Source organism: Rhinatrema bivittatum, chromosome 3 (genome assembly GCF_901001135.1).
Source record: "Rhinatrema bivittatum chromosome 3, aRhiBiv1.1, whole genome shotgun sequence".
In the NCBI taxonomy this organism is placed as follows: Eukaryota; Metazoa; Chordata; class Amphibia; order Gymnophiona; family Rhinatrematidae; genus Rhinatrema; species Rhinatrema bivittatum.
Window position 1 is genome coordinate 558,424,546 of NC_042617.1, and position 144,179 is coordinate 558,568,724.

General features: G+C 45.3%; 1 protein-coding gene across 2 annotated transcripts; it reads right to left on the minus strand.

The window, feature by feature from the left end:
* Positions 1–8,358: 8,358 nt before the first annotated feature.
* HECA (hdc homolog, cell cycle regulator) lies at positions 8,359–115,222 on the minus strand. 2 transcript variants are annotated; one of them, XM_029596460.1, is made up of 4 exons: positions 114,987–115,222; positions 59,672–60,715; positions 17,790–17,944; positions 8,359–9,046 (listed from the first exon to the last, which is right to left on the minus strand). In XM_029596460.1, exons 1-4 carry the CDS (start codon positions 115,192–115,194, stop codon positions 8,882–8,884), a joined length of 1,572 nt encoding a protein of 523 aa, XP_029452320.1. In that variant the 5' UTR covers positions 115,195–115,222; the 3' UTR covers positions 8,359–8,881. The 2 variants fall into 2 exon arrangements, with proteins under 2 accessions (XP_029452320.1, XP_029452321.1); XM_029596461.1 differs by lacking the exons at positions 8,359–9,046; positions 17,790–17,944 and adding an exon at positions 46,921–47,979.
* Positions 115,223–144,179: the final 28,957 nt, after the last annotated feature.

Below are 144,179 nucleotides of genomic sequence, written 5' to 3' on the forward strand. Positions count from 1 at the left end.
CGAGATAAGCACACAGGAGCCTTAGATAGCAGGATGTGAGAGTAAAGCCCAGGTAGGCAGGTGGCATCAGGAATGGGCAGACCAGAAGGGCCTTGTGAGCCTTATCTGTAGTCACTTCCTCTGCCTCTGCGTTTCATGAAACTATTATCACCTTGCCTTTGCACCCACATCATGAACTTTCTGGGATCCCCTAGCACTTTTTTTTCTTTCAATGAGTTATTAAAAAAAACCCAAAAAACCTTCTGAGAAATTAGGTAGAAATGATCTCTCTAGAAGGCGAATGGGCGATTAAAGAAGCAAGCCTTCGGGACTATTTAGGTCTCGTCCTCAGACCTAGAATAAAAGCCTCAGCCAACCTGCCTACTTTGCTAGCCCAAGAAAAATAAGAGTAAAAGAAAACTTAACACTTCACTCCCTGCTTTCAGAAACGTGGAAGAAAACTACAAATTTGAGTCACTGTAGCCCGAGTACATAATACTTTCTGATTTCCATCTCTTTCTGGAGGCACTGGATGAGTCCGAAGATTCCTCTTACAGAGTGCTACCCCGGTACATCTGAGTCAAGCAGATTGTTATGCCTGAGAGAAAAAAACACTTATTTAAAAAAAAAAAAAAAAAAGGTTGTAACAGATTTATACTAAATGGCACAGGTAGTGTAGCCCCCACGTAGCTGCTTAGAGAAGAAACAGATGGCTTAGGTCTGTGCATCCTGATGCTTGTCTAGAAATAGTCCATTATTGCCTCTGTGACGCTCTGGTCCTAAGCACCAACTGTTTTGATTAGGGCACAACTGTGCTGTTCAGCATCAGAAAGCTGTTTTGGCACCATCTTGACACCCTGAAAATTTAAACTGCAACAGTGACACTGGAAAAAGACTTAGAAATCGTGTGGCCACAACAAAAATCATACCCGTAAAACAGACAAGAAAAGGGTTTAAGATAACCATAGCTGTTTATCTTAGGAAGATCTAGAGTGACTGCTACAGCCTAGGGTATTTTGTTTTTTACAAGATTTAAAGCAAGAGAAAGCCTTTATGATGGAGGCTACAATTGATGAAGCTTCCAGTTTTCTGTGAGACCTTACTGCACCATGCATTCTTCTCCTGCTCTACTACCTAGGGTCACGAGTAAAAAAACAATTTCAAGACTAACGGGAAGGAAAACAGTTTAAAAGAAAATGTACAGACCCGGTTTCATATGTACTACGACAGTTCTGGGACGCGTAAACATGGCATCCAGTCACCAGTGCCCTAACTTACTACATACTCAGGACGATGCTATGCCGTAATCCTGCTGCAACGCACGGTTTAACCCGCGATTGGATGCGCGTTTGGGACACGCGTCCATATCCCTTGATGCAAAACGGGGGTTAGCACGTCCAATTGCGCGCACAGGTAATAGCGCTCATCACGTTGATTCCCTCACCATGCCAGAGGAGCCCAAAAAGTGTACAGAAAAGCAGAAAATACTGCTTTTTTTTGTACTTCTTCTGACTTAGTATCGTGGAGATATTAAGTCGGAAGTACTAAAAAATGAAAAAATAATGTGTGCCGGTAGTCAGATTAGGAAAACGGACGCTCAAAAACTGAGCGTCCTTTTCCTTAGGTGCCTGACAGCCACCTCTCCCGGGTGCCCGCTGCCGAGGAGGCGCCAGGGGCGCGCAATTTCCCCTAGCGCCTCCTTTTTGCCGCCGCGGCCCATTTGCATTTAGGTGGATCGGCGCGCGTTAAGGGAGCGGGTGCTCAATCACGAGCGCCCCTTTAACACATGTCGATATTGCATCGGCCCGTGTATCAAAGGGACATCTCTCTGTTTTATGTGAAGATGAGCACAGATAATACAAAAATATTTAGACACTGGCAGCCCCATATTCAAAAGATTTAATCCACGTAAAGCCCATATATTGTACATTTAAAGTAAAGTGCATAATCTAGTTATTCAATGAGAACACAGCAGTCCCTTTTTTTTCCATCAGTTTTCTTTTAAATGCTTCATTGTCAATATTTGGCCTTGAGGTGTATAGAATTAACCCATAAGAAGACAAAGGAATACTTGGAACAGAACACTGTGAAATAATATGAGAAAGGCCAGATCATCAGCGCAGATAGAAAGTTCTCAGGGGTACAACAGTGCAAAGCAGTATGATGCCATCATGTTTTAGAACAGACTAAAAAGAAGATGCATGCCTGAAAACAAATTACTGGTGGACGTTCACGGTCCAACAATTACGTGCATCTTATATGACCTCTTGTTTAAGTTGGTGACACCACCATATTTTTGTACTTGCTGTCTGATGAATCCAATTGGGCCACTACATAAAAATGGAGGAATGCCTGGGCCACTGAATAACCAACAGTCTGCTATCATACAAAGTATGCATGTTTTAAGACAAATACTGGACTGCACAGTAAAAAAAAAAAAAGACAAATGGGCCACAAGGACCTGTAAAGCCTTAAGATTTGCTTTCAGAGCAAAGCAAAATACCATAGAAATGCAAACTGAGCAACATCAGCACCAAATGCCAATAAAAAAAAACATTGCATCCTTATTCTGTCTGGCTCAGATGGATGCATTTTGTGCCCGTGTTGTACTCCGTCTTGAGAACTGTGCTCAGTTCCCGAGATTACACCTATAAAAGGAATATTGACAAGACTGAAGCAATTCAAAGGAGAGAGATGTCCTCTCCAGAAGATAAAAGGGAGCTATGATAAAAATGCTTGAAGGGCGGTTTTCACAGGGCGTTCCATGGGTAAAAGGCATTTTATCTGCATGTGTTAACTGTCTGAAAGCTGCCTACCCTGTATATAGGTAAAAGTACATGTGTCCTTCCATGACCTGCAGGGCAATGTTAGGAGAGGGAGAAGACAACATGCAGAGAGCTTTGCATTTTGAAAACTGTGTGCGCAATGTTATGCTGTGCTTTTAGAGCGCCTTCCCCCAAAAACGAGTTTGACTCCAAGCAGTTCACTTCACATAGCTGAATGCAATTTGGTTTTGTTTCCGCAGAAAAGGAGGTGCAACGCTCTCTGCAGGTACATCACGATCACCACGGCTAAAAATAAAAACAACCTGCTATCTGCAGACTTCGCAACAATGCAGAAAAGTTGCCAACTTAAATATCAAGCTTCAATAAAGTACTAAAAAGGAAGCATTATTTCATAGCCTGAAAAGCTGAAGGACAAGGGGAGGGAGGCTCAGAAAGGATCGCAAGAAAATACTTTTTTCACTGAGAGACTGCTGGACGCCTGGAATACACTCCCGGCAGAGGCTACGGCCAGCGCAAGCAGTCACCAAATTCAAGCCTGCAAGGATGCAGCACAGCGAGTGCCTCCCTCCCAAGTAACTGAACGAGGAGCGGCTTTGTTTATCAGGAAAGCCTAGCAAGCAGGCAGGGAAGAAGCAGGTGACTTGGAGTCAGGCAGCCACATCCTGCTCCCTCGATAAAACCTCCGCCTTTCACAAACAGATGAGAGCCCAGGAGAAGAGTCCGGGCTCCGGAAGGACCCTTGTGAAGCTGCTGCGTCAAAACCCAATCAGCCAGGTGAAGACAACAAAGGGATTCTGCTGCGCTTTAAAAATGCCTTTTCCTTGCCAATCTGTCTTACGCAAAACCTGTCTGGGGTCTCTCACTGGGTCAGGGGAAGGCTTTGCTGGATTCCTGAAGTGTTGTTTTGGTAAAAACAGGCACCTGTAACGGCCTAGCTCGAGCAGCCTAGGGAAAGGGCCGTGCTGAATTTAAATAGCTCTATAATACCTGTTGCCCTGGACCCTTTTTCTGTGTTCTTCCTGAAACCAGCCCAGCCTGGCCCGGCAGTGCCAGCTTTGCTAGAGGGCTGCGCTGCAATTATAGAATTTGTTTAAGTTCTGGGAATCTCCTGGGTTAGATGTATTGCCCTGGCCAAAAGCCTTGGTGTGCTTAAGATCTGAGACTGCCCAGGGTAAGAGCCTCAGGCCCCCAAGCTGCCTGAGGCGGCAGAAAAACCCTGCTTAGGGCTAAAGCTGTTTTCGCCTATCGCTGAACTGTGAGTGAAGATTTCCGTTACATTGAACCTCTTCCTGTGGCTCGAAGCCAGAAAGCATTTGGGTTTATGTTGAAGCCGGGAGCCTGGACTGGCTCTCTGCATGTTCAGCTTCGTTGTGCAATGAAGAGCTGCCTGCATTTCAACATCCACCGTCTCCATCCTCTTGAGAGCATCAGCCACGTGGGCTCCCTCGCAAGGTGGCAGACGCAAAGGGACCTTGGTGGCAGAGGGAGAGAGAGGCCTAACCATCCAGTAAGACCTGTAAGGCAGGCAAAAATGGGCAGACTTATCCTTTCCTGCCCACGTCCTCTCTTATCTTTTATTTTATTTGAGTTGGGAAGACTAGGGGGACGGCTGGATTCTTCCTACCACTGGCATCCAATTTCTGTCATTCAAAAGAATCACCTGCACACTGAGCCAAGCCTCAAGAGAGTTACACCCAACTGCTATCTTCCAGTTCCTTTTTAACTATTAGCTTGATTTGATGCTTTGCTGTTCTAAAACAAATTCTCTAGCATAGAAGAGCCATACTCCCCACCATATAGGACTCTCCAAGGACAGGTGGAGCAACACTGCACTGAACCCCAAGATGGGATGAACCTGCCATTCAGTAGAGACTGATTTTGCAGGTAGAAATAAGCTTTTACGATGGAATCCATGGAACATGGGATAAAAGGTGTTTTGTAAACCTGTAAAGCACCCAGCCTTTTATTTTAAATAAAGATGTTATCTCTGACAATTCCATTATAACTAGATCTCAATTTGTGAAAACCGTATGCTACACGCTGATATCAGAGCGCTGGCAGGTAGGGTTTTTTTTTTTTATTTGGACGATTTACCATTTCTAATGCCCCCTCGGGAATGAACAGAAGGCTTCCTTTTGGGAAACTCCACAAGCAAATTAAAACCTCCAGTAATGCTCCAGGTTCAGTTTCATTGAACAGGACAGCGTCTTTCTGGAAAACTAACCCCAGAAGAACGAAGAGCCTTTCCAAGGGTTAACAACGGGGGCAGGCCTGAGGGGAAGACAGGCTGGCAGCGGGAACAGTCGCACATTCCCTGGCCTCCTAGCTTGGGGTGAAAATTTTGTTTCTTCGTCTAAAGAATGCCTCCCAAAACAGAAGGGAAGAGTTAGGGTGAATCTCTCCGAGACCCAACTCGCTCTTGCCCGGCGTTCTATCCTGATGTTTGTGGCTTTACCCCCTGCTTCGGAGGGGTCGTGCCCCAATGCGGCGGTCGACGAGAGAGCATCTCATGCCGCTGGGGAAGTTTCCCCGCGTCCCTCGGACAAGCGTCTCCCACCAGCCGAACGTGCCCCCTCAAACATCCGGGCACCGTGGTGTCACATCTTAAGGAGGTGTATGCTGAAGCCACGTCAGAAGGCGCGCCACCGGTTGATGTCCGCGAATGTTCCTCGGAACCGATAGCGTCTGGTGAGTGCACTGAGACGGCACTCGGAGAGAGAGAATTGTTGCCATCGCGAAGGACCGGGAGACGGGGCCCAATCTTCGGTTCTCTATGCCAGCGCTGATTTCATCACTATTTCTAAGCCGGCTGTGGTGTCCCCTAGATTCTCTGTGGGAGATCATATATAAGCTTGGAACTGCTTTTACTGAAATTCTGTGACGCTGAATTCAATTTCATCAAGGTTGGAGTCCCCAGCTTCCAAATTTCAAGGTTTCACTGTTAAAGTTTCTGAGCTGGAGGATAAATTTACCACTATTCAGGCAGTTAACTCTACGATTACACAAGAACATGGGACCCTAAATTGGAGGTTAGAATTTGTGGAGAATTTCCAGAGAAGATTCAGCTTAAGGGTCCCTTCATTTTCCAAGAATGGTGGGGGAATTGCATAAAATGACTCCAATGAAGATATTTGGTGCAGACTTTACATATTCGATCCAAGAATATTCCAGCATTTAATAAAGTTTATTTTCTGCCTTCTAGGCAGAGTTAATCAGCCCACTATTTAACGGACTTGTTGGAGTCATCTGCCTTTCAAATTTCTGAGAGAACAACTCTGCTAGTTTCCTTTTTTTCTGACCACGACCTTGGTTTTATTATGAAATGTTATCGTAAAAATTTAAATACTCAATTCATGGGTCAAACAATCAGAATATTTCCTGATTTTGCAAGGGCAACCCAGAAGAAACGGAAAAGCTTCCTGGCCTTGCGACGGGAGATACAGGTTGTGGGTGCAACTTTCCTCCTGAGCTCCCTTGCAAATGTTTCGTTAAATTTCAGAAGGAGCGTTATTTTTTTTCTTCTTCCTAGAAGAAAAAGAAATTGTTCTTATTTGCCATCTCACAGTTAGTTTCTGGGGTAGTCGCTGTATAATTGCAGGATTCTTTCATGCTAATTGTCTTTTCTTTTTTTTCCTATTTATTTCTTTATTACTCCTTTAAATTCCATCTTCCCCTTGTGCTCTGTGGTCTATTCAGTGAGATAATACTGCGGGGCTTCTAATTGGTGGCTGAAACTCTGTACTGAAGTTTCTCTGTTACTGTGCAAGGTTTTGTTTGGCTCTGTAATAATGTTATAATCAGAGCAATAAAAAGTTAAAAAAAAATTATTTTTTTTTAAAAAGCAATGGGGGCAAGATTCAGAAGTGGAAATGGCCTTCACGCCCCTGCCATGTGCAGGTGAAGGTACACACGTGTTACTTCTAATCACATAAAAATACTGGGTGGAGCTGAGCCGAGAAAGAGATTCTATTTTAAAATCGCCGTACATATTTTCCAGTGTGCACTTCGCATCTACTCCCATGCACACGCGATGTACGGGGGCCATACAAGTTACCGTGACGTGCACATCACCCGAATTTTCAAAAGGGAGTTTCCCTTTCAAAATTCGCTTGCCGGCCCAGGTTGGGCACGGCAAAGTTTCAAAATTGCCCTTGGATCCCTTACAAAAGGATGATCGTTCCCACCGGCGCAAAGAAGGAACCGTCCTGCATTTCCTGCTCGCTCTTTTTACTGTTCCATAACTGAATGGCTGGGGAGAAAACACAGGACTGTTAACCAGCAAACTGGCGGATGTGACTTGGAAGGGCTGTCAGAGCAGGCTGGCACACAGGGAACCTGCCGGCGTCCTTTTCCCCTGGTGACATTTCATCACAGTAAGCCTACGCTCACAAAATGAACTGCTGTTCCACCCCTGTTGTTTATCCCTGTGCGATAAAATCTTGAGTTGGGCAAGTCAGCTGTGCCCTCGGCCCTCATCCAATTAGTTTATTTTCTGGTCAGAAACCAGCATTTTATCCCCCCGAAATGCCACCAAGCTCCAGAAATACTGAGAAATGTGTGCAATATTCATGAAGCTTTGAGATTTGATCCTATCTGATACCGAATCTGGACATTCCCAATTCTTGGGCTGGGTCCGGCTAGGCCTTCACAATCATGATGGTCCTAAGAAAAATGGGAGGATGCTAGAAACCTGCTCACTCTTGTCTAACAAATATTATTTCTTTATAACCCTTCTCCCATTCCTCATCACCACCATCACCAAATAAAACCCTGAATAAAATACTGTAAAAATTCAGTCAATTTCTAATGGAGAAGCATCCAATCTTCTGTTTCCTTGTCCAAAGCTGTTAGCAGACAGTGGGCTAGATTTTAAAAGCCCTGCGCGCGTAAATCCTGCCGGATTTACGCGCGCAGGGCACTCGCGCCGGTGTGCCTATTTTGCATAGGCCGCCGGTGCGCACAAAGCCCCGGGACGCACGTAAGTCCCGGGGCTTCGTAAAAGGGGCGGGAGGGGCGTGTCTGGGGGGCGTGTTGGCAGGCCTGGGGTGTGTCTGGGGGTGTGTCCGGGGTCAGGGGGCGGTCCGGGAGGGCGGTCCCGAGTCCCCCGGCACTGCGGCCTTTGCCGGGGGATGCCAAGGCGGCGCGCGCAAGTTACGCCTGCTCGGCGCGCTCAGGCTGCCGATTTTGCGCAGCCTTGCGCGCGCTGACCCCAGATTTTATAAGATGTGCGGCTACGCGCGTATCTTATAAAATCCGGCGTACTTTTGTTCACGCCGATTGCGCGAACAAAAGTACGCGCGCGCATACTTATGTAAGATCTACCTCAATGATTGGCTGATTCAAGGTTTCAAGTTGTAGGGGTTTCTGGGGCCCTGAATAAAATACAAGACTATGCTCCTTGATAAAAAGCATACTACAGATCTTATATCAGGCCAGATCATGCTCTCCTGAATCCCTTTTAACTCACATCCAACAAGGATACGTGAACCAAGCAGAAAAAGTCCTCAACCCCATCACCCCAGGCCCCAAAACAGTCTTCCCGACCACCAGCTTTTAGGAGGACAATATCCACGAACATCCCGGTAAATTCCTGGTAAAAATTTCCTCATCTTAAGCGAAAATGGCTTTACATAGAAAATTATATATACTTTTTTTTTTTTTTTGCCATAAATTTTACAGACGAGTTACAATACTGGTAGAATCAGTGCTTTGCTGATTCCAAAGCACCGGTGTAAATGAGGGCAACTTTCACATGGAATATAAATCGCGGAGCACTATGCCAAAACACAGAATTACAGGGAAAAAAAATAACACTTTTGTTCTGGCATAGATGTACATTCACTTGTCATGTTCTCAGCTTCGGAACTCTAGAGACTCCAAACTTGGATCAGCTGATACCACTTATATGCATTAGTAACAGAATATGTACAGTATATATATATATATATATATATATATATATATATATATATATATACTGTATATACACACAACACCTTTTTTTTTTCAGTTAGAAAAGAAGTTACTTGTGTCACATTGGATATTTTCTATAAAAAGTTTGTTAACAAAGTAGCAACACCTACAAAATTGCTATGGTACTAAAGCAGAAGCATTCGTCAATAAGCCTCCAGTACTTTAAAGGACGAGAATGGCTTTACAAAGTGGTAGTCCAGGTTGCCACAGTGCGGGCACTGCTGCACGTTGCTGTACTCGGAGAAGTACTGCATCCCGATCCGCACGTCCACGACGGGCTTCCCGCAGTGCTTGCAGTTCAAGCGAGCCTGGAAGAGAAAGAAAAAAAAAAAAAAAGAAGCATGGGAGAAGAAAGTAAGAGAGTCTGTGATTGCTGATTTCCCCCCCCCCCCCCCTTGTTCTGGCCGGTTTCCCTGCTGCCAGGTCATGCCCGGCAGAGCAGGACTCTCTCACTTTTTTCAGTGAGCTTCCCTTCTCCCCTGTTCCCAAGGACAATTAGAGGTGAGCTACCAACAAACCAAAAAAAAATAAAAAAAAATCCCCAAACTCTGCCCCTCTGTACCACCTGCAAGATGCGGATTTTCACGCAAGTGGCGGGGGCCTCATCAGACCGCGATAGTTGGCACCCATGAGAATCTGAAAAACGAGCATCAGCTATGCAGGTGTCTGGCACGGTCTTTGAAGTACAGGGCACTTGGCAGGCAGCTACTGGTGAGCGAAACATTCAAATGCTGCTGTTGTTGGAGCAGTGAAACAGATTCGAAGGCAGGTTTGTTATTTTTTTATTCCAACACGTTAATAATCCCCTGGGTCCTAACTAGGACTCCAGGGGCTTAACTTACTGTGGGGGCTCACAGATTTTTGTGAAGTCGCATGGAGGCCCATTTGCTAAGATATGTTATCGCTCGCTAAGTGTCGAATTTGTCATTTAATAAGCATTAAAATACTGATAACACATGTTAAATGTGCAGCGCCCGCTTAAGCATTACTAATTGTGCAAAAGAATTTAGCTTAACGCACAGAAAATATTATTATTGAACTGTGCTGAATGCACATCAGCTCATTAATATTAAAATAGAGTAATGCTAACCCCGTTAAACTAAAATAAATGAACTATACCTCCGGAGGTGTAGTTAACTTTGGCTGAGGCCATTGGCAGTCCAAGGCACCTGCTGATGTCTTGGCCCCACCCCCCTTGCCCGTAAGGACAAAAAAGGGGCTTCTCCCCACCTCCCAAAACCCTCCCCCAGAGACACCCCCATCCCTGCATCCCCAAAGAACCCTGCCCTTCCCCCACTAGCACAAGTCCCCCCCCCCCCATGTCTCCTCTCTCTCACCAAAGATCCCTCCTTATTCAAAATGTGACCTCAGCTAACCCCCACGACTTCCCTCGTTAACGGGACCCAAAGGTGGCGTACACACACACCCCAGGATACTAAATGAGCTCAAGAATATGCTGACAGCAAACCCCGCTGCAACTCTATTCAGCTTCTCCGTGAAAACGAAGGACGTTCCCAGGGACTGAAACAAGAGCGATGGCGGCCCCGCTGCACACAAAGGAAGAGGCAGGCAGCTAAAGGCCCGTCAGTCTAACACCAGGCTTGGGCGAAAATATGGAACCTCCACCAAAGAAAGAGATAACGCAGGATGGTACGGAAAGGACGCCGGACAACGTATCTTCACAAAGGGACGATCCTGCCAGAAAAACCCGCGCGAGTTCTTGAATGAGGTGATAAACGTGGTGGATTAGAAAGGTGTGCTAGGCCTTGCCTGTCTGAACTGCAAAAAGGCTTTTGACATCGCTCTGCATAGCGGACTGATAAACAAGTCGGACAGGAGGGGGAACAGGCCAGGAAGTTGTAAGGACCTGGTTGAGCAAGAGGATGTATAACAGTGGTAAACAGAGTCCACTCCAGTCAAGGCAAAGTGATCAGTGGGTTCCCATCTTAAGATCCATCCCAGGACTCAGCGCTAGGATAAGGTCTTTTTTAATTTCTTTACTGGCGACATTACTGAGGAACCTGAGAGAAAAACAAGCCTGTTTGCAGATAATACTATAATATGTAACAGAGTAGGCATACTAGGAGGAGGGGGAAACTGTAATGGGACCTGGGAAAACTGGAATAGTGGTCAAGTGTTTGGAAAATCAGCTTCAGTGTAAAATCCTGCAACTGGGACTACACACAACAAATCCTTTACCTCTGATCAGTTTAGAAGGACAAGACCTGGAAACTATCTAACTGAAAAGAGATCCAAGAGTAATCATCTCAGATGACCTGAAGGTAGCTAGGCAATATAACAAAGCAAGAGGGAAAGCTGACGTTATGCTCAATTGCATAAGTAAAGGTATTATCAACAGATAGTCCCTCACCTTGAGTACTGTGATCAGTTCCAGAGGCCATACCTTTGTAAGGACACAGAGGCTATCTGGGTACATATCCAGCTAAATTCTAGCCGGCTAATAGGTTAGATGGCTAGAATTAGCTGGATAAGTTAGGGGCATTCTGAGTTAGCCGGATGGCCTAGCCAGATAAGTCTGGTCGGGCCAAAGAGTTATCCTAATGGTAGCCAGCTATAGTTGACCAGCTAACTAAAAGATAGCGGACGACATTCAATAGTGCAGTATGGTATGGGAAGGACGCCGGACAACAGATCTGTGTTCCAAAGTTAGTTGGATAAACTAATCAGACTATCTGGTCTGTGTCTGCATATGGACTTTCAAAAGCATGGAAGCAGTTCAGAAAAGGATTATAAACAAGATATAAGGCCTAAGAACATAAGAAATGCCATGCAGAGTCAGACCAAGGACCATCAAACCCAGCATCCTGTCTCTGACAGTGGCCAGTTTGAGTCACATGATGGATCCAAAAAATAGATTGTTTTCTTATTGCTTACTACCAGAGAACAGCTAAGGCTTACTCTAGTCTACCCGGCTAATAATGTTTTATGGACTTTTCCTTCAGGAGCTTGTCCAAATCACTTTTAAAACCTACTATGTTAGTCACCTTGACCACGTCCTCTATGATTTGTTCTAAATTTGCTGTTTGTTAGTTTGATGGAGTGTCCCCTTGTTTTAGTATTACTTGAAAGGTAAATAACTATCCTCATATACACTATACACCATTTATTATTTTATAAATCTGTATCATATCCCCTCTCAGTTGTCTCTTTTCCAAGCTGCAGTGCCCTAGCCTGTGTAGCCTTTCTTCATAAGAGACGTTCCACTCCCTTTATCATTTTTATTGCCCTTTTTTGCACTGTTGCTAGCTCGGCTGTTTTTTGGGGGGGGGGGGGGGGTTTAGATTGGAGTGGCCAAAACTGCACACAATACTCTAAGGTGCAGTCACACCATGCATCAGTACAGAAGTATTATGATATTCTCCAAATAATTCCTAATATTCTTTTTGCTTTGTTGACTGCCATTGCACACTGAGCTGAGGATTTCAAAGTACTGTCCACAAGGACTCCACAAGGTCCTTTTCCCGGGTGGTGATTTCTAATATGGAATCCAGTAGAGTGTACTTGTAGTTGGGATTAATTTTTCTCCTTGTGCATCGCTTTGCACTTGTCCACATTAAATTTCATGTGCCATTCAGGTTCTCAGTTTCCTAGCCTAGCAAGGTCCTTCTGCAATTCCTCAGAATCTGCTGCTGTTTTCATGACTTTAAATTTGCAGGTGGCACTAAATTATTCAATCACCTCACTCATTGCTCCCTTTTCCAGATCGTTAACGAATAATCAGTAAAGGTCCCAGTGCCGATCCCAGGAGACCTCCGTTACTAAACTTTCTCCATTTGGAAAACTGACCATTTAGTCCTCCCCTCCGTTTCTGGTCTTTTAACCAGTTCCCAATCCACAATAGGAGACAGCCTCCTAGCCCATGACATTTTAATTTCCTGACAAGTTCCATGAGAGACTTTGTCAAATGCTTTTTGAAAATCTCACATGTTGGTTTACAATTTCAAAAAACCTAAAAGACCGGAAGGACAAAACTTCCCTGACACCCTGTTGACTCTTTCCCATTAAGCCACATCTAGCTAGGTGGCCAGTAATTTTGTTTTTAACCAGAGCGTCTACCGTTTTCCCCGCCTTCAACATCAGGCTCACTGATCTGCAGTTTCCTGGATTACCCACCGGAGTCCTTTTTAAAAATCGGCATTACAGTCACCACGGCTGCTTTAAATGTTGGGCTCTAGATTACTAACAACAGGGTCTGCATCGCAAACCCTACAAAGAGAGAGGCTTAAGACAATCAAAACGTCTGAAGAAGGGATGGGCGGACACGACAGAAACATTCAAAGTGTTAACAGGCTACAATAAAGGATGGGACGGTGCCATTTTCCACAGGAAAAGGAAATTCAAGAAGAGGGTCATGGCATGAAGTTGCAGGGGGAAAAGGTACAAAGGAAAAAAAAATGAGAAAATACTTCTTTACTGAGACAATGATGGAAGCCGGGAATAGCCTTCCGGCTGAGGAGTAACCAGAATTGTGCCCGAATGTAAAACCTGCTTGGGAAAGCTGCAGAGCACTGTGGTTAAGAGCAGGTGGAGAAAAAAAAAAACAGGTAAAACAGCTGAAGCAGGAGAAGAAAGCTGGAGCATTTGCTCAGTAATATGAAACTTTAGGAGGTTGAAAGAGGGGAAAATATAATCCAAAGGGTAAACAGTGGGGATGCAACTACATCGGGGGCTTCAAAGAGCCTGCACGGAACAGTCTTGTTTACACTGGAATAACCAGCAGAGAGCGGAGGTTACAGCCTTAACAGCAGCGGCACAGCAAGAAGCCTGGCAAAGCCTGGATGGATGGACGGACTGTGGTTCAAACTCAGTCAATAGGATGGGGAGGCCGGATGCTCAAGACAAGCCTCACAGGTCTTGGCGGCTGTATGGATTGTGGCAGGACTTGGTCCTAAGGCATGGACGGGGCCTGGGTGTTGATCTTGGGAGAATTAAAGGGGAAGACCAAGTGGAGATGGAGAAGGCCAGCGCAGCAGCAGAGATCGGACGTGCCTGGGAGGAATAGTGGGGGGGTGAACTGGTGCTGGTTTGGGTAAGGAATTTGGGTACTTGTTTACCCAGGAGAGAACCAGAAAAGAAGGATTTCAACTGGGCAGACTGGATAGGCCAATCTGTCTTTATCTGCTGTCATTTGCTATGTTACTATGTTATTTATTGTATTTATTTATTTAGTAGTTTTTATATACCGATGAACATTGGGAACATCCAATGCAGATTCTGATGTGTGCTCCCAGTTTATTCTTAAATTCTGTCAAAGCTGCCTCAGTTAATTCTGACGTGGACTATTTCACACAGCCTTATCACTTGCACTATTAAAAAAAAAAAAAAAGAGATTCCCTAGTTTTTAAAGTATATCTATCCTTAATCTATGAACACTGGTCCATTCTGACCATATTTGTTTGCATGGTCCTAAGGTTTACCATGTATCTCAATGTCTACAGTAAACACGCCTAGTCTCTCCAATCTCTCCAGATAAATAAAATAAGGTTTTAAACCTCTTCTGACCTCTGAGGTCATGGAGATAAAGAACTAATTTCCCCACATTAATATCCGAGAGCCAGATGCTTTCACAACACTAGCTCTATGGTGTCTTATTCACACATCATCTTGGATGACGATAACATTGTCATGAGAATGCTCTTTCTAATTCACAACAAAAAAAAAAGCAAAAAATTCGGGAGGGAAATTTGAGAAACTACAAAATTCACGGGGGTGGAAGGGGACAGAAGAATGACAAAAAAAATCTAAATGAAGGAAAACCACAGAGCATGCCAAAGAGATCGCTGTTTCCATGGCAACTGAGACCACGCAACGGCTCTATCAATACCCTGAACTGCAGGCCCCCCTTGTCTTGACAGAGGAAACCTATCATTTCTCTGACATCTGGGATTGTATAAACATGCAGACTGCGGTTGTCTGTGCATCATGTCTTACACAGTACATGGTAAATGACAGCAGTAAAAGACCAAATGGGCCTAACCAGTCCGCCCAGTTGTGGTTCCTCTACTTTGGATAGATGAGCTTATAAATTCCCATATTCAACTCAACACCAGTTCTCCATCTCTTTTACTGGACTTTCAACTCCTTTTTCTACCACTGCCCTCCATATCAGTCCCAGGCACCAAATCTGTTAAAAGTACTCGCAGTCCCATTTTTTTTTTTAATGTCTACTGTACTTTCCAACAATTTTTGAAGATATTTTTAATACAAAATATTGTAATACTAAAACATTTTTTAAAATCCCAAAACATTATTGAAATGTAAGTCTGACCAGTTCTCTATTTCTTTTCCTGCAGATCAATAAAACTTTACAGCTGAAAAACAATATCTGGGACGTTTTGGGACTTTTACAGTATGTCTCATGGCATTTGAGATATTTTTCCCCAACAACTCTATTATTCACTCTGAAATTGTCTATAACACGATTACAGTCCTATTATAAATATCCAACACCACACTGCGGTTTCAGGACATGTATTCAGGTTTAACTGAATTGATTGCAGAACTCTGGCATTTCAACTTATTAAAAGAAGATTTCTCATTTCCTAGTAGGCTATGGGAAAAAAGTAGCTGATTTATTTTACTGCTTGCTGCATCACTGCAAACGATGTACAAACAAGTTTGACAACCACACCTGCTGTACTGCAGGAATAGAAAGACACAAAGACTAAGGAAGTTAGGACTTTTCAGCTTGGGAAGAGATGGCTGAGGGGGGATATGATAGAGGTGTTTAAAATCATGAGAGGTCTAGAACGGGTAGATGTGAATCGGTTATTTACTCTTTCGGATAATAGAAAGACTACGGGGCAACTCCATGAAGTTAGCATGAGGCACATTTAAAACTAATTGGAGAAAGTTCTTTTTCACTCAACGCACAATTAAACTCTGGAATTTGTTGCCAGAGGATGTGGTTAGTGCAGTTAGTATAGCTGTGTTTAAAAAAGGATTGGATAAGTTCCTGGAGGAGAAGACCATTACCTGCTATTAATTAAGTTGACTTAGAAAATAGCCACTGCTATTATTAGCAACAGTAACATGGAATAGACTTAGTTTTGGGGTAATTGCCAGGTTCTTGTGGCCTGGTTTGGCCACTGTTGGAAACAGGATGCTGGGCTTGATGGACTCTTGGTCTGACCCAGCATGTTCTTATGTTCTTATGTAAGACCTGTTCAGATCATCTTTTGCTGGGGTAAGTTGATCTGATCTTATACTTTTAAAAGCAGCAATCCTCTAATACTTATGGCAAAATTACAATTTGCAGCAAACAAAAAAAAAAGGTAAAGACATTACCCTAGAGAACAAGAACCACAAGCACCAGTTTTTCTGCAGCCACCCCATCTCTTAACCCAAGGATAATAACATTTCAATTGGAGGATCCTTGCAAGTAGCCAGCAGGCTTATCACATTTACCAGGCTCCAAGGATGCTCAGCTGGTAGCAGGGGGCATGGAAAGACCGAGAGATGGGAGAAAGAGAGATTTCACCTACAAAGCTCCCCCACCATTATACCTTTGAAAAAAAATCCAGTCTGCGTTTAGATTTGCTATGTTGCATAAGAACAAAGATATAATAAATACAAAGGATGGACTTCAGAATTCCCAGGATAAAGAATTTCTGTCCACCTGGGAATATTCTCTGATCAGAATTTGCATACAATTCACACAATGCCCAGTGCACTACACGAAATCCTTGGATGTTCATAATATTTTTAAAAATGGATGTCTAGATATTCCAAACGAGGATACCAAACAGCCCAAAAGGCTGCTCCAGTTTCCCTTGCACAACGCCTTCTGCTAAGGTCAAGGACCCTCATTCAGTCCCGTCCCCCCCATCCACACGACCAAGGAGCTATGAACCTTGAGCTGAAGTGCTCCCGCGCCCTTCAAGAACCATCAGCTCAGACCGGAGGGGGGTAAGGCTGGCAGATGTCCCCAGGGCGCTTTTTGTTTGCTGGAACCGCGAGCACTCCCAGCCCCTGGGAATCCACTGAAATGCAAACGTTTTAGTCTCCGGGACTACTATTAAAATGCAAAAATTGTCCTGACAGCAGTGTGCTCCCAATGTCATCAAGGGACTCTTGTCCACTCTGCTCCACTTGGCTAAACTTTTCTTCCCCCCCCCCAAAAAAAATAATTTAGGAAAAGAGCCCTGGGACTGTTTCCAGCAGCATATAACTGCCTAGCAGTCCTCCTGTAAACTGTCACGCCAATAAAGTTATCTGAATCGGAGAGCTTGTTCTCATATTCCCCCACACGATTTACTCTTGTGCCCAGTGTGGCCTGCCACAGTTTCGATGACCTACGAGAACACGAAGGAAAAGAAATAAACCTACATTCCCCCCCCCCCCACATAAGAGGGGCCACATAAACCAGGAGACTCACCGCTGCTGCTTGTTGAATAAGATCATTATTAAAACCCTCAGCCTACATAAATATCTCCCAACTCGTCCTTATGAAATATATAAGAGACCATCATAAGCTGATCCGGCCCAACACTAAACTGTGTTGGACAGGCCCTTAACACCACCCTTTTAATCATAGGTCTCAGTCCTAGATGACCCTCTTTTTTTTTTTTTTTTTTAAATTTCTATATATTATAATAAGATGCCCGTGAACAGGTACAACATTTCCCACTTATCGCCTCAGAAAGCACTTTCAAATCATTATCCCAATGCTAGCCCAATGTGTTTTGAGGTAAGTGACATTTTTTTGTTATCTGTTCGTGGAGATCTTATTGCAATATAAAAATAATTCAAAAAAAAAAAAAAAAAAGATGGTTATCCAGGTTAAAAGAGCGGTGTAAGGGCCTATTCAACACTGTTTAGTGTTGGGCCACATCAGTTTATGATGGTCTCTTATAAATGGAAGAGTTGAGATATATTTATGTAGATTGACAGATATAAACATAGGTGACTATGTGCATACGTGTTAATATGACTCCTGGGTTGCTTTTATTTTTTTTTTGTTTGGATTATTAAAACCCTGCAGTGAACCACCTCATCCAAAGATGCCACACGGCGGCACATCATACCAACCTGACAACACGGAGAGGCTGCCAAGATATCGTAGGTGTACATGGTTCCCAGCTGATGCCAGCTTCCATCCCACCGGGATTTACACTTGATGCAGATGATTTTGTGAACACCCTCCAAGCAGTCTACACACACGGCGTACAGATGCATGAGTCTTCCTGTGGATAGGAATCAAAAGGTAGTTTAGTCTTTAAAAAAAAAAAAAAAAAAAAAAAAAAGATATATAGCCTACAGGATTATAATTATATATTGACATAGTAACATGGTAATGACAGAAGAAAAGAACCAGATGGCCCAGCCAGTCTGCCCAGTAAGCTTCTTATGGAGGTGTCTGCCACTCTGTGCAGGATACCCCTATGTTTCTCTCAAGGGTAGTAACCGCTAGAGATGTGAATCGTTTTCCATATCGTCTTAACGATAGAAATCGTGTGGCAGGAGAAGAAAATCGTGTTTGGCACGATTATTTCGTTGAAAAATCGTTAAAAATCGTTTTTTCCGATTAGTGCGCACTAACTCGAGTTAGTGCGCACTAACACCCCGTTAGTGCACACTAACTCGAGTTAGTGTGCACTAACTCAAAATGATACAAATAGACACTTTCCAGGTCACTGAAGGTCAGTTAGGAATGAATATGTGTTCCTATTGGCTGGCAGCCCTCTTATCTATTGATGTTACCAAGGTTACCACTGAGGTGATGGTTGGGGGGATGGGAAATGGAACTGGAAACTCATGAACACCAACAGAAAATGAAACAAAGTGTTCACACTTCCCAGGTCAGTAAAGGTCACTTAGGAATGAATATGTATTCCTATTGGCTGGCTGTGCTCTTATCTATTGATGTTACCAAGGTTACCACTGAGGTAATGGTTGGGGGGATGTGAAATGGAAACAGTTGGAAGCTTGACATGTGATGATCAGCACTCACGTGACTAGAACTTCTTTGTTTATTATTTTTGTTAGCAGACACGTGCATGTTGAATTTGCCAATCACTGTGCATTTTAGAAAGGTGGTCCTGGCTGGAACTGTACACAGTTCAAATATATGTAATTGATTGTTGGTAGGTGTATTTTTTAAGTAGCCACACTGGCACAAGTATGTTTACTTTTCCTCCTACTTAACTCACTAGCTCAGCTTTGTAAGAAGGGCTTCTCTGCTTGAGTGAGGGTCAGGCAGCTCCCCCCTGTCTGTGAAGCCAGCCTCTCACTAGTAATGCAGGGAGGGAGCTGTCTCAGACTTCACCATCCTCCCTCCCCCCCCCCCCCCTCACCCACACACCATTCACTAGCTGGGACATGGGGGAAGTCAGGAGTGAGGGTCTGGCAGCTCCCCCCTGTCTGTGAAGCCAGCCTCTCACTAGTAATGCAGGGAGGGAGCTGTCTCAGACTTCACCATCCTCCTCCCCCCCCCCCCCTCACCCACACACCATTCACTAGCTGGGACATGGGGGAAGTCAGGAGTGAGGGTCAGGCAGCTCCCCCCTGTCTGTGAAGCCAGCCTCTCACTAGTAATGCAGGAAGGGAGCTGTCTCAGACTTCACCATCCTCCCCCCCCCCCCTCACCCACACACCATTCACTAGCTGGGACATGGGGGAAGTCAGGAGTGAGGGTCAGGCAGCTCCCCCCTGTCTGTGAAGCCAGCCTCTCACTAGTAATGCAGGGAGGGAGCTGTCTCAGACTTCACCATCCTCCCCCCCCCCCCTCACCCACACACCATTCACTAGCTGGGACATGGGGGAAGTCAGGAGTGAGGGTCAGGCAGTTCCCCCCTGTCTGTGAAGCCAGCCTCTCACTAGTAATGCAGGGAGGGAGCTGTCTCAGACTTCACCATCCTCCCCCCCCCCCTCACCCACACACCATTCACTAGCTGGGACATGGGGGAAGTCAGGAGTGAGGGTCAGGCAGCTCCCCCCTGTCTGTGAAGCCAGCCTCTCACTAGTAATGCAGGGAGGGAGCTGTCTCAGACTGGTATCAGGGTTAGGGCACTGTGTGCAGGAAGATCACAACACTCCTGGTATTAATAGGGATAGGGCACTGTAAGAGATGACTGTAGTAGATTGAATAAAGATCTGATGTTTCTGCTCTCCTCACACCAAACAAAAACAACACACAAGCAGAGAAGCCCTTCTTACAAAGCTGAGCTAGTGAGTTAAGTAGGAGGAAAAGTAAACATACTTGTGCCAGTGTGGCTACTTAAAAAATACACTTACCAACAATCAATTACATATATTTGAACTGTGTACAGTTCCAGCCAGGACCACCTTTCTAAAATGCACAGTGATTGGCAAATTCAACATGCACTAGCATTTCAGGTGCCTGCTAACAAAAATAATAAACAAACAAGTTCTAGTCACGTGAGTGCTGATCATTACATTACTTTTTTTGTCAAGCTTCCAACTGTTTCCATTTCACATCCCCCCAACCATTACCTCAGTGTTAGCCTTGGTAACATCAATAGATAAGAGCACAGCCAGCCAATAGGAATACATACATACATATTCATTCCTAAGTGACCTTTACTGACCTGGGAAGTGTGAACACTTTGTTTCATTTTCTGTTGGTGTTCGTTAGTTTCCAGTTCCATTTCCCATCCCCCCAACCATCACCTCAGTGGTAACCTTGGTAACATCAATAGATAAGAGGGCAGCCAGCCAATAGGAACACATATTCATTCCTAACTGACCTTCAGTGACCTGGAAAGTGTTTATTTGTATCATTTTCAGTTAGTGCGCACTAAATCGAGTTAGTGCGCACTAACTCCCCGTTAGTGCGCACTAACTCGATTTAGTGCGCACTAACACGATTTAACGATTTTTAACGATAAATCGTTAGAATTTCTATTGTATCGTGTTCTATAACGATTTAAGACGATATTAACATTATCGGACGATAATTTTAATCGTTGAAAAACGATTCACATCCCTAGTAACCGCCGCTCCGTGCAGTTACCCCCAAGCTTTATGATAAGAGTAGTGATATTTACAATCAATCAAAACCAAGCAACTGTCAAATCCATAAATTACTGCTAGCAACATTTATACTGGGTGAGGAGCTTTCTTTGGGTGAGGAGCTTTCTCGATAATTCAGCCAGTGCTGCTTGATGTTCTTTGCTTTGGGACTTGGCTGTAGAAGCCGTCCTTATATGTCTGCGCGTCAGTACTACGATTCCCTGTGACATAACTCGGCCCCTGAAAGTGAGGGCGTCTCCTTATCAGAGCACTACACAGATCTTTACATGCATGGTAAAACGCCATTTATTTTCAGTTTCTCTTCTTTTTAAGGGTTCTGGAAGGTAAAACTGACATGTGGGAAAACACAATGGGGCAGACTTTTAAAACAGCGCGCGCGGGGTACATTTGTGGGCGCTACCCGGCGCGAACAAATGGCCACCCGATTTTATAACACGTGCGCGCACTGCCGCGCACGTGTTATAAAATCCAGGATCGGCGCGCGCAAGGGGGCGCACACTTGTGCACCTTGCGTGCGCCGAGCCCTTGGGGAGCCCCGATGGCTTTCCCCATTCCCTCCAAGGCCACTCCGAAATTGGCGCAGCCTCGGAGGGAACTTTTCTTCCGCTCCTCCCCACCTTCCCCTCCCTTCCCCTGTCTAACCCACCCCACAGCCCTACCTAAATCCCCCCCCCCCCCCACCTTATTTCAAGGAGTTACGCCTGCCTCTGGCGTGCAAGTTACGCCTCTGGCAGGCGTAACTTGCACGTGCCGGCAGTCTGCCGGCACGCCAGCCCCCGGCACAGCCGCTGTGCCGGAGGCCTCGGTCCCGTCCCCGGACCAGTGCCCCGCCCACGACCCCGCCCCTTCCCGCCCCTTTTTCAAAGCCCCAGGACATACGCATGTCCCGGGGCTTGTGTGCGCTGCCGAGCCTATGCAAAATAGGCTCGGCGTCCTAAGGGGGGGGGGGGGGGTTAAAGGGTTATGCGCATATATTACGTGCGTAACCCTTTGAAAATCTACCCCAATGAAATTTCAGATGACGGTTTACTAATCAACTGCACAAAACAATAAGCTATGGGGTAGATTTTATAAAGTTGCGTGCGGGCGTCCATGTGCGCGTGCTACCCAGCACGCGCACATGGATGCCCAATTTTATAATATGCGCGCGCAAGTGCACGCACATTATAAAAATCGAGGGTCGGCGCGCGCAAGGGGGTGCACAATTGTGCACCCTCTGTGTGCCGACGCCCACGGCCTTCCCCAGTTCCTTCCCAACCCCTTACCCTCACCTCCCTTCCCCTTATCAACCTGCCCCCTATGCCTGTCCTAATCTCCTCCCCAAAAAATTATTTTACCTGCTGCGCCTGGTTGCGTGCGCTAGCACCTGGCTGGCACGCGATCCTCCTACACAGCAGCAAATGGCCACTACGCTGGAGGCCTCTGGCCCCGCCTCACCCCCTGGACCGCCCCCTCCCTGAAACCCTGGGACTTAGACATGTCCCGGGGCTTTATGCTCGTCGCCGGCCCTTTGTAAAATAGGCCCGGCGCGCGTAGGCTTTTTAAAACCTACCCCTATATTTATTTATTAATGGATTACCAAATACTAAACAGTAACAGTTTCTCAGCATATCTAAAAGAAGCCGACGGTGAATAGTTTCATTTCTTGGTGCCCAAACATGCATACGGTTATGACTGCTAACCCATGACAAGGCAGCTTTGAAAATGCTCGATGTCAGCTTTTTAAAATCCTCAGTGACATCACAATGTGCTCTGACCTCGCTTTGGTTTCAAATTCTCAGGTTTCCTTTTTTTTTTTTTTTTACTCAGTTCCCTACAGAAAAACTGGCCATACAAGATCATCGTGTCCCATCAAGCCTGCTGTGTCTTCCTCGCCCACCATTAGCTATTTAATCATTAATCCAGTTTCATTCAAATTTCTACCTGATCACCCCCAGCACACACTTGTCACGTGCCTTCGATGTCTCCGATCCCCTGCTTAGAATCCCTGCTTCTTTTCCTGTTCTATAGGGAAACCGGTCAATCTCAGATAGAAGGAGCTGCCCCTTACCTATAGGTTCCCGATCACCAATCACCTCCCTCTAAAGAAGATCAAGGAGACGTGTCAATATGTCGTCATGCGTGCATTCAGTCTTTAGTGCTGAAATCTGCCTGGGCTTATGACTACGAACCAAGAGCAGAGCAGCTCACTGACATCACTATGGGCTCAGACCGACCTGAACAGGGCTCTTATCTCTCTACAGGAAATACAAAGAAAAGGTTCGAAGAGGTGAGGGTGTCGAGGGCCTGTAAAAAAAATGCGAGTCGCGGGTCCCTGGCTGCACTCCGTGGCAGAAATTGAAGGAGATGAATAGAAATATGACAGCAGAAAAAAGACCACACGGCCTTGTCTTGCCTGCCCATCTGAACTAACTGCTCAGCTCTACAAGCCCTACCACTCCCTGGGAGATCACCAGTGCTTGTTCCATGCTTTCTTGAAGTCAGATACTGTTCAAAACTGTTAGGGCGGAGGAGGGAGAGAGAATACATTTATAGAGGGAAATTGACATATAGTCGTGATAATTTTAAAGGGCCAAACTCTCTGTTGGAAGCTTCATCTACATATTTATTTATTTAAAATCTTGTATATACCGCCTATATAGGTCTAGGTGGTTTACAAGGAATAAACATACTAATTTAAACATTAAAACACACAATCAATAACAATATAAATAAAACCAATCATTACAGGAAGTCGAAAACTAAAAACTACAGAAACTCAGGAGAAAAAAAGAAAAATAAGAATAAAGTCAATCTACCTGGAGCCTGCCAAATGCAACAGAGCATAAATATGTTTAGTACCTTAAGTTATACCAGAAGCCATTCAACTGGGGTCTCATTTACATTTTTACTGCTCTCACTACTTAAAAATTGTGCGAGTTGGAAAATGCTTTGACAAAGATAAAATTTGGCTCTAGTACTTACTTGTAGCATGTACTGCTACTGACAAACAGACTAACAGTATAAACCACTACAACTATTACAAAATGCTGCAGCAAGACTATTATTAGGATCTAGGAAATATGATCACATTACTCCCCTCACTGATGTCACTCCATGGTTACCAGTGCAATCCAGAATCTACTATAAAGCATTAACGATAATATTCAACACCATTCACTCCAATAAACACCGGCTTTTTAGGGGTGACACTACAACCTTACAATCCTCAGCAAACACTGAGATCTCAAAATAAAGGACTATTGGCTATTCCCACAATACGGAGCACACATTTGATGCAAATAAGAGATTGAGTGTTTTCCATAGCGGGTCCAATGCTCTGGAATTCTCTGCCTGAGACGTTACATATTTTACCAGATAGAAAGAGATTTAAACATGAATTTAAAACATGGCTATTCAAAAATGTATATAATTTCACTTAAAAACATCAGAATATACAGAACCACAAAAACAAGAAGGACAAAAATAATAATCAAAACATGAAGAATAAATCAAATGAGAGAATGAAAGATTCCCAAAACAACCCACTAAGACGTGAAAACTATCATTTGCCTTATGTACTAGATCAATTTTAATATGTACTAGAAAATTTCACTTGATAGATATCAATGCCCGACTATGAATATCTCCACTATAACCAATCTTTGCTTGTTTGATGAACTATAATTATGAATGTCACTTTGTAAACTGTTGTGATGTACACATGGAACGACAGTATATAAAGACTGGAGGGTGGCCAATGTAACCCCAATATTTAAAAAAGGCTCCAGGGGCGATCCGGGTAACTATAGACCAGTGAGCCTGACTTCAGTGCTGGGAAAAATAGTGGAAACTATTCTCAAGATCAAAATCGTAGAGCATATAGAAAGACATGATTTTATGGGACACAGTCAACATGGATTTACCCAAGGGAAGTCTTGCCTAACAAATCTGCTTCATTTTTTTGAAGGGGTTAATAAACATGTGGATAAAGGTAAACCGGTAGATGTAGTGTATTTGGATTTTCAGAAGGCGTTTGACAAAGTCCCTCATGAGAGGCTTCTATGAAAACTAAAAAGTCATGGAATAGAAGGCGATGTCCTTTCGTGGATTACAAACTGGTTAAAAGACAGGAAACAGAGAGTAGGATTAAATGGTCAATTTTCTCAGTGGAAAAGGGTAAACAGTGGAGTGCCTCAGGGATCTGTACTTGGACCGGTGCTTTTCAATATATATATATAAATGATCTGGAAAGGAATACGACGAGTGAGGTTATCAAATTTGCGGATGATACAAAATTATTCAGAGTAGTTAAATCACAAGCGGATTGTGATACATTACAGGAGGACCTTGCAAGACTGGAAGATTAGGCATCCAAATGGCAGATGAAATTTAATGTGGACAAGTGCAAGGTGTTGCATATAGGGAAAAATAACCCTTGCTGTAGTTACACGATGTTAGGTTCCATATTAGGAGCTACCTCCCAGGAAAAAGATCTAGGCATCATAGTGGATAATACTTTAAAATCGTCGGCTCAGTGTGCTGCAGCAGTCAAAAAAGCAAATAGAATGTTAGGAATTATTAGGAAGGGAATGCTTAATAGAACGGAAAATGTCATAATGCCTCTGTATCGCTCCATGGTGAGACCGCACCTTGAATACTGTGTACAATTCTGGTTGCCACATCTCAAAAAAGATATAGTTGCGATGGAGAAGGTACAGAGAATGGCAACCAAAATGATAAAGGGGATGGAACAGCTCCCCTATGAGGAAAGGCTGAAGAGGTTAGGGCTGTTCAGCTTGGAGAAGAGACGGCTGAGGGGGGATATGATAGAGGTCTTTAAGATCATGAGAGGTCTTGAATGAGTAGATGTGTACCGGTTATTTACACTTTCGAATAATAGAAGGACTAGGGGGCATTCCATGAAGTTAGCAAGTAACACATTTAAGACTAATCGGAGAAAATTCTTTTTCACTCAATGCACAATAAAGCTCTGGAATTTGTTGCCAGAGGATGTGGTTGGTGCAGTTAGTGTAGCTGGGTTCAAAAAAGGTTTGGATAAGTTCTTGGAGGAGAAATCCATTAATGGCTATTAATCAATTTTACTTAGGGAATAGCCACTGCTATTAATTGCATCAGTAACATGGGATCTTCTTAGTGTTTGGGTAATTGCCAGGTTCTTGTGGCCTGGTTTGGCCTCTGTTGGATATAGGATGCTGGGCTTGATGGACCCTTGGTGTGACCCAGCATGGCAATTTCTTATGTTCTTAAATAAATAAATATATACTTTTAAACTAGAAGGAATACTTTTTTTTTTATAGGGGAAGGAAGAGCTTTTTATTCCCTAATCTGCCTTCAGAGACTCCCCTCAACTGGTCAGGTTTTCAGGATATCCACAATGAATATGCATGAGATATATTTGCATAGCAGGGAGGCAGTGCATACACTGGTATAAGCAGCATGGAATCCATCGACTTTTTGGGATCCTGCCGGGTACCTGTGACCTGGACTGGCCCCTGTTGAAAACAGGATACTGGGCTTTATGGACCTTTGGTCTGACTCAGTGCGGCAAATATTAAGCTATCTTGAACTCCCAGCTAGCACTGGGACCCCAAAGGCCACAAACCCTGCTTCCCCTCCTCAAATGAATAGGGCTCAGATTTAGGAGTCGACAGACAGAAGAAGAGCGAAGTGTGCTCTGGGAACAGATCAGACTGAATAGAACTGAGTCCCATCAACATATCACAGCGGAGACAGCAAATACTCAGCCTTTTGCTCAATAACTTTCTGGCTGCTTCAAGCTTTTGTTCACATCTTCATGTCATGTAATCCTTATTCTGATTTATAAGTGCCTGTCATTCCAACAGGATCCCAAAGGCACTTTTTTTGGAGAAGGTTTCGTTGCCAAGTTTTACGCCACTGATACAAAGACCATTTCCAAAGATAAAAGGGACAGATAAAACCATATTATCCCCATCAAATCACTGTTGGGTGTAGCAGACAGGGAGATAAAGGGACTTCGTGCATAGCAAAAGCTACTGTGCCCTTGTCAGGGAGCTGCGCTGTGCCACAGAGCCAGAACTACTTAAGGGGCGATGCAATAATCTGAACATTAAAAAAAAAATTGCGCACTAGTTTCCAGCACACATTTTTCACGCTTAGATTAATTTACTTTTTTTTTTAAACTCCTAGTGCAGAAAGTTAATGTTATGCTAATGCATCGGGAGTTGAAAAAAAATGTGCAAAAACTTTAAAATGTGCATTCGGCACAGACCGAATGCAAATTTTAACTCAGGAAGTGAGGGGGAGTCATCCGTGACAGCCATGGCTGCCACTTAACCAGATAAATACTGATTTATCTGTCTGTCTGGCTATCTGGCATCTGCTTCCCACATAAGTCGGTACTTATGTGGGTAAGTGGCGGTAATAACTTACCCACGTAAGTAAACTGCTGCCACTTATCCTGATAGGTCTGTACTTATCCACGGACATTTTTAAACTGTTTTAAAAATTTCCCCCCCCCCCTTTTTTTTTTAGGGGTTTTAAGTGCCAGCACAGTAGCGCTGGAAACCTAACGCCAGCTCTGACTTGGAGTTACATTTCCAGCGTTAACAAATGTGCGCTGGCCCGATGCAGTCTCTCTGCATCGGGGGACCCTGCTTAGTGCCCTCATGTGCATGGGATTCCCACGCAAGGGTGCCAAGCAGTACTCCTGATTAGAAGCCTGCATTTTCTGCGTGCAAACATCTTGCTGCATTAGGGGTACGTTTTGCACGCAGAAAATGCACGCTGAAGTGCAGGCAAAAAGGTGCGTTCAATTGAATGCACCTTTCTGCATTGGCCTGTCAGTGTGAAAAATGCTGTCCACACTGGGACAAAGACTGTGGACAATTTTTACCCCAGGCACTGTGCACCAATTTTCAAAGTGAAAGGTCGGTACACCGCATTTGCTTGTATTCTTGCTGTAGTGCACGAAGTATGGGCCTGATGTTAAAAAGCATTTACACACTTAAAATTGGGTTTTACACATGGAAATGCACTTTACTCTATTAAGTGGGCTTTTGAAAATTGCTACGATAATATGTTACATTTTATACCCGTAACTCCTTTGAAAATGACCTCCTATGAGCAGTCGCCTGGGCCCGCTTTTTCCCCTGGGTAGAATTTTGCTCGAAACGCATGCACCGAGATGTGAAAAGGTCCATCTGCACATTTACTCCTCTTCCCTACCCCCACCTCCAACCTGAACAAGCTGCTAAGAACGTCTCCCCTTCATTACACGTGGACTTTTAGCAAGTTTCGGACAGCAGACTGGCACCGGCAAAATTCTTTACTACCCACGCAAATCGCTTTGATCATTGCCCTGGACCGTTTTCAGCCTGCGACGCTTAACTAAAAGCAGGAAAACCGAACCATCAACAGGAGGGGGAAACGAAACAAGAAACCTAGTTGATTCTTTTCAAGGTGGAACCCACAATCCACTGAATTCTGCAAAAGCCACGAAAGGCGTGAACGTTGCCCTCGAGAACCACGCGCTGCTCTGCTTTTCGTGATGGCCGAAACCCGGGCGTGTTGACATTCAAACAGGCCTCTGGGGGGGGGGGGGGGGGCGAAGAAACGCGTGGCACATTCCTGGTGACGTGTCTGTGGCACCGTGGGACGGCAGTGCAGCAGCCTGGCTCCCTGTGCTGGGTCAGGACCCGGGCTGCAGTGCCACAGCTGGTGCAAACCCAAAGATTGAAAAACGTCTTCCCCTTCCAACATGGGATTCTCTTTAGTGATGGAGAAAGATCCTTACAAGCCCTCCATGTAAATTAACAGCTGGAAGGGGGGGGGGGGAGCTTCAGAGCATTTAAAATAAAGTAAACCCCCCCATTTCCTTTAAGGAGTTGGCCAGAGTTCTCCATGCATTTCCACTTCTTCTCCATCCCCTGCTCCATTTCTTTCAAAGTCAAAGGGGAATCTGCAGGGCATTTATCCTCCTCCTACTCCGTTCCGCTTCAAATGTACAGCGAGGAGGTGGCCGAGTGTTTATTTTAATCCTCTGGGATGCGACGGCCACCAGCTGGCAGTCTGAGGCATCTCTTGGCACTCTGTGCGCCATGCTTCAGATGGCACGACCGGGCCGGCTGCCCGAGAAGACTCATCGAGATGGATCGAAGGGAGCCAAGCATTGCCCAGAAAAAGCTAGAATTTTTTTTTTTGTAATCTTTATTTTAAACTTTCCCTGTAAACAACCCGGTCCAACATGTCTCTCCGGTGTAATGCATGTAGCCTCCTATTCATCGCAAAGCTGCTGTACTGCTACTTTAAACTTATTTCTTCCCAACAGTTTAACTATTCAATTGTAACGTAAAGCAAAAAAAAAAAAGTCTAGAAAAAATACGCCAAGATGCACAATTTGCATTACTTGCAACAAAGTAAAAACTAAAACCAATACTTCTATTTAAGCTTGCATTAACGTTTTAGCGCTGTAACATTTTCAGAGTGGCATGAGTGCTTCTTGGCACCCGGGACTTCTTGCCAGCTGTCTTGGGACTTCCAAGAGTGAAGGACAAGCTGCTGAAGGGCAAGGGGACCCCGTGCTGTGGGAAGGTGGTATCAGAGTTAAAAGGCCCAGAGGAAGAATTGCAGGGAAAGAAGTGGCCTGCGGGAAGGGTCCGGCCTGTGGCTCAGGCCGCAGCAGAGCTGCCCAGGAGAAGCGCGTGGGAGCCTCCTGCCCTGCAGGCCTGGCGATGTCTGCAGGCGCCCCAGAGGGGGAGAGAGAGATGGCAGGTCCAAGATGGGTGCCGAGGGCTCTGCTTCACGAAGACCTCCCTGCAGCCTCGAAGGGGGTCAGTGACTCCTAAGCATGCTGCCTGGGCTAGCCTAGTTATAAAGAGGGAAAGACGACGGGCGGGGAACGGGGAACTTTTCCGGAAAAATGATTTAAGGCCACAATCAACGTGTACAGTCTTGGAAGGGGAGCTGGGTGCCTAGAATATACATTTATATTTCAACGGACCCGTAACTCTAGGGAATTTCACTGCCTTTGGAATCAAGCACGTACTTTTAATATTAACGATTGCAGGGCTCTTCTCTTCCCTGATGCACAGCGTCGGTTCTTTTTTGGGTTTGTTTTTTTTGCCTAAGACATCACCCAGCTATAGGGGCACCCAACAGCAGCAGCAATAAGCCAACACCAAGAGGCTTAAAATCCTCAAAACGATAATCACTGGGACAAGGGAAAAGGTGAGATGACAGAAACAATAAAGCACAAGGGAGCAGCATTTCCTATAAACCAGAGAATGCCAAGGACAAGTGGTCGTGACGTGAAGATGATTCACTCCTAGACTATCAGAGAGCTGGAGGACAAAGCTAGGGTGCACAGAATGGTTCCCAAGAAGAGGAAGCAAGGTCCCCCCAACATGACATAGCAGCAGATATAACGGGAGGGAAATGGCCTGGCAGGCTGACTTCACTACATTTTCTAGTTAAGGAGGAAAAAGCGAAGGAGCAGTCTTCTGCAGGTGCCCAACCTCGTATGACAAACAGCTAGACGTCATCCTTAGCTAGAGCAGTGCAGACAGGGACAACCAGGCAGACTGGATAGGGTCAAATGGTCCTCATATGCCCTATTTCCTTATGCATAGTGATGCTATCTCGAATAAAAACATTTTCTGAAGACTGAATCATTTGTATCTTATTAGTTATCACAGATATCTCTTCCTGATGTTTCTCTAATTTCTTCCCATACTCTTCTAATTGGTTCCTATTAGAATTTAAGAATTGTAAATTTTCCCATTACTAGATTACTTTCTCCTTGGAAAATGTTCAAGAAATTTCTAAAAGAGTTCCTAATGTATCCTGAGGAGGATATTCCTAGTATTTCAAAGATTTATTACCTAATTAAAAATCCAACCAGAGGTACAGAGGGACAAAAAGATAAATGTTGATGCCCCATCCACTATGGGTGTGTCAACTTTTCTTGAGGAGTCACTAGATGTGATAAATAATAGAGCTACTTTGTTTATTTCCTTTGTAGCGGAACAAGACAAGGAGAAATTGTTTAAAAAATTTTTTGGATCTAAGGATATTATGTTTTGTGGACAAAAAGTGCAGATATTTCCGGACGTGGCTAGAGCCACACAGGCAAGAAGAAAATACTTCTTGTCCTTAAAAGATCGGGTAATTGCTATTGGTGCAACGTTTCTTTTAAAAGTTTCCCTGTTTATGTTTAGTTAATTATAAGGGGGAAAAAAAAAATTGGTTTTGTTGACCCAACACATTTAGAACCCTCCTATCGGACAAAAGTCAGGCCCAGTCTGAGGCTTTAAAGGACAATGGTGTATAAAAATGAAAGTATTCTCCTTCTCCTTATAGAATGAATATTTTCTTTTTCCTCCTTTATTATTGATTTGTCTCCCTCTATTATGGAATATGTTGCAACTAGAAATGGAGTTAAATAATGTATATTTCCTTTATTTTCTGTTTGTTGTAAAACAAATTTGCCTGTTTCATGATGTTAATCATTGATTGAAAACCTAATAAACATTAAATTAAAAAAAAAAATGGTCCTCATACGCCAAGATCTACTATGAGATGTTACCCGGTTTAAGGATGAAACAAGTCATTTAGAGCAGTAATCTGATAAGATATTATTGATCAACCGTGACAAAATTTAAGCATGACCGGGACAACTGAAGAGCAGCACTAAGAGCCAGCGGGGAAAGACTGGTCTGGTGGCTCAGATGGTAAGTGAGGTGCACCACTAGGCAGGAGGCTCCTCGTTCAATCCGCAGGTTCCAGTAAGTGCTCTGGTGCCTGGCCCTTAACCCCGAGCCATCACTACAAACAGTGGGGGGGGGGGGATATAAATCAGGGAGAAACATGAATGAAAGCTCCTGCTGCCAGATCCCAGCCTTGGCTCTAAATGCGCTGAAAGCCCAAAGGCAAAGGAGGAAACTGGGGGTTAAAAGGTGGGGGAAGAGGTTTGGTAAAAAGTGGGAGTCCGAGTGTCAGTTTACCTACGGAAACCTTTACGTTTATCTTTCCAGCAACAGCAGAGGACCAAAAGAGGGAGATGGCAAAGCCAACTCGGATAAGGATCAATCTCCTGCAGGTGCTCAGACTTGTACAGCAGACAGCTGGGAGATAACCTTTACTTACTGCAGTTTATGCAGGCCCAACTGGACAGACTGGGTGAGTCAATTGGTTTTTATCTGCCAACATCTGTGTTTCTATATATACACATCATTCAGACACCACACAAGACATCCCAAATACCCAGATTACATAATGTACACACAGTAACAAAGAAGGACAACCCGTCCATTCAGTTTGCTCAATTATTTCTGTCCACACCGGGAGGATATATCCCAGTTGCTGGCACTGAAGTGTGACTTCATATAAGATCTCTGCTTATACAGGACAGCTTTTGTCATCTTGTTCATTTGTGCAAATTCCTTACCTAGTTCACACCAAGTTCCTCTCCCTCCCTCCCCATGTCTAGCTACAAAGCTTTGTAATAATCTAACTAGCTATCATTTCCCAAATATCAGGTCTCCTAGATCCCCCCAGCATTTCCACAAGGCCTTCAAGGTTTTACTGTATTTACAGCCTGCCACACAAACTCAACGGCTACCTAAATTCTATCATCCCAGCCTAGTGCATGCAGAGCCTGCCAGACAGACATGGCTACATGGGTGCTTTCATTTCAGCTAGGACTCTCTATGGTCTTGTGAGAACTACAAGACCCCACCTTGCTTCCTTCACACATGCAAATGTCTTCTCACCAATCTTTGGTAACAATCTAATTAGCTAACAACTAGTGAGGCTCCTAGGTCCCTATGGTCTTGCTGAACAGTACCTAGACACTAACAATCTACCGGAACTGACCCGCTTGGTTTCTGAGGAGTTGTAGCCTGCTACTTCCCATCCGGCTACCCTGGGCCTGCCATGTCGCTAGTTTGTGCTTCCTTTATCTGAGCTTCATTTTCTCCTTGGCTCTGCTCTAGAGGTTTCTTTGCAGTACGCTGCAACCTCCAAACCCTGTTCCTACCACTGTCCTAGAATATGACTGCAGATGACAAGTACTAGCGCTCTCTAGTATACACACTCTCATTTCTGGGGCAATCCACAGAACCCGCCGACCTGGTGGTGTTGGCCTCCACTGGAAGGCCAACACCATTTCAGAAAGAAATATTCTCTGATTCTGCTGCTGAGTCCAACCCTTCCTAGTACCTCTTGCTCTACAGTCTTCTTTCCTCTAAAAAAGACTTCCTTCTTGTGCATGATTTATACCTCTGAAGTATTTGAATGTCCATCATATTTCCCCTGATATTCCTCTCCTCTAGTACATACATACACTGCAGATCCAATATAATGCAGGTGACGGGGTTTAAAAATTTGATTCACATTATAAGTGCGCCCGCGTTATATCGAGTTTATGTGATATTGAGACAAATTCAACTGAGTTAGCCGGATAAGTAATTATCCGGATAATTGTCGGCTGCCAAACATGGCCAGATATTCAGCCTTCATCACTTAGCAGGATAAGTCCGGATTTATTCAGCTAAGTGGTGCTAAATGTCATATCTGAAAGACATAAAATTGGGAGCCAATGCTTGACCGCTATTTCGTGTTATGTTGAACCACGTTATATCGGGTCTACAGTGTATTTAGATCCTCACGTCTTATTGAATGTGGCTTTTGGTAAGACCCCACACCATTTTGATAGCTTTGATCTAGACCGACTCCAGCCTGTTTATATCATTTTGGAAGTTCTGGCTCCAGAACGGAGCACAGTATTCTAAGCGAGGTTGGACCTTTCAGTTTTGAATGTTATGTAGCTATTTTTAATTTGTCTGAAAACTTTGTAGGACCTGATGAAATGTTTGTCTATTTAGTTGTATTGGGAAGGATATCTTTTTATTATGATCCATCAACCCAATTTTAAAAGGGCCACGCGCATAAAAACCAGGGGTTGCACGTGTGGCCGGACCTTGTACATGCCGTGTGCATTTTAGTACGGGCCTGGCCACGCGCGTAACCCCCGTTACATGCGTAAGTGCTGGGCCTTGCAAAAGGGGTGGGGCGGAGGGCATGGGCAGGGCGGACCAGGACAGCGCCATTAGCTGCTGTCCCGGAGAAGCATGCGCCAGCAGCCAGCCGGCGCGCAGAGTTTAACTTCTGCTCCCGAGGAGCAGTAAGTATGCAAATAAAAAAAAACAGGCTAGATTTAGGGGTCAGGGTGGAGAGGGGAAAAGGGAGGAAGGTTAGGTAGGCGGGTAGGGAAGGGACTGGGAGGGAACTGGGAAGAAGCCCGATCACGTCACGGCGCCTAATTTTAGAAATCTCTCCCCCACCCCCCTTGCGTGCGGAGGTCATTAAAATCTGACACGCATGTTATAAAATCTGCACATCCATGCGTGCATGCCGGGAACTCCGCGCACAGGGACGCGCACCCGATCCTTTTAAAATCGACCCCTAAGTGTTTGTGCTTTGCACATTTACTGTAGGTTGCTTTGTGCGTCTTGACGGTAAGACAGGAATAGGTAGCAAATTTTATTACATAGATGAAAAATTGCAATACATTCATACAAAAAAAAAATGCAGAGCTGAAAATATATTTAGCAAGTAAGGTTGTCAGTTAAAAGTTTCAGAAGTCAGGGAAAAAATAAATAACCTTTTATCTTTTTTTGTGCATTTTTTTTTTCTTTTCTTTGTTTTCCCTCCCTCCAGCCTCAACTCTCCCCTACCTCTTTAGCCTCTTTTCCTCCCTTATTTTCCTCCTCTCTTCCTCCTCTTCTGTGGTGGCACGGCAGCAGTGCCTCCTTTGGGTGACTTAGGAGGGTCGCCAGGCTCTACATTTTAGGCCACTTAAGATTATTTCCACCCTGAAAGAAAAGTATGTCACCCAATCCCATAATAAAACCACTTTGCTGTTGGGCTATCCGATGACGACCCGAGCATTATTAACTTGCTTTAAAGCCGTGTACTCTCGTATCCCAGACCTTGGCCTAAGGGAGCTACAATTTCATATTTTACATCATACCATCTGTGATGACGTTCGGCGGTTCCACCTGAAACGCTTACCCTCCCCAACTTGTATTAAGTGTGCGTCCCAGGATGGGCACCTGCTCCACCGCCTGCTAGAACGTACGACCCTGGCTGGGTTCTGGTCCTCAGTGCTGGGAGGTTGTTGGCAAATGCACGGGGGCGCCGGTTAAAAAGGCAGGCATGCAGCGTCTCCACGGCGCCCACCCTTCTCTGGGCCGTTTTGGCAGATGTGCTATACTGCTGGCTTGTCGTACCATTCGATCGGTTTGGGTGGAACCGACTACATCACCCTCTCTGGCAGCTTGGCCCCAGAGGATGGCGACACTTATGCAACTTGAAAGGCTGGACTTTGTCGCCGGTCATTGTAAACTGGATAAAATTTACTGCGCCTGCTGGACTGTCTTTTTTCGGTCTGTTACCCTTGGACATGCAGAAATAACCTGCGTACCGTCGGATAAACCGTGGCGTGGCTGTGGTCTTAGCCTTAACTACTTCTTTTTCCACTGTGCTTGGAAAGCAGGATCTGCCCTGGTCTACTGGGGAGGGGAGGGGGGAAGGGTGCATGGTTCTGTGTGCGAGTTGCTAGTGTGTGAATGAGCGTGGTGTTCTCGCAGTTAGAAAAACTGGGGATTCGCGTTGGGGACCGCGTATATTATTGTTCCTCTGAAACGTCTTCCGTTGTGTTGAACCTACTGTGTTTTGTACTTAGTTTGTCTGACGTGTTTTCGTGGAAGACTCAAGCACTGTCCCAGCTGTGCTGGGGGCTTCTGTTTCTGATTGTGAACCCCCGGAAAGGTTAATAAAAATTATTTTGAAAAAAAAAACCAAAAAAACCCCACTTTGATTTTATAAAGTTCACTTAACATTTGAATACACCCATGAGAATCTCTTTATTCAAACACAGAACAAAATCTGTCTCTACTTAACCCTTTGGGAGATGAAGTTATCTTCTTAGCTATACTGACTTGCTAGTTCCTGTCTATAAATTTCAGTGTTGCAGCATTTTCCCCATAAACAATGATATAATATCAGACGCTTTAATATCATCCCCTCCACAGCACTCTTCTCCTGAATTCCATAGATCTCTTGAATTTTTCATTATCCCGCCAACTACCAAAAGATCACGCATCCAGTACGAGCGTAGTGTAACATCTAATAATGGGCTCAGCTAGATGTGATCTGTCTTTATTTCAACCGGAGGTTTAAGCCTCCTGCTTCGGCCATGACTGTAACATTATTGTGTCCCAAATGGAGCTGGAAGATAAACGGTTAGGGGACGACACCCCCCCCCCCCTCGTATTGTACAAGACCTCAAACTCAGCCATAAGGCCAGTAATTGATTGTCCACAGCTCATACTCTCCTCTTAGGACTCCCGATCTCTGCCACTAGACCACTACAGATGCTCCAGAACTCAGCAGCCAGGATATTAACCAACACTAACCGGAGAACTCACATCACCCCGATACTTAGAAACCTACACTGGTTACCTATTAAATACAAAATTTTGCACAAAGCACTCACCATTATCCACAAATCCATACACAACCAACTTCCTTTAGACCTTCAGTTCCCACTCAAACTATACACATCTGCAAGACCCATCAGAGCGGCACACAAAGGAACCCTTCAAGTTCCCCCAACTAAATCCACTCGACTAACCTCCACAGCTGGCCCCATCATCTGGAACAACCTGCCGACTGATCTAAGACTGGAACCCTGCCTGACTACCTTCCGAAAAAAAACTCAAGACTTGGCTTTTCGTCCAAGCCGTCACCTAAGGATTACATCGCAACAGTACTTTCATTTAGCTCAATAGACTAAATGTCCAACCCAGCCATTGTATATTCATTCATGTTCATTCTCCAGTTTTTTTTTCTGTCCTTTATTTCCTGGCTACTCTAGCCTCCAAGTTCATTCTCCCTGTTATTTGTATCTGCGCTTCGGCCTTCTTGTTATATGGTTTTTGTTAAGTTAACCCCTAAGTTTGATGTAAACCGGCCTGATATGAAGCTTGTCATGAAGTTCGGTATAGAAAAATGTTAAATAAAAATAAAATAAATACTTCAGACTCTGCGACTGGATCACAGCCAACGAGAGGCCAAGAAACCATCTCGGCCACCTGTCTCCGATGTGAGCGGTTTTCTGCATAGTAACGTATAATTGCACGTGCTGCAAAGCCCACATCTGTACGTGCCTATTAGACAAGGAGGTAACTCCAATTCCGACCAGGCTCAGAGAAACCTTACAATCATTTGGTTTATGTCCCAGCAGATTCCTTAAAGGCAAGGTTAACCGGTTACAACTTCCCCCATCTGCTTTTCCATAATCCTCCAATATTCTTTAAAGATACACTGAGCAGAGTAAATGAGCAGAAGATTTCAATTCAGAAACCCAACTTACTTTGGCCTCCATCCATAATTCTTCTGTGCATCTGATATAAATAAATCATTTCTATTACTATTCCTAGCTTCACCCTTCTTTAACAGTAATTGGTCTTTTTTTTTTTTTTCCATTGCCTGTGTCCCAAAATCCCTTCTTTCTGAACAATTTCTTCTTATTCTAATACATTCGCCCTCAGGAATTCCAGACATAACTTAAGAAAGGGGGTGCACGCGTTGAATGCCTAATAAGAGTCAGTGTGTGTTCCCTATTCCCTTCATACTGCTCAGCCCTGTTCATCCAGAAATAAGTCCACATACAAAGGAAGTTACTGCTCTGCTCATGCCATATTTGCTTTAGCATTCCCATTATCATTATAAATAAATGGTCACAAATGCATTCAAAGTGATCACAAAAGAACTGCACACCGTCTGCAAGCAGACGCCAAGCAATGCTAAACCGCGGAGATTTATTCAAGGTCTGGCAGAAAACAAAATGTTCCCCTCTTACCACCCAATGAACAAACTGGGACATGATGGAGCACGAGGCCCCCTATTGCTTCAATACCAAAACCATGATACACTGAGGCAGAAAGGGAAACCTCTGTCGCTACCAAAGAATGTGCCCCAATTAACACCTCTAAAAGGATTCGAGATGACTCCAATAAACAAAAGAAATCTGGCGACGAAAGGTCCGAGATGGGGAAAAAAAATAATGGGATAAGTTGCAATCAGCAAATCAACCTCTGCAATTATACTGTAATAGACATCTTTATCAGGGTATTTGCCATGGGTCAGCAGCTGTTTTACAGACAATTCTGCTACAGATGCTAATGAGCTCTGGCTCTCATCAGTACCTGTAGTTAAAATGAACAAGACCTTTTCCACACATTGCCATGGCCGGAATTTCACGTGTTGCTAGGCAACACGCACACCTGGCTCAAACCAGGTCCCTTGCTCCTCCCCCAAATGTACCTGGTGAACTTAGTGGGCCTGGCCCCCTCCATCCAGAACCTCTCATGGGCCAAAAAAGTGTTAGGTCTAGCCCAATGTGAAACCCCCCCCCTTGCGCCCCCCCCCCAAAACACATAAAACCTTTATTAGGGGGTCAATCCTCACCTTCCGAAGCTCCCAAAGGTTTACCCCATATGGCCAGGGGACTTCCAGGAGCAGGAGCAAGCCCCACTCGCCACTGCCCCATCAGTGCCTGCTTCCAAAATGATGCCAGCTGAACTCAGGAGCTCCCCGGATTTATGGGGTGAGCTTCAGAAAGCATGGGTAAGTGGGAGTCAACCCTTAATAGGGGGTTTATGTGTTTTGGAGGGCAAGGCAGGCGGGACTTCAAATGGGGCTAAATCTTTTACTCTTTTGGCCCACAAGAGGCATTAGGGTCCATATGGGGTAGGTCCACTAAGGCCACCAGGCACTTTTGATGAGACTTAGGGAAGTTAGCAGAAGGGCCCATGCACAGGCCAAAAAAAAGGCCCCTTTAAATGCCCACGGCAGTCAAACGAACTGCCACAGCCTGGGCCCAGCCAGGAAAAAAAAAATATGTATGAGGAGTAGTTATTTATTTGTGAAAACAGGCTGGTGAAGCCTTTTTCACGCACCCATTTTCCCTAATGACACGTTAATGAGCTGCTATGCATATTTTTGCATCAAAGCACTTAATAATGTGCCATTTAAATAAACTTTCGAAAATAAAATTTACTACTGTGAAGTGCATTTTTGCAAAACATTTTTCGCACAAGGTGTTTTCACAAAAAAATTTCAAGCAACTTACTCACACTGCAGCGTTTTTACACATTTTGTGAAATCTTTTTGCAAAAAGATTTTACAACTTAGTACATCGGCTTCAAAAACAGAAATGAAAGCTTCTAGCTTAGTGATAGCCATCCAGCAAACATTCAGCACTTCCCTAGTGCCTGGGGCTTCATCATACAGATCCAGCTTTGTAACCAACCGCTGGGTCTTAAGCTATCCAAAGCAAATCAACAACCACACGCCACCAGGCTTTATTTTATTACAGAAAAAGCCTTAGAAGTCCAATACAAATCCCTCTAATATTAGTCTGTGATTTGATTTTTTTATGTAATAAAAAGTACAAAAATATGAACCACAGAGGGCTGGTAATTTTAAAAGCAGGTGCATGGGCGCGTGTTCGTTGGCCTGCACACCCAGGGACCGCAGTCACTTTATTACAGACGTGCGGATGTGCGCACATTATAAAACAGCCTGACCGCGCGCACGTGTATGCGATTTTGAATGGACGCGCGCCGATTTGAACAAAAGCCACTTCTACCACGTAAGTGGGGGGGATTTTAAAAGACACGCGCAGACGCCATTACCAGTTTTCCCAGTTCACCCAGGTAAGGGATAGGACTTCCAACCCCCCAGTTTAATAGCCTCCCTTCCCCCGTTAGCCCAGACCTTTAAAGCCCCACCGATCTGCCTCGATTTGTTTTACCCCTTACACGTCATCCATAGCAGAAGTAAAGCTACGCGGCAGGGGACCCCCAGGCCTGCGCCAGTGTGCATAAGTAATTACGAGCAAATTTCAAGTTTGAATCCAGAAACGGCCCCCTTTTTTTTTTTTTTCTTTTAACTTTTCATTTGTGCGGTGCAGCAGCAAGTACCCTGCCGGCTTCTAAAATCCGCTCGGCGCGTGCCGACCCGACACGTTCTTGGAATGGGACTGGGAATGTGCTGAGATGGTTCACTTCCTTATTTGAGTGAAGGGTCGTTCCAAGTGAGAAGAGGGACTGAGCGATCGGACTTGGGCTACCATTGCATCCGGGCCTCCCTCAAGAGTCTTGTCTGTCGGCCACACTTTTTAATGTCTGCCCTGCTCCCGCTGTGTTTTTTCTTGCAAAGAATGGGTCGGGTTTTTCATCTCTAGGGTCGCTATTTGCACCTACTCTTTGCAGTTTCAGGTGGTACTGATGAGGCTTTACAAAATATCATTGAGGTAATAAATGATGCTAAGAACATAAGAACATGCCATACTGGGTCAGACCAAGGGTCCATCAAGCCCAGCATCCTGTTTCCAACAGTAGCCAATCCAGGTCATAAGAACCTGGCAAGTACCCAAAAACTAAGTCTATTCCATGTTACCATTGCTAGTAATAGTAGTGGCTAATTTCTAAGTCAGCTTAATTAATAGCAGGTAATAGACTTCTCTTCCAAGAACTTATCCAATCCTTTTTTTAAACTCAGCTACACTAACTGCACTAACCACATCCTCTGGCAACAAATTCCAGAGCTTAATTGTGCGTTGAGTGAAAAAGAACTTTCTCTGATTAGTTTTAAATGTGCTACATGCTAACTTCATGGAGTGCCCCCTAGTCCTTCTATTATCCGAAAGAGTAAATAACCGATTCACATCTACTCATTCAAGACCTCTCATGATTTTAAAGACCTCTATCATATCCCCCTCTCAGCCGTCTCTTCTCCAAGCTGAACAGCTCTAACCTCTTCAGCCTTTCCTCATAGGGGAGCTGTTCCTTTCCCTTTATCATTTTGGTAGCCCTTCTCTGTACCTGCGCCAGAATATTTTATTGGTAAATGAGAAAACAAATCTGAGAGGATCGTGTAAGATCAGGATGGAAGCTCTCATTACAGGTGAGGGGAAGGTAATGGGGGTTGAATGTGTTAGATTCAGAATTCTCCCCGCTACAAACAATCATGAGGAATGTTTGGGTTTTTTGGTTTTTTTTTTAAATTAAGGAAGATACGGCAGTTGAAATATATTTTGGAAACGGATGATTTAAGAACAATATAATACAAGCATTTGTATTATCATGTTTAGACTACTGCAATGGGCTTTATACGTAGGTCTGCCAGAATGTTACACAAAAGCATTACAATTGTTCAATGCTGCAGCTCGTTTATTTACAAGATGCTCATGGATGGATCATATAAGAGAGTTACACTGGATACCAGCTGAGTATCGGATATAATTTAAGATTTTAACGCTGACTCATCGAATCATATATGGAAAATATTCTATGTATTTGAAAGATCTTGTAAAAAATATATTGTCCAATGCGTAATCGTTGGTCAGAGAATCAGCAACTTTTGTCGTTGTCCTTGGCAAATGAAACGCACTCAGAGATTCTCCTGTCGCACATTTTCTCAAACGGCCCCAGTCTTAGGGAATAAATTGCCATCAGAGTGTGGACAATGTCGGAATGTAAGTGATTTAAGAAAAATTTGAAGAATGTTTTATTTTTATCTGCTTTTAATCTGATTTTAAGATAATGTGATGTTTATTAGACAATGCTAATGTTGTAAACTGCTGTGACCACAAATGTGGTAATGCTGCAGTATATAAAATCCTGAAAGTAAGTAAGTAAGTAAGTAAGTAAATAAATAAATAAATAAATAAATAAATAAATCAATCAATCAATCCCCTGATTTCTATGTGCGTTGGGGTTTTTAAAATTCACCTTTAATTCTTAAAAAAAAAAAAAAGGTTATAAAATTACTGAATAGCCCAGTGGCAAAAGGGAACTTATGCGACAAAAAAACACTTTAAATTTCAGTCAACATGGGATTTAAACCCTCAAAACAAGTCCCTTCGTATTGGCAGCTAGCTGCAGCTTATAAATTACTCCCAACTATGATCCTTCTCTAGTACCACATCTCCAGCGTCTCAACATTGTGATAATGTCACTATCATAATGCTGATTTACAATTATGAGACAAATTTAATATTCTTGGCTCTTGGATGGTATTCATTCATCTTCAGACCTTTAAAAAAAAAAAAAATCTTACCCCTTGATTGTGTTTAAGAATTGTACAGGCAATCATATGCCCTTGTGAACTTCCATATGTACACAACAAAAAAGGATGATTACTGAACAAACAGTAGAATAAAGGATGTGAGACAAGACATGGACTTTGACAGCACTGATAGTTCAATATTTATTCTAAAAATGCCAGTGACAGAAATGCCTTTCCTATCTGTTTTATTTAACAATTGTTATATTCTGCCTACATCAGGATGACTGTGCTAAGCACATCACAATAAAACATACAGGGAAAGAGAAAACATCAAACAAGAATTAATCTAAACAAATAAACAGAGGGCTCGGCCATAATCGCTGTTAGAGTGCACTTAGTTGGAAAATGCCTCTTGATATAAATAAAGCCTTCAGTTTTTTTTTTCCTAAGGAGCCCATAATCATGCGTTTGTCAGAGCTCAACAGGAAGATTGTTCCAAAGCACTGGACCTGCCGCAGGTCCTAATTATAGAGCAGGTCCACAGATGCCCACGAGAATGAGATCATGGTCCGAGCCTATGTTACATCCAAGAGTTAGGATTTTTCATTTCCTCAAGGTCTGAATACGATTTATATAGACTTTACTTTTTCTCTGCAGTGTATTTGGCTGCATAGACAGCTGATAAAGACAAACAAAACTATTTTGCAGTGTTTTTCTGAAAATATGCAGACACCTATATATTAGGATTGGCATAGAAGAGGAGGTGATGATTGCCCTCGCAGATAAGCAGGACCTAATTTATGGGGGAACAGTCAAGTTCCACAGTTCCACCACTTCTTTTGGGTCAGGGCAGCAGGGGTGTCCTGCTCAGGCCCCCTTCCCATCCAGGCAGCCAGCAGAGGAGAGGGGAGGAGGGGTGAGCCTGGAGCAGACAGAGAAGAGAATAGCAGCTCCTTGCCCTGATCCAGTACCCCCCCTTCCCCTCCCCCCGTTATTGCCCCCTCCCTTCCTGTTCTGTATTGGGGGGAGAGGGGGGCAGGGTGAAGAACTGCTACAAAATGAGGCCGAGTTAGACCCAGTTTGAAACTTGTGAGCAGTAGTGGCGATCGTCAGTGCTTCAGCTCGTGCACCAACGAATGGCACCAGTGCACACAACTGCCCCCAAACTTGTGCTAAGTCAACCCCTTTCGTGTGTCTGTTACCTAGGGTTTTCATTTCTGGCAGAAGCACCCGAAACAGTGTTCTGCCGCCTTTTTGTCTGGGACCCAAGAAAGCAGACTAAAGCTGGCAGTGAGTAAATCAATTCCTGCTCCCCTGTAAACAGAGGAGAGCCGATGGCGGCAAAGATCATTCCTGGCACCCGCCAGCAGAGCTGGGACTGTTAGAGCTGCTTTACCCGTCAGACGGGAGCAGGCACGTGGCCTTGATTCGTGTGCTACTTCCCAGCACAACCGAAGAGGTTGTGAGGGGGAAAATGATCCAAAAAAAATCAAAAGACGGCAGAGGGCGAATGCCCGTCGGCGCCATTGCTCCCGCTGCTCCTGGGGTTTTGGTTTCCTGGTCCCCACTCCTGCTTAGCTTCCTGGGCCCCCATCCTCTCTGCCCCTGGGGGATAGGGAAGGGGCAAGAGAGTGAGGGGATGTGGGCGGGGGGAGAGCTAGCGATGAAAAGGGAGGGAGAGGGCGGGGGAGGGGTAAGAGAGGGACTGGGGGAATCGGAGGGAGGGCTAAGGAGTGAGTGACCAGATCAGAAGAGCTGTGGGGTTGTGTAGGGGAAAGGGGAGGGGGGGGGGGAGGGGACTGAAGGTTCTGCAGGATGTGGGGGGGGTCAAGAAAGAGTGAATGAGAGGAAGGAATAGAAAAGGAGGAGGAGAGCATGGCTGGAAGAGGAAGTCGGTGCCTGAGGAGCTGCTAGAGAGGATCATTTTCCAGAGGACGGGGTTTGAGGACCACTAGGGATTGGGGGGGGGGTAAGACCTGAGGCCCCCTAGAACCATTGGAGGGGACAGGGATCGCTGGGGGGATTCATGGGGGGTGGGAATGGAGGACCAGGATCCCCGTGGCAGAGAGGAAGAGGAGGAGAAAGGCCCCTACCTAACCTCAGTGATCTTCCATCCCCAGCCATTCTTTGCTTGCCGGTGCTTATCAAGCCAAAAGCGGGGGGGGGGGGGGGGGGGCTGGGCCCGGAGCCTACCTGGGGTAAGGTGGAAGAGGAGGAGCACGATCACGCCTACGCGCGCGTGCGGGAGAGAGCATGTGCATATTTGGGAGAGAGTGAAGGAGCTCATACCCGGGTCATGAACCCCTCCCCCCCCCCCCCCCTCTCTCCCCTTGCACAGTCCCACTTCCTTTTTTTCTACAAATTAAGCCCCGAGTACAAGGGGTAGAACGTGTTCACGATTTACCACTGTTTCTGTGTCCAAACGATGGGCGGGTTGTGCTCTGCTGGAAATGCTGACCCGACAACCCGAAGGGCCGAGGGATACTTGCCGTGCTTGGCTCCTGGAGAGAGAGAGACGGCTGCTCTCCGGCCAATACCCTGCTGGGCTATTTTACATTCAGTACTGGAGAAGGATCATAGCATTGGCTAGGAACCTTTCCTTTTCAGGTTTTCTTTTCTTTTCCCTGGGAATGTATCCTTGCTTAGCAAAACAACATAAACAGAAGAAAAATCGATGGATGGATAGGAAGGAGCACAGCGTGACGATTTAAATCCCCCCCCCCCCGTCATCACCACGTCTTCCGCAGAGATTGCTCTGCGCTTCCGCAGGAGGAGTGTCAGGAATCGGCTGGGCTTGGACCCGGCCCCGTGCAGTTTCCAGCCCGAAAGCTTGTCAGATATCTCGCACCTGTCTCTCAGGAGTCTGCCTTCAGTTCCACTTTCCGTCGTCTCCCCAGCGGCGCAGCAGGAATCGGTCAGGATTAAACAGCTTCCTGTTCGCCCTTGCCCCTGACTGGTACAGGAGCTCGGACGCATGCCACTGGTCTGTTTGAACTCATCCCCCCTCTCCTGCCCCCAGGGGGTGCATAACCTGTTTGCCCCCCCACTTCGATCCTGCCTGCTTCATCCCAGTACCCTGCGTCTGCTACGGCTTCCTAGCTTTGGCCCTGACCTAGCCCCGACCTCGAACCTGTTTACTGAGCTTTCTTATTAGTACTTAAGGTACCACTTGCCTGCTCCCTCCAAACCGTAACAAGAACCCTTTATGCTAGTGGATAAGGCAGCCACTTGTTAAAACATATTACTGTAATTAAAAGGCTTTACATTTTTGTTACACTGAAGATACGCACGTAAAAAAAAAATAAATACATTTTTCTATGGCCACACAAGGGTCATGGCAGGGTTTGTTTTTAATGGGATCTTTTAAATAGTGCTTTCAGGGCTATTTTGGAACAAAATAAAAGAGTCTATAGCACTGAAGTGCTTTGAATAACATAAGGTTTAGTGCTTACTGTACAATGACCCTACTGTACAATGACCCTTTTTAACTAGTGGCTGTTTGCTGAAGGACTCTCACTAGTGCACATTATTTGTTATCTACGTCGCTGATTTTCATTTCTCTACCTTTAATGTGTATTTTCTAGTGGGTGCAATAGGTATGCTTTTGTATTATTGTACATTGTTGTATACCTCACCTAGCAGGCTTTTAAGATACAGAGTGAGTAAAAAATGTAACAAATGAAAAAAAAATGAAGGAAATGAAACATCACCAATCTCTACCGTATCCCATTTTTCCTAGGACCCACAATAGTCTTGACAACACGCATGGATATTGTTTATTTATTCTTCAAATGTATTTTTCACTATATACCTATAGCACTCTAAAGTACAATAGAAAGCAAACAACATAATAACATCACACAAAAGCACAACCCATAACAAACATCAAACAGTTTAAAATAGTCCTTAGCATCTAAAACTAAAAACATAATTCTGGTTTAAATTATTCATTCCTTAACCCCCGACCACCCTAGAGTTATGCAACAGCAATGCATCTCAGACCTCTCCTAATCCTTCCCAACCCAGCTAGGCTCCCTAGTTCCTCACCAACACCGTACAGAGTTACAAATCTCCACAGCCTTTACCCCCCAGTAGTCCAGAATCCCTAGGAGGGGGTTCTCATCCTACCAGTACCCTCTCATTTCATCAGTCCCATCCTCCACGACCACCAATCAAATCTCCCAAAATTAATCAGGGAAAGCTCTCTCAAAAAGGGAAGTTTCAACTTGTTTTCTGAATGGTAAACACTAGAAGGGATCAGCCACGTGCCCATCTGTAAAAGGTTCCCTGAACATGGCACCCGACATCTAAATGCTCATGGAAACCAGGCACCTGACGTGTTATGGGGATTACAGACATCCAAGATCTCAGCTAGGCACGGCTTTTTAGACCGATTCTCCCTACGTGGTCACTTTTAAATCATTCACGCACGGCCATGTTAAAGGATCAACACGTACAAAGTGTCGGGAGCATAACCCCTGAAGAAAAGCACTGGAGTCGCACAGGCAAATTGCGCTGGCAGCCTGTACTTTCTAAATACACCTGCTACAGAATAAACTTTCGCAGAATCTTTGGACACGCATTTTGGGGTAAATTTTCAAAAGGTACGGGCGGGCGTCCATGTGCACTCGCTACCCGGCGGGCGCACATGGATGCCTGATTTTATAACATGCGTGGCAGGTGCGCGCAGGTTATGAAATTGGGGGTCGGCGCACGAGCAAAGGGGGGTGCCCAATTGTGCACCCTGCGCACGCCGATGCCCATGGCCTTCACACGGCCTAATATTTCTACCCCTTCTCCTAACCCTATCCTAAACCCCCCCTGACCTCTGTTTTACCTTCTGTGCCTGCCTCTGGGCAGGTGCAGGTTGCACGCGGTCACTGTGCCGGGAGCCTCTGACCCCACCCTGCCCCCGGACTGCCCCGCCCCTTTTTCGAAGACCCGGCGTGCGTAGGCTTTTTAAAATCCAGCTCTTTGGATACCATTTTCAAGCAAAGTGATTGTACGTCAACTTTGCTAGAAATATTTATGGTGTGACAAGCAATTTTAGTTCAAGGCACAAGAGAAGAGAAAGCCTAGAACACATTTTAAAAATTAGATGCTACTAAATATGTGGCAATTTAACCCTATGGCAAAAACCTCAACACTCTTCCAGAAAAGTTCAGTTCCACATTTTGTGGGGTTTTTTCTTTTTGCCTCTTCACCTATAACAATGGTTAGGGGCTTTAAACATACCAAAACTGAAATCTGCTATGGGTAGGTCAACGCTGTCCCCACGGCAATGGTACTGAACTGCAGGGACCAATTTATTTTATTTTTTATATATATATATATATATATATAAATTATTTTTTTTTTAAGCAGAGTTAACTAAGAGTCAAGAGTCAGAGAGCACCTCTGTGTCTGCCTCCTCCTTCTCATTTGCTTTTTATGCTCCAACCCAAATTATTTCAGAAGTGACAGTGGCTCAGGACCCTGCTCCCTAGAATAAGAAGTGCTCTCAGAGTTCAGTCATCGTTAAAGTTTGCTGTAAGGAGGCACTGCTGCTTTCAAACTCTCCTTGGTCCTTTCACCTTATGTCTCTTCATTTCTCTCCCAGTGTCACTGGTTTTCCTCCCTTTTGGTACAATGTTCCTAACCTCACCCAATATGTCTTCCTTGGGGGTTTTTTTTTTGTTTGTTTGTTTGTTTTTGGGGGTTTTTTTTACTTCCCCTTCCATTTCAAGCTTTTCTTTCCCTTCCTCTCTCTCGAGAGTGCGCGAGAAGAGCGTTTCTCATCCATCTTCTTTAAGCTGGACTCCAGAACATTCCGGGGCCTCTCGCTGTGCCCTGGCTCGTCCTGCCTGTGCCTGCAGCTGTCGCGCCGTGGAGGGGGTTCAGACGGAAAGTTATACAGGTTCCAACCCTTTCCTTCTTAGCTTGGGGGTGGGAGTTTGCATCTGCAAGAAGACCTTTTTATTTTTATTTATTTATTTTTTTCATCTTTTGATAAAAACTTGGCTCCCAGAAAGCAGAGTATCACCTCCGGACTCCATTCCACTGACTTGTGGTAGCCTAAAACAAACAGCCCAGATAACAGCCATACAGACGTGATTATGGCAAACTGAAAAAAAAAACAAAAACCAGAGAGAGCTATAACAGATTTGAAAAGCAGCATTAGCATGTAAAATCTTCACAAAAGCTTCCTGTCTTTTTTTCGGCCTCAATTTCGGCTTTTTCTTTGTAGGAGTCCTAATCAATTCTGTTTCTTATGCTGGTGTGCGTCTTCAGTCATGAGCATGCCTCTTTTTAAAAAGAGATTAAAAATGAGCAAACATTTTCCAACCTGAGTCTACCTTTTGAATGTTCACGTTACAAGCGTCCTAGGTAAGCATCAGGGCAGTGCACGGATGAGCTCCTGGAAAGGATCAGCCCAGGAGCAAGAGAGAGACTCATCATGGTGCAAAGTGGTTAGGTAGGAAGAGATTCAAACACTTGCGTTTTTGGCTAGCATTGCTACTGTAAGATGAAAGTGGAAAATTCAGTTACCAGGTAACAAGCTTTGTGTCAAACATATGTCAGTAAATATGAATATTACAGCAGCACTGCTTATCAGTCCTGGGTTTTTTTTGTTTTTTTTAATTATACCTCTTTTGTTCACAGCTTGTGAAAGATCAGTGTGTGTGGCTAAAGTTAGATTCTGTGTGAGAGAGTCAGTAAAATACCATAATAGCAATAGCGAATTACAGAAGACTTTACAGGTGAAAAAAAAAAAAAAGAAAATACAATACCAGCACTTCTTACAATGTATTTGAAACCAGTTTTAAATACGTTCCACGATTAAGAGAAATCATTTTGAAGCTTAAAGTAAAAAACCTGTTTCCAAATTCACTGGCAGGGAATATTTTAAAACTCCCATCCTACAGGAACTAAAGACCACCAGGTTCGACCTTGGGTTTTATTAATCACAACTTAAGTTGGCTTTGGAGCTTTTTTGGTTTGGTGGAGGGGGGGGGGGGGAAGAGGGGGTTCATTTGTAACTGTACCTCCTGGAGGGTGGCTTGCGAAGCCCTTACTGCCATTTCCCCCCCCCCCCCCACCTGTACCCTAGCCCCTCTCTCTCTGTCCCACCTCCTCCTCCTCCTGCAGCAGGCCTAGCTCACGCTCTCCACTTCTCCAGCCTTCACATCAAAACCGCATCCTTTCCTTCCATGCACTATTCACACTCCTGGCAGCTTTCTGGTTCTGCTCACCCAGAGATTAGCGCGGGTGGGGGGGCACAGTAAGGACTTTTTCTCTTCCCCCCCCCCCCACAGAGAACTAGTTTCTTCTTAACTAAAATTCGGAACTGGATAGTTTCCAACCTCTGATGTGGCTGTTTTGATTTTCTGGCTCAGCGTCGCTCTCTGCATTTTCTTCCCGTGTCTCTATTCTTTTTTTTTTTGTTTGTTTTGTTTTCTGATTCTCTCCGTCCTCCTCTTCAGTTTCAGCTCTCTCTCTTCCTTCTCTCCTCTTTCCTTCAGCAACAGATATTTTAATATTTTCTCTTCCTTTTTCTATCCTCTTCTACTGCTTTTTCCTTCTGCATTCTCTCCTCCTTTATCTTCCTGCCCTCCCACTCTCTCCTCCCCTTGCTAGCCCCTCTTCCTCTCCCTTCTCTTTAACTACTCTTGCTCCCTTTCTCTTCCCATCCTTGCTCTCCGCTCCCACCCACCCCTTCGCCAAGTCTTGAACTCCCCTCTCACACACACAAATATTTCTCCCCCCTTCTTTTGCTCTTTCCTCTCACTACCCCCCCTACACACACACACACACACACACACACACACACACACAGTCACTCTCTCTCTCTCTTTCTTTTCCTTAACCCCCTTGGTCACTGCTGTCACTTTAAGAGCTGAAACAACAAGAGGGAGCGGCAAGGGAAGGAACTTGCTAAGGGAGTGCCGACGTTGCTCTCCCCTCCCCCCCTTCACTGCTGATTGGTTTATTCTACTAACCAGAGCCAATCAAAGGGAAAGGCGAGGAAGCAACTGCAGGCCGAGAGGCTCTCCCCACTGCATCCTGCCTGCCTGGGCTGCTGTCCTAGTCCCTGCTCCTTGTCATCATACATTAAGCAAAAAAAGAAGACAGCCAAGCTGGGGAGAAAAGGGTGACCTTTAGGACCCAGAAATCCTGAGTGCCCTCCCAAAGACCCAGAGGCTCCGGGTCAAACCCGGAGAGTTCCCAGGTCCAACAATTCCGGTGTGGGCCAGCAGAACACCCTAAACATTCACGGGAGGGTTGCTGCTCACTGATGTAGGAGTTAAAAGAACAGGAGATGACAGTCAAGAAAATGCTCATTTCATTACACTCCTGCAGCCAGGACCTATGGGATAGCATGGCAGTACCTTAAAGGTGGGGTACACAGCAGCTCTCAGATGCAACATCCGTTGATGCCCATTTGCCCGGCTTTGCAGTTTCTTAAAAGGTCTGACTGGAATGCCAAGTTGCAGCTTTGCATGCGAAATCCATGAAAACGTAAGCCTTCTTCATATATGATGCAGACACTGCTTCAATTCAGTCTGCTTAAAAGGAAGCCATCACCTTTTTGTATGCCCTCAAAGTATAAACTCTCATCTCAAGATGAAAGTTTTAGAAGCCGGGAGGCCCCTCTTACACGTGCCATACAAAATGGATAATTATTCGGGTTTCCTGGAGAACGTCATCTTTTTCAGGTAAACACTAAATACCCAAACGAAGGCCGGAGATTGGTGCACTGCATCTAAGGATTCTTGGATCAATGGACACAAACGGAAAAAAATGTCGTGGCTAACGTGGAAAGGAAAAATTAACCTTAAGAGCACCAAAGATCACCACCTTGTCTTGAAAAAGAATGCAGTAAAAGGTGGAACTGAGGCAAGAGTTATCAAACCGCTCTCCCACTTGTCTGGCTGCGCAAGTTGCATCCAAAACTACTCCCTTAAGCAGTAACTTTCAAAGTGACACGTGTGCGCACGTTTGGCGGCACACGCCCATGGACGCGACAATTTTAGAACATGCGCGCGTTTATGCATGTATGTTACGAAATCAGCTACCCGCGCGTACATGCGCACACGATTTTATTTCAACATGCGCAAGTACACGCAAATACCATCTCAAGTGTGTAAGCGAGGGGGAATTTAGTAGGTGCGCGCGGCGACGCCAATACCCGTTTCCCCAGAACTTCCATACCATACTCCCCTAGCTAGCCTACCTCGACCCTTAAAACCCCGCTGACTAGGCAAGATTCTTTTTTATGTTTCTACTTAACACGCCATCCACAGCTGAAGCACTTGCGCACTGGTGTCACTGGGAAAATCAAGAACAGCCATGCCCGGCCAAGACCACGACAGACCCTCTCTCCCATTCACTCCCTTCCCTGAGATTCACCTCTCATTCCTACTCACCCTTTTGTTCCCTCATTCTTACCTCTTCTCTTCATTCTGTCACTCAGTCACTCCCATTCACACCCTTCTCACCGTCAGTCTTTCCCTCCCTCCCATTTAACTCCTGTCACTCACCCTCTCTCGCTCCCTCCCATTCACTATCTTTCCTCCCCTCTGTCACTCACCCCTCACTCCTACTCACACTCCTTTGTTCCCTCATACTCACTCCTTCCCTTCAGTCTGGCACTCACTCCCCCCTCCCATTAACTGCCTCCTCACCCCTCAGTCATTTATTCCCGCCCATCATTCCCTTTCCTTCCCTCTCAGTTATTCTCCACCCTTACCCTCATCCTCTTCCCTCTCCTAACTCTCACTACCCCACTTTCTTTCCCTAGCTTAGTTAATCATATCCCTTCCCTTTCAGTTACCAGGGCCATATGATTTCCTCCCCAGCTAGATGCCGGAAACTCATTCGCAGGTTACTATCATGTCCACCGCTGCTCAGGACCTGTCCTTGCTATGATGGATGGGAATCTCACTAGAGCATCACCACAGGGGACTGCACACAAGGAACCTGCAGCCAACATGAGGAGGCTACTCCTCTTCCAACTGGCTTGCTGTAGATTAAGGCGCCAACTGGATCGCCAGCCCAGGCCCTATTGACCTGCCTGCCTACCTTTCCCCAATATACTGATGTTATTGGCTTGTTAAAAAGGCAACAATCACATCTCCAGTGCAGACTGCCATGCTGTGCCAATGCTGACGCAACCGCCCTCACGCATACCCCCACCCCCTACTGGGTCTTGATGTTATCCTTAAGGGCTGGACCCAACATTGCGCATTTCAGCGCATATTCAAAAGCAATTATTTTGGGCCTTTAATTATGATGTTGGGTGCTTGGAAGACTGAAGGAACATTGAGAGATGCACCTAATATAATTTCAAAAATGGATACCAGGCCAGACAAAAGGTGATGATGGGCAGTAGTTTGCCCACCCCTACACAAAGGTATATATATTAGGTCCTTAAGTCTCAAGTTTCATCTCATAAGGATTTCAACATGGCTTTTGGTATAGACCCTGCACCATTTTGATAGCTTCTCTCTGGAGAGACTCCAGCTTATCTAGATCCTTTCGGAAGCATGACTTCAAGTGGCCACACTATTCTAGATGAGGTCTCACCATCATCCTGCACAGAGGTATTATCATCTTCTTTTTTTCTACTAGTTATATCTCTTCCCATGCGTCTAAGCATCACTTTGCCTCTGGCTGCCGCCTTATCACAGTGTTTCGCTCCCCTGAAAATCACACAAAAGCCTCTCTCCTGGGCAGTAGGCCTCAGTATTTCAACCCCCACTATGAGCCACTCCCTTGGGTTTCTGCAGGATTACGCACTTTTTTTGCACTGAATTTTAACTGCCAAGTACCTGACATTCATTATGTTTTTTTTAAATCAATTCTCATTCTAAAAATAAAGATAAATTGAATTCATAGGTTTAACTGAATACTCCTTCAGAGCAATGAATCACAACCCAGTCCTCAGGACACATCCAGTCAGTCAGATTTTCAGAACATCCAGGATGAAAATGCATCATACATCTAATATTAAAAATATAAATCACATGAACCCCTCCCAGGGGGTAATTTTGTAACAGTTTGCATAAATTAGATAGCAAACGTATACATAATTTACACCGATTTTCAAAGGAAAAAGTATGCATGCACTTTCTCTTTTGAAAATTATCCCCCTGAACTACCTGTACACGATTATACCTGCTAAACTGTGTGCAGACATTTTTGGGGAAGGTTTACATACATACTTCTGAAAATGCAAAAAGTACAAATCCCTCCCTGGGAACACCTCCACTCGGTCCAAGCAAACTTGAATGTAAAACATGACATATGTAAGATTACCCACATATCGGGCAAGCCATATTGTAAATGACCATTTCTATGCTTAAAACAAGGTTATACCCGCAAAGTTTCTTTCAAAAATGACCCTTATGGTGTACTAACATGCAGAGGTAGAGTCTAGGCCCTGAAATAAAAAAAATCCCAAACTTGGCTGATCAAGGCTTTTGAGGCCCTGATATGTCAAGCCTTTGTATCACAGAGCAAACAGTTTTCATACAACATAATACCTTAACTGGTGGGAGCCTTCCTTACCCCAACTTTATCAGAATATCACTCAGTTAAAAAAGGGAAGTTCCTCTCAACATGCAGAACAATTGTTTTGATAAACTATGGCGACAAATGTTCTTCAATATCTGTATCTACTGCTACTCTGAAAGGTTCTTCAACCTTAGAATCCAGTAACTCTGTAAACCAAAGCCAACTCAAACAAAAGGTGCCACTGGCAATGTTCCCTCAAAGTTTTGAAAGACTGCACGTGCAAATGTTTCTTTTTGTGTAACTTTTTATAAGCCAAATTCAAATTTGTATGCTACAAGCCAGTATAATGCAAATAACACCGGTATTTCTGGTATGCGCTATGTTTTGCTATGCTCACAGCTTAGAGGGAACAGTGGCCACCAGCATTGTCTCTGCTTTGCAAGATAGCAAGTTTGCTTGCCTGTAAATAGGGTTCTACATAGACAGCAAAATGAATTACGTGTGGATGTTGTCATCTGATGGCACCAACATAGACCCAGCTCTCAGAACTCAGAAAAACTTTAATCGAGCATGCATGGGACTCCTGGACTTATGTACCAAAGCACCCCAGTCCAATACAGCTGACAGCTCCTTGGCAGGCCACACCGAATTCTGAGCTCTGCACCAAGGTCCCAGATGCTGCCCTGATCAGCCCCAGGGGTTGGGTAAAACAAATGACTGAGTGCTATGGGAATCTTCTGTACCACACAGGATGAAGGAACCTGTGCCAACGAAGCTATCTCTCACCTCAGCGTTGAGGAGAGACCCGGCAGAACCTGTGGTGACGCTTTCTTTGGCTTCGAGGGAGGGAACGGCCTTAAAAGGAGTGCCTCACGTTATCTGGGTGATTTTCTTGGCATCTCTTCCAGAGTTTCTGCACCATTCAGCCCCCTGACCTGAGATAGATCTGGGAACCAGAGCCATTGGGGAGGGGAAGCCTTCCCTTGCATACAAGATCAAGATGGGGAGGATTCTCGCCTAGACACACAGTGCTTCAAGAGCCCAACTCTTCACTCCTAGACAAGGCATGGCTTTGCTGTTGAGCCCCGTATAAAGGCTTAGGGATCTTACTCGCCAGAACCCTTCCAGGCATGGTTCTGCTGCACCCTAAGGGACATCGGACCACAACTGTATCAGCTGAAGAACTCATGGTCTAAACCCAGGCAGCAATGGCACAGGGCGTGCATATCTGTAATGGTCATCTGGCACCCACAGATGCAAACCTTGAAATCACTGAGCATGGGCTTTATGGCCTTGGACGTCTCCATCATTCTTTTTTTTTTTTTTCTCTTTTTAAAGAAATGAAAAGTTCCATTTGAGGGGATGCAGAGACAAGAGCAAGATAACTGAAAAGCAAAAAGACACTAACAAAGCATAATGTCAAAAGTTGATAAAAATGTGAGAGAGAGAAAAAGAGAGACTGGAGACACAGTAGCTCAGACGAAGAAAGACGGAGGGGTTCACAAAGAAGTGCATGCATGGGAACTCTGGCACATGCTCAGTGAAGTCTTTACTGAGTTCTGAGAGCTGATCTGTGTCGGCACCCTCAGACGACGTCACCCACGCATAATGGCTAATTCATGCCCGCTTCTCATGTTTGCTAATATTAGACGGCAACACTGCTCATGCAGGAAGAATATAACAAAAAGTTATTTTTTTTCTGATCTCAGATGAATGCATCCATAGTCACTGTCCTGTCACTCTTGAAAGAACCAAAGAACCTCGGAAATATCATGCTGTGGCCAAGGTCATCAGGTCTATGACTAGGTGCCCCCTTTGAGCATAAAGGAATTACAAATTCTCATCTTCAGATCCCATTTTGGCAAGGTCATTGTTGCTCTGCTCAACCAGTCAGTCAGTCAGTCAGTCAGTCTACACCTTCAGATGTCCTGCAATGTGAAATTTTTTTTATTTATTTAGATATTTTATACACCGTCGTTCCATATAAAAGATCACAACGGTTTACAAAAAAGTTACATTTATAACTATAGATCAACAAATAATGCCAGTTACAGAGGTAGTAATCATAAACGGGCAGTAACATCTATCAAATGAAATGAAATGTTCCAATACATATTAACTAAAATTCTCAAGTTCAACAGGTTCGCTCATATCAGTTCCTGGAATGTCTCCTGGCTAATCCTGAAATGCCTTGTGCCACATTTCTCTTTAAACATTTTATATCGTCCTGTTTTGCCTAATTAGAGTCTGACCCACTTGAGTTGGATCTGAATACGAAAACCTGTTACCCTCATTTCCATGAACCACAAAAAAGTGCACAAACGTGGCTCAAACATTTCCAGAACATCCAGATAAAGGAATGCGAAGCTCAGAGCCCCTGAGTAGCCTCCTGCTTCTGGCTCCCAAGGCTTGCACTTGCATCTCCCTACACTGTTGGAAAGTCAAATTCTTGTTTGGCTCCAGATCTGATCTTGCTATCCAGAGACAAGAATCTGTGATGTCCCTGCGCAGGCTTAACTGAAACTGTAGGTTTGTCCTGGACGCCAGCTAAGTGCATGAGTCAAAATTGGAAAGTTCTACGAAGCTCAGCCCACAGAGCTGACTCCGTGGCAGACACCATCAGTCAGAGATTCTGTAAGCGTAGATGAAAGAGATGGCGGTCATGGCGGGGGGAGGGGAGGGGGCAGTTTCACCGGAGCTCAAGGTGGTGCTACGGCCCTGACCCATTCTCAGAGATAGTGCCTTATTCTTTGGATCCCAGAGACTGCACTCCATGGGAGCTGCAGATGTAGCCCTTCCCCCGCCTGAGTCCAGCAGAAGACCAGGGGAAAATAAAATTGCACGAAACAGGAAAAAAGCAGGATGGAAAGGGCCATAATGCAACTTCCAGTTTAAATCTCCCGATCTCACCTGCACTAACCTAATAGCAGTGTCCAGAAACCAGAATGGCTCAAACTGCTATCTAATGGGAGCTTTAACGTATTCCCACTCTCTGGTTAGACGGTTAAACGAAAACTATACTCTAGTTTTATCTTTAATTAAGCGTGCACTTAACCAAGGGGTTAAAGGGGCTCTTAGGGAAGATAAGGCCATTGCAGAAAGACTAAATGAATTCTTTGCTTCTGAGGGGAGATACCAGTTCTGGAGATGGTTTTCAAGGGTGATGAGTCAGATGAACTGAACCAGATCACCGTGAACCTGGTAGATGTAGATGGCTGGTCCAAAAATTTGGAATTCATTGTCTCTCAAGATTCGAACAGAGCCAAATATAGACAGATTTTAAAAAACTGTTAAAGACCTGGTTATTTGAACAGGCTTTTACCCAAGTAAACTAATCCCTGTACTCAAGAGTCCTCCCTATAATTAAGTTTTACTAACCTTACTAAATGGTCGTTAACTAATTTTAGTTAATTTAAACTAACAATTATTTAATTTTGATTTTTACTTGTAATTAGCTTTACTGTAGTTTAGATTTTAGGGATTTTATATTTAATTGATTAATTGTTTATTTTATTGTTTATTGTTTGTTGTTTATTTTATTGCTTTAAACTGAAGAATTGTGAGTTAAGAGTTGTACTTATGTTGTAATTCTATTGCACTGTAAACCGACTTGAAATTTTTTATGAATGTCGGTATACAAAAATGTCCAAATAAATAAATAAAGAGTAGCAAACCACCTGGACCAGATGGTAGCATCCTAGAGTTCTGAAGGAACTCAAAAATGAAATTTCAGATCTATTAGTTAAAATTTGTAACCTATCATTAAAATCATCCATTGTATCTGAAGACTGGAGGGTGGCCAATGTAACCCCAATATTTAAAAAGGGCTCTAAGGGTGAGCTGGGTAACTATAGACCAGTGAGCCTGACTTCAGTGCCGGGAAAAATAGTGGAAACTATTCTAAAGATCAAAATCACAGAGCATATAGAAAGACATGGATTAATGGAACACAGACAACATGGACTTAACAAAGCAAAGTCTTGCCTCACAAATCTGCTTCATTTTTTTGAAGGGGTTAATAAACATGAACTGGTAGAAGTAATGTATTTGGATTTTCAGAAAGCGTTTGACAAAAAAGCGGGGAGTAGCTTGCTTGTTAAGGCGGTTACTACCCCAAACCAAATAAGCCTGATACTTCACTTCAATGCATATCCAGCATAGCTCTCTGCTTCAACGGCAGGGGAGAAAGTCTGATACTTCACTTTCAATGCATATCCAGCATAACTCTCTGCTTCAATGGCAGGGGGAATGAGGAAAAGTGGATCTATATACAGACAACAACCAACAAGGACTGAATTACATAGTCTGGGTAAACAAATAAGCATGGGTGTAGCTTGCTCATTGAGGCGGTTACTACCCCTAACTAATTAAGCTAGATATTTCACTTAGATACAGCTCCAATACTGCTCTCTACATTGATAGTGGGGGGTGGAAGGGAAATAGAACCAAAAGGTTACTAAGAGCCAAGAGTAACATAATTTTGAGGAAAAAAAAAGTGTGAAACTTGCTGGGCAGACTGGATGGGCCGTTTGGTCTTCTTCTGCCGTCATTTCTGTTTCTATGACAAAGAGCCTCATGAGAGGCTTCTAAGAAAACTAAAAAGTCATGGGATAGGAGGAGACATCTTTCGTGGATTACAAACTTGTTAAAAGACAGGAAACAGAGAGTAGGATTAAATGATTAATTTTCTCAGTGGAAAAAGGTTAACAATGGAGTGCTTCAGAGATCTGTACTTGGACCAGTGCTTTTCAATATATTTATAAATGATCTGGAAAGGAATACGACGAGTGAGATTATCAAATTTGCAGATGAAACAAAATTATTCCGAGTAGTTAAATCACAAGCAGAGTGTAATACATTACAGGAGGACCTTGTGAGACTGGAAGATTAGGCATCCAAATGGCAGATGAAATTTAATGTGGACAAGTGTAAGGTGTTGCATATAGGGAAAAATAACCCTTGCTGTAGTTACACGATGTTAAGTTCAATATTAGGAGCTACTACCCAGGGAAAAGATCTAGGCATCATAGTGGATAATACTTTGAAATCGTCGGCTCAGTGTGCTGCAGTAGTCAAAAAAGCAAACAGAATATTAGGAATTAACGAGAAGGGAATGGTTAACAAAAAGGAAAGTGTCATAATGCCTCTATATCACTCCATGGTGAGACCACACCTTGAATACTGTGTACAATTCTGGTCGCTGCATCTCAAAAAAGATATAGTTGCGATGGAGAAGGTACAGAGAAGGGTGACCAAAATGATAAAGGAGATGGAAAGGCTGAGGAGGTTAGGGCTGTTCAGCTTGGAGAAGAGACGGCTGAGTGGGGATATGATAGAGGTCTTTAAAATAATGAGAGGTCTTGAATGAGTAGATATGAATCACTTATTTACACTTTCGGATAACAGAAGAACTAGGGGGCACTCCATGAAGTTAGCAAGAAGCACATTTAAAACTAATCTGAGAAAATTCTTTTTCACTCAACACACAGCTAAGCTCTGGAATTATTTGCCAGAAGATGTGGTTAGTGCAGTTAGAGTAGCTGGGTTCAAAAAAGGTTTGGATAAGTTCTTGGAGGAGAAGTTCATTAACTGCTATTAATCAAGTTGACTTAGGAAATGGCCTCTGCTATTACTGGCACCAGTAGCATGGGATCTTCATATGGCCTGGTTTGGCCTCTGTTGGAAACAGGATGCTGGGCTTGAGGGACCCTTGGTCTGAGCCAGCATGGCAATTTCTTATGTTAAGCAAGCTGCTGCTCATGCACATGAATTTTACCACTGCATATTAGCTACTGAAAGCCTACACTGTACTGATTAATCCATCTACTGAACAAGGTCCTCAAAGATGTATGTACATGCCAGACTGCAAAATGCTGCACTTGCACCACCAACAGCCAAACTCAGAGATCATGTTATACACAACTGACAATTTTATGCAGCAAAGAAAAAAAAAGATGCTGGTGTGTTTGATAGAGGAAGTAGAAGCTCGAGAAAAGCCCTAATCCAGCAATTCTGAGATCATCATCATATTTGGGATTTGGAAGGAATTTTTTCATTACTGCAAAAACTTGTTCAAGATGCACAGTGATTTCTCCTCCTTCCCAAGTTTTATCACGTAGAGAGAACTATTAGATAAAGCAGAAAAAGGATGGACCATCTGGTATTCTTCCAATCTGCGGAAAAGCTACTTAACTACGCATATCAATGTAAACTCAAAATCAGCATCCAAAATATATTCCTGTCATAGGATTATAAAACAAAACTGGACAAAAATGGCCAGGCTGGCGGCAACCCTTTACCTTGAAGATGACAGGGAACATCATATTCAATCTCTTCATGTCTTGATGGGCTAAGAAACAGGGTTCCGTCCACCAGCGGAAACTGCTCAAACACTGGAAGCACCCGGTGGCACAGTGCACAGTTCACAACATTCCTGTGGCTGGCGCTAAGTGCTGCCAGAATAAACTTACGGAGGTCCTCCCCCTGGCCCACTTGGGCGTCGTCTTCCATGCGGACATGGAAGGTGTTCAGCTTGTGCCGCGGGATGTGGGCAAGAAGCTCGGAGAGGTCGAGCCTCCGCAGAAACTGCACAGGCGCATCGAGATGGGCGGGTCTGTGGCCAGGCAATCCTGCAGCACCGTAATCGCAGTGGGGGCCCCTGAACATCCCCCCTGCTGCCAAGCTCTTCTTGTGAGGCTCCAAGTGAATGGCATTCTTTAGAAACTCTCCCAAATAACGCGAACTTCGAGGGCCGCTGAAATGCGAGGGGGAGAGGATGGAGTAGCCCAAAGGAGGGGACTGGCCAGGAGAGCCACAGGGAGATCGCAGCCCATAGGCGGCTCCACAGACTCCTTTCTCTTGAGAGTTCTGCCTGTCAACCGAGTGCCTTCGCTGGGGGTCGTAGTTCAAACCTCGCTGAGACTTGCTCGCAGCTCGACACTTTTTCCCATCATCCAGGGACTCTGACACAGATCTCCCCATGGTCTTCTCCGGGCCGGTCGTCTTCTTCTTCTTCTCGTCCTGCATGCGCTTCACCTGGTACCAGTCAGTGTCCTTCTTCAAGTGGCCCTGTCCACATCGGCAGGAGCAAAAGCGGAAGGCAAGGTCATAGCCCTTCTTAGTCCACATGTTTTGGCGGCACTGCTTTTCATTCCAGCTGCGGGCCCTGCCAATGCAGTTGAATTGCACCAGAATACTGCTCTCCCACTCATAAAAACACTGCAGGTGCATCCAGGTGCTGCATGGACAATGCTCGTTGTTGCAGGCAACCTTCTGGTAGTCATCCTTCTCCAGGTCAACAGACCTCCCCAAACTGCAAATCAATGGAGTAGCACAAGGTGCTTCTGTAGGGACAAAAACAAAAACAATGGATAATGAGATTTCAAGTCATAATACAATTTTACAAATAGTTTGCTTGGACAGATATCTTCTCGTTTCTAAAACTGAGCTTTTACTCATGTTTATTTTTAACGCCCCAGGACACCTTATCCTCAAAGTGAGAAAGATGTCCAAGCATAGCCTGTAGTGCACAATTTTAGAAGAGGACATTCATTTTTATGCCCGATGGAGACTATGCAAGGAGTGGCTGGCAGAACAGTAGAAAGGCGATGAAAGCACAGAGCAGTAAAACCTGAGGACCAGGCTAGATTTCCTTCACCAATCAATTTGTGACTCTGAGCAAAACCATTCTATCTGGGAGGCAATATTAAGGGGTGGACAAAAAAAATGTAAGTATAGGAATACATTTCCACAAGACAGTAGAATTACCCCGAGCTGGCCCAGAATATATATATATATTTTTTTTATATCATAAGAAAATGGTACAGGCCAAATATCACCAAATAATCAGTCAATGCTGCCAAATTCCTGAACTGCAGATCCCTGCCCTCACACTTTACAGGCTCCGAGAACAAGGGAATGTGTGACCATGCATAATGTGCTAAAACAAGCTGCCAATAGTTTTTAAAGTAAATACAGAATAATCACTGAAAGGAGTTCATAGATCATTAAAATATAAAATTAACTATCGTATGAATGAGGGAAACTACAGAACTGTCAACAACATTAGCAAAAGGACTGTCATGGTTTCAGCCATGCATTCTCAATTTTCCCTTCAAGTGAGCATTTAAGTTTTTGGGATAGCTATGCCAGCATCGCCAAAGCACACTGAGGCACCCCTCCAACGGCTGACGGTGGCAGAAAGCGCACCGTCATGATCTAGGATAATCAAAGCTGGGAAATCGCTTGAGTTTTATGGACCCGCCCCAGGCCTCCAGGAGAGTTTCTAGCTCCGAGGTGCATGCAGACTACTGCAGCGACCACAACCTATGCACCTAGGATCTGAAGGGCGGCAATTCCAGAAAGAAACAGAGGAGATTTTAGAAATCAGGCACTCTCAAAACAAAGAAAAGAATTAAAACGGAGGAGGCGAAGAGTCAAGCAAGAGACCAAACAATGACATGCAAAGGATGGATAAAGAGAAAAAAAGAACAAATAGGAAGAGAAATGGTGAAAAATTTAAGAAGCCAAAAAAAACCCAAAACAAACCAACGTAAATGAAATAAAGAATTCCAAATAAAAAGTACAGAATGTAAAAGAATATAACAGAAACCTGCAAGTGACTGGTGAGATGAGGGAAAACCTGGAGAAATGCACAAGAAAGAGCACAAGAGCAGAAAGATGAGTGTGAAAATGTGAAACGTGAAAAGACAAGAAAACAGAATTTGAAAAAGTTAAACATCAGTGCGTCCTATTACAGCAGGAGAGGCTGAGGAAGAAGGGAGGGAGACTGAGGAGAGGGAATACACATTTGTTTACAAAAAAATTATCTTAAAGTTAACATACAAAAAAAAATTTAGAGGGGGATAATCCCCCACCACCTTTTATTTTTTCCGCCTGCAAGTTTCCTCCTGCTCCTTTGCACTTCCAATGTAATCACCATGGGTTAAGGTACTGCACGTATTCATTCGTAGCTACCAAAGCCTTTTTCCTCATCCCACCAAGCCCAGCCACGGGAGGGACAATCTTCCGTCTGAAAGCAGAAACAGCAGTTCCCTCTAGATGCTGGCCCGATACAGACCTGTGTAAAAGAAGGTCCAAGAAACACGGAATATGATGGCAGATCCATCCAGTCTGCCCAGTTTCCCGCCAGATCTACTGCCACGGACCCCTTGGCTTATCTTTCACTTCTGTGCAGTTCAGCGACCTCTGTGCTTTAATCCGTGCTTTCTTGAATTCCATTTCTGCTTTTATCTCCACCACTAGGAGGTCATCTCTGGTAGCAGTCATCTTTTCTGATGCTGCTTCTAAAAATCTACCCCTTTGAAGCCTCATACTGCGACCTGTGCTTCTACAGAACTCTGTCCTGAAAAGCTGGTTTGTTTATACTTTATTTATCCTGTTGTGCGTGTCAATGTCTCTATCGTATCTCCCTCTCTCCTCTCAGATATATACATTTAGTTCCTTAATTCTCATCTGATATGGCTTTTGGTACCAACTCTGTACTGTTTTGATTGCGTGACCATGTCCTTTTTGTAGTTATGTCCAAGGAACTGGATACCCTAATCTAGGTGAAGTCTCAAATGACCTGTACCTCCTTATTTTTTCTGCTGGTCATGCCTCTCTCCGCTCGCAGCTCTGCATCCCTTTGAATCCGGCCATGGCCACCTCCTTATCAGTTTTGCTACCTTGAGATAACCGGATATGATCATTCAAGTGCCTCACCCTCCATCATGTACTGCTCACTCAGATTTCTGCACCTCCAAATCCAGGATTATGCACTTTTTTTTTTTAATGAACCTTAACTTCCAAACACTTAACCACGACTTGGGCTTTTTTTTTAAGCTCATGTCTCATTCTGTTTACCTTCTCTGAGGTGTTCATTTTATTGTTCAGATCCACGTACAGAAGGAGTATCAGCGTGAGAATGAAATCCGGCTAAACCGAATGTGGGGAAACTGAAAGAGCTGAAATTGTATGCTTTGTTCATATAATTAACATACGCTACACATACAAACTGAGCCTAGTGTCAAAACACAAGGTTTCCTCAAATTTCGGTGCATAACAGGGTGATGGAACTGTTGGCTGCTGCAGCCGTGAGGGCGGTGTGAAAAGAGAGACAGCACCTGGGGAAGGATTCAGCTCGGGAGGGGGCGGGGCTGGGGGAGGAAAGAATGCGTCAGGCCAGGACAGGGCCAGAGAGAGCAGGAATCAGGCCCGTGCCAGCTAAGAAAAGTAGGCCCCTATGTAAGGTTCTGATCTGATACTTAATAAGAGAAATCGTGTTCTAAATTTCCCAAATAATTTTTATTTATTTAAGAAGGCTTTACGAGCTTTTTTGTTAGCAAATTCTTCAATTACAATAAAAAATTTTATTTATACATTTAGCTTTTTTTTCTTTTTAATTTTGCCCAACAAAAGTAGGCCCCTTGAACATTGTAGGCCCTAGCCAAATGGCCATGCTGGCACCCCTCTCTCTCCTGGAGTGGGCCAGGAGAGATGGAAGGTGTCAGAGGCAGCTGCTCTGTACCAGCAAGAGAAAACAAGATTACTAGTTTCCCCACTGTTGTTCGGCAAATGGCAAATTCTGCAGCAGAAAACAAATCCCACGGCGAATGTTGGCCCATAAGGAAGGGAAGCAGGACCACCACAAGGGGGCGGGCAAGAAAGGGAACCGCCCTGATGCCAGGCCATCCTTTGGAGTCAGTCCGCCAGTCTGCCAGCCCGCAAGGGAAGCACAGTACTGAAAGCAACTCCTGCCAGAGGTTCAGATTTGTCCAGTGACTTCCCTGGAAGGAAGGAGAGAAGAGACAGGGAAGGAGGCAAAGATGGGAAGAGGCCACAAGACGAGGGAAGAGAGTAGTCAGAGAGGGACAGGGCTGGGTAAGAGGGAGGCAGCCCTTAAGAAGAGAGATTAAGGCATTGGAGAGAAAATGCTGAGAAAGATGGGATCTAGGCGTCATAGTGGATAATATATTGAAATATTCGTCCCAGTGTGCTGCGACAATCAAAAAAAGCACACAAAAAATGTTAGGAATTATTAGGAAGGGAATGGAAAATAAAACGGAGGATGTCACAATGCCTCTGATTGCTCCATGGTGAGACCGCACCTTGAATACTGTGTACAATTCTGGTCGCCGCATCTCAAAAAAGATACAGCTGCACTGGATAAAGTGCAGAGAAGGGCAACCAAAGTGATAAGGGGCTTGGAACTGCTGCCCTATGAGGAAAGGCTAAAGAAGTTAGGGATGTTCAGTTTGGAGAAGAGACGGCTGAGGGGGGATATGATAGTCTACAAAATCATGAAAGGACGTGAACAAGTTAATGTAAATCGGTTATTTACTCTCTCAGATAATAAAAGGACCAGGGGACACTCCATGAAGTTAGCAAGTAGCTCATTTAAAACAAACCAAAGAATATTCTTTTTCACTCAGCGCTTAGTTAAACTGTGGAATTCATTGCCAGGTTTAAGCAGTTAGTGTTACTGGGTTTAATTAATTAATAAGCAATAGTAGCTTGTGATCTATAAGCAATAATTAATAAGCAATAGTATCTTATGTGATAAGATAAAATGTGATCTATAAGCAATTAATTAATAAGCAATAGTAGCATGTAAGAATGCTTTAAAAACACTGTACATTGTAGTTATTATATTATAGTTGTATTTATTTATTTATTATTATACCAATCAGTTTTATCTATAGTTACTGTTACTGTATTGCATATGATACCCCTTTTTTTAGTTCTCATCCTTAAAACTTTTCTAATTGTTATCACACCTTTCCCCATTACTTTTCATTTGTTACTTGTTTTCGACTGTTACTTGTAAGGGCCCTGCCCAAAGTTATTTGTTTTATGTAAACTGATACGATGTGTGAACGGCTATCGGTATAGAAGAGACTTTAAATAAATAAATCTATCTAATGTTTGGGTACTTGCCAGGTTCTTGTGGCCTTGTTTGGCCTCTGTTGGAAGCAGGATGCTGGGCTTGATGGACCCTTGGCTGACCCAGCATGGCATGTTCTTATGTTCTTATGCAAGTGAACCAAGGGAGTAACATGGACAGTCGCAGCCATGTGTCCCAAGAGTTGCCACTCACACACAGGAGCAAAAATTACACTCAGCAACTATAGTTCAACAAATATAAGTGCAAAAATAGTTTTTTCTGGTCACGACTTCAACATAATATTTTTATTCATCAATACAGCAACTCCTTCATAGTAATCACTAGTTTGTGGCGCCAAAAAGGGGAGGGAATCTTGCGACCACCTTGGTCAGAAGGGAAAAAAATAGATATATACCCTTGACACCGTCTCTCCGGCTGGGTTGAATGCTGAACTCGAGTGGCATTATTTTCTCTGGTATCTCATACGTCATGGTCTTTCTTAACTGTGATTGGTTGGGAAAATCCCCATCAGCCTCGAGGGCACTTTTTGGCGCCACAATTGAGGGTTTAAATGGCTGTCAATGTCACATATCTAAGGTGCTCCTATACTAAAAATTTGGTTTTACCAACAAAGGTATGTTTCCTGTTTTTGATTTACAACATGATATTGTTACGCCTGGTTGCCCGATAATATTCTGGTCAATGTTTGTGTGTTTGTGTTATTACAGATGGTCTTGTTGTAAAAATTGCACCCGCCCCCCGAAGCAGCCGGACGGGCGAAACACAGTCCGTGTCGGGGGACTGCTATACAAACTAGTGATTACTATGAAGGAGTTGCCGTATTGATGAATAAAAATATTATATTGAAGTCGTGACCAGCAAAGACTATTTTTGCACTTGTATTTGTTGAACCAAGAGTTGCCACAACATGCGACAAGCTGAAATCTGCTGGCTCTGTTAGACCACTCCTACAATGGACACCAATGTGAGCGCCCGGTCGTGGGGAAGGTATGTTTGGGCCTGAGCCGTGTCCAAAAGGACGCCAATGAAGTTTAACTGAGGCGATGGGTCGAGCTGGGGACCGGGCAGTTGATGATAAACCACAGGGACTCTAACACCTGAATGGTCAAGTGCAGAGACTGTACCACTCCCTCCTGGGCAGGACTTTTCAGCAGCCAATCATTCAAGTAGAGGAACACCTACACTCGCAACCTATGGTGGTACGCGCCCACTACGGCCAGGCACTTGATGAAGACTCGAGGGGCCGAGGCCTGGCCGAATGGCAACACCCTGTACTGAAAGTGCTGCCTGCCCACCACAAACCAGAGATACTTCCTGTGACCTTAGAAGATTCGATGTGGGTGTAGGCGTCTTTTAGATCAAGGGAGCAAAGCCAATCTCCTCTCTGTAGGAGGGGAATCAAGGTGCCAGAGAGACCATCTTGAACTTTTCTTTTTTTAGAAATTTGTTCAAGGCTCTCAAGTCTAGAATAGGACAGAGTCCCCTTGTTCTCTTTGGAATCAGGAAATATCAGGAGTAGAACCCCCACCCCCACTGTTTCAGCAGAACGGGCTCGATGGCACTGGCCGCTAAGAGGGTGGCAAGCTCCACCACCAGTATTTCCTGAAGACTGACCCCAAGATAGGCACTGGTGAGTGTCTGGAGGGACACCTAGGAAGTTCAGCCTGTACCCTTGGCGGATGATGGAGAGAACCTACAGGCCTGAGGTAACACTGGGCCAACGGTCCAGGAAGAACCGCAGCTAACCTCAGATCAGAGGGCCATGCAGCAAGGGTACAGGTAGTTGGCTTATGCTCCCTCTCAGCCAGTCAAAACCCCATTGCAGGGCTTGCCTGGGGTGCTAGCTGAGGCTTGGGAGCCCGCTGCTGTCTATGGTGGGCCTAGAGGGGTGCAAGAGGGGGGAGGGTAGTATTTCCTCTGGTGGAAGAAGGGCCTCCTTGGGCGATGTGAAAACTTCCTAGCCGAGGATGGCAGGTCCAACATACTGGCCAAGAGATACTGCAGGGTCTCATGATGATCCTTTAACTGAGCCACAGCATCCCTCACTTTGACACCAAAGAGATTTCTGCCAGTACATAGCAGGTTTGCGAGCCTCTTCTGCACCTCCGGTCATAGATCAGAAGCCTAGAACCAGGCCATCTGGTGGGCACCAATTCCCGCGGCCGCTACCCTCACTGCCGTCTCAAAAGCATCATAGGTGGACCGCACCTCACGCTTGCCACATTCAAGACCCTGCTGGACCAACCGCTGAAAAAGTGTCCTGCTGCTGCTGCTGGGGCAGGTGCTCAGTCAGGTCCTGGATCTGCTTTCAGATGTTCCGAGAATACTGCATCATATAAATTTGGTAGAAGGCGATACAGGCAATCAGTATAGCCCCCTGAAACACCTTCCTACCCAGTGCATTCAGCGCCCTGTGTACCTGTCCCGGAGGAGCAGAGGGATGGATGCAAGAGTGCTTGGCCTTCTTAAGAGCAGACTCCACCACAACAGACTGGTATGGGAGTTGACGCTTATCAAACCCCGTACATTGCATCGGCCTTCCTCTTCACCGTAGACACAGAGATCAAGGAGCAACTCCTTGAAAATCTCATGGATGGGAACAGCCATCATCTCCTTCAGGGCATCCACAAACTTAAGAACCTCTAGCATCCTCCTCTGTGAGAAGCTGGAATAGGATGGTTTCGGCCAAAGCCCACACAATATCAGCAAAGGTTAAGTCCTCAGGCGGAGACCGATGCCATTCCTCCAGAGGGGACGAGTCCGAGGGGAGGTCACCAGAGTCATCTGAAGAAGACTCAGAGGTATCATCCTCCCATGGGTCGTAAGGGGCATCATCTTCACTAAGATCACCCGAAGATGCCCGTGGGGGGGGGGGGGCCTTGCCAGGCCCAGCAGTTTGGTAACCAAGGGCATCGAGGGCCCCAAAGGACCCAGAATCAGACCAGGCAACGCTAGCCTCGGAAACAAGGGTTTCGATGGCTCCTCTGGCCTCAAAGGCCCTTCCTCCTCAGAGGATCCTGGAATTGGGATAGCATCAGGAAGAGGCACCGGTGGCCGTTGGGACATCAATGGCACCCTAGACTCCAGCACTGGCTGCGTGGGGAGAATGCCAAGAACTTCCAGCGCTCCAGCAGCGGTGCCAACATCGAAGGTGCAGGCTCCGGCACCAGTGGGGCCAGCAGCTTGATGCCCTGAAGGGCTTGAACAATCGCCAACTGCACCCTTTGCTACAACTCTTCCTCGAAAGCCGCCAACGACAGGACAGCCTGAGGAGGAGGAGGAGGCATAGCCATATTTCCCTCAGAGCCCTGAGGGAGATTGCTGCCTGGCACCGGAATCGCTGGGGAATGCCTCGGATCCCCAGCATCGATGAAGGGCAATACCTCTTCACCGGAGGGTCGCTTCTGGGGCACCACAGCAGGAACCATGCCAACCAGAGCCTGGCACTGTGTGAGGACGGAGACCGGTGACAATAGTCACCCATAGCACCCATAGTGCTCGGCCCGGTCTTTCCCCAGTGCCAAAGGAGTAGACAATGATCCAGAGGTCCTCGAGCAAGAGCAGACCAATGAAGGCCGATCCCTGGCATCCCTCTCCACCGGTGGCACCAGCAGAGGGGGGAAACTGAGGGATCGGTGTCCATCGGTTCCCCTGGTCCTTTGGTATCGATGCCCCCGACGCCGGTGTCAAGAGTTCGGACTTCTTGGACCTGAACAGCTTCTTCAACTTGTCCAAATAAGCGCGCCGGCCCGTGGGAGTCATTTGGTCACAAAATTTACACCAGGGAATGTCGTATGATGCCCCCAGGCAAAGGATACAGACCTCGTGCGGATCTGCAAGGGGCATAGTCTGAGGGCACTGATGAAACCCCAATGACGCCATACGGAAAAACTAGCTGGCGATTGGTCGATGACCATCGGCACCCGAAGGGCACCACTACCAGGATTCGACCACACAGAAAGTAAAAACTTACTGCACTGCCAGCTAACTAGAAACTGGGAGGAATAGAGAGGGACCCAGCACAGAAAAAACTTTTTCCGAAAGATAAAGAGCATGAGCTCCACAACCGCGAGAAAACAGATCTGCGAAAAAGGAGAGTCTGAAGAGGGATCCCGCGAGGACACATGGATAGCGGCATGCTGGGCATGCTCAGTTTTCCTTACCGGGCTCAATCCGATGATGTCACCCATGTGTGAGGCCTACCATCCTGCTTGTCCTAGCAGAGAGAACTGAAAATGGAGCAAGAAAAATATATTAGCTCAATGGAAAGCAAAAATTTTAAACCTGAAAAATACATTTCTCTCTCTATATGTAGCTGATATAAAAGATACCAAACCAATGCTACTGCATGAAAAAAAAATGCATATTAATATTTTGAATGAACTGTGCACTGGATTCCATGCAAGACCGCTCACCCTGGAAACACACGAGCGCAAAAATCAGTCCAAGACCCTGCTCACAGGGACTGCCACTCAGAGCCAGGCTGGCAAATTTTGGAAAACACTGGCCTTTTTCGGTGAAGTGTCAAACAAGCAAAAACTCATAACTTAACAGATACAGTACTAGTACCTACCACAGCGATACAAGACCACCAGAGCAAATTAACATAAACATATCCCACCAGGAGCCGTCCCTCCCCCTTTTTGCCCCTCGCTGTCTTTTTTTCTAATGCAAATCGCATTCTGATTACTTGAAGGGAAAAAAAAAACAAACAACAACACAGGCCACAGCTTACTTTATCTAAACAAAAATGGTGTTACTTAACAGTCCAGCCTTGCCAAATGGTGAGCCCATGCCACTGTGGCTCGTCGCATGTGTGGACAAATGCTTTGCGGCACCTCTCCATTAAGTCTCTTGAGTTTTCAGACAGACCGCTGCTCCGTGTTGCCCTTCACTGCCGCCTGTCCGAGGTTCTTGCTTCTTTCGCTCACCAGAGGACAGGGCAGCCGTGCCATTATTCCAGCTTAATTAGCTGCGTCGCACCCTTCCTCATTCAGTACTTTCTCACCTTAGCCCTTGTAGAGATGCCAAGGTCCAGGAAAGAAAAAAAAAAATTGGGAAATTTTCCAAATTTTTCCACTTCTAGCTTTGGGGGTGGGGCAGAAAAATAAATGTGTTCCCCCCCCCCCCCCCAAAAAAAAGTTTCTGGATTGTTTTTTCCCCAGGCCTTCACAACTCTAGGTCTGGGTCAACCTTTCTGCCTGCTCTAAGCAAAGCTCTGCTATTACCACGCTGAGCTTTGTAATGAAGAGATGTCGCACACCGAAACACACATGAAACGGGGCTGACTGTAACTCGCTTGTGGCAGATTTTACCTGCGGCAGCCGACTGAAAATACTGCATTTTTGGTCAGATGCTCACAGTGCAAGGAAAAAAGGTGAATTAAACACAAGAAATATCGTGAGAGAGAGACAGTTAAAGAGCTGGATTATTAGCCAGCTTTCCAAGGATAGACCTCAGCTCTCCGAAAAAGAAGTACCGTGGCGTCCCGAAGCGTAAGAAAAACGAAACAGCGTAAGAATAATCAGACCCACGCGGGCCATTGTCCAGACAAGCTGGAATCCTTTCAATCTGGGTTTAACAATAGTCCTAGAGTTAACTTACAGGAGTGGTGCCCGCGTGAGGCACAAGACGGCCATTGTCTAAAGTACACAGTGAAGCGTGACTGAAGCACACGCAGGGAAAATGGATTTAGGGCCCCCGTGACTTGCAGGCTTTTGGACGGAGCCCTGGTGCACGCCCCCCCCCCGGCTGAGGATTGTCACTGCAATGGCTGGATTACAGAAAGTTGAAAGGAGATATATAAAAAGAGAAATCTCCGAGAGGCTGTGAATGTGGGCTCACGGCACCGGATCCCAACCCTAGTTCTGACTGAGCCGGGAGCACAAAGGAGCAGGAAGAAAAAAAAAAAAGAGCAAAAAGAATTAAAAAAAAAAAAAACTACGAGCAAGGGAAGTAGCTGAAAAAGAAAGCTATAAAGTTACAAGTCAAAAGGACTGAAAAAAGATAATTCATGTCTGCTTTTATAATGAGCTTTTAATGATGTTTTCCGCTCTGATTTTGAGAGGCACTGTGTGGGCAGAATTTGATTACACATCAGCGTGGAGTTTCTGGGTATTAAATCTCCATTACAGTAGAGAGAGAGAAAAGTATCTGAACCACCAGCTTGATATCACAGATGAAGTCTTAAGACAGATGGAAAACATGAAACAAAGTCGGTATAGGAAAGTGACATTTGCCATTCTTTATGAGTGTAATCTACTAACCTAAAGTCAGCATTATATATAACGAAACGCTGGAAACGGCATGTGCCCTTGGTAGAAGAAGGCATGACCTAGTGGTTCCAGACAAAGCCGGAAGCCAGGAGATGAGAGTTCAAATCCTGTTTCTCCCACCAACACTCCTTGTAGCCTTGGGCCAGTCACGTTATATCCCTTTGCCTCGGGCACCCACAAAGACAGAGGGCTCTTTGGCACAGAAGACGTCTTCAAGGCACCAATTCAATTTCCGTTTGCCTATGCAACGCCCTGGTGTAGTTTTAATTCACAAATTGCTTTCTGAGGAAGGTAGGAAAGTGTCCAAACAAGACAAAAGGAAACCAACTTTATTCCCCTCCAATACCAGCTCTTTCCTTGGCACCAATATTGACCACCACCTAGCTAAGCTTACCTAGTCAAATCTAGGGGGAATAAATCTTGGTCTGAAGCGGCCTGGGTAACTTTACTCGCTTACAGCCAACCGCAGTCTTACCTGGACAAGTCCTGCTAAAACGTCTCCCCTAATACCCTGAGCGCATTCTAACTCCCTGCCCTGCTGAGTATGGAACATTTTGTATATTTATTAAAAAAAATTAAAAAAAAAAAAACCATATAGCCCGCACTATCTCAAATTCTAGGCGAGGTGCAAAATTGCATGCACAGTTCAAAAGACAAAAAACTTAACAAAATCAAATGAGAAGCCACATTGCCAGTTATTATTCATCGATGGTCCAGGGTGCTCAATATTTTCCACACTGTTATTACAACTATAAAGGTAACTGGGCTAGAAGACTAGTTACAATCATTACTTAACCTCCAGTTGCCTAGTTTGGAGCTCTTCCCCAGGCAGGACAGAGGGCTCCAAGGCCTACCTGCTTTTACAGGACTAGTCTCAGATGCCAAGCTTCCTCGCCAACTTAGGCTGCCTTCTTTTACGGGCATAAAATGAAGAGCCCGAGGTGCATTTTTTTAAAAAAAGTTTTCCCTTTTTCTAATAGTTTTCAAAACTTGTGGGACACCAGCTGCCGAGCTCACCTGCCAAGAACGAGAGGAAGAGCTCAAAACGCCTGCACGGAAACAAACGCCGTAGTCAAGCGCCTGCTGTTCCAACAAACCAACCAAATCCAACGCAACACGCGCGGCCGCACGATGTCCAGGGAGTGCTGAAGGTTTCAGACAGCACCATGCTCGTTCCCCCACCGTGCAGCAGCGGCGGGCAACGCCAGAGCAACGCTAGGCACGACCTGAACGGATGAATATACTCAGGTGCCGGGCCCGTCATGTACCCAACAGAGGAGACTGATAAATTGGGGACTATTTTAAAACTCTCATGTCATAGTAATAACTACCATTCCAGCTTTTACTTTAAACTTAATGGGTTCAACTGAGTTTCTGACCTGTAAAGGTTAGAACTAGAGGCTTCTTGCTTGTTCAAGGTTGGCTAATTAATCTCACAGCAAAAGCTGGCATGGGTCAAAGTGGTTTGCAGTGGGAGTCTTAAAATACTGTTTAGTATTAAGATTGGCTTTTTGACCTCCCTTAGTACATCACTCCTGCCACAGAGCACAAGACAGATATGTCAGTAGCCCAGGAATACTTGGGCAAACTTTTTTTTATATTAAAGAAGCAGCCAGCCACACAAGTCCCCATACCTTGTGAAATGCGAGCACTGTCTTTTAAAAGGACACCTTCCTTAACCAAAAACAAGCAGCCCCAAAGTTACACACTGACATAGCAGGCTGGGCTGAAAAAGGTGCTACAAATGCAACCTTCTTCTGACTGCCTAATAGTTCCAAAGCAAGGTAAAAATCACCTTCTACAGGAATGAAAAACACAAAAAAAATTCCACCCCAAGAATTTAATTTCAAGATGCTTTTGTGAGTTTACTTAGTTGAATGTCATTATTTTACTATTTTGGTATTTTAGTGACTGTTTTCCATACTTAATATTTTGTGTGCATTTACTGTATGACATTGTTTTATGTATAAATTTGTAATCCACTTAGTACCGCTTTGCTACAATAAGTGTAAGATAAATCTGCAAATAATCATCTGGATTTGCAATTTTCCCTAGAATGTAGTTGTTTCACACTTATTATCAGTCTTATTCCTCTAAACCCTTGGTCAATTTACGCTGTAACTGATTTAGTGCTGTAACTATAACTACCTCCACTGGCAAAATATTTCATAATAAATCTACTGATATTATCTGAACAGTGTAATTGAAGCTCCATGTAAATATCCTTTTTTAATGTAAACAGCCCCAGTTTGGACAGTTAGTCAGCCCATGTACCCACCCTATCTCTCCTATGTTAGTTTACTGGCCCTTCTTTACTCTTTTTTTTAAGATCTGGATATCTTTTGTGAAGATAGGTGCCCGAAACCAACCCTTTAACTCCACATGCTGGCTGACAAATGCCTTATGCAGCAGAAGGACGACACTCTCATTCCTTGCTTCAAACGTCCCACCCCCCCATCCCGTTCAGTGCATGCCAGCAACGGGTTCCCGCTAGCACGAGTGAAAAATAAGCACTGTACAGGTAAACCGGCTTCAAAAAGCATGCTCGTGTGCGTCCAATCCACACCCAGCAGAAGCGGTCCAACATTAACTTGGAAAGCAGTCTGCTGAACAGGAGTGAACAAATCATCACTGCTGCCACGGCTGCAAACAAAATGAAGGCATACCCCAGGGTCAGCCGGGGCGAGAGACGCTGCCAAGGCAGCATTCACAGCCCCTGGACAGCAGGGAGTCTCTGTCGTTGTGCAACGGTGACCCCCAGGGGCCAGATTTAAGGCCCATGGTTGCAGAGTTCCACAAGGCGGCATGGTGCATGGCCCCCCCCCCCCCCCCCCGCAGCTGAAGACAGGAGGAGAAATAAAAATAAGGGAAAAGATTTCCCCAGGCAGTTGTGAATGGAGGCTCATCGCAAAGGATACCAGCCCTGATTCTGACTGAACTGAAAACCCAAAGAAGCAGGAGAAAATTGCTAGGCCCCTTCCCAAAATATTAAAAAAAATAAATGCACCCGTAAGTTCCTGGGAGCAATTTTCAAGCTGGTTAACTGCAAATTACACATATGTATAGTTTTAAACTAGCAGTCATCCAGGAAATTACTTGTAATAGTCTGAATGCCAGGGGTGCCTGCAAGTTATCTTTTAAGTACTGACTCTTAAAATAGCAAATAATATGGTTCCAATAAAGAGACTACAGCAGAATGGCAAGATATTAGCTAGGTGCTTTCTGTCACGTTGCATTCTGTAGATTTTTTGCTTTATATCAGAGACAGCCTCCTTCTGTGGTTAGAATAGCAAGATGAGAACCAGAGAAGCCAGGGGTTCAAATCCCACAACTCCCGCTGATGCTCCTTGTGACCTTGGGCCCTCCATTGCAGAAGGGACAAATGTAGGTATTCATTTACTAAGCTGCAATAAGGGTAAACACATGATAAACACTATTTATAAGAACAAAAGAAATCGCCATACTGGGTTAGGCTGAGGGTCCATCAAACTAAGCATCCTGTTTCCAACAGCGGCCAATCCAGATTACAAGTACCTGGAAAATACCCAAACAGTAAATAAATCCCATGCTACTAATGCCAGGAAATAGCCACTGCTTATTACTAAGTCAAATGATTAATAGTTTCTAGATGTCTTCTCCAGGAACTTGTCCAAACCTTTTTTAAACCAAACTATGCTAACAACCTTAACCACATCCTCTGGCAATGAATTCCAGAGCCTAATCATGCGTTGAGTAATAAACCCATATTGCAGCAATATCGCACAATATTTAGACCTAAAACCTGCCCCAATTAAAATGAGCTACTTTGCATGTGCTCGCATGAATACAATTTTAAAATGTATGCAAAGCAGCACATGGAAACAGTACCTAATTTTATGCTAATCAAATAATACAGATTGCTAGAGCCACATTATTTGCCGAAAAGTTGGCTACAAATCAAAATTTGTAGTTAAGGCGCACCAGCGAAAAGTTAACACACATCCTGATGCTCTGGCCCTGCTATTTAAAAGGACATCAGCAGCCCAAAATGACCCCCTCCTACCATGAAGTCCCCCCATTGCTGGACTACTTTTAGAGGTGATGGAGGTGATGGGGGGGACGGACTTTTCATGGTGGGAAGGGGTCATTTTGGGCCGCTGGTGGCCCTTTAAGATGATGGCAGCCTCGTGCGAAGAGGTCTGCCATTGTGCGTTTTTCATGGGTTCCCCTCAATATTTTCTCTCGTTGGAGATTGCCGCAATATTTTTTTTTTTGCGGGAGAGGAAAAAAAAAAACCACGGGAATTCTCCCACCCCAATGATATTTTGCTCCTCTCGCAATGAAATACTGCAGGAAAATAAATAACTCCCTTAGACTGTAAGCCCTCTGGGCATGAGAAAATACCTACTTTACCTGAAATGTAACTCACCTGGAGCTTCCAAGGAAAAGGCTTATCAAGATCTAGACTCAAAATGGTGCTTACACAAAAACAGCCTGGGTTCCATATTCAACAGCACTTAGCCGGATAGGCTAAGAGTTATCTAGTTAAATGCCGACTTTTGAATATTTCTGCCACTTATCCGGCTAAAATGTAGCCATGTCACGTAGAGGCATTCTGGGGCAGAGTTACGTTTGCCGGATAACTTATCCAGCTAACTCTAGTCGAGCCAAAACACAGTAGTAAATTTAGCCTGATAGAGTTATCTGTAAGATAGTCGGGCACATGCAATGGTACGGCATGTGCAGAATATTCTGCCAAAGTTAACCGGCTACGTTGTTCCACCTAAATTTTGCAACAGCTGCATATTGCCCCCTTTTTGTCCACTATGTTGTTTACTGACACGAAGTGCAACTTCCATTTGATGCAAAAATATTAGGAAACGCGCATACTATAACCAATCACGCGCTCCTCTTGACCCCAGAGACTGGGTCTCCATCTTCCAGACTGACCTGTGCGCTGCCTTTTTCTTCCAAAATTGGCCGAGTCTGTTCGGTGATACGACAGTTCTGGCATGTCCTTTCACCGCACCCACTTTTCCAGGATCCCCCCCCCCCCCCCGCTTTGCGATCAACCGTGCTCGTAACCTTAGGGACATGTTAGTATCATCTGATTTATGTACCATAGACAGGGACGGCCCGGATTCTCTCGCTCACGCCTCTTGCGGCTCTTGTGCTGCCTACCCCCTATTTCAGAACATCTACAGAGGTTCTCCAACCCCCAGTACCGGCCAAAACCTTTTCATCACGTCATGCTTCAACCTACAGTGCTGCCGGTGTGGTATATGTTGTCTCTTTTCCTTGCCCACTGTTTTATGTGGGCAAAAACCATCTAAGCTTTAAAAATCCGGATTTTCCAACGCAGAAGCCGCATAAGCAATTTCCGCAACGAAGCCCCCTTAGTGCTGCACTGGCGTGATCTCCATCATCAGATCGAAGACCTCCGGCTGTTTTTTTTTTTTGCAATCAGGGTCCCTACCCCACGGTCTCACAGAGGCAAATCTTGGTGAATGGCTAATTAAAAGGGAACAGCGGTGGATTTTCACTTGAAACATGGTAGATCCCTTCGGTTTAAACCGTGATATTCACTGGTCGGTCTTTTTCTAATCCTTTTATTGGTCTCTTAGCTCTAATTCTTTCCACTATTTTTTCCCTTTTCCCCCTTTTTTCCCTATTTGTATTTCTCTGTTTTTCTCCTCTTCTTATATTTGTATTTTGAATTGAATTCTATTTCTTTTTTTTTTTTGCTAGTTTTTCTTGGCTCTGGTTTGGCTTGTCACTGGGTTTTGTCACTTTGTTTTCTTGTGACCTTTATAGTTCCCTTGGTTCTCGTCATTGTGTTTGCCCTGTTTTCTTTCAAGGCTAGCCCCGCCGCCGCTGAGGCTTTACCTAACACAGCTTTCCTGCCAGGCTCTCAGATCTGTTTTGACGGTAGGTCTGGTCTCCTCTGGACCCTTTGGTACCCAATGTTTTTCTCCTTTCTATGCGCCTTTATTTTGTCTTTGTTTTCGTTCCTTTCTAGGCTGCCTCAGACGAAACCCGTTCACGCCGCGGCACCGTTTGTCTCATGTTCGTTTATTGACTTACCTGTCGCCGTAAATTAAAAAAAAAAAAAAAAAAAGACAGCAATTCCACATTACTCGTCCTTTGGTAAGTATCTTCCTAGATTTTCTGTCTTAAGTTTCTCCTTGTTTCCCGCTTGATTTTGTTTTGTTTTCTCTTCTCAGTTAGTTCTCAGCGACGCTATTGGAAGGGCCATTTTGGACATTTTTGCCTTCCTTGCATTTCCTTCACGAGGTATGTAGTTCTTTATCATACACCCTGTTTTGTGCCTGTTGGTTCCCAATGTGCTCCTCCCACTTAGTCACCCTTCCCCCCCTTTCTTTGATAGTGTTTGCAGCCGTCTTGACTGAAAACCATCCTTGACGCTGCATAACCAGGCATTCCCTGCAGTGTACACACTAATCGATGTCACGCTACTTTGGGGGTTTTTTTCTCTTCCCCCCCCCCCCCCCCCCCGTTCACTTTTTGATACTTCTTTATATTTTACCTTTTTCATTTTCCCTGGTTTTTGTTTTTGCTATATTATTGTTCCATACTTCTGTTTATATTTCTTCTTACAATTTCTCTTTGGTTTTCATTATGTTATTGCTTCATGCTCCTGTTTAGTATATGTTTTGTTTCACTTTGTTATATATTATATATATAAATTTGCTATAATCTGCTTGAAGTAGCCATTTCGCTTTTTTTTTTTTTTGTTTTATTATGAATCCCTGTTTGTTGACTCCCTTCCTTTTATCTGTTTGCAGTTTAGTTTTTGGGCTTCTGTTCCTCCCAACGCAGCCCCAGTGCATACGCAGTCCATGTGGCGAGAGAGAAATCTACTGCACTTCTGAATAAAAGTTGGAAACGCTTGACCTCTTCATTGGCCTTTTGATGTGATCATTTCTACAAGGATCCCAGACCCTTTACCGCTATACTACTGACACCTGGTTTGTTACCAGCGTGTATACCGCTTACCTTCTCCACCCAATCATTTGCTTTAAAATATTATGTGCACCATTTCAAACACGTTTGCTTTAAATCCCAGAAAGCCCAAAAATGTAATACAAGCAGCAGTTTCCATAGTCTTCCCACACCCCATTACCTGCCACCTCTAGGCTGGAGTGCATAACCCAGATCCTCAAGGCTAAAAAACAAGTCTGGGATTTCTAACTAACCAAGCTATGCAAATTATAACTTGGTGTTCAGACAAAAATGTTCATACGTCTGACCAATATTCGTTGAGGATATCCTGAAAAATAGGCCTAGCTTCAGCCTTTGTAGCGGACCAATAAGTAATCTAGTGGTTAGGGCAGTGGGCTGCAAGCAGGGGTTCAAATCCCCCTTCTCCCACTAACATTGCTTAGGACCCAGGTCCTACGCGAGCATTAGGCAGGCCCAGGCAGTTGCGTAAGGTGCCGGAAATGGGCAAGATGCTGTTGGTAGACATGAGGGCGCTATTTTCGAAATGTTCATAGGAGGGATGAGAGTGGTCGCGGAACGCAGGACAGAAGGAGGTGGCGTATGCGACATGGAAGTATGCAATTTTAGAGATTCGGAGAGAGCGAGAGCTATGTGACACTGTGACGTCACAGCCTCGGGTGGCTGGAGAACCTCGCACCGGTGCTGCTGGGACCTTTGGCAAGTCACTAAACTCACCACTGCCTTGGGTGCAAACTTACATTCTAAGGCCTCTGGGGCAAGTAATTGAATCTCTAGTCCAAATCTCTTAAGAAACAGGGATGTGCACTTTTACTGTAGGTAGGCAAACCAAGTGCAGTTCTCAAGACTTACCAAAAAGGTCTGGTTTTCAGGATCATGAAAATTAACATTAATATTTTGGTTATTCTTTAAACCAAGCTTGTTGATAGACTGCAAGAATCATCTTTAGCGAGTACTCACATTGGACCAGCAGACTCATTCCACATTAGCCTTGAGTACAGTGATCTGATAGATTCCACCACATAATCTATCGGTTCCAACAGCAAAACAAATTAGTGGCAAGATATAGCACTCACTTTTACCCATAAGAAACTAAAGTACAAATGTTTAAAACATACCAAAGAAACAAACATGCAAAAGTGTTTAGGGCCTGATTTTCAAAAGCATTTACACACTTAAAACTGGGTTTTACCCATGAAAATGCATTTTACCCATTTTAAGTGGCTTTTGAACATTGCTACTGAATTGTCCATGTTTTGCCCGTGCTAAGTGCACTTAACTCCGGTAAATGGCTTTTGAAAACTGCTACGACAGTATGTTACACTTACACACGTAACTCCTTTGAAAATTCACATGAAAATTTGCCGCGCTAAAAACAAAGAAACACGTGTCTACCGATTATTTTCAAATGCAACCATTCATCAAAGTACTATATAGTTGTAAGGTGTCACGAAAACGGTCCTTGCTATTAAAGCACAGACTCGTATCTATGAGATCATTAGAGAGGTGGTTGTTAGCGTGACAGGCATTTCCCCCTACGAGTAGTCAGAGAGGGAATAGTGCAGGAATCCAGAAGATTCTCTGTTCTCACCTTCTAGCTCTCTTCCCAGGAGGGTGGCTGGGGCTCAAGGGAGTTCCCAGAATTTCAGGAGAGGAAGAGAGAATTTGGAGTCCAGAAAGATTCAGAATGAAAGAATCAAGAGGTGCTCCTCGGTGAAAGGGACTACTTCTTAGATCCCTTGTTTCCAGGAGTTTGTCTTAAGAAAGATTTGCAATCTGAAGCAGAGGAAAGTTACCAGGCCTGCAGATTTCTCCTAGAAGTTTCTGCACCAAGGAGTGGCAGCAGAGGCTGCCAAGTGTGTGCGTTTCCGGAGGATTCTCTAAACTGAGAAACCTTCACCCAGAAGGAGGTTATTTTATTTTCAACCAGCAGAAAGTTTAAACTCCTGGATGAAGCGGAAAGATCTGCATGATTGCTCAGGTGCCAATACAGGGAAAGTCCCAGTGATGGGAATATCTCGAAAGTTTACCATGCTACCCCTAGCCTGCAGATTCTTTGACTGAAAAACTATTGACTTTGTATCGGAATGTAATTTCGGTAGGCATTGCACTAAAAGAAAGCGGACTTGCTGCCTAATCATCCACATTTACCAAACATTCCACAAATAAAACTGTACTGGGACGTGTGTGGTGTGTGATTTGAATTCACGGGATACATCAAAAGCCCAACGGTCTTGAAAGCTTGTTATGCCCATCCCCATCAGAAGAACTCTGAGGGCCTCATGGGGTGATTACTCCGTAAGTGATCCATGGGTTACACAGTGTACAGAACCTCAGAAGACATGCAGGATTCTGCTGGAACTAATCGGCGCATATTTTGCCTATTCCTGAACTTTTACAGCTGCTGTGGTACATCTTGGGCCAGGATGCACACGGAAGATGGTGCTGAATACTTTTTGTGCACTGTTAGCTGGGTTGCACTGTGGCACTTTATCCTGATAAATGGAGTACACTATTTTCTCACATAAAAAAAAAAAAAAAATTGGGACTTACAACATTAGTATGAGTGAATGAGATCAAACATCATTTCTTACAAAGTTCAATTTACTATGATAACTATATAATATTTAGATGGCTGGTTGAATTTAAAAAAAAAAAAAAATCTGTTTAGCCACATGTGTTTGATGTTTAATATATGTAAATTTAAAGTTCTACAGGATTTTGTATATAATTGACCAGTTCAAAAGGTTCTGGAGCACCATCAAGCCGGCCAACCTACTGTTGATCGATAGCAGCCCGCCCTCTGCTGCTGAATTCTCCTTGCACCAGATGTTAATGCAGCAATAAGTAATGCAAAAGGAAACCGCAGAATGGAAAAGCAAGCTGTACCCTCGGAGTACTGCACAGTGCTTCCGAAGTGCATGCAGCAAGCAATAACACTCAGCCTGCAGTGACTGAAAAATGTCCCCATTAAAGGCTTTTTTTTTTTTTTTTTTTTTTTTTAAAGGAAAATTCTTTTAGTCACTCCTTTGCAATGTCCCCATCCCTATCCACTGGGAGTGAATGTGTTTGAAGCAGCGTCACAAAACCTCACGGGATGAGATCCCTTTAGTTTATACAGTCTACGACAGTATGGCCTAATGGGGTTTACCATGTAGAAGGAGCTTAACATGTATACCCTGGAAGAGAGAAGAGACAAGGGAGATACGATGCAAATGCCTGAAAGAAATTAATGATGCTCAAACGTCAAATCTTTTCCGATGGAAAGGAAGCTGTAAAAACTAGGGGGTCGCGATATAAACCTCCAAGGGGAAGACTCGGGAACAATGTCAGGAACTATTTCTTCATGGAGAGGATGGTGGATGTGTGAAATGCCCTCCCGGAAGAAGTGAAGATAAGAACAAGTGATGAGATTCAAAAGGGCATGGCTAGAGAATGAAGAAATGGAGTAACTTTTCTATCATACCTTGAAGGTAACCTGCACAGAGCAGGAAAAAATTTACTGCTAACTATTTGGATAACTAAATTAAATAATAATTATATGCACAAATAACTACACAATATGCAGCAGTCGAAAGCTATGTAAAGAAATTAATTGGAAAAGGTAAATCTCTCAAACAGAGCACGTATACCAGGAGAAAAGAAGAACCAGAAGGTGGGGGATGGAGGGGGGGAAATAATCTTGCATAAAGCAGAAGTTGAAAAACTTACTTCAGGAAATTTAGTTAAACAATCTATTTTTTTGTGCAAGTCAACTCGGACAGAACAAAATTTTAGGCTACATTCCGAAGAAAAAAAAAACCAAGTAATAACAAGGACCAATCACAACTGCCCTCCCCAGCAAACAGGGATCTGGTATGAACAAAACCTCATGGTCCTCCACCTTCTGACAATTCTCCTGATAAAAGTTTACGGGTTCGCTGCTGATGCACTAGAAAAAGCGAACTTTAAAACCAGGAGATATGCACACAGGTTGGGCCGGCGCACTGAGATTTTGTAAACTACCCCACGCGTTATCTCCTGCTGCGCGCACAGGTGCCAAGGTTCTCAAAAGCGGCAGAGCGTGAGCGGGGTCTGACCAAGAAATGTGTGCGTAAATACTTTCACGTCCTTGTGCGCGCCAGGGTCCCCTGCCATATAAATTTATTTCTGCTATGGATGGCGTGTAAGTATGAAAACAAAAAAAAAAAAAATCTAGGCTAGTCAGCAGGGTTTTAGGGGGGGGGGGGAAGGGTGACTATTACAGTGGTTTAGAAGTCTTATCCCTTAACTGGGCAAACTGGAAACAAACTGGGAAAATGACAAAAGGCATCGGCGCTCAACCCTTATAAAATTCCCCCACTTATGCGGTAGAAACGGCATTTGTATACACATGTGCGCATCCATTTAAAATTGGGCCCACAAGTATGCGCGTCCCGGCTCTTTCATAACATGCGCACATATATGCATGTATGTTATAAAATTGGACGGATCTCTGGACGTGAGATGGCAGACACATGCACATGTGCGCGCCTGTTTGAAAGTTATCGTCCCTGAGCGGATATCAAACATGACATTTCTCTAGCTTTCCTTTCTGCTCGATAATAACCTTCTTGGAAGGTGCCATCCAACCTATGGCATCAAGCCATGACATTGTTTTCATTCCAATCTCTGAGGCTGGGGTATGCAACTCTAGTTCTCTGTTGCCGAGCAGGGCTGAACTAGCCATGACATGTGGGGCTGATGTCATCCTATGGCGCTGAACGGACCCGTCTCCCTAGCTCAGTAAAGTTTTATTAGCGAGCATGCATGGGAGTTCCGGCACAGGCACCACCTTGTGAGCCCCTCAGTCTTTTTTCGGTCCAAGCTTCTGCACAGACATAGACCCTCTCTCTCTTTATACTTCATTTTTTCGAATCTTCTACTTCTGTAGTTTTTCCATCAATCCTATTCATTTTTTCAAGTTGCATTCTGGAACTCTTTCTGAACCAACAGTGATCCCCATCCATGAAAACCTGTGTATTTACAAATGAGAATATGGGATAATCCGGCTTCCTGTACCACCAATAACCAAGAACTCGGACCTTAAAATACAGAGGTCCACAGACTCCTGAATTTGGTGTAGTTCACCTATTGGCAGTGGAGTCAGCTTTAAAACTAGTTAAAAGACTAGAATTTTTTCCAACACCCCCCTCCCCCCAGCAAGGACCCCAAGTTGTTGGACAGTTTTAGGAGAAAGGTATTCCAGAGTTCAATGCTCAACGCCCACATTGTGGCTCATCAACTGTATATAGTGCAATACTTACAAGACTGCATCGACAGGCCGAAGCCTCTGACAAAGTCTCTGGACAGGGAGCAGGAAGGTTATCGGTAGGCTCTTCTAGATGTGGAAGAGTGAAAACTTCTTCTTATCCAGTCAATATACGAGTCATTCGAAACTACAACAAGATCCTCTGCAGCAGCCATCGGGGCATGCTGGATGACCTGTTTCAGAGCCAGGAGTCTGCGGGAGGATGTTCATAACAAACTGACCAACATCCCTTGCTCTGGGAACAATCTCTTCAGAAACAAGGTCACGGAAACTGTAGCCCAGATTAAGCAGCAGCACACGGCCATTCAGTTCTGGTCAGTGGGAGCCAAACTGTCTTCTTTCCTCTAGATGTCCTTACTTCACTTTCAGGCGTGTCTTCTTCCAGAGCTACCCCTTCTACTAATTTCAGCAGTTATGTTGCACCTGTGCCATCGCAGCACTAGCAGCTTCTGGAACGTGGCCCACTATGTGAGAGATGGCCTACGTTGCCATAATAGGTCCCACACCAAGCCTGGGCCTAGATTTTGAGGAGACTCGATCCTCAGGCTTCGATCCCTCAGATAGGATTCAGCTGCTCCTCACAAATACGCATATAGAATGAATGAAGTGATTTTATGAGTCTGGGATGGGTATTAGTTTTTGGATTGACGGATGCATTGTTTTAGGTGGGTATTTAATAAATTGTTTGACATGATGTTTTGATATTAATAAATGAGAAATTGTTTGCCGCTACCTTACATTTGGCTGTGGGATATATGTTTTTTTGAAATTGCTTTTTCTTTTGAAAGTGTTCTTTGAAGAGTGGCATAAGATCACTAAGGAACGATGGGTGCTCAAAACTGTGGAATCAATTACCGTTTGCATTTCTCCAACCCCCTAGCGCTGCATCAATGTTAGCCTTCAATTTGGATCTGTCTTCTTTGACTCTGCTCAGTCTTCTCAGCCAGCAGGGACTCGAACCTGCCCCTCCCAAAGACCATGGCAAGTGGTTCTATTCCTATTTCTTTATCCCCAACAAGTCAGAGGGATTGAGATTTACCCTGGATTTATGAAGACTGAAAAAGAGCCTGTCACAGAAGTTCAAAATGAATGCCCTCCACACCATCCTGCCCTTCATCCAAGCAGGAGACTGTATGTGCGCCCTGAATCTGAAAGATGTGTCTGCTCACATTCTGTATATACTCATGTTGTATAAGTCAAGAAATAAAAGTCTTAAAATGAATCTTAAAAAAAAAAAAAGGGTTGCCTTATCCATGGGTCAATGCTAATTTCCTTCTCCCCTTCCCCCCCATGGTAATTATTCTAATCTAATGGCTACCCCCAGTCCATTCACCTGCACCCCCTCACAATGCCTTAACTCACCTACTGCTATTCTAAAACAGCAGGAGGATGACAGGAGTTGCAGCTGCTGAAGCGCGTCCCTTCCCTCCTCTCCTGGCAGAGCCTGACTGGCACGTTTCAGACCACATGGTTTAAAGCGTGACATTGGGACACTGTGGGTATGAGGGAAGATACACCTGAACAGCCGCAACTCCCATCGTCCTTCTGCTGTTTTTAGGATAGCAACAGGTGAGTTAAGGGACTGGGAGGGAAGCTGTCCTACTGCCACTGGCCTCTTTCTTGCTGCTTCAGCTGTGTCTTCAGCCCGCAGGTGAACAGAGTGGGGATAGCCATAGGGGCAGGAGGGAAGGAGTGAACAGACCAGGGAACTGTAGCAGGCACTGTTGAGAAGACAATACTTGTGAAAACAACCGATCATGAAAAGACCAATTACACGGTCGTCCTGTCTTGCCTGGCAGATGGTACAAAATTGCGCCCGGTGGCAGTATTCAAAAGGAAAACAATTCCAAAGAACAAAAAAATTCCGGCAGGCGTAACTGTTCATGTTCATCCTAAAGGGTGGATGGATGAGGAGGGAAGAAACCGTGGCTGAGTGATGTGTGGTGTAGGAAACCAAGTGCAGGACTAAGAAAACACCCATTGCTATTGGTGTGGAAAATGTTAAGAACATATTGGATCACAAAACAACACCATCTATGAAGACAAAGATTAACCAGCATTGGATAATGATTCAACAGATGGCGGTAACGAAGACAACGTTTACGCTGATGACATCACCAAAGAACAGTTCCCATTTATTCAGATATTCTGATGAGGAATCGGACTTTGAATGATTTGATGAGACACTTTATTCTTCATTTAATAAATAAATGAGATTTTCTTATTAAATGAAAATGTTTCTTATTATGATTTCACCTTTATAAAATTCTTCAATAATCTTGACTGAAGAGTTTAATGTAATATTTACTGGTAATTCTTTAAGCATGTGTAATTGGTTATCAGCTCAGTCCAGGATCTGGACGTAGGTAAAATCTGGCAAAATTATCAAATTCAAAGAGTTTCATAAGCCCCTAAGTTTTATCCACAGGTCAAAAACTGCCTTCGACTTACCCACGAGATCGACTTATCCACAAGTATATGCGGTACCTATCCCGCCAACTCATTGGAAATACTTCAGATTAATGGTGGATTATTCTCACTACCAATATAAGGTTCTCCCCTTCAGGCTCTTGACAGTCCAGCAGGTCTTCAAGAAATGCCTAGCAGCAATGCCAAACCTTCAACATTGGGAGATTTGTCTTTCTTTATCTGGACCTTCTCAAGCAGGGATACTGGATTTCCTGTAGAAGACGATGCAGTTCCTTCAGTCATTTGGTTTCATAGTCAAGATTGCCAAGTCAATCCATGTCCCTACCCAGAGAATAAAATTCATTGGGACATAGATAGACTCCTTGAAAGAGAAAGCATTCCCTCCGTCAGACTGAGCATTTTGGCTTTGAGCAATGGACCAGAACTTGCTAAAATAAGATCACGGAACAGCCCAAGCAATCCTAGTTATCCTAGGACACCTGGTGGCTATAGTGTATGTGGTACCCATGACACCACTCAACACTAAAGTTCTCCAATAGGGCTTCCGCTCTCAGTGGGATCAATGTATTAGCCCTTGTCATATCCCATAAGAGTAACCATGGAAATGAAAAGTCCCTCTATTGGCTAGATCTAAAGGTCCTGGAGATAGGTGCCCCTCTTCAAGTTCTATTTCATTAGGTAACACTGGCGATAGATGCATCCACGAGAGAGTGAGGCATTCACACAGTCTCCTCCTGAACTCAGATGATTTGGTCAGTGGGGGAATGTCTGTTCCAGATCAACTTTCTAGAGCGGCGAGCTAACTGACATGCATTGACAGTTTTCTCACATCTCCTTCAGAGAAAGTGAATTCTTACTCAAAGACACCCAAGTGGCAAAGTTCTACTTGAACAACAAAGCAGGCACAGGGTCCTGGACACTCTGCCAGGAATCTCTGAAAATTTGAGCATTGGCTCACAGTCACAGAACCTTTCTCCAAGCACCTTCTCTTCCTGGGATCTCCAATACATTGGCAGGACACCTCAGTAGGGGTTTTCACCCCCACAAGTGGTCTCTGGCAAGGGTGTGGCATGCAAGCTATTCGATCTCTGGAGTCACACATCAACTTGTTTGCATCAGAAAACAGGAAAGTCAACAAGTGCTGCTGTATGCCTTTCCTCCACTTCTGTTGGTGCTGAGAAAAATGCAGTAGGTACTCAAAGTCTGGGCACATCTTAATCCTCATTGCTCTAGCATGGCCCAGCCAAGTGTGGTTCTCTTACCTCATTAGGCTGTCAGTCCGTCCTCCAATCCCTCTAGGATTCAATCTGGATCTGCTAGCTTAAGAAGAGGGTAATCTAATTCATCCAAGCTTCAACTTGACAGAGTGGATATTGAGCATTCAATAGTCTCCTCATTGTCACTCTCTAAGGAAGTTGAAGACATTGTGACTTCAGCCAGGAAGCCATCTATGAGAAAAGTGTACAGTTTTAAATGGAAGAGTTTCATCTTGGTGTCAGACAGGCTCCCTGAACTCATTTGCCTGTGCTCCAAAAAATCTGCTTCAGTACTTGGTCTCCCTCTCCTCTTTGGGCCTCAGTACATTATCTGTCAAAGTACATCTCAGTGCCATTGCTGTTTATCACCCTCAGGTGGTTGGAAAGTCTATTTCCATTCATCCTCTAATATCAAAGTTCATGAAGGCTTGTGGCATATGAGACCACCAGCTACAAAATCATCAGTGCCATGGGACCTCAATGTCATCTTGGTACAACCAAAAAAGCCTCCCTACAAGCTGTTGGAGTTCGCTTCTTTAAATTTTCTTACATGGAAAATGGTATTTCTAGTCACTATCACTTTGGCTAGAAAAGTCAGTGAGCTACAAGTCCTGGTTTATTACTCTCCATACCTATAGTTTTTCCACAATAGGACAGTGCCCCACACTTATCCTAAGCTTCTGCCTAAAGTGGTTTCTGCATTTCATTGGAATCAAGTGACTGTTTTGCCAACATTTTTTCAAAGATCTCATGAACATACAGGGGAGAAGGTCTCCATTTACTGGACTGTAAAACAGCCTTAGTCTATTATCTGAAGAGAACACAACCACATTGTTAGACTTCTCAAATTTTCATCTCCTACGATCTTAACAGACTAGGCATAAATGTTACCAAACACATGGTGTCCAACTGACTAACAGATTATATCACATCTTGCTATGTTCTGGCTGACCTTTAGATCACAGATAGTCAAGGCTCATAAAATAAAAGCTAGGGCTACACCTCAGTGGCTCACCTAAAAGCCATCTCAATTAAAGACATTTGCAAAGCTACAACATGGACATCAATTCATACCTTCACATCTCACTACTATCTGCACAATCTCTACAGAACCGACAATAGCTTTGGACAAGTAGTTTTAAGCAGCTGTTCATCCAATAGTCCAATCTCCACAAGGAGGGGGGAAGGCAAGTCTGGGTTGCTTATTCAGTGAATGATCCACTACGCAGCTTGCTAATTCAGCACTACTTGTCGACAAAGAAAGTACATTTGTTAACGTAAATGAAGTTCTCCATAGACAGCAGGATGAATTAGCAATGTGTAATAACCTCCTGCCTCCCTGGAGAGTTGACTACCTAAATAAAGCTAAGCTCTACAATCGGCAGCGGGGCTAGTGAGGCAGCACACGCATGGGAACTTCCACTCATGCTCAGTAATAAAAAACTTTACTGAGCTAGAGAGCTGGGTCCATTTGGATGAAGTCACCCCCACGTCATGGCTTATTCATCCTAATGTTTATAGAGTCTCATTAATGGTAAGCAAGTATACTTCCTGGAATGCCACAAACAAGTCTGATTTTCAGGATATCCATAATGAATATACATGAGAGATATATGCAAGCAATGAAGGCAGTACATACAAATATAACCTATGCATATTCACCAGGGGCGGATTGGCCTATTGGGGGATCAGGCATCCCCCGGTGGGCCGGTCGCTCTAGTCACGTGGTCTGCCGAGCGTGGCTGTGATAGAGCCGTGTTCGGCAGACCACATGGTATCTCCGGGGCGGCGAATCCCCGGGCCGGTCGTCAGCGGGAATCCGCCCCCGATATTCACTGTGGATATCCTGAAAGCTGGACCTGTTTGTGCCACTCCAGGACCAGAGTTGCCTACCCCTGATCTAAAGACTATTCTCTGTATTAGAGTCACCATTTTATACAATAATATCATTCTTTCTATAGATGGGGAAAAAAAAGTGCCACATTCCAGGACACTCCCAAAACATGTCTGTACGATCCAAGTAGACTGTATCCTTCTCCACCAATTTTCCAAGAGAGTTTGATCAAATTTATGTAAAAATGTGTGGGATTATAACAAATGCAATGTTTTATACAATTAAACTTAGCATTGTTGCTGTTTCTGTATTTCGACCATTCATTTAGCAAGTCTTCCCAACCATGCTCCAAAAATGTCCTTCCCAGATCCCCTTCCAAATTTGAGACAATTAAAGTTATTACAGTTGGCGAGCCTTATAAGAGTATACACATGATCCTTATCTTGGGCTTAGTTCTTTTTTAATTTTAATTTTACATTTTAAACAAATCAAATCCTAAAAGATCTCTTGAAATTAAAATGGTCTAAATGTATTTTATGCATTGGGGAAGTTGGAAAGAAGACCAAAGAACTGCCAGCATGATTAAAGGGTGAAAAAGGCTATTAAATCCAAAAGGATAGCGTTCAAAAGCCGGAAGGTGGATTCAACTGAAGAAAATAGGAAAAGGCAGGTTAGATGTAAAGTATTAATAAGGCAGGCCAAAAGAAAATTTGAGAAGAGAGAAAAACTCAAAAGCGAATTTTTCAAGTATATTCAAAGCAAGAAGCCTGTCAGGGAGTCAACTGGACCACTAGATAACTGAGTGGTAAAAGGGGCACTCAAGGAAGACAAGGCCATTGCAGAAAAACTAAATACATTCTTTGCTTCGGGTCTTTACTGAGAAGAGTATTGGGAAACATTCTTTTGAGAACTATGATTCAGAAAAACTGAAGCCAATCATGGTGGAGTGGGAAGATATAATAGAGCAGATCAACAAACTAAAGAATAACAAATCACAGAGACTGGATGACATATATCCTAGAATTCTGAAACTGCACACTTATCACTAACCTCATTCAAATCAGCTACAGTACCCGAGTACTGGAGAGTGACTAACATAACGGCCATTTTTTAAGGCTCCAGGTCGACCTGGGAAACCACAGACCGATGAACCTGACTGACATCTGAGCTAGATAGAATGGTAAAAGCTATTCTGAAGAACAAAATTACCGGTCATTACATATCTTTGCAGAGGTTAATAAATGTGGACAAGGGCGAGTCAGTTGATAATTAATTTTTCAGAAAGCATTTGACAAAGTCTCATGAGAGGATCATCAGGAAATTAAAAAGTCATGGGATAAGAGGCAATGTCCTATTGAGGACTGGTAACTAACTAAAAAAATAGGAAAGAGACAGGAGGACTGAGTGGTCATTTCTCTCAATGGAGAAAGGTACATGATGGAGTGCCCCAGGAATCTGTACTGCAACTGATGCTTTTTAATTTAAATTATAAAAGATCTGGAGACTGCTGTCTCGAATGCCGGTATATAAAAATCGGAAATAAATAAATAAATAAATAAAATCTAATTTGTGAGGTGATCAAATTTGCAGACAAAATTACTCAAAGTAGTTAAATCACAAGCCAAGTGTGAGGAATTACAAGAGGACCATGCAAGATTGGAGGACTAAGCATCTAAATGGCAGGCGAAATTTAACATGGACAAGTGCAAAGTGAAGAGTAATCCAAACTACAGATACACAATGCTGAGATCCATTTTAAGTGTCACCATACAGGGAAAGGTTGGAATCACTGTCGAGAATACATTGAAATCCTCTTCAGTGATTAAAAAAAAAAAAAACCCAAATAGAATGTGAGGTATTATAAGGAAAGAAATGGAAAATAAAACGGACAATATAATGTCTCTGTAATGATCCATGGTGTGACTGCACCTTGATTATTATCAGGCCGATTCAGGAAAAACGCGGGAGAGCGGACGAATGCCCGCTCTCCTGGTGCGAGCACCGGCCACTCGCCGGTGCGCACGATACAGTATGCAAATGAGGTGGTGTGGTAGAATCAGGCAAAAGGAGGCGCTAGGGACACTAGCGTGTCCCTAGCACCTCCTTTTAGCCCGGAGCGGCGGCTGTCAATTTTTCTGGCGTCGCTGACAGCCACGGGCTCGGAAACCGGCAAAATTGAGCATCCGTTTTTCGGCCAGACAGCCGCGGGCCGCATTCAAATTTTGGGTTTTTTTGGTTTTGTTTTTTTTTTAACTTTTTTTTTACTCTTCGGGACCTCCGACTTAATATCGCCATGATATTAAGTTGGAGGGTGCACAGAAAAGCAGTTTTTACTGCTTTTCTGTGCACTTTCCCGGTGCCGGAAGAAATTAGCGCCGACCTTTGGGTCGGCGCTAATTTCTGAAAGTTAAATGTGCGGCTTGGCTGCACATTTTACTTTCTGTATCCCGCAAGCATACCTAATAGGGCCATCAACATGCATTTGCATGTTGAGGGCGCTATTTGGTGCCATGGGTTGGACGCACGTTTTCCGCCCCTTACTGACAGATCGATACTCTAAGGCCGCGGTAGAAACAGTGCGGCAGTGCCGGGCGCACCCTCGTTCCCCGCACGCACAGTTCTCTTCATCTACTGCTCGATACTCTCTTCAAATTGCATGCAAATGCATGCCGCGGCAAGCGTTAGGCCCGCGCAACCCATTTTACTGTATAGGCGCTAATACAGCGCCTATACAGTATCCTGGGTGCGCTGGTACCTGTCATTTCAAATGTCATTTCAAATGACATTTGAAATGACAGGCACCAGGAAGTGGATGGATTCCCCCCCTCCCGAAGCAAGGCGCAGGGCGAAAATTAAAATGGGAATAAAGTGTAAAAAAATGGGGGTAAAACCAAAGGGAGTAAAGTGCGTTGGATCCAGGCGGCGGTGGGAGCCGGCGGGCGGGTGGGCGCGTGTTCGATCCAGGCCGCGGGCTCCCTCTGCCTGGATGAATGCACGGCCCCCGCCGGCAGTGAATGAATGCCCGTGCGATTTCGGCGCTCAAGGCAGTCACATGCCGTGGCGTCAAGCGTCGTGACGTCACACCTTGAGCACCGAAATCGCATGGGCATTCATTCACTACCGCCGGCTCCCTCTGCCTGGATGAATGCACGCCCACCCGCCCGCGGCCTGGATCGAACATGCGCCCACCCGCCCGCCGGCTCCCACCGCCGCCTGGATCCAACGCACGCCCACCCGCCCGCTCCCACCACCGCCTCGATCCAACGCACACCCACCCGCCCGCCGGCTCCCGCCGCCGCCTGGATTAACGGGCGCCCACCCGCCCGCCGGCTCCCGCCGCTGCCTGGATCCAACGCACACCCACCCGCCCGCCGGCTCCCACCGCCACCTGGATGAACGGGCGCCCACCCGCCCGCTGGCTCCCGCCGCCGCCTCGATGACCGCACGCCTGGGGGATTCGGAAAGTGACAGGTATTTATACATATATATGTATAAACAACTTACGCTGCAATGTTAATATGGAGGTCGTCCATGGTTTTTTACACTTTACTCCCTTTGGTTTTACCCCCATTTTTTACACTTTATTCCCGTTTTAATTTTCGAACACCACACTAACACCAAGTAGAGGGTAGGCGGTAAACTAACAGGTTAAGGACGCGGCAAAATAGCGGGTTACAAAGGAGATAAATCTGAGCGCGCGTCACAGTATCGGAGGAGAATAGCTAATTCCTTCATTATACAGCTAATTCGTTCATTTACATATCATATACATGCTGGGTGCGGAAAGGGTTATGCATCTGTTTTAAGAAGCGCTAAGGACGCGTGAAACTGGATACTGTATCGCTGGATCACCTTACGCGTCCGAATTGTGCGCTCACAGCAATTTACAGACGGGAAATCTTCAACCGCACGTTACAGTATCGATCTGTGAATAAGGGGGAAGGGAAAACGCGCGTCCAAGAGCCTCCGTCGGAGTGCACTGCACTGTATCGGCCTGCTAGTTAGTTCTGATCGCCCCATCTCAAAAGATATAATGGAAGTAGAAAAGGTACAGAGAAAGGTACCTAAAATGCTAAAGGAAATTAAAATAGCTCTCTTGTGGAAAAAGATTAAACAGTTTATCGCTCTTCAACCTGGAGAAAAGACAGCTGGAACAGGTAAATAGAGAAAAGTTATTTATCCATTCAAATAGTACTAGGACTAGAGAATACTCCAAGAAGCAAATGGGAAGCACATTTAAAACAAAATCAGAGAACATATTTTTTCGCCCAGTACACAATTAAACTGGGATTTTTCCCAGTATATGTCGTGAAAGCAGTTAGCAGAGCTGGGTTTTAAAAAGGGTTTAGACACGTTCCTGGAAGAAAAAAGTGTATAAATCATTATTAGCCATCTAGATTTGGGAAAGTCACAGCTTATCCCTGGTTAAGAGCAAAGAGGAGTGAGTCTATTCTTTGGGATCCTGCCAGATACTTGTGACCAGGATTGGCCACTGTCAAGGACAGCGTGCCAGGCTTGATGAACCAGTATTGCAGGAGTGTCAACTCCAGTGCTCAAGAGCCACAAATAATTCTTGTTTTCAGAATATCCACATATATCAGCATATATCAGATATATCAGCATATATTTGTATGCTAATATACTTCAAGCATATTCATTGTGGATATCCTAAAAACTAGACCTGTTTGTGGCTCTTGAGGCCTGGAGTTGGCCACCCCTGCAGTATGGCATGTCTTAATTTCCTTAGATATAAATTAATAACAAAAAAAAAAAAAAGAAAGAAAAACATAGAGCCAAAAAGGAAACACACCATTGTATCAGTCAATGCCCTATTAAGTCCACAAATCCAAAAGGAAGCCAAGTCACAATATGAAAAAGAAAAAAAATAGAAGAGAACAGTATATAGAAATAAGTGTGCAGACTTAAGCACTAGGTGCAGGTGTAGGTAAAAAAAAAAAAAAGACATTAAGTTGGTGATATTTTTATCCCTCAGAAAGAGAGGCCCCCTATTAGACAAAACACAAAAGAGCAAGAGCTCTGGATAGGAAAGGACCCGCTTGCAAGGAAATTTAAGGAAATCTGAGTTAATCCCACCACTTTAGATCTCAATTTCAAAAACGATTTCTGCACTATCATAAAATTTCGTAATTTCACATTAACGTGATGGAAAAAGGCCCAGAGGGTGCAATCATGGTCTGGCTCCAAGATTAACTTCACTATCAGGGTGGAGCTTGTATCTGCACCTTATTCAGGATTTCTCTAATATGGAAACCGCATCCAGGCTAGCAAAAGACGGCCAAGCACTCAAAGCCCTTCCATCTCTTTTCAAAACGTCCTTTGTGGCTTCCAGAGGGACTTTCAGAATTTCAGTCACGCACTTCTTCAACACGTCCAAAGCTAATAACGACGGCATCTCGGGGAAACTAAAGAATCACAAATTCTGCCTCCTTATAGTATTTTTCAAATTCCCCAACTAATTTGAATAATTTTATTTACTGAATCACGCACACAGGAGAGTGGCCTGTACGCGCCCGCTCTCCCGCGATTTTTACTGTATCAGGCTGTTAGTATGCAGGATCACATTATTTTTAATGAGAGACTAATTACCTTCTTGAAGTTTCACCTTCACAATTATCGAGCAATTTTTGTGATGCTGTTGTTCTTGTAGTCTGGACTAAGATCGACTCCTTGCGCTGTTCAGATAATCTCAATGTATGTCCTTACAGGGATTTCCCCCGTACATGCGGTGCACTTCTACATCTCCTTCACCCATATCGACATCTTCAGGTTTACAAGCACTGCGCTGAAAGATTCAGATGTCAATGGGTCTTCTCCTCCAGCAACTGCTCCCACTGAAGCCAGGGCCCCCTTCCCCCAGCACCTGGCCCCACTGTGGCAGCTTTTTCTTCAGTCAGCCAGGTAGGCGTACAGCCACTTTGGTGTCCCAAATGCTCAAGAACTGACTTCACCTAACCTCGGCCTTCACTCACAGTATCACTTCCTCCGCTGCAGCAGTTATCAGTGCTCCCCTCGCACACATGTTCAGATGACAAAACAGAAAATGTAGCATCCCCAAAGGAGAAAATATGTCAAGTGATGACATCACAGCCACCTCCAGGGAAGGCTTTTGGTCCCCTGGACCAAGCAAGACCTCAAGGCCTGAAGACATTGCCCATGATCCTGCACCAAACGTAAGCTCCAATGATGCCACAGGTGACAACACTCCCAGTCATCCAAGCACGGGTCACAAATGGATTCACAGAACCTGTCTGGGTAGAAACCACCGGCAAAAAAACTCATGCTCTACCCATCCTTTTTATATGAAACAGGCAAACCTTTAACTGGCAAAGCAAAGATAAGAAATTTGCTGTCCTGGATCCCAGAGTTCATGCAGCATATGACTACTCCAGGTTTAGCTCATTTTTAAATCACGTTCAGTTAGTGCAAAGCACCTATGGCTGCCACCTTGTCTGTCTAGTGCCAGAACACTTCCCAAATTTCAGTTAGAAGATGGAGAGCAAGACCATCCATTATTTTTTGGTCGGCATAAGAAAGCCGGAGCCTAAAGCATAAAAGGATTAGAAGCATACACCTTTCCAGCTTGTTTCATCATCTGGTGATTTTGCTCTCCTCATTTTCAACTCCTCCTGGATCTCGAGGATATGCCATTATTGCTGATTCTTAAAGTTAGATTTATAGCCACTTACGCTGTTTAGTTTTTATTAAATGAGCTGTGTGATTTATCGCAACTGATTCTTTTCACTTTTCTATGAACCTTAGCCTGTGCCAAACTACAATTTAGGTGCCCCGGATAAAGGCGCTATACAGATGCTAGATTGCTGCCTGAAGTTCCACATCCTCCCTCATTACATATATAGAGATTCTGATTTTAGGTATTATTTTCCAGCTAATTAGAGGATCTTTGAGGGTACCAAAAACTGGAAGTATCTGACACTTGACGTTGTTGTACATGTTAAAAGGTGTCTAGCATTCCATTCGCTTCTTCCCTTTATTGCAACCATTTTGACCCCTTAGGCCTAAATTCTCTTGGACACACTGCTGTTTTATCCCAACTAATGCACAGAAAGGCATTCATACTTCAAATTCTTAGTCATAATGTTTAGTTCCTGTGATATCAAAGCACTATGTTAAAAACCCAGTAATAATTCGTGAGATTTAACACATTTGGACATCCTCGGCTTTTAGACAAATACAACTGTTCTTTTCAATCTTGTTCATTTGTTATTCAATATAAAAGTAAAAATATAGCCTTTCCTTTTCAGCAAGTTTACATTACCCAGTATAAAGGGCATTGTGCCATCCTGCTCTGCAAGGTCATGCCACTTATTCCAAAGATGTGGAACACAGAAAACAAGGGGAGTAAAAAATGATGGAGGGAGGAAGTACTGATGAACATCAAACAAGAAAGGGATTTGGGCATAAGCCTACCTAATGATTTCAAGCAGCCAGACACTGTGACAAACAATAGCAAGAACCAGTGCAATGCTAGGCTGCAAAGGGAGAGGTGTACCAACAGACAAAATGCTGGCAATCAGGTGCTTGATAGCGATTCCATTAGACATTATCGAGATCAGCCACGAACAGCATCGCTGGCAAACACACCTGATAGCCTACATAGCGCTCTATGGCCTCGAGGGCAGCCCCACAACGTGATGGAATCGAGGGCATCGATGGTGACATGGCACTTAATGACAGTCATGGTCCCCCATGCGATCCAGACTGTGATACTAGAGGTTGGTGCCACTAACGCACTGCATCAAGGCCCATGGCACTTGATGACGCTCGGGTACAGCGGGTATGCTCAGGTACAGAGAAGGGCAACCAAAATGATAAAGGGGATGGAACAGCTCCTCTATGAGGAAAGGCTGAAGAGGTTAGGGCTGTTCAGCTTGGAGAAGAAACGGCTAAGAGGGGATATGATAGAGGTCTTTAAGATCATGAGAGGTCTTGAACGAGTAGATGTGAATCGGTTATTTACACTTTCAAATAATAGAAGGACTAGGGGGCATTCCATCAAGTTAGCAAATAACACATTTAAGACTAATCGGAGAAATTTCTTTTTCACTCAACGCACAATAAAGCTCTGGAATTTGTTGCCAGAGGATGTGGTTAGTGCAGTTAGTGTAGTTGGGTTCAAAAAAGGTTTGGATAAGTTCTTGGAGGAGAAGTCCATTAACGGCTATTAATCAAGTTTACTTAGGGAATAGCCACTGCTATTAATTGCATCAGTAGCATGGGATCTTCTTAGTGTTTGGGTAATTGCCAGGTTCTTGTGGCCTGGTTTGGCCTCTGTTGGAAAAAGAATGCTGGGCTTGATGGACCCTTGGTCTGACCTAGCATGGCAATTTCTTATGTTCCTCCAGTGCATCAACAGCCCATGGCGCTCCATGGCATCTACAGTGCCCGTCGATACCTATGGCACAGAAGGCCCAGCCAGGGCAATCGACAGTGTGCACGGTGCTCAATGGTGCCCACTGTCAATGGCCCATATGGCATCGAGGGCGACCCGGCACCTCAATGGCATTGAGGGCAACCATGGTGTTCAATGGCAGTCCTGGTCCCCGACAGGCCTGACATCGTCGCATCAGACCATCTATGTGCTGGCACGGGTGTGCATAGGCAACCATTACCAGGCATGGCACCAAAGGTGCAGCAGCAACGCTGCTTGCCCAGGCTCCTGCTCACCTTCTCTCTAGGATTGCCAACTTTTCCACAGATTAGGACTGGACACTTGAGGACAGGGATGGGGGAGTTTAGGTGTGTTCCCTCCTCTATATTTGCATAAATCTGCACAAATTTCAGATCTTGCCGCGTAGATACCATATGATGTTAGGCCTACTCTATAATACGTGCTGGATGTGGGCTTGGCCCTCAGAAAGCAATGAGTAAACTGAAATACAATTACAATATAGCAAACCTCCCATATCTAAACAGAACTAACTGCTAGCACTCAAATAACAACCCTACCTTGAAAAATGTAACACTGCAGATATTACATCAGGCCCTAAAATAGCAATATACCTCCTATTAGAAAACAGAACAAGTTAGGCTGCTATAGATCCGTAAACACTTACAGAAACCTCACTTTGGTCACATATGCAGAAACACCCTCACCAAATACAGAATAAAGAGACCATAAATTATAAATAGAAACATGCAAACAAACTGAACTGGAAACTGCAAAAATACAGACTTTTTATGCAGTGCAACAGACTGCAAAAATGCAGTCTTTATGCAGTGCAAAAAGTCTGCAAAAATACAGACTTTTTATGCAGTGCAACAGAAGGAAAACCAGAAATAAGCAAGTTTGCTTACCATAAGCAGTGTTTTCTATAGATAGCAAGATGAATTAACCATGCTGTATGGATGTCATCATCAGGGCAGCACCAGGCAAAGCTGCCTCTCAAAGCTTAAGGCTTTTTGCCCTACTGGGCATGTGCAATAGTTCCCACGTGAACTGTCCTTCTAGAAGTCTCCTCAGTTCATACCAAAGTGAAAAAAGTCATCCAGAGCAAGTAGAGATGCTGTCCAGGGAGGAAGGACAGGAACGTGAGGCTAATTCATCCTACTATCTATAGAAAACACTGTTTATGGTAAGCAAATTTGCTTTTTTCTGTCGATAAGCAGGTTGAATTAGCCATGCTGCATGGGGAGTCCCAAGCTGAAGGTTGTGAACAAAACACCCTTTGGTAAGGAGTTTATTAATGATTCTCCTTTTTCTTTTTTACAACTTCTCTGTGAACAGTATTCGTCTCGATGATATATGATGCAATTCTGATCTCCCACTGAGAAAATTTCCTATGACTTTGCATTCGATGTTTATAATAGGCCATTGTTCTCTTGCAGTCTAGTGAATGCAATTTTCTTTCTTGCTCGTGTCTATGCAGTCTCGGAAAAAATGTGGGAAGGGTAATAGACTGATTTATGTGAAAAGAGGAGACCACTTTTGGTAGGAATTTTGGGTGGGTTCACAAGACCACTTTCTCCACAAAACAAGAATGCATCAGGTGGAGAGGAATGGTCTGGCATATCCTCTGGTGGTTTGGAAGGGAGCTACAATAGGATTCCCCAGGAGAAAGCTGCACTGGACTTCTTGACCTCGGGGATATCGGTGGTGACCAGTCTTGAGAGGATAGTGATGATAAAGAGAGATCTTCCTTAGGAACATCAGAAAACATCTAGGCTACATAATTGGGGACCGCCTGATTCCAATGCCATGATTGGATTGGATAAACTGGAGGGAAAGGAGGAGGCAGTGATGTGAAGACGTTACGGACAATGTCCGTAATTTGCTCTACGGCTTGTTGTGAACGTCAAGAGTGAAGTGTAGGGGTTCCCTGTTCCAAGCCTCAATGCTGTTCCAGTGCCGAAACAGGAGTGAAAGGCAAGAGAGAGCAAATGGGCTGGGGTGTAGGTAGCTCGAAACTGTTTCCATAAAGTTGAAGGGAGCAAGCTGACCTAAGTGCTTGGTGGAAGCTGAGGTGGCACCATCACATGGCTCTTGACATCCTAGCCTGTGGAAATGCTGCTACTAGAGCCTGTTTAGGTGGGGCAGATTCATGCCAATCCTCTGATCTAGTATCTGAAGAAGCAGGAGTGAAAAGACTGACATCAGATGAACTTGACATGGGAGGAGAATGGGACTGATATTGAGCTTCCTCAGTTTCCTTTCTCCCCATGATGTTTTTGTTTCTTTAAAGGAGGCACATCTGTTGTGACAGAAGCACACTTGCTTGCTCTTTTCTGGTGGGCAAGAGGTGATTTTACCCCTGCTCAGTCTCCCGCATCCAATACGCCGGGCAGGAAGGACGTTGCGCCGCCTTTTGAGTCGTCTTTGGTGCCATATGTGCCTTGTGTGCCCCATGTGCTGTTTTTAGTGACACATGTGCTCCCTTATGTGCCGCTGCATGCTCTGTATGCGTCATCTTATGTGTTGTATGCACATGCTCTGACTCACCTGCTTACATAAGCTCTCACTAACACACCTGCTCTCTCACGTTCTCACTTTCAGAGCGTATGTGAAACACACAAATACTCACATACATTCTCAGTGTGACACATGAACGGGAAGGACTATCTCCATCAGATATGCATTGGGTCTTTCTCCCACTCCCAGAAGCAATAGCATTTTGGAGCAGGACACTGGCCACTTCATGGTTTCCTCCCTCCTACCTTTCTACTCAGTTCTTGGCAAATCGATATAGTCAGCACATTAGAGAGAGGCGAGCTACGGACAAAAGCCTCTCAGTAGCAGGGAGAGCGGCGCATATTGTATTTGCATTGGCCATGCTCTGTTCCACCACCATTGAGAGAAATCGCCAGTAGGCAGCGGCACTGCTGATGCCTTCACCTCTCATCCCCCCTCGCTTACGACCAGGGGGGATCCAGTCCCAGGCAGGGCAGTGCAGAGCCTGCTGTGACTCCTGCTGGTGCCGCTGCTGCAGATAAGATGCCGGGAAAGAGGGAAGGATACATACGGGCAGGGCTACATGGATTAGGACTATCTTGGAGGTTGTTGGAGGCAGTAGCAGGCAAGGAGTAGAGTTCAATTTACAGACTTACTAGAAGAAATTAACTGAGTCACAAACATCAGGGGGTGACGCAAAAAAAAATGGCAGGGGCAAGGTAACATGGCTGCGAGAGTTACCGCTAGCATACCGAGTTGCAGAAGAGCCAGAATGGGGAAGTAGAGGAAGCTCGAGGTCCTGAACCCCCCTTACCTGAGGAGAGAGGACTCGACAGGTAGGCAGGCAGCAGCTGTCTAGGAGAGGGAGGTCTAACTTGACGGAGGGAAGGGAACAGCGAGGTGAGGGAGAGAGCTATATCGATCGCTGCACCCAAATTGAAGAACTCTCTGCCCTGTGAACTAAGGTTGCAAGGAGACTTCTTGGGTTTGAAGAAAAACTTGAAAACCTAGCTGTTTAAACAGGCAAATGAGAGCACCGATTTAACTTAAATTAAGTGAGTTATTGGAATCAGGTTAATGTTAAGCAGTTAAGACAGAATTGGAAAATTATGAAGGATTGAGGCCTCTATTTCTCTGGGTTTTTTCGCTTCTCTTTTCTCTTTTTGTCTCTTATTTAGGAAATGTACAATTGTTTAATTGCACTTATTATGCTAAAGTTTTATTTCTGTTATCTCTTATTTTTAATGTCATTTTACGATTTTATTGATTTTGATATTTTTATCATATTTTTCTTGTAAACGGTTATGATTGGTCACAGAATGACGGTATATAAATATAAAAATAAATAAATAAATAAATAAATAAATAAAGAATAAACAAACAGCTATCAGGCCAGCTAAGATGATGGACAGCTTCTTGCAAATTTCAGCCCAGAGCACCGAGTGAGCAATGAGCTCCCGTCTTTCCCCACGCTCCCACAGCTGCATAGTAGCAGGTGATTGGTGCTCTACGAATCCTGACATGGCTACAGCTGAATGGCCCATGGCCTTACTTGACTGGATCTTACAGCGTCCTGTTACACTTATGACTGGACGCTGTATAAGTGGCTGAAAAACAAGGCTGTCCGGTCCAAAACCTGGCAGTTGGTTACCCTACGTCTCTCACAAGGAGACCGCACTGCCCTCACCGGCAAGCAGAAAGGGATACCATGTCGTCCTGGGCTCCTGCCAATGGATGAGATCTCCTCCCCACAGGAACGGTGCAGTCCTTGATCCCTTCACAATCTGTGCCTCCAGGGATGCCAATCGATCGGTGAAACGACATGGAACACCTGCCTGGGCAGAACTCAGGCAAGTCTCCAGGCTCAGTGGCCTACACAGATCACCCATAGACTGCATTCTGTCAGTCCTGTGAGCACCAGACAAAGACATCAAAAAAATGAAAGATCAAAGAGAGGACTCAAACTAAACTGCAGAAGCAGTATTTATTTATTAAGGAATGGAATTAGATTCTGCCAGGTTGCACAGCAACTAAGGATCGCCATGCGGCTGGCAGAAAGTTGAAAGGTAAGAGAAAGGCAGAGTTGCTTACCTGTAACAAGTGTTCTCCTAGGACAGCAGGATGTCAGTCCTTACACATGGGTGACATCATCAGATGGAGCCCAGCACAGAAAACTTACCGTATTTTGCCGGCGTATAGGACGCAGTGGCACATAAGATGCACCCCCTATTTTATACATATTTTTAAGGAGAAAAATAATTTAACTTTGGGGTACTAAATCAACAGCGTCCAGTGGGGGGGGGAAGTGATGAGCCGCCCGATTCGGGGAGCGATTCTGCAGGTCCTGTGCGCCGGTAATCAAAATTACTAACAGCATCGGGGGGGAGGGGGGGGGAGGGGGAAGAGAGCGTCACGTGGGCGTCGGGGAGCGAGGGCGCGGGGAATGCTAGAGCATTCGGGACATTACAACATACCATAACTTACCAATTAAAAAGTTACCGTAATGGGCCCTCCTAAGTAACGGTAAATAGGCAGGGAATGTGCCGGTAATCAAAATTTACTGCATCACGTGGGGGAGTGACGCGGTGGTGTCGGGAAGCGAGGGCGCGCCACCCGATTGGCAGGTGCTGGGCAAAAGGGACTTGCCGAAGCGCGGCTTCCCCCAATCATGATTGGCCCAGTATCGGCCAATCGGGCGGCGCACCCTCACTCCCCGAAGCCACCACGTCACTCCCCCCACCAGACACTGTACATTTTGATTACCGGCGCATAGGACGCGCTCCTTATTTTTCACCTATTTTCAGGGGGAATAAAGTGTGTCCTATACGCCGGCAAATACGGTATGTCAAAATGTTTCTAGAAACTCAAACTTTCTGGGTGTTCCCGTGGACACTCCCCCATGCCCCTCTTGGGGTCGGTCCTCGCATCAGGAAATGCTCTTGGCGGACCTCTCCATCCTCGTAATGGCCTGAGCAGTCGAACCTGTTTTGCTGCGGCAGCAAGGGAGAGGGTTCTGTTCTCGCTATTTCCTGATTCCAAAGGACCAACGTTTCTAGAAACTTTGACTGGCACACTGAGCATGGCCAGCATGCCACAATCCATGCGTCCACACGGGGGTCCTCTTTGTTTGTTGATGTACCACATCGCTACCTGTTGCGCTCGCCGCCCGCAGCAGCCACATGTTGCAGCCCTCTCACAGTTTCAAGCAGACTCCAAGTTCCAGCTCTCCGTCGTTGGCTGCAGCGGGCCATCGGCCCCGACCTCAGGCTCCCGCCAGCGCCTCCGGCCCTGTTCCGCTTCCCGGGACCTCCAGCCTGGACGCTCCCCTCCAGCGGGCCTCTCCACGGGGTTCGCGGAGAGACGCAGTCGGCGGCACCGCACCCCTCCCTAGACACGCGTCTGTGAATGATTTAAAGGGCCCGCGGAGGGAACCTGGCCGCAGACCCGCATGCTGACGTCAGATCCTTTAGCGCATAAACACCCAGGCTTCGCACTGAAGTGTTGCCTTTGCAACAGTTCTCCTCAGGTTTCCTGATCCAGGTTCTGAGTTTTCGTTGCCTCCGTGCTTGTCCTGTTCGTGTTCCTGCTTCTCCTGGTTCCTGGTCTGTTGTTCGTTTCGTGTTTGATTGACTTCGCCTGCCTCCCTTTCTCCAAGCCTGACCACTGCCATGTCTGACCGCGCCTGCCTTCTCCGTGCCCCGACCACTGCCTCGCCTGCCTTCTCCTTGCCCCGACCACTGCCTCGCCTGACCGCGCCTGCCTTCTCCGTGCCCCGACCGTTACCTCGTCTGACCACACCTGCCTTCTCCGCGCCTTAACGCTACAGATTTTCTTGAGTTCAGTTCCACGCTGCTTGGTACACCTTCTTATTGCCACCAGCTCCTATTCAAGCTCGACAGTGACGCCTCTGTCCCTATCCTCTGGACGTGGACTATTAAGGCTCCGGCCTTCCTTTGCTCAGGCACCCTCAGCTACTTCTGGTTCCTTGGTGCTTGAGTTCCTGTTCCGCATCCCGTCCAGGTTAGAACTACACCACCAGCTGGCTGCTGTCTCTGGGCTGAACCATCTACTACTCATACCGGACCTCGAGGCCCGCCTAACTCCTGCCGGCCCTGGCCTAAGGCTCAACCCGAGGGGAACATAGGCTGGTATAGGTGAAGCTCCAGTGGCCTCTAGCTTCAGGCCACTCTGCCTGCTGATGGTGGGGACCCGTAGGCCCTTGCCTACGGGTTCTGTCAACCCCACCTAAGCCCAAAGATCCACCTCCTACGCAACACTACCTGGTTGTCGGTCTGGATCAGGACCGCCTTGTTGGACAAGCGATCCCAGAATGCCCAGAGCAAGTAACAGATCAGTTAAAGCTCCAGAAGTTGATCTGGCATTGAGCATCCTGAGCAGACCACAAACCCTGCGTGTGGAGGCCCTCCACTTGGGCCCCCCACCCCAGGGTCAACGCATCTGTGATGAGTACAACCTGGGAAGGGGAAGACTGTAAAGGAACCCCCTGCTCTAAATTGGGCAGGCTCTCCCACCAAGACAAGGAGGCCTAGAGAGGCGGAGTAATGCGGATATCCATTGGGCCCTGTGCATATGCAAGCGAGCCAAGGGTATAACATGGACAGTGGTAGCCATGTGACCCAGAAGATGGAGCATGAGGTGGGCCAAGACCTGCCAGCTCTGGCAAACCCGACCTGCAAGGGATACCAGTGCGAGCGCCCGGTCACGAGTCAAATAGGCTCTGGCCTGAGCCGTATCCAGCCGGGCACCGATGAAGCTCAATTGTGGCGACGGAATCAGATGGGAATTTGGATAGTTGATGACAAACCCGAGGAACTTCAAGATCAGAATGGTCACATGAAGACAACGAAGCACCCACTCCTGGGTGGGGTTCTTGACCAGCCAGTTGTCCAAGAAGGGGGAACATCTGCACCCCTAGACAGAGGGGTGTTCCCACCACTGCTAGGCATTTAAAGGAACGGGGGAGCCAAGGCAAGGCCGAACAACACCACTCTGTATTGGAAATGCCTCTCACCCATGAAAAAGTTAAGATACTTCCTGTGGTTGGGGAAGATTTCGATGTGGGTGTATTTGTCCTTGAGATCGAGGGAGCAAAACCAGTCCACTCCTTGCAGGAGGGGAATCAAGGCACCCAGAGAAACCATTTTGAAATGTTCTCTTTTCAGAAACTGGTTCAAAGCTCTCAGGTCCAAAATAGGTCCTTTGGAATCAGGATAAATAGCAAGAACATAACCCTCTCCCTTGCTGCCGCAACAAAACAGGTTCGACTGCTCTGGCCCTTACGAGGATGGAGAGCTCCACCAAGAGCATTTCCTGATGCAAATACCGACCCCAAGAGGAACACCCAGAAAGTTTGATACCCTTGATGAATGATAAACAGGACCCCCAGTCCGAGGTGAAACTGGGCCAGCGGTCCACGAAAAACTGAAGCTGGCCTCCAACCAGAGCCCAGCATAGAGGTTAGTCGAATGGCTTATGCTCCCCGCAGCCAGTCAAAACCCTAACGGGGCTTGGCAGGGGCACCGGCTGAGGCTTAGGGGTCTGCTGCTGTCTGGGGCGGCCCCTATAGCCCACACATTGAGCTCGGGCACGAGAAGCCAGAGGATATTTCCTCTAGTGGTAAAAAGACCTCCACGAGCCCTGCCACGAGGACGGCGGGTCCAAGGTACTGGCCGAAAGATGCTGGAGGGTCTCATGGTGATCCTTCAACTGAGCCACAGCATCCCTTCACTTCATCACCAAAAAGGTTCTCACCAGTGCATGGGAGGTCTGCAAGCTTCTCCTGGCCCTTCAGGCGGATGTGGCAGTTGATGCCTCTCTTACCCCAGGACCTACTGTACCAGATACACCACATCAGCCTTCCTATTTACCAGGGGCACGGATATGGGGTGTTCCAAAATTCTAAGGAGTAACTCCTTGAAGATCTCGTGTACGGGAACAGCAACCACTTCCTTTGAGGCATCAACAAACTGGAGAACCTCCAGCATCTTATGCCTGGCATCCTCTTCCATCAGAAGCTGAAAAAGAAAGGTTTCTGACATGGGCCGGACAAAGCTCGCAAAGGTCAAGTCCTCAGGTGGGGACCAATGCCACTTCTCTAGAGGAGATGGTCTAAGGGAAGATCCCCCAAGTCATGAAACAAAGACTGAGGTATCATCCCCTATGGGTCATACAGGGCATCTTCCTCACTAAGATCACCTGGAGATACCAGTGGAGGGCCCTACCCAGACCCCTCAGCTTAGGTACTGAGGCTGCCAAAGGATCCGAAACCAGACCGGGGAACGCTGATCGAGGAACCAGGGGCCTTGGCAGTGCCGCAGGCTGCGCTGGGCCTTCCTCCTTGAGGAACCCACAATGGGGATTGCACCGGATGGAGGAGGCAGCGGTGGCAGTCGGAGTATTGAGGCACTCCAGGGTATCGGCAGCAGCTGTGTGGGAAGGATGCCAAGAAGGACATTGAGGCACTCCAGCAGCGGTGCCAACATTGAGGGTACAGGCTCCAGCACCAGTGGAAGCACCAGTGGTGCCAGTGCCTCGATGGCCTGCAGGGCTCAGACCACCGCCAACTGCATCCTGAGGTCCAACTCTTCTTGAAAATCCACTGAGGACAAGATGGACGGAGGCGAGGGAGGCATCACCAGATCTCCCTCAGAGCCCAGAGGAAGATCAGTGCCCAGGACCATCATTGGTGGGAATGCCTGGGACTCCCGGGTTCGATGGAGGACGGCACCTCCTCTTCACAGAGTAACTTAAGGGGTACCACAGCTGGTGCCAGTGCTGATTCGAGACCGGCAGCAAAATTTCCAGGGTTTCCCTCAGTGCTCGGCTCGGTGCCGCGGAGGATGAAAATGATCCTGACATCCTGGAGCATGAAGACATCGATGACGGTCGATCTCTGGCCCCTCTCTCCAGAGGAGGCCCCAATGGGGGAGTGGACAGCAAAGGCTCGGTGACCATCGGTTCCCTGCGGCATCTCGGAGTCTATGCCCCTGACACTGGAGTTGAAGGTTCAGATTTCTTGAAACCAAAGAGCTTCTCCATTTTATCTAGGATGTTTTCGATGGCCTTTGGGGATTATTTGGTCGCAAAAACAGCACCCCCTGATGTCTTGCGATGCCCCCAGGCAGAGGATAAAAACCTCATGCGGATCCATGATGGACATGGCCCACGGACACTGGGGGTACCGACAAAAACCCGACACCATTACAATAAAGACCTGGCAAGCGGTCGGCAAGACACACCGGGAACTGACCGCACAGAAGGGTGGGGGGGGAACAAAAACCTTACCGTGCCGCCCTAACTAACTGAGAGGAGGAAGAGGGACCCTGGTGCAGGAAAAATCAGAAAATCACCGAAAAAGAGCAGAGCTTCAGAACCAAGAGACGTTAGCTCCGCGGAAAAGAAGAGACTGAGAGGGACCCCACATGGACGCGCGGATAGTGGCATGCCGGGCTCCATCTGATGTTGTCACCCATGTGTGAGGACTATCATCCTGCTTATCCTAGGAGAAAAGAAAAAACTACGGTAAGGAAAAGAAAAACAGCTGCAGCTCCAGAAAAAAAAAAATCACAACAAAAACTGTGAGGAGAGAGCAAAGCTGAATACTCTGACCAGAAGGCTCCCACAACTACACGGCTCTATGGGGAAAAAAAAGAGACCAAGAGACTCTGCATACTGGGCAGGGTGATAACTACAGCTGCACATGCTTAGTAGGGCTCGTCTGAAAGCTCTAGAATCTTTGAGATCAAAGTTCCGGGCCGGCTCCATCCGATGACATCACCCATGTGTGAGGCCTGCCATCCTGCTCGGAGAAAATGCGGCACCAGCTCCCAGAGACATAAAAGGCAAGAAATAACTGGTGGGGGGGAGGGAGAACTCACAGGCTGTCACCCCCTCAGCACCCCAACCCCCCCTCCTGGCCTAAGGACACAGTGACACAGTTCAGGCTCCCTCTTGTTCAGGCCTGCACTGCCACTTCCTGAGGAACTGCAGGCTCCCTCTCCCTTCATCTTCTACTGACCCTGCAACAGCCTACCCAGCTTTCCAAACAGATGGACAGCGAAACAGACGCACCTAAAAAAATGAAAATAGAGACCACGAGATCAGCAAGGTGATATTTTAAAGAATCCAACAGGAAAGAGAACAAAAATCTTTTTATCAGTTTTCCAGTAGAGCAGTGGTGGGCAAATTATGGCTCGTGAGCCAAATCCGGCCCCTCAAGGTTTTTATTCCGGCCCGCCTATCACTCGGAAACTCTGCATTATGTGCAGCTCGCCGATGCTCCAACCTGCCTGCCCAAGTGTCACATGTCATTATATAAGGCCAAGTTGTCGCCCTTGATGACACTGGACACTTGAGCAGGCAGGTTGGAGCAACAGCGCAATGGAAGGAGGCGACGTATACAAATGCACAACGACACGATTTAATGATGCGCTGGCAGGGCTCCCATTCCCAGCCAATGGGGAGACGGCACATGTGATGATGAGTTAGCAGGGTTCCCACCCCCCACCAGCAAGGAGAGGCCCCATGCATTTGCATGCTGGCAGGTTCCCACCCTCTGCCAGCGAGGAGTTGCCCCACACTGCTGTGAGGAGTGATGAGCAATACGGGGAGAAGGGAAAGAGAGGGAGGCATTAAGTGACAGAAAGGGAAGGAAGGGAACAAGGTGAGGATGGTGAGTGACTGAAATGGAAAGAACATGACAGAGGGAGGCAGTGAGGGTCAGAGAAGGGAATGAGCGGGAGGGAGGGGCGAGTGACAGAGAGGAAAAGGGGGTGAGAATGAGAAAGAAGAGGGTGAATGACAGAGGGGAGTGAATAAGAGTGAGCAACTGAGAAGAAAGGGAAGGAGAGGAATGGGAGGGGAGGGAAACAAAGGAAGAGAATGAGAGGAGAGTGAGAAGAGAGAGAATGAGGAATGGGTGACTGGAAGTGAGGGAGTGAGCGATAGAGGAAAGGGAAAAGGATGAGGGGGGTTGAGTGACAGAGGGAAGGAGGGTGAGTGACAGGGAAAGGTTGTATGAGAGGGGAGGAGATAATGACTGAAGGTGAGGGAGAGGGAAGGGAAAAAGGAGGGAGGAAGAAGAGAAGAGTGAGAAAAAGAAAAGGAAGAAGGGTGTGTGTGTGTGAGTGAACGAACGAACGAACATGTGTGTATATGAAAGAGAGAGAGGAGTAAGTCTGGGTGTTCCCACCTCCTCCCACTAATCCACTGCATTTCTCAGGGTGACCAGAAATGAATATTTTCCAGGTCTGGCAAGGGTTTGTTTTTTTGTCCTTATTAGTTTTAATTATTGGGTGTTTGATATGTCTGCTGTTTTGAAATATTTGATTGATTTTGTGCACTTCTTCGTGCAATCCGTAGTGCTAGTTCTAGTTAATATCTTTGTAATCGGAGGTCTCTCGTGTGTGTTTAATATGCATCCTGTTATACTTTTTGCTTAATTGTTAAATGTATTGCAAGTTGAACCTTGTAAACCGTTATGATGGCTTTACCGAATGACGGTATATAAAACTCAACTAATAAAGTTTTTAAAATCTTTATTCTTCTTAATTATTAGGTGATGTTTTATTTGTCGTCTGTTTTGAAATATTATTTTTATTAGTATGGTTTACTCACTGTAATGATTGATGATTTTGTTTTTTATGAGGGATGCTGATATTTCTGTTTTTGCATTATTGCACGTGGGAAATATGCGCTTGCCAGCAAGCCATTTCAGGGTTTAAACACTAACTTCCCTTCTCCCTGACATTTGCCTGAATAAAAGCATCACTTGTGCTTAAGTCTCTGCCTGGGAAAGGATACCTGTTGGCCCTGAATTCCTGGGGGAGGGGCTGGGTTTTCCCTAGTCAGAGGCAGGACAAAGTCAGGAGGTATAGATTTCAGCAGCCAATGATATGATCCGTGCACACCCCCTGAGCCAAAGCCAATGGTGTAATGACTCTTCTGTTGCTATGGGAAAGTAGCCAATCATGTAATGACACATCATCCGCCTTTGTATGAATGTACAATAAAAGGAAGAGGCTCGGGAGGACAAACCCTCTTTGCCCTCTTTGCCTTCTCTCTCTTCCTGCCTGCGATGAAAGCTGTCTGAGGCCTCTTCGTTACTGCTATAATATTTCTGTTTTTGCATTATTGCACTGCACACGAGTCTGGCTAGTAGTGGCTTCCAGTTCAGTTTTTTGTCTGCACCTTACTATCTATACTTTATGGCCTCTTTATTTTAATTTGGCGAGGGTCTGTCCCCTGTGGTGCATTTGTGACTGAGGTGAGGCAGTCTGCTAGCCGGGAAAACGCCTTGTTCCTGTTGGGCTGAAGGTGTTTCCGATTTTGGTAGAGGCTAGGATCCACGACTGAAGGGGCTTTGATTGCCAAGTTGAGGACCCCCCTCCCAGCTCTCGTTGTGCTTGATAACTTGTAATGTGACCACAGCACAAAAAGGTTTGCCTATCCCTCTTTTACATTTCTTTTTCTTCCCCCCCCCCCCCCCCCCATTGCTGAAGGTAAAAGAAGTAGGGCTGCGCATTCGTTTGAAACAAACAGGAAATACTAACGATATTTCCTATTTCATTTCATTTTGTGATTTAAAAAAAAATAATAGGGGAAAAAAACCACATGAAATGTCATTTTTTTTCTATTTTCCAAACAAATAAAAACAAATACGCTCACAGAACCCACCCCAACCCTTCCCTTTTATTAAATTTTCACCTGGCCCACCTGAGTCCACCCTCCCAGGCCCCCCAGGACTCACCAAAATGTCCCTGGGGGTCTAGTAGGGGGCCTAGGATCGACTTCCTGCTCCCGGGGGCTGCCATTATTCAAAACAGCAGGAGCCGCCCTTTACCTCAATCATGTGACAGAGGCCATTTGGGGGGCGGGTCCAAAAGCTTTTTTTTTTTTTTTTTTTTTGCAAAAATGAAAAAAATAAAATAAAATAAATAATGATCGGGGGGGGGACGACCCGAAATGGCCCTTCCCAAAATGATGGGGGGAAACAATTTTTGTTATGCCCACCCTTAAAATGAAGCATGAGATTTATCTGCATGCACTGCCTCCTTGTATGCCAATATATCTCGTGTATATTAATTGTGGATACCCTGAAAGCCAGACCTGTTTGTAGCACTCGAGGACCGGAGTTGTGTACCCCTGAACTACACTGATATATTCCGAGCACAGCATTATCCTTTCTGTATCTTAAAAATATGCCACAGTACCCGAGGACTGGTCTGGCGGGTAACCAATGTACCACCAATTTTTCCAAAAGGGCTCCAGGTAGAAACCTGGAAATTACAGACCAATGAACTAGATAGCAGTGTCTTAGATGAAATTTAATGTGGCAAAGTACAAAGTAATGCACATATGGAAAAAAAAATCATCCCAGCTATGCATACGGATTAAGTTTCACATTAGGAGTTACCGCTCTAGAAAAGGATCTTGGAGGTATTGTGGAAAAAAAAACATTTGAAATCCTCAGTTCAGCGTGTAGCAGCAGTCAAAAAAAGCAAACAAAACTCTAGGAATTATTCATAAAGGAATAAAACATAATGCATGCTGTGACCACTCTAAGTACTGTCTAATTCTGGTCGCCCCATCTCAAATCAGATAAAGCAGAACTAGAAAAGGTGCAGAGAAGGGCAACAAAGGTGATAAAAGTGGATAGAATGGCTCTCTTAAGACAAAAGACTTCATAGACTAGGGCTCGTCAATTTGGAAAAGAGGTGACAAAAGGGATCTATCTGATAAGAGGTTTATAAAATCCTAAGCAGTGTAAAAAGTAGTAAATAAGGAAAGATTATTTACACTTTCAAATAATATAAGGAATAGGGGGGGTAATTCCATGAAGCGAACTGGCAGCACAATTAAAATACATTTTGTAAAGTGTATTTTCAGTCAATGCACAACTGGATGACTGCAGCTTTCAGGCACAGCATACACTCAGTAGCACCTTATTCCAGCTGTTAAAAATTCCGAAACACGCGGAAAACGAAGCTCCTCCCCCTCTCTTTCCCTGTTACTCTACTGCTGGTGGAAGCTCTCAGTGGATGCATGCTGCACAGGGAGAAAAGGAAGCAGGTGCCACATCAAGGGTGCAGCATGTTGTAGAGGATTAACTATAAGGATCATCGATATATTATTCTTTGATCAACTGAATAACTTCTGACTAGATAAGTATTAGGAACATGAGAAGGTAGATTAATTCATCTGTGTCTCTTTCAGAGGTCTAAATTATTGATGTAGTGGATTTCATTCTGACAGTATCTTTTTACTATTGTGATATCACTTTTGAAGATTTTTATGAACAGAATGCCTAAATAAGTTATAATTGTTCTATTTTGTTATTGTAATAACTTGTAATCTTGGATCTCCATATTTTTGGTCTTACCATCAAGAGTTAATTGGTTTGGTTATGTAATGTAGAGTTAGAGCTACTCTGTATTTGATTCTTTTTTTCTTTTAATAGTTTGCCTTGTTAAAAAATATATACTGTTTATTTGACTTGAAAATGTTTCATTTTTTAAAAATTAATAAAATATGTTAAGTCATTAAATGGTTCAAAATAACACGTATTCTTCTAATCAAAGCTCAGCATTCTAAGAAGGTGCCTAAGACCAGTTTATCATAGCAATTAACAACACATGCAATAATCAGAACAATCATGATCAACTTAATGAAGCATCCCCCTAACCTCAGTTAGCCCAAAGAACAGTAGTCAGAATCCGATCAAGCCTCCTGGCATGGCAGCACTCATTACTGCCGTCTGGGACAAGAAGGCAAGAGAGAGTGAACTACTGCAATCAATAGCTTTACAAGAGGCTCCAGGATTCAGCTCTCCTTTCCCAGAGGGCATTCACAGCTCCTGGCACGAAGGAATTCCAGGCATTGCACAACAGCAATATCTACTGGTCTGGCTCAAGAGACCATGTGTGTGCTGGGTTCCCTGCTTTTCTGACAAGAGGATTTAACATTGCAATGGCTGGAAGGGGAAACAGAGAGGAGAAAACCCTGCATGAAGACTTAGGGTGCCTTAAGCCAGGGTTAGGACAGGTTCTGATTGAGATGGAAACGCCAAGGAGCAAGAGGAAGTGGCAGGGCCACAAAAAATATTTATTGTATAAAAACACAGATAAAACATTCATACTTCTACATTCAGATAACTGTAAGCTATGCTGCCAATTTTACATTTGCAGGAATAATAGAACACAAAAGTTTAACCATTAACTTCCTGGTCTCTGTGCCATCCAGAGGGAATGCCAGCATGGCCTGCCTGCCTTGCTTACTTTAATAAAATCCAGATATACCCAGAACAACGGGATGTGTCTATGCAGTCCCAATGATCCGCACTTCAAGGGGGTAAGTGCCCCAGGAACTATCTGAAACCAGGGAGTTTCGGGTGGGCTGGTGTTGTAAATGAAGATTGCCAAAAAAAAAAAAAAAGTGATATCAATTTATAAATACCAAACACACAGCGTTCAGGTAGAGTTTAAATCCGGAACACAGGGCAGCAAGTATCTACAAATGCTTCTCACTCAAAATACTCCGCTGGAGCGGGTTTATGCCATTTTAAACAAGATCAAAAGGAGAAAATGACTATTACATTTTAACAAAATAACTTCTCTGTACAGAAAATTTGCCACCATCAGGGAATAGTGCGGAAGTGAATTTTTTTTTCATGCCGTGCCTTGCCAAAATCAGAATCAAAGGGTGGGGTCCCTTAATGTATCGGCACTTCCGCAACTTGACAGGTCAGCGTTCACCCTCGAATCCAGGGAGTGCTGGAAAGGGAATCTTTGCACTAAAGCAAACGGAGTAAACATTTTAAATCTCTAAACACATTTTCGCATCGCAGTCTAAAAAATTGCCTAGCCTCTTTCAGTATTTAATACTTTAAGTAAAAGTGTACATGCGGCGGCGAATCGAGAACTCTAAAAATGATGACAATATATTTAGTGACTCAAGGATGGCCAGTTTAATAAAGTTACTATTGTTATTTTGGAATGGCCGAATCGCCCTCTTAAACAGAACTTAAAATCAATTGTGTTGGGTCACTTTAGACTTCTCTTTTCCTGGCTGCTACACCGCAAACTCTCACGAGATCATTAAAAAGCCCTGTAGCTATCCCCAGCTCTTAACTTAGCACAGGCTGCCGATTTCCCTAAAATGTCGCTTTCCTCAGCACAAAATGATGCTAGGTTTTTAACATACTAACTTTCTCGCCAAGAGAGCTAGGCCCTTCTTCCTAACTTGGTTTAAAACTGTAGCAGTATTATACGAGCAACAAGCAGTAATGTACAGCGCGGGGAAGGGGGAGGGACCAGGAAGGAACCAAGTAAGCAGGGATCCCGAAACAATTCCTCGAGTTGTCACCACCCCAATGCTGACCCTCAACACTTGAAGCCTCTCCGTCCAGCCATCAGGCTCCTGTGCAAGCCTCAGGGCCCCCGATCGGTTGCTCCTTTCTACGTTTGGCAGCTGCAATGCACGCGATCCCGTCGTTTCCCCCAACTTGCTCCCTCGCCCCAGCGAGCTGCAAGGAGAGGAACGTAAACATTTGCAGCCCGGGGCCGAGCTCCCAGGCTGGGCGACTGCTGTGCCCGTGCAAAAGCAGCAGCGTGTGTGCGCGCCACTCGGAGCCATTCCCAGCAGCAGCAGCAGCAGCAGCAGCCCCCCCGCCCCCTTCCCAGCGCCTGCATGCAGGGATCGCGCCGCGGCCGGAGCTCACCGTTCCTGCTGTCAGCGCTGGCGACGGTGGCCGCTGCCGCGGCCGCCGGGGTCGTGCTTGCTGTCACCGTCGCCGTGACTGCTGCTGCTGCCGCCGCCGCCGCAGCCACGGCTCCTCCCGTCGCCGCGCTGGCTCCGTTTTCCTGCTCATCTCCGCTGCTGTTGGCGCGCTTGTTCTTCTTGCCCTTGTTATTCTTCACGTTCGGCATGGCTCCCGGCCCTCCCCGCCCCGCAGGGCTGCACTTCAGCGAAAGCTGTTGGCCGTCATCTTTCTCGCTGCCATTCAGTGGCTTTGAAAAAATAGGGGGGGGGGGGGGAGGAGGCTTTAAAACCAAACAACAACAAAAAAGCACCGCTAAGAAAGGACGGCGCGGAGAGCAGCGTGGCGGAGGAGCGCACCTTGCGCCAGACCGAATGTTACGCGCGGGTGCAAGCCCCAGGAAAGCGCTGGGCGTACAGTAAGCGTGCACATTATTATTCTCCCACTGCTGCTGCAGCACTCTACCGCCTTCCTCGCTTGTTTTGATTCCGCACTCGCCGAGCCCCGCCGCCCCGCCCTGCTCTGTGGCGTCACGGCGCCCCGCCTTCTTCACTGTGAGGTCACGGCGCCCCGCCTTCTAACGTTGATTCCCTTCTCTGTGGCGTCACAGGGCTTCTGCCCCGCTTCTTCCGCCTTTCTGTGACATCACAGGATGCAGTGGGTTTTCTCTTGCTGCTCTGGGCTGAAACCTTAAGGGAAGTAGTTCTTATTTCGCGGATTTGAGAAGAGACAGCTTTGAGAATGGAGGAAGACGATCTTACAATTTATTTATTTTTTTAGAGCAAACAGATGCTAGTTAGTTTCTGAGACATCAGCTCTAAGGGTTCTTTTTTTAGCAGGATTTTTAATCCACTAAAATAGTGGCCTGCAGTGGGGTTATGGGGTCTGGCTGTAGGGCCAGGGTGTGTGCCGAGTCTTGGTTTCTGTCAAAAAGGCCAAGAAGGAACCGTCTTCGACATAGCTCAGACTTTACATTTGATCTTAGGAAAAAAGAAGTCTATGGGGTTAATGCTCCATTTATATCATTGGTGCAGCAAACATCAGTGCTACCTCCCTTATTAGACTTTTTATATTCTTTGTGAAGGAACCTAAGCTACTGAACAAATTACGGGTACAGTGAATGAGTATGGGAATTAAGGTTACCAGGTGACTCTAAAACCATAAATATTGTTGCTGCTTTGTCCACCTGAATGCACAGAAATAAAGGTTAACTAACAAATATGTATAAACTACATATTTTTTATTTGATTCATGTTCTGCTTTTCAGCACTTCAAAGCTGATTACAATCAGGAACTATAGGTATTTGACTAACTTAAAACATTTCTTGACTAGCTTTGTGAGCAAATATTCTTTTCCTCAGGTCAGAATACAACGAGCAAAAGATGTTCCCAGGAAATATAAGTGAATCATAAAAAGGCATTCCAATGATAAAGAGAAACTGGTGAGGGGGTTTGATGGATGATCAGAAGGTGACCAGCAGTATAATTTTATGACTCATATTGTAATAGGACTCAGCAAGGACCCTGGTTTCTTTTCTTGTCAGTTCTAAAATGATTATTTAAACTTCAAGTCTTGCACTCTTAGATTGTTTTGAAGTTTCCTTTAATTATCCTTCAGCTACTTCAGCTTTGATAAGCTTCTAAAAGAAACTCAGAAAGAAGAAAGTAGCACATCTTCCTGCAATGTACTACTCTGCAAGCTGTACCAACACATATCGCAGAACACACAGACATCCACATGGGAAATTCATTCAATATAAGGGGATCCTACTCATGTTCCTTATCTAATGTGTTATATATTCTCTGAGGATAAGCAAGAATGCAGTCTTCACAAATGGGTAACATCAAATGGACACCTTTGAACAGGCCTCACTGGGCATGTGCAGCCTTGGCCACATCCTCCGTTTCCTCTTTTCTGCGCAGCCTGCAGGTCGTGGTTCATCTCTGTCTTGCACAGCTGCTGTGAAAAATTTACGGGATCCATAGGAGCTGTTCTTGCAGGGGGTTGTCCTTTAGGTAGATTTTTACAACCAGTTTTCTTTATTTTTCTGTTGGCCTCATGGTGCATGGGTTCTGGTGCTCTAGTCTAGGGCAGCTCCAGTTGCTTTTTGATCACTTTTTTCCTTCTGATGCCTTGGAGGGCGGTGACGTAAACACTGCCCTTGTGCGGCCGGATTAGGTCTCTTACTCCCATGATAGGGTGCTCTCTCTGAGACTATGACCCCAAGAGAATGTCATTCCCAGCGGGACCTCTTATAAGCTTATCAGAAGCCTGGCCAGTCAGCATCAGAAACATCGTCCTGTCACTTGATAACCCATCAAAACATCCCTCAACCCCCCCCCCCTCCCCCCCCCCGTCACACTATCATTGACATGGCTTTTATGATATATTTTCTAGTAAATGTCATCTTTTGCTCATTCTATTCTGACCTGAGGAAGAGAGTGTTTGCTGACAATAGCTAGTCAAGAAATGTTTTAAGTTAGTCCAATAAAAAGATATCTTATACATATTTTTGTTAGTTAACCTGTGTCTGCATTCAAGTGGACAAACAGCAGTAACTTTTAAGTCTCACCTCAGAAAGTAATACAATTTTAGAGCTAGTCAAAAAATTGTATTGTTAGTCCAATAAAAAGATATCACCTTATGTATTTTTTGGTTTTTATTGACCTTTTATTTCTTTCCAAAATCATAAAATAGGCTACGGCAGCCCCGGTTTTGCCTTAATGCAAACATTGATGGGATAGGCCTGTTTTCTTAAGAAACATGTTATGGTGTGAGCCCTTGAGCTGTAGTGTGGTTGACGCAGCCGAGTAGGTGAACCTGCTAGACCCAACGCTGACAGCTGGCGGACACGCCTTTACTGGGACAGGAGTGAAGCTGGAGCTTCACACGTACCAGCCATGTTCTCCTTGGGTTCAGCCTTTGAGTTCCAGGGGCTGGCAGGGTTTAAGCAAGTGTCCCAAATGTAGTGGTCAGAGAAAGTCCAGGTATGGACAGTGGTCAGGGCAGGCAGTGAGCAGACAATATCCGGGTCCAGGCCAAAGGTCAGGGCAGGCAGCAAGCAAAGTCAGAATCCAAAGCAGAGGTCAGAACCCGAGAATCAGGCCAAGACGGACAAGGCAAGAAAAGACTCCGAGGACCAGGACAAAGCAGGCAGACAGGGCAAGGCATGAACAAGACAAGACAGCTGGGTAACGATGCAGGCAGGCACAGGGAGTAGCAGCTCGCACTGCAAGGCAGGAGGATTTGCTGCTGAGGCGTCTGTCATAGTACGGCTGGGACTTTACCCAGCCATTTGATGTCATTACTAGGCGCTGGCAAGGAGATTCCTGCCACAGGGCTTTCAAGAGCCGGCGTACCATGAGTGCACGTGCATAGGGAGAGCCTGGGGGGGTGGGGGACATGGTATGCATACCATGAGCTTCCTGCATCAGGACTTAAACATTATTTAAACCTGCACATTAAGGAACCGTGCGCCGAGTTTCAGCACACAGCTTTAACCCACACTGTTTTACATCACGCCCTCAGTCAGTCTCTGAAGCTAGCCTTTAAGTTATTCACGCAGACAAGGCTAAGCCACACCCACTCCTAACCAGGGTTCTTAAATCCAACAGAAAGAATATAGTTTAAGCAAACGCCCACTTGTAAACCATTATTTCTTAAAATGCAACAAATTCCAGCCACTTAAAACCTCTAGGTAAATATGCACAGCAAAAAGTTAAGCTTAGAAGTCCATATACACAGTATACTGGTTCAGCTTGTGCCTTATAACCTGGAGTCATCTGATAGCCGCAAATTCATTGGAAGGAAATTTTTTTTTTTTATGAGGCATCAAGTTATGTCATTGATTCATTATTGGGACAACTGGAAAACTTAAAACCATTTGTAAATACTGTAGATACAGTGTTTTTTTTAGGTCAGCAATGCAGAATTTAAATTGACTAACAGTCCGATGCAATATTAGTGCGCGCTCTTAACGCGCGCCCATCCACCTCTCCCGGACGCCCTATTTAATATTTAAATGGGCTGCCACGGTAAAAAGGAGGTGCTAGGGAAAATCATGCAGCCCTAGCGCCTCCTCAATATCGGGTGCCCAGGAGAGGTGGCTGTCAGTGCGGCTTAGGAAAATGGATGCTCAATTTTATGAGCGTCCGTTTTCCTAATTGTGCGCAGCCACGGGTTAGGAAAATGAATGCTCGTTAATTGAGCGTCCGTTTTCTTAATCTGCCTGCTGGCGACTTTTTTTTTTTTTATTTTGTTTTTTCCGTTTCTCCTTTTTTCGGTTCCTCCGACTTAATCACGCCACGAGATTAAGTCAGGGGAACTACAGAGAAGCAGTGTTTTCTGCTTTTCTGTTAGCTTTTGGGGCTCCTCAAGAATTAACGCCTGCTCCAGAGCAGGGATTAATTTTTGTAAGTAAAAATGTGCATGTCGGGCACACTTTTTTTTTTTTTGCATGGGGGGGTAATAGCTAATTCATCAACATGAATTTACATTGATGAGCGCTATTAGCTATGCACTGGTTTGGACCTGCATTTTGGTCATGCTAATCCCCTTATTACATGAGGGGTTTTGGACGTGCATCCAAAGCCGTGCATTTGGCCAAGAGCACTATATTGCATCGGGAGTGAGCAGCAGAGATGAGTTCCTATTGCTTTGATGGGGGGGGGAGGATAGAAGAGAAGTCAGAGGAGAGATGCTAGTTAAGCAGAGAGAAGAGAAAAAGGAGGTGTCAGGAGTGGGCTCTCAACACCACTGGAAGGACAGGCCCTACCCACACTCATACAGGGTTGCTTTTTAAAACCTCACTAAGCATCAGATTTTAGGAATAGTGCATGCGTGAGAAGAGGTCTACAGAAATGTGAGAGTCTCAGGCTTGATATGTGAGGCATGAGGTCTATGCAGATTCTTTCTCCCACTCCCACTCCCTGCCCCCCCCCCCCAAGCCCTGAAGCATATTTGAATGACTAATTACCTGTAAGAAAATTATATCCAAATATCTGGTAAGACTAGAAATGTGGAAAATTCAGTTGCACTATGCTAAATGGCAGACGTTGCATCAATGGTCCTTTTAGATGTGGAATATGTAAACCTTATCCGATACTGATATTATTAGTATAGTGCAGCGTTTCCCAACCCTCTCCCGGAGGCAAACCTACCCAGTTGGGTTTTCATGATTGCCACAATGAATATGCATAAGAAAGATTTGTATGCATTAGGTTTCTGTATGCTAATCTATCTTATGCATATTCATTATGGATATTATGAAATCACCCCAGTTAGATGGGCCTCCAGGAGAGGGTTGAGAAACACTGGTACAGAGTACCCTTTGCACCACCACAGAATGAAAACCAGTATGGAGATTTGACTAGGCCTTAACTTAAGAGAGAATATTCTGGTAAGTGGAGTTCCTTAGCAGGCGTATTGGGACAGAAAGTTCCATCCCCCAAAGGGTGGCTTCCAGAGTGTAAAGCTATAGTATAAAAGGGTCTCCATGAGTCCTGAGAGGAGAAGCAGAACATGTCTTGGAAGGAGCCTGGGGAGAGGTAGCAAAGGAGCTGAGTTCTGCCTTGAAGCTCTGTTTGATCCGTGGGAGAAGAGCTTCATTTTCTTTTTTTTTTATATATATAATCTGTTTTTATTATTCGCAGATCATAACATACAACAATATGTAATATACAAGCAACCAACAGGCTACCACCATGATATTAACCTTCCTGAGTTAACCATGATAGTGGTTAACTCAGGAAGATCCAAAAGATAACAGGGAGAAGATTTGTTCCTGTTAAGCCATCATCTGCGAGTAATTTGGGGAGAACAAGAAGATAATTCTTTGGAATTCTTGTGAGGTCTGAAGAATGAAGGCTCTGCTGGGAATAACAAGGGACTCCAGAAATTTCTGAACCTGGTTTAAGTTGTAGAAGACACTGATCTACCTTTCTGTGAGTTTTGAAAAGTAAAGAACTATTTCTTGGTTTTGGAATTTTTGACTGTTGTACATTTTTTTATGCTTATTTTTTCATTAAACTCTCTTTTATTTGGGACACAGCTTTTTGATGTGTGACCTGCTTATTTTTTTAAGAGTGATCCCCTTTTAGGGTTCTGCAGATTTATCCTGTCCTCCCATCACAGAACCATTGTCCCCAGTCTTTCAACAAGTGGACCAGTGCTCAGCAAGGATTGGAAGTGTGACACCCCCCCCCCCCCTTGTGAATGGAGGAGGAGTAACGTGTCACCCCCATCCCTGGGTGTAGACTGAATACTGATGGGTCAATAAAAGATTTTAAGTCTCTTAGGGGTTGGACCCACTTACTGGCTAACTCTCTCATTATTTCTCTTTTCCCCAGGGCTGGATCCTTTGTAAGTGGGGGGGAAAGATTTACTTTCAGGGCCCAGTGTGACGGGTGATTCTACCGGTGCTGCCTCCCCACACTTTGGATGCTGCAGGTGCCAGAAAGAATACACTGGAGACTTTGGGTTGAGTGTCCAAAATCAAAGCTTTTACAGATGGGTAATCAGATGACACAATGGCACAATTCAATTTGAGTCCCTTGGTTTCCACAGGTGGCTGTTACATTTCTTCCTATTTCTCTATCTGTGCAAGGGTCTCTTTATCTTGGTCCGGGGCAAGAAAAACCCTCACCATCCAGGTCTTGAATTAATGAAGTTCCCAAGTGAGCAGGGATATCCTTGTTGGGACGGAAACCCCCCCGTTCCAGCTGGCTAAAATATCTGCTACACAGTCTCTGCACAGTATTCCTGGTTATCTCTCTTCCCAAGGGTGAAGACTCCAGGTGGAGGTGCTCAGATGTAACTCAGTTTTGATTTTTACTAACAGTTCTCTGTCCTTCTCAATCTCACTCACAATATCTGAATCCCAAGTTGGAAAGAGATCCCCTGGAACACGTAGCTCTCGATGTCCCTTCTCAGGGTAGGAAGCAGGGACAGCAAACCTCTTCCTCCCAGATCTTCTAACCAAAATGACGCTTTTTCCCAAAACTGATCTTAATACTGGACTTGTTCCTTGCATCAAGTCACCACCTCTGAAGGATAGGTCGTCCCTATCCCTGGGTGCTCCAAGCGTGGGGTTCCCCATGCCCACATTCTCTGGAGAGGCCCAGGTGGTGTCTCACAAAGCTCTTACCACAAAAAGTAAAACCCCCAAAATATCCCAACAACAGATGCTCCCTTGACCTTGCCCTCGAACTGCAGGCAGATGGTACTTGAGTCCAAGGGTAGGCACCCAAAAATAACGAAGGCAAAAACCCCACACTTCCTCCAAACTCCAACTCAAAGCTGCACTGCCCCCAGAGCTTCACTGTTGCAAGCTGCTTTTATTAACTTTCAGGAGGCTGGCCACCCCAGCATCCTCAGAAGGAGGGGCTGTACCATATAGTTCCTCCCTCTTTGCTAACAGCCCGATCCAGTAAAGTCCGTGGGAGAGCAGACTAACGCCCGCTCTCCCGGCGCGCGCACCGGCCCCTCGCCGGTGCGAGCGATCCAGTATTTAAATTAGGCGACGCGGTGCAAACGAGGAAAAGGAGGCGCTAGGGACACTAGCGCGTCCCTAGCGCCTCCTTTTGGCCTGGAGCGGCGGCTGTCAGCGGGTTTGACAGCCGACGCTCAATTTTGCCGGCGTCGGTTCTCGAGCCCGCTGACAGCCATGGGCTCGGAAACCGGACGCCGGCAAAATTGAGCGTCCGGTTTTCGGCCCGACAGCCGCGGGCCGAATTCAAAATTTTTTATTTTTTTTTTTTTTTACTTTTTTTTACTTTTGGGGACCTCCGACTTAATATCGCTATGATATTAAGTCGGAGGGTGCACAGAAAAGCAGTTTTTACTGCTTTTCTGTGCACTTCCCTGGCGCCGGAAGAAATTAGCGCCGACCTTTGGGCGGCACTAATTTCTTAGAGTAAAATGTGCGGCTTGGCTGCACATTTTACTTACTGGATCGCTCGGGAATACCTAATAGGGCCATCAACATGCATTTGCATGTTGAGGGCGCTATTAGGTGCCACGGGTGGGCCGCGTGTTTTCCTCCCCTTACTGAATAAGGGGTAAGGGAAAACACGCGTCCAGAGCAGGGTGACAGTGCGCTCCGACGGAGCACACTTTACTGGATCGACCTGCTACATTGCTGTATCCTTAGATAATGGAAAAACTGGTAACGTGATCATAGGTCCATTACACCCACATAAAACATGAGGCCTGGAACAGTAGAAGAGATATGTGGGGTGCATCCTGCAAAGCTTCTACCTCAAGATGAATTTATGTTGTACAAGGTTGAGAAAGCCACAAGGAAGGCTATCTAACAAAGCCATGGAGGCAACAAAATGAGGATTAGAAGCCAATATGTCCAAATCCCGATCTTTTATTGAAGACTTTAAATTAACCACGCGTGGTTAATTTAAAGTCTTCAATAAAAGATCGGGATTTGGACTTACTGGCTTCTAATCTTTATGTTGTACAATACATTGATCGCAAGGAAAAAAAACTGCATAATAAAAAGCATAAACAAGGCAGCAATAAGAATGCCGTAGTTTACACTGCAAGAAGGCAGCTAGACATTGTCTGTAATATGCTTTTTGGAGCAGCGCAGGTCAAATGGCGAAAGGAAGTTTTCAGTCTAAAAAAAATGAAACAGAAATGCAAGTGCGGTGATAAACATCCAGTGCTGTTACAGTTACAAGCCCCTCCGCCAAATGTATGTCAAGCCACAGCGAATATGCTAGGGATTCTGACAACCACTGTCAGGTGTGATCAGACCTATTTAAGGAATTTTGCTAATAAATATAGAGAGGACTTTCCCCTCACTACCACCAACAGTAATTCTTGTGATTGCTCGCAGCGCTGTAAAGATAATTCATGCGCTTGCTCTGTCTCGTCCTTGAACAACTTAATAGTCTAAGTCCGAGCACAGAAGAGCTTAAAGGACTTGATCAAGGTCATAAAATGAGCTACAGATGGGAGAAATGAACCACCGTTCTGTAATGTAACCACCAGGACGCACTGCCAACTGCATTGTTGCGTCTGTACCTGGAAGGGCTTTCGCAGGGTGACCTAGCCGCATACACTGGACACAGATGTCCCCACCACCCCCATCTGCGCCCCAACCCCTCCGCCCCTGTAGGCTGCAAATTCCATCTGCCCCATGTCTCATACAAGCATTCAGCCACCTTGGCTCTGCTGTGCTGATTCTTGTCCTATACTACTTGATTTAGAAGCTTAATCCCACAGAAACACTTTGTTTCACTGAGTTGACTGTACAGGACGTTTATGTCTTCTGTTCCTTTTTTTCAACAAAATAATTGTGATGAAAACAAAAGAGTAGACACATTTCAGCGGTGATGTGCTGGAGGGGGCTCCTGGGAGACCTCTGTTAGTTTATTTTCGAAAACATGATATGTCTTCACAACTGGTGTACAACTGAGAGTAGCCCCTTGATAAAAAATAAATAAATAAAATAAATTGGTAGCACATCACTGCATTTTAGGTTATGATCATAGTTATTCTTTAAGGATAGGGCATGCACTGTCAGTACCTTGGCAACTCCACCAGAGAGGGCCATCTCTGCAGGAAATCCCTGTACATAAATAATTATGGCTTAAATGATCTAAGCGAATGCCTTTGTCACCAGTGTCACTGATAGGGATTCATGTGTCATTTCATGGGTCTTGCATGTTTCATGCTTTCATCAGACTTGCATTTTTTTGCATTTTTTTTTTAATTATATTTTTGGCTCAGCATATTTCTCCTTTTAAGTTTCCAAATTAGTTGAAAACAACTTCTGTAGGCCGGTGGTGCGATGAGCCTTAATTTGCAACTTCTCAAGGGTTCCCTATTTTTAAAACCTTCCTTGGCCCACCTACTGCAGCCACAGTCCTGGACTGAGAGACACATGCCAAGCTTCCCTCCAGAGCCCCAGTACCTGTGCACCCTATTCCCAGCCAGTAAATGCCACCATTGGGCAATGGCTGGGACTCCCTAACACACACCTCCCCCTCCCCTCCCCCCTTCCCCTCCAGTATCCCCAGTCCTGGCTGGCCTAGGAGGCAAAACAGTCCTGGGAATCAAACCCAAGACTTCCACACGTAGCTACAGAGCCAGCAAGCCAGCCTGCATTTCTTTGCAGATTTGATGCTTCACTTTTTGTTTATAATTATGTTAACAAGAGGTTAGTTTCATTAGGGGTAATAATGTATTAATTGTAGACCCTGTAAAAAGATTGAGTTCCTGCATTCTTTGTAATGGCTATTGATTTATTAACAGCAGGCTTTATAACAATCGTATCTTCTTGCAGTGCTCTTTGAAGCACTAAAAATACCGCTTATGTCAATTGTAAGGTTCACCTGAAACACCTTTGACCTGCTGTTTCTTTATGAGTGGTTTAATCCTCCCATGTGTCCAATGCCCAAAGGTTTGGGATCAGGTAGCAGGCTGGTAACTCTTCCTGCGTGTTGTATAATATCTTCATCTGGCCCAAAAGGCCAATAAGAGACCATCTTAAGCATGATTCAGATTTGAGCCAAAACAATATAGAGGCTTTTGATTGGTTGTCTTGGTGCTGTGCAGTCCTGTACTACTCCAGTACAAAGTGCAGGCATGGCCTCTGGCAGCCGTGACCACTAGAGCTGTCACTAGGACTATTTTCTCCTTCATCTGGCATCCCAAGATGGACTCTGTGAGACGCACAGTTCTGTTCAAGAACACCTAAAAGAGGGGAAGAGTCTCTCCAACCTTGTCACCATGCTAGGGTGCTTGTGTGTCTGCAACTGTATCGGAATTGCCCGTTTCCAAAGATCACTTGGGCATCTCATGCGCCATTTCTTCCTCCTTGCCTGGAGGAACCTGGGCTGGGAGAAGTGGGAGAGATCACTATCCTACAGCTGGACTCTTTCACTATACCTCAAGGAGTGGGGTAGTTTATGAAGGAGTTTGGATAACAGGCATCCACAAGCTAGACCACGTAAAGAAAGGACAGCATGAAACCTGAAAGCAATCTACCAAAGGCCACCTGTGCCATGACATAATGGATCATCAAACCCAAGAGACTTGACAAATACAGAGACATCGTGTGGACAGCCACACAGGGCGGCCTGACCCCAGCAGCATTCAAGTACACAACGCAAGGGGGCCTCAGCAGAGTCAGGCTCTATCTGAGAGGTTGTGCAGCAGAAAAGAAAACTTTTGTACAAGATTTACTGAAAGCCATGGGCAACAAATTCAGACACTGTATTCCAAGAAGGTATATAAGCCATCAGTTAATCTTCTTATTGTTTCCAAAACCACACATATGGGGAGCCATTCGAGATGCTTTGAAGACTTCTCTGCTGCACCAGAGATGGACACTATGAACAGCACATGAATTCAGCACTTGTAGCCAGACAAAATGTACTCCCCATCCTGTTAAACACGACATGCCAGTGCTGTCCCCTTTTGAGAGCTATCTTCTTAGGACTTCTAGGGAATCCTGCTATCCTGGTGGTCCTGGACACAGAGTGCCCTGGCTAGGAAGGGGATACTCGCTTCTTCAGCATCATTCTGAAAAACAAAAGCAAGAAAAACCATGTCACTCCTTTGGGGTGAAGTTGGAGTTGTTATTCTTCAAGACACGCTTCTTGGAGACAGGAAATAGCTTTGTTGAAATGCCAGCCTCAGGATTGCTCCAAGCTGCCAGTCAGAGGAATTAGGCCATCTGGGACCATTTTGGGCTGCTGGTCAGCTGTTTTATATTTGAAAGTTGAGATTTTAGACTTTTGGATTTTTTAACCGTCAGTGGTTTAAATCTCACCATCAGGTCAGTGGTTTAAATCTCATATTAAATACATTGAAGTTTAGCATATAATAAAGATTGTGTTATGGTAGTGGACCCTTGAGGTAGTGGACCCTTGAGTGGTAGTGTTAGGTAGGGTAGTGTTAGGTAGGGTGTTATGGTAGTGGACCCTTGAGGGTCCACTACCATAACACCCTAGGGGATGGAGAGAGACCGCTGAAGGAAGGCCTGCAGCATAATCCGTAGCCGGGAGGCGGATCAGAGCCAGGGGACCAGTAGGGCTAAGCGGGGTCTCCCGGTGACAGAGAGTTAGACAAACTGTCCGGGTCGAGGCAGGTGGAGGAGGAATGGAGCCAGAGGAAGTCCAGAGGTTGTAGCAGGCAGCAGTGGTGCAAATCGAGGAAGCAGACCAATAGTCAGGATAGGCAGCAGACCAGCGGGATACCTGGAGCCAAGCCGAAGTCAGGAACCAAGAAGACAAGCCGAGGAGGAAGCAGGAGCTGGAGCTGGAGAGTGGGTACGGAGCAGGAACTGGATCAGGAACACGGAGGCAGGAACACAGGAATCGAAGAACAGCAACTAGCAAGGCAAAGAATGAAAACTGATGCTGGGTTTAAATATCCCCCGGCGTCTGACGTCATCCAAGGGGCCGGGCTGAGGTTTCCCTCTGCAGCCCCTTTAAATCTCAGCCCCTTGCGCATGCGAGCACCTAAGGGGCAGGGTATGCCGGAGGAGCTCGGCGGCATTTCTCTCGTGGAGAGGCTGCCGCGGAGAGGCCCAGCGAAGAGCGGGGAATGCCTCAACATGCCAGGAGCCGGCAGGAGAGGAGGTGAGAGCCCGGCCATGGAGTCCCGCGGCTGGGATTTGTAACAGTACCCCCCCTCTTACGCCCCCTCCTTGGGAGTCCAGGTTTGTTCGGATGGTCTTGATGAAACTGGTGAAGAAGAGATTTGTCCAAGATGTTAAAAGCGGGTTCCCATGTGTTATCTTCAGGACCACATCCCTCCCAAGACAATAAATATTCCCATCTACGATGGTGAAAGCGTACATCCAAGATCTCTCGTACTTGATAGATGGTGTCATCTTTGGCGGCTGTTTTGGAGGGCTCAGGAGATCTTCGATGGAAGTTTGAGAGTATCAAGGGTTTGAGCAATTACAAGTGAAATACATTATAAATCTTCAACGTGCTGGGAAGACGTAGACGGTAGGAGATGGCACCAATCCTTTCTGAAACCACGAATGGACCAATGAATTTAGGTGCGCGAAGATGAATGGACCAATGAATTTGGTCCACGAATGGACCAATGAATTTAGGAATGCGAAGACGAATGTGCTTTGTGCTTAACCACACTCTGTCTCCAGGGTGAAACACAGGAGCTGGATGATGATGTTTGTCAGCATTTTTCTTAGCAATGGCAGTCATCTGTTGCAATTTTAGTTATATGGAGACCCAAAGAGAATGAAGCTGCTGCGCAGATATCTGAGCCACAGGGGACGGCACCGACAACAGGAGAGGTAACAGTGATTTGGGTTGTCTACCATAGACAAGCTGAAAGGGAAACATCCCTGTAGCTGAATGGACATGGTGATTGTATGAAAATTCAGCCCATGGTAATATAGACACCCAGTCATCTTGCTTGTCTCCTACAAAGGCTCGGAGGAAAGTCTTCAGAGAGCGATTGGTTCGCTTTGCTTGTTCATTACTGTGGGGATGGAATGCAGAGGTGAAATCTAGGCAAACCCCAAAGTTTTTACAGAGAGCCCTCCAGTACTTCGCTGTAAACTGTGGACCTCTGTCGGAGGTAATGTGAAGAGGTAGTCCATGAGTGTGAAAAATATGTTGCGTAAAGAGTTGGGCCAACTCAGGTGCAGATGGAAGCTTGGGCAAAGGGACAAAATGGGCCATTTTAGCAAACCGGTCCACCTTAACCCAACTGATAGTCTTCCCTTCAGATGGCAGCAGGTCCACTATAAAGTTGGGTCCACGGTTCATCAGGAATGGGTAGTGGCTGAAGAAGGCCCCAAGGACAACCTGGCAAAGGCTTTTGTTTGGCACAAGTAGGGCAGGAGCTGATGTAGGCCTGAACATCTCGTCCAACATGAGGCCACCAGTAATACCAGGTGAGAATTTCCAAAGTTCAAGCTCTACCAGGATGTCCAGCTGTAAGTGAATCATGGGCCCATAAGAGAACTTTCTTTCTTAGGCGAGCAAGAACCACTGTCTTGCCAAGAGGAGCTACTTCCTTAGCTGCAACAATAACCTTCGCAGGATCCAAGATATATTGAGGTCAGTTGGATGAGTCATCAGTTTCAGTAGTGCAAAATAAGGCATCAGCATGTTGTTCTTTACTGTGGGCCTGTAACATAATGAGAAGTGAAAGCAGCTGAAGAACAAAGACCAGCAAGCTTGTCTTGGGTTCAGATGTTGTGCATGGCACAGAAACTCCAAATTCTTGTGGTCTGTGTATACCACTATTGGATGCTGAGCCCCCTCCAAATATTGGCACCACTCCTCAAAGGCTAATTTGATGGCCAAAAGCTCTTTATCGCCAATTCCATAGTTTTTCTCGGTGGCAGAGAACTTCCAAGAGAAGTAGGAACAGGGGAGTAGCTTGCCCTTGTTGGAGATCTGGCTGAGAACTGCTCCCACTGCTAAATCTGACGCATCCACTTCCACAATGAAGGGTCTCTTGGGATCTGGATGATGTAGGCAGGTGTCTAGTAGAAAGGCTTTCTTTATATCTTCAAAAGCTTGACATGCCATCAAGGGCCACTCTTTAGTGTTAGCTCCCTTCTTGGTAAGGGCTGTGAGAGCGGCCACCCTTTGAGAATAGTGAGGTAAAAACTGTCTGTAGAAGTTTGCAAACCCGAGGAATCATTGGAGGGCCTTGACCCCCACAGGCTGAGGCCAATCCCTAATGGCAGATACCTTGTTTGGGTCCATGTGAAATCCAGTTGAAGAGACAATGTACACCAGGAAAGGTAGTGACTCTTGTTCAAACAAGCATTTCTCTAGTTTAGCAAAGAGGTGGTTGTCTCTAAGCTGCTGTAACACTTGCTTTACATGCTGGCAATGTGTGGTAATATCCTTTGAATAGATCAGGATGTCATCCAGGTAAACTTTGATGGAAGAATGGAACATGTCCCGTAGTATCTCGTTCATTAGGCTTTGAAAAACCACGGGGGCATTGCAGAGTCTGAACGGCATGACGAGGTACCCGTAATGCCTGTTGCGAGTGTTGAAGGCAGTCTTCCACTCGTCCCCTGGGTGGATTCGTACGAGGTTGTACGCCCCATGGAAATCGAGTTTGGTGAAGACCTTGGCTCCCTGTAGTAGTCTAGCAGTTCTGAGATGAGTGGTAACGGATATTTGTCTCGACGTGTAATGGTGTTGGGTCCTCTGTAGTCGAAGCAGGGCCTGAGGGAACCGTTCTTTTTAGTGACGAAAAAGAAGCCAGCCCCAGCTGGTGAATTAGAAGGATGAATGAATCCTCGATCCAAGTTTTCCTTGATACTAGTTAGACATGGCTTGTGTCTCCGGAAGAGACAAGGTGTATACTCACCCCCGAGGTGGTGTTGTGCCAGGCAGTAAATCAATGGCGCAATCAAATGGTCGATGCTGTGATAGGAGCTCCCACAAACACAAAGCACAACTGTCTTTACGAGGGATATAAATACTATGAGAATATAAACACGATATCACCTCTAATAATAGGATAATAATAATAATAATAATGATAGGAGCTCCGGCATTTCTTTAGAAAATATGTCCATATAGTCAGCATACTGTGGTGGTAATGTGAGTGGAGTGGCCATTAGAGCAATGCAGGGTCATTGTAATGTCAGTAAACAGGACAAAAAGCAGTGCGGATTCCAAGCCGCTATTTGCAGAATATCCCAGTGGATAATAGGAGAATGCTTTTGGAGCCACAGTAACCCTAGAACAATAGGATGGATGGCTTTCTCCAAGACTAGAAACAAGATTTCTTCTGTGTGAAGCACTCCAGTGCGAAGAATCAGGGGGGTTGTGGTGGCAGAGATGCACCCTGGAAGTAATGTGCCAAGGATAGATGAGATTCGTAATGGAGGTTTGCGAGGAAGTATAGGGAGTTGCAACTGTTGTACCAGATCCGCAAGGATAAAGTTCCCTCCTGCTCCGGAGTCTACGAAGGCAAGAGAGGAGAATGTTCCTCCAGGGTACTCGAGGGTCACAGGTGCTGTACATTGAGGAGCAGGATTGATACAGCCTAGGAACAGCTCCCCGATGACACCTAGGCCCTGGAGTTTTCCGGCGGCTCACTGCATTGAGCCAGTAAGTGACTCTTGCCTCCGCAGTACAAACAGAGACCTAGAGATCGGCGTCATTTCCTTTCCTCAGGGGTAAGAGGACTTCGCCCCAGTTGCATGGGTTCATCTCCCTGATTGCTCGATTGAGCCAGCGGTGAAGACATAGGTCGAGAGAAGGCCGAAGCCAGCGTGACTGGTCTACGGACCGTTTTAACCACTCAAGCCCGTTGGAGCCTGCAATCGATCCTTCCTGCCAGATCAATCAGACCTTAGAGGTCATCTGGAAGATCTCTTGCTGCCAGTTCGTCTTTAATGAGTTATGTTTCATACATTTGATCTATGAACCAGGTTAATTTGCCTATTTTAAATACCCAGAAAACTAGACCTGGTTGGGTTCAAAGGAGTTGGCTGCCTGGGAAATAGCAAATATGTTGGAAAACCTGATTAGCTTAGCCATACAGCTAGACCTGAGGTTTCAGGAACAGGCCTGAAAGAGAGGCTTGACTTGCCACCCTGTCTGCCCCACCCTAAATTTCCAGTGTTCTTTAACCTCCCGCTCTCCTTCGGAGCTGGGACCTACACCAGTAGAAGTCATGCAGGTAGATTGCTTCAAGCTGTCAACAGGGAAAAGCAGAGGCACTGTAACCTTAACCTGTGCTTATACGTTTCTGCATTTGGGCATTTCACAAGTTGCAACCAGGAAACTCAAGGACCTAGGCCTGGTGGGAAAGGCCACCCTAGGTCATCCCTGCACCTCTCCACAACTGCTAGTACCAGTACATCTCTCACTTGGGGACATTCTTGCCGACGCTCTTGCCTTTTTGCATACCAGAACTGGAGGCAACTTTATCCATGAGGCTCTGGTCAAATACTACCACATATCGACAGTTCCCTTGGACACCCTGCTCTTGATCTCCTCCATTTATGGAGAACCCTTGCCCAGACACGTTACAAGAGCTACAGTACCACTGACCATGCAAACAGGAATCCTGCATAGAAAGCAAATCAGCCTCTACATATTGCCCAAGGTAGTCAATGCAGTTACTGTATTTTGGGCCTACCGTGTTGCATCAACCCCACATTGATTGGACCATGTTGCAAATTGCCAGATAGGGTTCTTGCTGTCATGAGTAATGCCCTGCCAAAGTGTCACCTGTGGTGCCTGTGGCTCGGACAATTACCTCAGAGCTTTCAGGTCTGCCACCACAATATACTGAGTTTCCAGATGTTTTCAACAAACAACAGGCAGAGGTCCTGCCACCTCATCGTTCCTATGATTGTGCCATAGACTTGATCCCCGGCAAGGTTCCACCCAGAGGCAGAGTATACCCACTCTCAGCTTCTAAAACACAGGCTATGACCAAATATACCGTATTAAAGAGAACTTTCACAGAAGCTTCATTTGCCCCTCTTCCTCACCGGCAGGAGCTGGATTCTTTTTTGTAGAGAAGGACGGGTCATTATATCCCTGCATTGATTATCGTGTCTTAACTCTATTACCAAGAAAAATAGCTATCCTCTTCCTTGATCCTCTTCCTTTGACTGTGTTTGGGCATGCAAATATTTACCAAGATGGACCTTCAGGGGGCATTCAACCTGATCAGAATCTGAGAAGGCTATGAGTAGAAGACCACCTTTAACACTTGTGATGGACATTATGAATACCTAGGGACTCCCTTAGGGTTGTGCAACACCCCCACAGTCTTCTAATTTATGGTAAATGAGACCTTCCAGGACCTGCTGTACTCCCATGTGGTAGTTTACCTGGATGATATTCTAGTCTCTTCAAAGTCATTATCAGAGCACTGATATCATGTGTGAAAGGTCCTCCAAAGACTCCATGAGCACTACTCTGCCAAGTTAGAGAAGTGTGCCTTCAAACAGGAAGAACTTTTTATTTATTATTTTATTTTTATATACCGCCATTCGATCTGAGATATCACATCGGTTTACATTCAGGTACTGTAGGTATTTCCCTTCTTGGAATATATTATCTATTAACAAGGCCTCTGTATGAACCCAGATAAATTAAAAGCCCTACTGGAGTGGACCCGGCCCATGGACTTTAAGACACTGCAACACTTCCTGGTGTTTGCAAATTACTATAGGCAATTTATCCATGATTACTCCTTCCTGGTGGCCCCACTCACAGGCCTAACTAAAAAGGGCTCAGACACCAAGAACTGGACCATGGACACTATCCAAGCTTTTGAACATGTTAAGGAGGAGTTCACTCTCGATCTGTGCCTATACCACCCAGATCCATCCAAGCCATTCATCCTGGAGGAAGATGCCTCTATCCTCAGGATAGGCACTATCATCCTACAGTATAACCATAATGGTACACTCGTAACCTGCTTCTACTTTTCAAAGAAATTCTTTTCTGCAGAAAAGAATTACACCATTGGAGAGCGTGAGCTACTAGTGGTCAAGCTAGCCTTGGAAGAATGGTGACATCTGCTGAAAGGAGCCAAGCACCCAGAAACTATCTATATGGATCATAAGAACCTAGAAAATCTGGCGCAAGCACAGAGTCTGATCCCCCGACAAGCCCACTGATTGTTGTTTTTTTTATTGTTTTGACTTCGAATTGCGGTACCATCTCACTGAGAAGAACCGATGAGCCAATGCCCTCCCATGTTCCTTTGATACTGAGGGCTCTCTAGAATCCCCATGGCATATCATTGACCCTGCAAATATTGTTTGTTGCACATTTACGGTTCCTCCTGGGAAGACTACAACACCCTCCAAGAAATCTGGACCCACAGACTTTCCCCTCTCTAGCGGCAACATCACCATGTGGATAGATTTTCTAAGATGGCTCATTTCATGCGCTTCTAGGCCTCTCATCCATGTCTGAACTGGCTAAACTCTTAGTACAACACATCTTCCATCTGCCCAAACTCCCTCTTCACATCCTCTCAGATCGGGGAGTCCAGTTCACAGCTCACTACAGGAAAGGCTTGTGCAGGAAATTTAGAATTATGTTGGATTTCACCTCCGTTTACTCCCAGAGCAACGGACAAACCGAGTAGACAAATCAGAGTCTCAAGACTTTTCTATGAGCATATATGAACCAATGACAGCATAACTGGGCCTCCCTCCTCCCTTAAGCCAAATTCTCCTTGAATAAACACATGAACAGTTCCACACGGACATCACCCTTCTACATTGAGTTTGGGCACCATCCCCATACACCCAGACCTGTTCCAATCTCTGATTCTTACACAGCAGCTAACCTACTGGGAGAGGAATTCCAGGAACTGTGGTGGAAGACACACCGTCTCCTAAAGCAAGTGGCAGAGCATTTTAAAAACACGCAGACAAGGAACGCCACCCAATGCCTCAACTTCTCTTAGGAAGCTTAGTTTGGCTCAGCACTAAAAATCTACGATTGAAGATGCCATCTCTGAAGTTTGCACCATGATTCATGGGTCCATTCCCCATTGAACGATAACTGGGTCCTGTGGCTTACAAACTCAAACTACTGGTATCTTTACAAATTCATGATGTTTTCCACATCTCACTGTTAAAACCTGCTATTCTCTCTTGGTTGGGCAGACTGCCCCTCCAGACCACTGAAGTTTCTACAGAAGAAGACACTCAATTCAAGGTCTAGGAGATTTTAGATTCCCAAAGAGTCAGAAACCAGTTGCAGTTTATCTCCTGGAAGAACTATGGACCCGAGGAGTATTCTTGGGAGCTGGCCTGCAAACTGCAACCCCCCAACTCATATCTGAATTCCACAGGACATACCGCAGGAAACCCAAGCTTAGAAAATGGGGGAGGGGCCTTGGAGGGGGGTACTGTTATGTTTGGCAGTTCACAGGACTGCCCCACGAGCCACCGCACTCACTTCCACCAATGATTAATGCTGCTAGAGGCCTCCTGTCATGGCAAAACACTGGCATCACCGCACGCTGCCAACTGCCGCTGATGCCTTCTCTTAGACGAGCATGTGCATGCATAATCCTTTGGCGGGAACCACTAAGCAGCACCTCCCAATGACATCAGCACAAGTGGGCTATTTAAGCAAGGACCCTGCAGCTTAACCATGCCTCAGCGACATATCTCCTGCCTTACAGTATGTATTGCATGCTCCTGGTTCCTGTTCTCCTGCGTTCCTAAGTCCAGTCTTGCCTTCCAGCCTTGCCTTGTCCTATCCATCTTGTCCAGGGTCTTCAGTGTGTCTTTGTCCACCCTTGGCCTCACCGTCTGGATTTTGACCTCTTTTTTCGACCTGACCACAATTGCCTTCCACCTGGACCTTACCCCCTTGCCTAGATCTGATCACAATTGTCTGCTGCCTGGACCTGACTCCCTACCTGGACATAACCATGATTGCCTGTCACCTGGACCCGACAACTTGCCTGGATCGGACCACTCTTGCTAGCCGCCTATCCCTACCTTGGCCTGCCCTTGACTCCATTAGTCTGCTGCCTGTCCTAACCCGGGATGCCATAGGTCTCTAGTTCTCTTCACTGCCCTAGGGACCTGCTTAAGTCCTGCCAGCTGCCAGAACCCAAGGGCTCAACCTGCAGGGAAGGCGGCTGGTGCAGGTGAAGCTCCAAACTGTCCCACTACAGGGTATGCTCACCAGCTTCTGGCGTAGGTCTCATGAGTTCACCCCCAAGGCTGTGTCAACTCTGCCGCAGCAGAAAGGGCTCACACACCCGCTATCCTTCACACCATTCTTTCAGATGCGAGAAGATGTGCTTGCTATTGGTGGTGAATTTTACCTTTGTTTTCCATGTAAATATTTATTGAAATATGACAATATGTGTTACATCCTTTTTAACCCGAAACAACTTAGAATTGTGACCTCCTCTCCCGTGGTTCAGATGATGCTTCCAACTTTTTTCGGAATGAGGCCTGGTTTGGCGAGGGAGATTTCTCCAGTGGCTGCCTCCAGTGGGGAAGAGCCAGGGCACTCTGGGCTTAATCTATCATTTACTTCCTGGATCACCAAGGTCTGCCTTCTCCATAGGAGAATCCTAGCCTCCTAGCCTACTGCCAGTTTCAACACACGATGATGACATTAGAACTCCCACTGTCCAGAGGGAAGTAGGTGTGGATGCTGTCCCTTGGCAGTTGGAAGTACTGGGTGGAAGATCTGTGGGGACAGTACAGGGGGTGAATGCATCAGCTACCATTTCTTTGGAGCAAGTTGTTGGTGCTTCCTTGGATGTGGTGCACCCTTTCATCAGACCCCCCCTGCAAGCCAGTGTAACAAACTCTCGGTTCTGTTACCAGTAAGCCCTGGGTGTTAAGTGATCAACTAGTTTAGTGTAGGATGGGTTGGTGGGGAGGATCCATTCAAATACAGCCCCTCCTTCTGCGGGGTCTGGAATGGCCGTCCCCATGGTGATGCTATATGGCAGCTCCCTTGCTACAGCTTGGAAGGCAGTCCTTTAGGTTGACCAAGAGTTCAGAGGAGGATAGGCGCTTATCTTTTTTTGTTTTACAGGCCCATTCAGAGGAGCCAAACAAGTCCTGTTTGGTGGTCTTGACCATGGTCGAGAGGGGTCTTTCTTTTCCAGTCCACTCACTGGCTGCTTTGGATTTTTCCCTCTGGGTACACTTTTTGAACTTTACCTTTAAAGTGGTGAGAGCCTTACTGGAGCCTGCTCAGCTCCTGGAATCCTGGGTCTGGGCCTGGGCAGGACAGGGAAGACCTGCCCTCCAAACCCTCCATAAGGAAAGGGGTGTCAGTGACCTGCTGTAGGGATACACTCCAGTGGTATCTTCATTTTGGCTAAAGATTAATTTCAAGATCTAGGGGGAAGTTTTGACTGCCCTTCCCTCCTGACTGGTGCACACAGAATCCTGCTTCAAGGGAGCCCTCCCATCAGGGATCTGACAAAGGACTGCAAGAGAACTAAAGTTCAACTTAACTGTGAGTAAAAGGAAAAGCCTAATACCTTTGAAGCCACCCATCCGGTATTTTAATCAACCCTGGGGTCAGAGAGGGTTCCTCTTTCTGCGCAGAGATTGTATCCTGGCCAGTTAGCAGGATGTCCTGCCCATCTAAAGGTTGCTTTACCCACCTGGGGATGCAATATTTCCTACACACTGGAGGGAAGAAATTCCCAGGCTGGCTATAAACCTTCTTGCACAGGTTGAGGAAAGATTTGTGGAAAGGAAGTATTTCAGTGGTGCTGTGGGTCAGTTTGTGCCATCAATTCATCCTTGTTCAACATTAAAGAGATTTATTTGGAAACTAACACAGTGGCTCCAGTGACTTCGTTTGGCACATTCAGCACACTCTGGGACAGACACATGCCCCTTTCTCCAGGGACCAGAGCGAGGACACAAAAGGACATCTTCAGCACTTGGGGCCCTGGGAGTAATTCCCCCCCACACGAAGATACTCGACAAAGAATCCAGGCCTTGAAAAGAAGAGTAAAGCTAGCCTGGGAAGGTTCCTGCCCCAAAGAGAAACAACAAATTATTTTATGGCCTCATCGGGTTATACCTGTTTTACTTTACTTCTTAATGTTACAAGTATTGTCTTGTAATAATGATAGAATTCAAATAAAAATAAAATAAAAATATGCGTTCTGTGCTGAAAGCATTTTTGTGCACATAAATCATGTTATGGTCACAAATTACATTTTATGCACATATAAGTCTTTTATGTGCACAAAGCAAGAGTTTTGTGCATATAAATCATGTCTGAGAGACCCCCCCCCCAATTAGCTTTCCTGAATGCACATTTTAACTTGGGTTTGTGTGCACATTTTCCAGTCAACGTACCTTTTTCCCAGTGCATTAGCATACTATTAGCTTACTCGCATCGGGAGTTCAACATTAATTTTTCCTGGGCATTTAGAAATTGTGCACTGACTTTCAGTGCACAGTTTTAACTTGCATTGCATTATATCCGGGCCTAAGGGCTGGAATGGTTTTGCTATAGGGGTATAGTCAGTAAAAAAGTCACAGAGGGGAAAGGGAAGATTTTATTATTATTCCCTGTCCAGCATAAGAGAATATATCTCTTGCCTGTGGGCCAAGAGATATCCACCATCCACCCCACCATCTTTCGATTTTTGAACCCATAAAGGCTGGTGCCAAGATCATAAATCCCCAGCTCGATGAGCTGTTATATTATTTCAATTCCTCCTTTCAGCCACTTCAAAGTGGATTGCATTCAGGTATTTCCCTGTTCCCAAAGGGCTCACGATCTAAGTTTGAACCTGCGACAATGGTCGGTGAGGCCTGATTTCCCCAAGGTCACAAGGAGCAGCGGTGGGATTTGAACCCTGGCCTCCCTGGTTCTCTGCCCACTTATAAACTACTAGACGAGTAGTTTGAGGTATGCTGTTGTGTATGTGACTTTCTCTAAGCTTTCCTCCTAAAAATCTCTGGTTCATACCCTCACAGAGAGTGGAGGGGACAAATGTGAGTATAATATTGTGAACAGACTTTTGTTGGCGATGATTCTGCTGCAGCAAGAAGCTTTTACATTGACTTCCATTTCTTTGTTCTCCAGTCATTATCTGTTTTGTAAGTCTTGACACTTAAGTATTGCACAATTTTCAATGGGAAAAAAAAAAGTCACTTTCCACAATAGCTCATCTACTCTTCAATTTAGCCTGATGTGCTAACAACTTAAAAGCATAAGCAGCAGGGTGCTGTTCAGTTTGAACCCTTTATCTTTTCGTCTTCCTATTTCTTTTTAACTCTGCATTGTAATAGAGAGGTGGCAGTGCCGTTTATGATTATTCTCAAATGCTTTATCCACTATCCTGGGGGGGCGGATGGAGCTATAGCAGTTCTTGGGGCGGCTGTATCATTGGTGCTCTAAGAGCATAATTGGTTGGAAGTACAGTAAATACACTGATAATGGTCAGAAGTACTCTGCAGCGGGAGTCTACAGTTTCGTGTTTTAATTTTAAATTTCCATAGTTACATATGTTTAAAATTGTTTTTTGCTGTGCCTCGAACAATACCTGCGGTTGTCAAGGTGGAGACGAGACGAAGAATATGGACACGATCTCCCTTTTTGTCACTCTATTAATATTGGTTTTTTTTCTTTTTGGAGGGGGAAGGGGGAGTGTAGTTTGTGCTAAGAATTTTATTTTACATTTCAAAATGCTTTTCTTTCTCTGGTTAGTCCGTGATGTGAAAATGCACAGTACTTGAACACCTTTTACTTCACAAGCTGTTTCCCAAGAATTTGATATTGTTCCCCTTTTCGTGAAAACATCTGCCATAGGATATAATGGGGGAAAAAAAAAAAGAAATTTAAGTTGTAAACAAAGCTCCGGTTTTTTTTTTTTGCTCCAGGAGAGGAAAAAGAAGGAGCCCAGAACTGCCACACCTCTTTCTCTGTTTCTGTCCAATGGCTATCGCCCTGGTCTGTTTAGTTATTTAAAGCTCCAATTCCATAATACGGTAATTCCCAACTTTGGTCCTATAGACCTCAAAATAGGTCTGGATTTTAGAGTGTGAAAGAGCACATAACAAGGCGCCAAAGAACACCTTAAGGGACCAGCTCCAGATGTCTGGCCCAGTCCACCTTAAGACCCACAGGAAGGGAATCTTTGTCCTGGGGTGTTTCCTTTAGCAAGGGGATAAATAGCTGCCAGGAGGGAAGCCAAGGCCCCAAACAGGAGAAGGAAGCTGGAAGTATGCCAGAACTGCTTATATGTTACTGCTACATTTGTACTTAAGTATTGCTGAGGTAAGCAGACCTTTTTCTGTTCGTTTTGCCTTGTAATTGTTGTGCAAGAACAGCCAGAGTAAAAACTGCTCTGTTCTCTGCCAAGCTAAAGGACCACTTCTGCAGTGCCTCACAAGCAGGCCGATACCGCACAGTGCGGCCAGGTTTGGACGTGCGTTTTCGACGCGCTAGCTTTACCCCATACCAGTAAGGGGTAATAGCGCGTCGAAAACGCGCGGCCAACTCCCCCGAAACTAATAGCGCCCGCAACATGCAAATGCGCGTGATACAGAAAGTAAAATGTGCAGCCAAGCCGCACATTTTACTTTCAGAAATTAACGCCTGCCCAAAGGCTGGCGTTAATTTCTGCCGGCGCCGGGGAAGTGCACAGAAAAGCAGAAAAAACTGCTTTTCTGTACACCCTCCGACTTAATATCGTAGCGATATTAAGTGGGAGGCCCCAAAAGTAAAAAAAAAAAGTAAAAATTTAAAAAAAAAAAATTTAAAAATCGGCCCGCGGCCCGTGGGTCAGAAGACAGATGCTCAATTATGCCGGCGTCCGTTTTCCGAACTCGTAGCTGTCAGCGGGTTTGAGAACGGACGCCGGCAAAATTGAGTGTCGGCTGTCAAACCCGCTGACAGCCGCCGCTCCTCCAACACTTTAACAGGAAATATTTATGAATTCTCATATATTTGGTTTGCACATCGAATAAGTAATCCCCGACAAGGACCTTGTTTCGCACACTAGCTTCTTCAGGGGTTATCCTGATTTGGTTATACTAAAACATGAGGTGTTGGATTTAGGTTGGTGCTGGTGGTAATATTGTTATTACTACTTTTAGAATTAAGAAGAAGGGGATTGAAGATATTTTTCATATATATGAGATGACTGGGTGTTACTGAGAAGCCCGACTGTAAGTAAAATTGTGGCGAAATCATTTAAGGATTATTACACTTCAGTATATTTGATATTAAAAGCATTTCTATTATAGGTTGGTGTGGATACCATTAAAAGTATTTGGAAGATTTGGGACAACAGAATATTGAGATTTCTTCGTGAGAATTGCAAGATATATTAATAACAATAAATATTTTCTGTTAAAGTGTTGGAGGATACTTTTAAGTTTAAATTCACAATAGGTTATAAAAATATATATTTCAATATTTCTGTAGTCCATACTTACATTGGCAACATTAGGTTGCGATCACGTCGTTTGGGATAAGTGTAATATTATGGGGAATTTTAGGTAAATGTGTGTATGAGTGTGTTAATGATAGGTTTTTTAAGGAGGGAATTGTTGTTGTTGTAGGACGTGGGAAATTGGGGAGTGGGGGTATCCACATATATTTAAAGATATTATATTTGTAATTTTTAAATAAAATATTATGTGTTGATGTTATACGTATATTTGATTTGTGAAAGAAGTAAATGTTAAACATAATAAAAAAAGATTTATGTATTAATAAGATAATTGTGTTTATGTGGTAAATGAATGACAAATATGTTATATATAAACCACATTGATTGATTTTGAATATACATTCATGTCCTTTTGATGCGTTGTGACTAACTTTAAGATAACCAGGTATATTTAATGGTATGGCTGAACTGCTGAATATACAGAGCTAGTTAGCAGGATACGTTTCTCCGGCTAACTAGCACAGCCATGCAATGGCTGAATATGGACCTCCAGTAGTCAACCTGTCCCCAGATACTCTTACCAGAGTGTAGAAAAAATGGGCATCTCAAGCTCTCCTTGGCTCACTTAATCTGAACTCTGGCCGATTCATCTACATTTCACTCAGTACTCTCGTCTGGACTGGCCTGGCACGCCCTTTGATCACTTGTACTCATCTCTTCTGATTACTGCCTCTACGCTGCTTGGGCTGTCCAGAATGTCTCTATCTCTCTGGAATCCACTTCTGCAGAGCTGCTACTGCGGCTGGCTCCAAAACTTTCTATAGCGGAGGTTTCTGGTCTGAGTTCAGCTTAGATGAGATCATCCGACTGTTACCACCATATGCAAGCTGGCCTTGGCTCCAGAGAGATGCCGGAGGACAAAAGCAGCTGGACTCAGGCCTTCTCTCAACCAGAAGTGCTATTCTTATATACAGTAACAAAAAACAGATATAGTCTGCTTACCTCAGCAGTCGAGTCTGTCACATTGTTAGGGATTCTAGATCTATAAAATAATGTCTGGTCTTTCTTTCTCTTCTCCTAGGCCTATTTGCTCCTGAGTCTTGGTTTTTCTGTTTCTCCTCAGGGAGCCACCCTCTGCCTTGGCCTCCCTCCTAGGTATTCATGAAGGTGTACCAGCTAGATAACTGGAGACAGTCCTTGAAAGTATTCTGGGTGTCTCTCCTATGTATTCTTTCATAGTATGATAGCTTGAAGAGCTTTTTATAAGCTCAAAACAAATTAAGCGGTTAAGGCCTTTCCTACTGTCCAGTGACCTTTGAATTGCTCAAGTATTTAGTATTTTTAGTATTTTCTTATATTATTACAATTTGCATTATTTGCTTATATTCACAGTTTGCTCCCATTGTCATTACTCCATATTCTTCAATTGGTTAAAAACATGGCTGCTCGTTTGATTACTGGCATGTCCCTTTTGAACATATTACAACTAAGTTGCAAGTTTTACATTGGTTACCTATTTTTGATGAGTTTGCTTTAAAGTTATCACTGTGACATTTAAAGCATGATATAGGGAGACTTCCATTCATCTGACCGCTGCTCTTTCAGTTTATGTTCCTTTTTATGTTCATGCCTTGAGGTCTTCTGGAACTGTGACCCTTTTAAGAAACGTTTATCCAAAATTCAGGCTCGCATTTTTAATGTTGCTACAGCTTCACTGGAACTCTCTGTTACGACCCTACTCGCGGAGCCCATCCTGCAAGCAGCTCTCACCACTCACCTGCGAACCACTCGGCCGCTCCCCGCGGCCCGGCCGTCAGCACTGCCATCCTGCCCGACGCTATCTTTGCGGCCTAGCTGCTGCCAGGACCTGTCTCGATGCAGCAGGAGTTCCGCCGCTCCTTCTTCCTGTGTGGCCTGAGTCGCCGTTGAAATCCTCCCCAAGAGGCAAGGGAAGTTGCTTCCGCTCCTGCGGCCTGGAGGCCGTTCTTGATGCTTGCCTGCTTCTTTCATCGGGGCACCGCCATTGGAGCTCCTCTTCACGGCAGGAGGCCACCTCTGGATCCACCTCTTTTGCGGCCTGTACACCGCCACTGGGGCCTGCTCCTGCTCACCACACTGCAGGGATGCTGCTGTCCAGGGTCCTGCTTCTTCCCTGGGCTCTCCTCTAGGCGCCAGCATGCGCCTCTTCTTTGTATTTAAAGGACCAACAGTGGGAAAAGCCCGCAGCCCCACCGGAAGTCCTCATCAGCCGACTTCCTGCTTCAGCCCTAGAAAAGGGCTCTCTTCAGTTCCTCAGGGCCTTCGAATCAGATCCCATGATCGTCCATGTTCTCCGTGGTCTTCATGTGTCCAAGATTGTTCCATGTCTTGATGTTCCAGGTCTCCTCGTCCTCATGTTCCTGGTCTTGTCCTTCATCGGAGCTCCTTTGTCACCTGTTCCAAGTCCTGATGTTTCAAGTCCTGATGTTCCGATGTTCCAGAGGTCCTTCATTGCCTGTTCCAAGTCCTGATGTTCCGATGTTCCAGAGGTCCTTCATCATCTGTTCTAAGTCCTGATGTCCAGAGGTCCTTCGTCACCTTGTCCTGATGATCGAGTGTTCCAAGTATTCCAAGTTCTGAATCTTCCGAGTTCCAAGTTCCGAGTTTTCCAAGTTCCAAGTCTGCCAGCTCTTCGAGTCCTCCAGATTGCCATCCCAAGGATAAATCCATATGGATCCGGTTCCTGTTTCCGATCATTGGAGTCTCGTTTGGTTGGATCCCCTTCTGGTGCTTGTCTCGCTCCCGCGTGGTCTGCAACCAGCCTTCCTAGGTTGTGTAGGCCATCTTGGATCACGGGAGCGAGGCAAAGTGGCCAGACGCCACGAGGGGAGGCCTGGAGTGCCTCCCCCACCGGCAGCCACCGCGAGGGCCGGCGCCGAGGAGCAGAGAAGAACAGAACAGGGTTCCGGTGCCCTCCTCGACATTGCCACAGCGGCCCCAATGCCAAGAGTCAGGTAGGGCAGCCGCGAAGCACAACAGTACCCCCTTCTTTAGGGCATCTCCCCGGCAGCCTGGGTTTGGACGGATGGTCCCGAGGGAATTGATCAAGAAGGGTCTGACCCAGGATGTTGGCTAGCGGTTCCCACGTGTTTTCTTCGGGACCGAACCCCTCCCAGGCTGGTAGGTACTCCCATCTCTTTCTATGCTTCCGAATGTCCAGCACCTCTCGGACCTGGTAGGTGATGTCGTCTTCCGAGGTGATGGGTTGGGGTGCTGGAGGTGTGCTGGAAGGCCAGGACAGCACCAAG

Excerpts from the sequence above, each read along its gene's own strand:
- HECA (XM_029596460.1), bottom strand. The coding sequence starts at position 115,194 with ATGCCGAACGTGAAGAATAACAAGGGCAAGAAGAACAAGCGCGCCAAC. Across the intron at positions 17,945-59,671 it reads TGTTCCCTGTCATCTTCAAG|GAAGACTCATGCATCTGTAC; the intron begins GTAAAGGGTTGC and ends TCCTATCCACAG. Across the intron at positions 9,047-17,789 it reads CAGCCTCTCCGTGTTGTCAG|GCTCGCTTGAACTGCAAGCA; the intron begins GTTGGTATGATG and ends TTTCTCTTCCAG.